We start from the raw sequence: 130,397 nt of genomic DNA, 5'->3' as shown, positions 1-130,397 counted from the left end.
ATGACATCTTGAAAAGTGGCAAAGAATGTGGTTCTCTTTTTTCAATAGAGTTCCTGTTTTCTAGGCATAGCATGGTTTTTGTCAAAAAGATGGATATTGTTTCTGAGAGTGGAAATCTGTTGAGAAAATTGGGGGCTTTTCTTTTCTGAAGGGAGGGAAGATTTCTAAGTCCTTTCAAAATGGCAGGTTTCTCAGTCATGATTTTCAGGATCAGATGAGGAAACTGCACAGAAGCTAGTAGATTGCTAGTAGTATGTCTGCTGCATTTTGCAGTAATTGTGCAAAGGTAGTAGATTGCTAGTAGTAGTTGGCTGGATTTTGCAGCAATTGTGCATTTTGGGCTGTGGCCAGTCTGCAAGATTTCGAAATGTCACTTTATGTGTCTGATAATGTGTATTTTGCTGTCAAATTTGCATGGTTGGTACTCTGCATTATGTCGTATGATGCTCATTATCAACATGATATGTAGTCTTCTGGATCATGACATGCGCCCGATGGATAAATAATTAATTAGCCTAATTTTTTGCCTCTGTTACATTCTATCAGCTTCCAATTTTAGTGTCTAGGCAGGAGTCTGTCTATCGCAAAAGCCAAATAAGCCTCTGGTACTCGTAATGGCTTGCCAGTGCAAGACACAGTATTTACAGGGAGGGCCTCAGGCATGCAAGAAAATGGATATTTCTGCTGAATGCTCTGAAATTAAAAAGGGAAGAAGCATAGAGTATATGAAAGATGGTCAATTTTAGGATTTAGTAGTTCTTTTCATGATTGATGGTGAAAAGCTTGGATTTGATCGAAAAAGGGATGATGAAATGTGGGAGCAACTTTGAATAGTAGTTAGTGAAAAGAGGAAAAAAACAGGATTTTGAGGTAAATGATTGTGTTTAGACAAGCATTCCTTGCTAGGAGTTTACTAGGAGGCATATCATATCAGTTCTATTTCTGAAAAGGTGATTTAGGTTCTTGAAGATAGATTGGATGGTAATTCGAAGGTGGCGTTGCACCTGTGAAAGTAGAAAAAAATACTACTACTTATCAAATATGGTGAAGTGTCAGTTGATTACTGAATCATGATTTTCGTTGCAAAGATCAGAAAGAAACTGCCCAAGAACTTTAAAAAATTGCATTTTGAGCTGGAGCAGTATCTTTAAAAAAAAAAAAAAAAAAAAGAGGCCTCTTGTGGGTACCGAGCTGTTATACTATTCAGTAATTTAGTGCCTCTTTGGTTTTCAATTGCAAAACTATTCAGCAGGTATACATGAATCTTCAAGCATGCGACTGTAAAGTCCTAGCTGAAAGTACTGATGTGATAAGATATATGGGCAGCACAGGCTTTTTGATGCAAATCCCATTTGGCTTTTGAATTGTTACGGATCCTGAAACCTAAATACACAACCTGATTGTGCAAGAGATTGGAGTCAGATCAAAATTATAAGCAGCACTAGAAGAATAATTCAAATTTTACAGGAGAAATGGTCCAATTAAGCTGTGACCCTATATTATGCTTTTATATAACTGATCCTCTTGCCTTCTTGTCTAAATTTAGGATTGGCCAAGCTGGCTTGGCTATTGAAGAAACCAGCAACTAGGCCAAGCTGGTTTGATGACGAGGTGCGTGTCTGAGATTACAAAAACACTTCCATCTAAAAACGTCAGTAAAAGATTTGCCAGCGATGGACTATATCATCAGTACTAAACAGATCAATTACTCCACCAATTAAATTGATCATGCATGTACTGAATATTGAATAAAGGAACAGATACAATTGAACAATCCATTCCATCCATCCATGCACGAGTATTGACTACCAGGATCTTCTAGTCTTAACTATATACCCCACCTGATGCCTCTTTTCCTTTTCAACTCCAGTGATAATTCATCAACTACATACATATTTGAATTTCTTGACATGCATGCATGCATAAATGCCCCGAAACTACAAACGGGGGTTGCCATGAACAGGTTTAGACATGCAAATTTCCGTCTGGCTAACCCTAGCTAGACCTGCATGAAGATTCAAATCCGATCACCTATATATTGTACTAGAGACAAAAAATTATGCTAGCCAATCTTCTTTTTTTTGTTTCCCTTTTAAGGCTAATTAATCTGGTAAATGCAAGAAGGACAATCCGAATTATGAGCCAAAAAAAAAAAAAAAAGATGCCTGGATGATAAATTAGAATTCAGAATTTTATGTGTATAGTAGATGCTCGGGTTCATTCTACTTGCTTTTATCCCCCTGTATCAAGATAACTTGTACTACTATGTTTTGCTTACTGATCATCATCAGCTGAAAATGTAATTAGCTATCTACGAGGGGGAAAAAAAATGGACAAAAGGCAAAAAGATAGGTTGAAAACTTGCAGTTATATATATAACCAGACAGACAAGTGTTCCACCCACAAAAACATGTAAAAGCAAGCTTCCACAGTTTCAGTAGGATCGTGGATGTTTTAAAGCTGGTTGCATGACGAGGTTAATATATGTATCTGAGATGACAAACTGAATCGACAGAAAATTCCATTCTTTAATTTCTTTCATCTCTTGTGTCAGCAATTTTCCAGTGTCGCGCTATTCTGGGTGTTTGCATTTATGAAAAACTAGGTCCAAATTACCGACCCAAAAAAGCAATAATATCACATTAAATTAAACAAAGTAAAACCCAGTATAAAAAAATGTTCAATGTTCGAAATCCGTGGCATATATATATATATATATATAGCATGGCCATCTTTGTAGGACATCTTGTTCCCGTTATAGAGTACTACGCGGAAACCAGCACCATTGCTAGCCTACTATTATATATGTGATGAGCTGTTGAAGCTTGCGTTATAGCAAATACTTGCAGATTGCAACAGAAAAAGTCCTGAGGATGGAACAAATTAAATTGGTCCCCGAGGAAGCAAGCATTATTTATATGCAGTAAATTAAGAGAAAAAAAAAAAAAAAGGTATGCGTACGTGAGGCTAGTTATCGATCTGTACAGTGACTGTCATATTGGATATTTAGCCGTAGAATATATAATAAATATCAAGAAAACAATCACTAGAATATAACAGTTCTGAAATAAAAACGAGCATTATTTCCTCCAGTTCCTTCAAAGCATGAAAGGGTAGCATCCATCAACTATACAGGGAGTATATTCTCTAGTAATTACTTTCTTATGCCAGATTTGAGAAAATTGTAGTATACAACTATAGACTGAGGCAAGGAAACCAGAAACCCTTACGATGGATGCTCATATGGAGGGTCTATTAATTGCGAAATTAATACTACATGGGAAAGACTCTGAGTAAAGGGACCCCGGAAACTGGAAAGTACAGGATAACATCGAGGTCGATGACTAAGAAACCCTAAAATGGATATGGCAGTCTATCAATGATGGAGCCAAGAGGGCTTTGAAAATTTTAATTTATAATATGTAAATAGGTGTGTAAAATAAAATTGGCCCCCCCCTAAATTTTTAAAATTTTAGTTTATATTATGAGAGTTGACATATATATATGAATTAGTCATCTTTGAATTAATTTTTTTCTTTAAAAAAAGTTATTTATTTTTTATTGTACTAATTATTCAAAAATTAAACATATCATTTGATGTTCCATAGTAAATTGACCCAATGTGATGTATTAGAATAAAAAGACCCAATTCATAATTGTTAAAAGCAAGAACTAATACGTCTAAGAATAGAACTTCAACATTTTGAGCTTGACATTCCAAATCATCTTGAATTGCAAGAATTATTTGGTATTCATGAGTTATGTCAAGGCTTGGTGAAAACAAGAAAATCAGTGATATATTCTCTTATTGACATATTGATTAGACTTGTTCTTACTCTTCCTGTATCAACTGCAACTACAGAGCGGACATTTTTAATTATGAAAATAATCAAGACAAAACTCCGAAACAAGATGGAAGATAATTTCTTGAATTATTGTCTAACTGTGTATATAGAAAAGGAAGTTGCTAAAAAATTTAGCAGTGATTCAATCATAGATGAATTTAGTTCTATGAAAGAGCGTAGAGCTCAATTTACTTCTAAGAAAAGATGTTGAAATTTCAAATTATGTTAACATAACTTTTATCTTTTTTCAATTGAAAATAGTTACATTTATATTACATGGTTATATATATATTGCATAGGTGACATATTGGAGAGCATCTTCTCATAATGTGCAAATTGGATGGTTTGTAATGTTATAAGATATTTAATCAAAAGTTATCTTTTTTGTTAATTTTTGTTATGACTATACCGCATATTTATGAATAGACATACATTTATAATTAAATTTAATATTTGATATTTTTAGATGTCATATATTTAAATAGAAGAAAATTATTTTGAACATAATATATTAAGATAATTTTATTAGGAAAAAATTTTGGCCCCCCTCAAAAAAAAATCCCGGCTCCGTCACTGCATGCATGTGTATGCATGCATGCATGTATGTATATATATATAGACACAGAAACAAATACTCTATCATAAGCACAAATGTAAATTGAAGAGACATCCCTATGTTCAATTGTAAACTCACGTTTATTCCATGGGGGCTAACAGGAAATAAGACTCTTCTCTCCATCATAAGCAAAGTCCTTACCAACTATAATTCAGTGTCATAGGTCTCCAGTACCGTTCTATATTCATCTCGTGAATGATCAAGGAATTTTTTTTTTTGTTAAACCTTGTAAAACTCATGCTTTGTTTATTTGCCAGCCGGTATGCAAATTATCAAAGGCAAGTCGAAAGATTATTGTGATTTTGAAAGTTACAAACTCTTGTGAATCGCTAATTTTCTCAACCCATTGTTAGTCTATCACCTTATCCTCAAAATATTGGTATTTCACTCTCTGAATTTTAAACATCCATACGAATATGCAAAATCTATTTACAACATTTGTAATGGTACTATATTCGAATTTCAATTACATAAATTTTATTATAGTACAAGTGGTTACTTTTTCTTAGACTAATAATTTTTAAATCCTTAATTTGCTAACAAAGAAATTGAAACGATATTATATACCATGTCATTGGTAAAGTAATTTAAGGATATGGGTATTAATTATTTGAACTAACTTTTTATGCATCAACAATCAGTGTAGTAATTTTTTACGCTAATAGCTTTGAATGTTTGACACATATGCATGATTTAAATTTCAAAATTGAATTCGTGTTATGTGGCATGATTTAAACTTGCTAATATTAAAAAAATATATACACTAATATCATATAAAATTTTATCTTATTTTTTTTACATAAACAAGCAATTAATATTTCAAAACTGAGTTAATGAATACCACCTTACACTCTACAGCCAAATGTTATAAAGGCTTTTATTCTTACCAATTTCAAAGGTCAAAATCGACACTAATTAGGTCCTGTTTGATAATCCAATTCCGCACTTAAATTTAATGAATTTAGATCTTAATATGTTTAGACGTGTCTGATAACCAAAAATTGAACATCTGAATTAATTAAATGGTACTGAATTTTTTAGGCAAAATTTACTCCCAAAAATAAGTGATAAGTTATTTACTTATCACTGAATGTAAAACACACTTAAATGTATCTGATTTAATACTTATCAATTCAATAATTTAATGGATTCAAACTTCATATTTCAGTTTCATCAAAACTGAATGGATTCAAATTTCAGATTTCAGTTTTATCAAACGCACTTAAGTCTTCAACGTCCGACTCCAACAGTAACTTCTAAAGGATGAAATTTGGATTTCATAAAAAGTCCACGCCTTCGATTGTCAATGACCAAAGGCGGGGTTTTCCGTTAATTCTACTCCTCGTGTCTTGAATAGGCATGTAACGTGCCGCGGGGGCGCCTTCAAATGGTCTGCTTCGCTGGACTAGCTGTTTAGCTAAAACATCAGAGGCAGCTTTAACATACATAGACTGAAGTTACTGAAATTTCTGGATCTGTTTGGTGCAGACTCCTTTTTTTAGTTCACATTGATGAAGGAAATGGAAGACCAGAGAACAAAACTATCCTCGGCCCTCATCCACCGAATCTTACAAAAGATGCAATATGTATAATGCAGGGTATGCTATCAGTCAACCTGAGAGCAAGATGTCAATATCTGTGTGACATGGTGAGTACAGGCTAATATTGATCAGAACCTAGATATGGTCGAACCTTTTTTTTTTTTTTTTTTTCTGGGAAGAAGAAGAAAGGTATGGGTCACAACTATTAAAGCTTCTCAATCAAAAACGGTGTAGCAATATCTAAATGAAGTATCACTATCACATTAATTAGTAATTTACATCATCTTTTGCACGCCATCCAAACTAAGCAGAAAAACTCGAACTTGAGATTGAGTTTGATAGAAACCTTGAACAATCTTAGCTTAGACCCTAGGCGAAGTCAAATTTTTTTTTCTTAGGTCAGTTTACATTTGCAAGAACAAAAAGTTGTAATAAGATTTCTTTTCTTTTTTTTTTTGATAGAGTTTGATAGAAACCTTGAACAATCTTAGCTTAGACCCTAGGCGAAGTCAAAATTTTTTTTCTTAGGTCAGTTTACATTTGCAAGAACAAAAAGTTGTAATAAGATTTATTTTTTTTTTTTTTTTTTACCAATTTGGCAAATTTTAATTTCTAAAAGGACTTCACTAGAACTTTTAGAATATTAGAGGGTAAAAACACGATTTTTATTTTCTTCAGGGTAACCGTGCAAGTTCAATCCAATCATCCACAGCTCCAACGTTACTTGTTTGGTTCAACAAGGCTCGAATAAGCAAAAATAGAGTATCCACAGTTCAGTTCCACTTGAGCCAAAACTTTGTATACTGACATATGAAAACTAAGGTAAGGTACATTACAGTTGACTCAATGTGATATAAATTTTTGTATAGGGAGTGAAAGCTTCATATTGAATATGATTTTGCATGCTAAAGATTTTGAATTTTTAACTTAATCACAATTTTTACTAGAGTTTTTAAAAATCAAACTCGAACAAATGTTGAATTGAAATAATGTTGTTTACTCATTAATTTTCTTTTAAACCGCCACTTGATGAAGAACTACAAGAGAGTGAGTTGTATGGGAAGTGAACGCTTCATATAGAGTATGTTTTGCATGCTAAAGATTTTAAAATTTCAATTTAATCACAAATTTTTTCAAAGTTTTTTAAAGTCAAATTTTAACTAATGTTGAATTGAAATAATGCTGTTTACTCATTAATTTCCTTTCAAGACATCACTTGACGAAGAACTACAAGAGAGAGCGAAAGAATCTAATAACTTTGTCACACTGGATAACCCTTCCTTCTCAATTGTATCATGTGTGTTAATTAATCAGTACAACAAAACATTTCCCAGAACGAGGGATAACTTGCTGCTCATAATCCTAAAGTTTTTCAAAATCGTAGATTGCCCCTTAAACTTTTAATTTTAACAATTTACTACACTCTAATTATCAAAAAAAAAAAAAAAAACAACTTACTACACCCTATCAAATTTGAGATCAAATTTTCACACCAATCTCAAATCCACTCAATTGTGTCAATTAACAAACTAATATGACTATTTATCCTCGTCCCGTGCTCCAAAAAAGTCCTCTTATTTTTATTGTGTCAACTTCAATATATAATTGTTTTTACTCTTTATCATCTCTCTCATGTTGTAGCAACGCTTTTGGGGTTTACTGGATTGCAACAACAACTATCACCTGAAAAACGCTCCCACCTAATTCAGACGTCTGGCGTGGAGGTGCGGTAAAATATCCCACCCCAAAGCCACCCCCCAAATCCCCAACGCCAACCTCATCTCTTTTTCTCGCCAGTTTTCAGTTTTGTCCTATTCAAGCTTCCTTTCCAAAATCTTAAACCCTTCCCCCCCAATTCCACTTCTCTCTCCAAACCCTAAACCTCCAATTCCTAAATCCCTACCATGGCAGTGGTGGCGCCGGCGCCGGCGCCGTCGGCGATTATACCCCAGGAACTCTACCCGGCTGATGAGGATTTAGCCTACGAAGAAGAGCTGCTCCGCAACCCGTTCAGTTTGAAGCTTTGGTGGCGTTACTTGATAGCCAGATCCGAAGCCCCATTTCGAAAACGGGCCATAATTTATGAGCGAGCCCTAAAAGCCCTGCCCGGAAGCTACAAGCTATGGCATGCCTACCTTCGCGAACGGCTTGAGCTGGTTAGGAACCTTCCAATTACTCATTCTCAGTATCAATCTCTGAATAATACTTTCGAACGGGCCCTTGTTACAATGCATAAAATGCCTCGCATTTGGATTATGTACTTAGAGTCTTTAACTAATCAGAAGCTCGTGACCAAAACTCGTAGGGCTTTTGATCGGGCGCTTTGTGCATTGCCCGTTACTCAGCATGATCGAATATGGGCTCCTTATTTATTTTTCGTTAGCCAAAAGGGGATTCCGATTGAGACATCGCTTAGAGTTTATCGTAGGTATTTGAAGTATGATCCTGGCCATATTGAGGATTTTATAGAGTTTTTGTTGAATTCTGAGCTGTGGCAGGAGGCTGCAGAGAGGTTGGCTGGGGTTCTGAATGATGATCAGTTTTATTCGATAAAGGGCAAGACAAAACACAGGCTGTGGTTGGAGTTGTGTGATTTGTTGACTCAGCACGCTTTGGATATCTCTGGGTTGAATGTGGATGCAATCATTAGAGGTGGGATTAGGAAGTTTACGGATGAGGTTGGAAGGTTGTGGACATCGCTGGCTGATTATTATATTCGGAGGAAGTTGGTGGAGAAGGCGAGGGATATTTTTGAGGAAGGCATGACTACAGTGGTGACGGTTAGGGATTTTAGCGTGATTTTTGATGCTTATTCACAGTTTGAGGAGAGTATGCTTGCTTTAAAGATGGAGGAGATGAGTGACAGTGAGCTGGATGATGAGGAAGATAGTAATGAGACTATGGGTGGGGAGGAGGAAGAAGAAGAGGATGATCGTTTGGATATAAGAAAGTTGGAGAAGAAACTTAAAACGTTCTGGTTGAATGATGATAAGGATGTGGATTTGAGGTTGGCAAGGTTGGAGCACTTGATGGACAGAAGACCAGAACTGGCAAACAGTGTGCTGCTTAGACAGAATCCACATAATGTGGAGCAGTGGCATAGGAGGGTTAAGCTTTTTGAGGGTAATCCCACGAAGCAGATATTGACTTACACAGAAGCAGTTAGGACTGTTGACCCCATGAAGGCTGTAGGGAAGCCACATACTTTATGGGTTGCATTTGCGAAGCTTTATGAGACCCACAAGGATATTGCAAATGCCAGGGTGATTTTTGACAAGGCGGTGCAGGTTAATTACAAGAATGTAGATCATTTGGCTAGCGTCTGGTGTGAATGGGCGGAGATGGAACTCAGACACAAAAACTTTAAGGGTGCTTTGGACTTGATGAGGCGTGCAACTGCAGAGCCATCAGTTGAAGTCAAACGAAGAGGTAATCCATCCTTACTCTTTTTTTATATATTCAATTCCTGATAAAATGTATGGCTTCTTGTATTCTGAGTGCATATGATGTTGACTTCTGTATAGAATTGGCTATGGACTGACATAATTGAATATCAAAAGCAGAAAAGAAGTGGTACTTGAGTTAGAAATGTAACCAGAAATCAAAGTATCTTAGTGTTATTCTCTTGCTGTGAATTCAAGAAAGGTGTCAAGAGGACAATACTGTATTTTGAAGTCAGTCAGCATACTGTGTCATGTGAACTAGTTGTTATTTTTTTTTGAAAGAATGTATCCAGTTCTATTCTCTAGCATACCATAAATTTCAAGAAAATATTTTGCAAATAACTTCTAGATGCTAGTAGAGTAATGATTCTAATGGGCACCAATTCATATGCTGCATTAAGTGTGCATTTAATTTAGTCTTATAGCTTCTTTTTACCACTTTAGTGAGTTCTTCTTTGCTCCTTGTCCTAGTGCACATTATGCATCAGTATGATTTTATCAGGATTTGGTAGTTTCAAGCATGAAGCCAGTTATTTCTATGAATTTTGTGGTTTTTGCTGATTCAAACATTAGATCAATTTACCTTGCACTGTACTTTTGTCCTCTTGGAAAAAAATCACAGATTTGTGTTATAATTTGGAGATTTGTTGAACTTTGTGGTTGCAAATACATTATGTCTTCTTTTTCCATGGGAAACGAACTATTGTGGTTCACAAAATTTTTAAAAATGGGAGGTGAGAAAATAAAAAGAATCTGATTGAAATAAAAGCTGACACTTCTTGTATTGCTTTCCTAGATGTCTAATGTTATTTTGGTTTGTATGCTTCTAGCTTGAGGGGTTGTATAAAATTCCTTACGGTAGATTAATGATCCCCATTTTCTAAAGATGATTTATTTACAAGATATGGTCAAAAGAGGGTTCTCAAAAACAGATATATAATTTTGAGATGTGCTAGTTTGGAAATTGTAAATAGACAAGGAAGAGCAAAAGGTCTCTGCAAAGCAAAGGGCAATACTTTGTGTCTTTTGCTGGTTGTATTAGGATGCATTTTATTCTAATAATAATTGGGCATTAAGAGTACAATGGTGCCTAAACATTTGCTACATGTTACAGTGGCAGCTGATGGAAATGAACCAGTGCAGATGAAGATTCACAAATCCCTAAGACTTTGGACATTTTATGTTGACTTGGAGGAAAGCCTGGGAACCTTGGAGTCCACTCGTGCAGTTTATGAGAGGATATTGGATCTGAGGATAGCCACACCCCAAATCATAATAAACTATGCTATGCTGTTAGAGGTAGACCTTCTCTTCCAAAAGTTTATTTTTCTCCATCATCATCATCATCTTCTCCTTCATGTTGTCTGTTTCTTTTAAATGGAAAAGTAATCTTTGCCTTAATTTCTATTTGCTTTTGTTGATCTAAATTTCTGGAATTGAATTGTCAGGATCATAAGTACTTTGAGGATGCATTCAAAGTTTACGAGAGAGGTGTGAAGATTTTCAAATATCCACATGCAAAGGATATATGGGTTACTTACCTATCCAAATTTGTTAAGAGATATGGGAAGTCAAAACTAGAACGAGCTCGAGAATTGTTTGAGCATGCGGTTGAAGTGGTATGCAAGTATTTGTCTTATTCTCAAGAATCTTGCATTCTGGTGTATGCTTGATGCCTGTGATTACTTGTGTTGATCTTAATTCACTTTTCTTTCTTCTAGGGGCATTCTAATATAAAAGAAACAAGCTTTAGAAGAAAACAGAAGGCAAATTTTAAGAGTGTGTATGAAGATTATGTCCAAAACTAACACACAACATTTGTTTTTTAAATTTTCAGTTCTTTTTTTTTTGTCTATTAGTAGTGACATCCTGAAAAATAAAGTCTAGAACAGTTGGCTCTTTCTATTGTTTGCATGGGTTTCATTGTTGGTATTGGTTTTTGTTTTGTAGTTAATTTGATTAATCCAGTACTCAAATACCATTGGTAAGTCATTGCGCAAGTAGCATTCAGTAAAAGTCACTTGTATGATTTTAAGGATTCTTCCATTGAAGTATTTAGTGTAGGGATCCTTACTGGAAATATGGTGCTGCAAATTGTCCTATAGAAGATCATAATATTTTCTGCAGTGCTGACCACCTGAAACTTTCTTTATATCTATCCATATTAAGCAGCTGTCCATGAACATTGTACCAGCAAGAACTTCTACTTTTTGTGACTTGTCATACCAGTAGAGTATGCATTTAAATAGTTTATGGTTTATCTTTGATATGATTGCTTTATTGTCTCTTGTGGTTTTGATGATCTTGGGACTGCTGCTGAAGCATCAAGTGAAGATATTAATACTATTTTTATTTAGGCCCCTGCGGAGGTTGTAAAGCCATTATATCTACAATATGCCAAGTTGGAAGAGGACTGTGGTCTTGCAAAGAGAGCCATGAGGGTTTACGATCAAGCTACAAAGGCTGTTCCAGCAGCTGAGAAATTAAGCATGTATGAAATCTACATAGCTCGTGCAGCTGAAATTTTTGGTGTTCCGAAAACAAGGGAAATATATGAACAGGCAATTGAATCTGGTCTACCTGACAAGGATGTGAAGGTCATGTGCCTGAGGTATGCTGAGCTTGAGAAGAGCCTTGGAGAAGTTGATCGTGCTCGTGCACTATACAAGCATGCATCGCAGTTTGCTGACCCAAGATCTGACCCTGACTTCTGGTCGAAGTGGCATGAGTTTGAAGTGCAGCATGGTAACGAAGACACCTTCCGTGAGATGCTTCGTGTTAAAAGGAGCGTTTCTGCAAGCTATAGCCAGGTGTGTTTTGTCTTTGCTGATTTTTTTTTTCAAAGTTTGGTGAAACATTCTGTCCCTGCTGGTGAATCTCAAAGGAGTGCAACCTGTTCGAGTTATTTTCCTTTTCTTTAGATGCTATTGGGAAAATATTGCTTCTATAATTACTCATATCAACTACAACATAAGAACTTCTTATTTCCTGTTTTTGTGTTTGGCAACCATAAGACTTGGGAAGAGAAGTTACTTCCTTATTATGCTTCTCGGGAGATTCTGGTTTTTCTTTTCCTCTTCTAAGTCAGTTTTGGTTCTATTCTTTTGTACAAAAATTTTGGATCCTCTGAGATGTTGTGATGTTACATTTAAAGCCTTATGGTTTCTCTAGTATAAACTGCTGCACCCCAACAACCACCCCCCCCCCCCTCCCCAAAAAAAAAAATCCATAGGTGCTAATCCACTTTGGTTCTTCTATCCAGACTCACTTTATTCTTCCTGAGTACTTGATGCAAAAGGATCAGATGCAGACTCTTGAGGAAGCAAAGGATGTGCTAAAGAAGGCTGGGGTTGCTGATGATCAAATGGCAGCTCTAGAAAAGAAGTTGTTGCCATCTGCTAATGACGCTGTAACTAAAGATTCCAATCGCGTGCTTGGCTTTGTAAGTGCTGGTGTACAGTCCGTGGGTGATGGAGCACCTAAGGATACAGAAAATAAGGAGGATATTGAACTACCCGAGGAAAGTGACTCTGAAGATGATGACAAGGTTGAGATAGCACAAAAAGATGTTCCTAATGCTGTATTTGGAGGTCTGATCCGGAAAAGAGAAGAGACTGATAACCCTGAAAACGGTGATGATGCAGCAGCAGGAAAAGATGAGGATGAAGGTCACCTTGGAGCCCTTGCAAGATTTAAAAGAAGTCGAAACGCTTAACGTTGGTTTGGTTTATGCCATTTGACTTGTCTATGAAGATTAAACAAAATTTTAGGTTTGCTTCACCAGTCAGTACCTGGTAAAGTGGATTTTTTTGTTGTATTCAGAAGCACTATCAAAAGTTCACTTGTACATTTTTCCCCTGCATGGAGGCTTTGTTTGTTTTTTGTTCTATGAAAGCAGAGTTGTGGACTAAAGAGCTGTTAAATAGTGAGCCTGATTTCTTTTACAATATAAACTGATGCCTACTTACAAACCCTAGAGGTTTTCTTGCCTGCATATTTTGGAATTTTTTCTTAATGGTTTTTCATTTAAGTGACTTGCAACTTTTTTCTCTTTCATTTAAGTGGACTTGCAATTTTTTTTTCCTCCTGCTTCCGGGATTAGCTTTCGAGTAATATGTGCATATTATATGGTTTGAGTTGCTTTGGTGCTAGACAACAGTTTGGTTTAAGATTGGGAAAAAGAAATGTTATATGTGCCAATTAACAAGGTTTTTGTCTGTTTACATTTGGTGGTTCTCTTAGTTGTGGAAGAAGCGGGTTCATCTTTGCTCTAGTCTTTGTGAAATATGTCCAACATAGTAAGTCAAGATCATGCTATTTCTTGTATCATGGGATGTTGATTGGTCTTTTCTTTCTTTTCTGAATGGTGAGGTTTTTGGATGTTTCTGTGCTTGTTTACAGTTTATTCTTTACTTGGCTAAAGAGAGAGAGCTGGAGATTATACTGGTGAGGTTTCACTCTTTATGGATCTGATTCTTTTGTATCTCTGTTGCATATTCAGAATGTTAGTTTTCTTCATATATCAAATGCTGCTTCATTATTTGTGGTGAAACAAGTAAGCTGATTTGCTGTTGCTTTCAGGCTTCACACCTTTGTTTCTCAATTTTTTGCTTGTAAACATAGGCGGACAGACATTTAGCATTCAGTTATGGGCTATTCTTTTGATAACTTGAACTTGAATACTAGGATTTTTCAGTCCTGGTTGTGTCTCCAGTTCTAAGGGAGCACTAATGTCCTTACATATGGTGTTTTCTTTGTTCGTCTTTGTGCTTGTAGTGGTATTAAATCTTCTTTGATTCATATGGCTGGACTGGAACCAGTAAAGCTAATTTTGGTTGTAATAGAGGTGCCTTTCTCCTCTGCTCCACGGTATCTGCACCATTCACCACTGTATTTATTTCCAGGTTAGTTGTTGGAGTATATCCTAATGCTAGTGTTTTTAAAAAAAGGGTTTAGTTATCAAATATGAAATGATATTTTACTTGCCATGTGCTTGTGCTTTGTACATCACAGTTGCATGCATATAAGTTCCAATGCAGCTGTACATGCATAAGTTCCATTTAAGTATTGCCTTATCCATTTAAAAGCACACACATAAAGTTGTTTGGGTGTGTGTTTACAGACATATCATGATGTATGTTATACTAAATGTTTATTAAATTGGATATTGTCGCATTCAATATGTAACCTGGTGCTTCTTTCCTAGAATTGTATTCTCCTGCTTGCTAACAATTCTGAAAGTTTGCTGCTTTTCAACCATATAATATGCACTTGAGTTGCACAACTGCAGCTATCATTTAATAGTTACGAGACTCTGCTGCTCGGCATTGCTGCCCCTCTATGCACGTTTTTATTTTTATTTTTTTTATTATTTAACTGCACACTTCATTTTTTCACTGTATTTGGCATTTTCTGATTCTTTTACTGTTTTCAGTGTAATTATAGCAGGAGATTTTTGTGGACTTGGAAATAAATGCAGGATGAGTATTTTCGGTTCAGGTTGTGACACCATGTGTATGTCCTTGTGTAGTTTTTTCTGTGGTTCTTTCTCTGTGCTTGTTGTGGTTATTCATCTTGCTCGACTTATATGGCTGGAATTAGTTTGTTCTTTTCTGACATAGATTAGTATGTTAATCGATATTCCTTCACTTTTTCTTTGTGTTGCCTCTATCCAGTCACCAGTTCACTGCTTTTCTCGGTTATGTTCTGTGCTAATGCACTATTCCTTTATTTTCTTGTTTTAATTTTCAATGGAACAGATTTTCAAACTGAAATAAGTGAGTGCCTGCCAATTTTGCATGTTGGTGCAGGTTGTAGAGATAATACACGTAAATCTAGTGCAACTAATGCATCATCTATTAATAACAGATATCTGCATATTCATGCTGCTTCTCATAGACATGCTATAGGTGTTTGAAGTTTGATATTGTTTGTATCCTCTGCATAACATGATTCCTAATTGGTGATTTTTGGTTTTGGTAGTATTTCAAAGGCAGTGAGTAAGTTACAGGCCAGTAAGCATTGTGTTGCATCCGGCAAGGCTGAGCTTTCAGATGTAGTAAGAGTTGTGCTCTTTGGATATGTTGATTTGTTGGTTCTTAACAAGAATGCTGAAAAAGGGAAAATAATGTGTGTCGAACTTGTCAACTTGCAAAATTATCTATCTTGTAGAGATGACTTTGAAAGAAACTTTGGAAAAAAAAAATAAAATTGCGAGTCAAAAGAAAAGGTGATTTAGCAACATTGGCAATTATGTCTTCGATCATGTGGAAGTCAGATTTATCAGTTCTGATAATTTATACTGTCAAAGATCAGCTTTTAACACTGGTTGCAGTATTAATTTTTCCCAGTTAACCATTGGTTATATGCTATCTTTTGCATGTTGCGGATGGTTAGAGGGACGTGATCACTTGAACTCTTTGGCTTCTACATCTGAGGGAGGGAGGGAAGGCATCATCACCTTGACATGCTTCAGTCACGCCATCAGGGAGTTCTTTGTTCTATTCTTGTGCTTATCTATGTATTTGGATGAGAAGGATTTGAAATCTGGAATAAAAAATTCAGGTTTTCTATGAAAAAGATTGGGAGAGATTGGACCACCGTTACTTGCTGCCTGTGTAATGAGAGAGTATTTCTTCAGTAGTGAGATTTGCAACAATGTTACATTTCCTTTGAATTGAAAGACTTTACATTTCCTTTGTTTTTGTGGTATCCCTTTGCATACAGTGGTGATCACTTTCCACAGAGAGAAGTTTAGATCACTTAAATCTAAATATTACTGACTAAGTGAAAATCTTCTGTACGAAAAGAAAGAAATTCTAGCATGTGAAATCCACTTCATCTTCTTCTTCTGATAAACTTCTTACCTTGCGCATCTTCCTGTACGATGCGCAGCACTTCCTTCGGAGGACTATGGCGCCAAACTTGAGGTTTTTTAAAATGATAGCCCATCTGGGCAAATTTATCAGCAGCCCTATTTCCTTCCCTATAAATATGTGTCAACATGCAATTATTGAGTGCTGGAATAATTGAGTTTATATGGCCAACGTGTTTTTGTACTTCCGCACAACTAACTCGTCGCTTTTTAGCAATGATGTCAACTAAGAACTTGGAGTCTCCTTCAACCCAAACATCGCTCCAACCATCCTCCAGGACAAGCTCCAGGCCTCTCTCAAGGGCGACCAATTCTGCAATCGTGCTGTTCTTTTGACCAATAAATTCAGAATATCCAAGCAAGAATTCAGCCTCATGGTTTCTGAGAACGCCTCCAATGCTTGCTTTCCCTGTCCTGCACTTGCAAGAACCATCAAAGTTTAACTTAGTCCAGCCAATCTCTGGTTTCTTCCATGCCACGAGAACTGGTTCTTTGTGCCAATTTCTGACTATAAGCCCAACCGGCCTCTGCAATGCTCTTCCACATCCGAATGATTTAGTAAAAATAAGCTTCATCTTCTACCCTCTATCTTTTTTTTTCTGGCTTAACGATTTGTAATTTCTTTATTAACTTCAAAAGAATGATGAAGAAAGAACTTGAGCGCTTAAAACTGTGAAAATGGCTAAGCTTGAAGACCATTTATGAAGAAGAATCTGCATTACATGCAAAAAGGGTCTTGAAAGGAAGGGAAGAAATATGTGACCTTAACCACATTACAAAAATGCAAGGAACACCTTTAAGAGATGCTTGCCCACGAGTAGACGTACAAAAGATGGTGAAGGACATGAACGGTTTAATTAAGTTATATGAAAATTCAACGTGAGCAACACTTGAACATTTTCGGACGCAACAGAAGTAAAAATTTCCGTAGGAACTGAGAAGACTAGCCCAGCAATTCACGCATTCTTGCAAAGAAAAGTTGGAGTATGGGGAAAGTAAGGTAGTTTAAGCATATTCCCATTAACAAAGCAAGGAAGTTGACGGAACTCAAAATCCAATTCAAGAATCTTTGTTCGTAGGGGAAAGCTTATAACATTTTATTGAAGTCGTTAATCTGCATTATGAATTTGTAAGTAGCAAAAGCGTGAAAGCCACGTACCAAAATTGGGCATGGGCATGCATGGATAATATTAGTGGACTAGTTTTTTATCAAATGGTGACCACGGTTTGCCATCGCGGGTTGCAGTCTCGTCGCGGTCTCGGTTATTCTATATCCGTCGCGGCATATCGGTTGAATATCGGATGATACGCACATTATAGCACATGAAAGTTTTCAAAAAATCTAAAAAAATTACTAAAATTAGAAAATACCAAAAAGACACAATTTGAAAAATATTCGAGTGACTCCAATATATCGGCTGATACCATACATTACGGATTCAAATCGGCCAATATCGGTTGAGTCAGAGCTCGGTATCGTACCGATCCCCTCCGTTCCGGTTACGACTCAGGCTGATACATATCGGTATCGGCCGATATTGCTAGCCATGATGGTGACCATTGACCTTCAATTGTACCTGTTTCGGTCTTTCAGCTTAGATCAAAGAAGACCACTAAGTTACTTTATTAACTAATTAGTAGTATAGCACAAAAAATGGAAATTAATTTGTCTATCCAAAAAGATTTTGAGTTTTTTTCTTTCACTGTTTCACGCAAAAATATTTGGGCTGTGATGTTACATTTTTGTTCAGGATGCAATATTTGGAGTCCGAAAAAAGGAATATTTCGTATTTCAACGTTCAGTGAAGACTTAATTGTGTTAGAGAAAATAACTTTCCGATTTTCTGAGTTTTAAACTCATTGCTGACATTTTAAATTTTTGTAAAACTACGTCTAAAGCTCTAAACAAGACGATGCTGGCCATTTGCGGTAAAATGCACTAAATCCTCCTCAATTATACCTCGGATTGTAATTTACCCTCCTAAAGTTTTTATATAGGCAATTTAGCCCCTTTATGACATTCTTAGACAAAATTATCTTTGCTACATTAATTGCTTTTCTCGTTCTTATTCACCTATTCGTTTTTTGTTTTCTCATCCTTCCTTTTTTTTCTTGTCTTTTAGTTTTCCCTTTTTCATTATTAACAATTAATAACAAAATCTATATCATAACATTATCTATGTTTCTTACGTTGCAAAGCCTATGTAGTCTAAGATAGTGAATTATTTAAACAAATAAATACAAAGCACAGCCTTTTTTTTTTTCCTGTAAGTGGTAGTGTTTGAATCCAAGATCTCCTACTTGCAATACTTCCTCCCTTATCAACCAAGCCAACCCTCTCCCAGATAGAAAGTTCAGCTTATAAACGATGAATAAATTACAATAAAAATTGTAAGCACACAAATCAGTTAGTACTGTTTTTGTTCATTTTTAATGCATTCAAAATTAATAATTTGTTAACAATTAATTCTTGCATGCGCTATTAATATGTTGGTTTTACTATTAATGATTGAGCAATTGTTTACTCTAATTAGTTTACGTGTAAATAAATTATTGAATAACTTGATTAAATGTGCTTATGATATGAACATATATTGTGCGGTAGAATAGAGCTTATGGTAAAGACTTTTTTTGTTTGGTAAGTGGGAAATCTTGAAGTCAAGATCTTGTATTTACAATTCCTCCCATCTTACCACCCAACCCAACCCAACCCTCCCCTATATTAAATAATAAAAACAAATGAAGTTTAACAAATAAACAATCTATTCAATCATAATAAAGGAATGAGTAAAAGAAATTAAAAATTCTAGTGTAAGCACTCTAATAGTAGTAGAGGGAAAGAGGTGGCAAGTGGCATGAAAAGAAGGGGAAAAATAAGAAAAGAAAAAAATGAAAAAAATTGAAAGAGTAAAAGAAAAACTGAAAGAAATAGAATAGCACAGATAGTTTTATCTTTAAAATATATAAAAAAAAGGGAATTAAGTGCCAATAAAAATCATCAAGGGGAGTAAAGTGCAATTTAGGTAATAGTTGAGTTGGTTCAGTGCAATTAACCGTACCATAATTCCAACTATAATCTTTTGGAGCAGGCACATTTAATTTCCTAGCCCAAAATAAACATATGTATGAAAGGCACGAAGAATTGAGTTTTGGTTTTTGATTTACAAAACACGTAACAATTTCAGTTGTGAATTCAGCATATATAGCAATTTGTAAATACAATTTGACATCCCCTAACAGACATCCTGGCGACTATCCATGCATCAATATTCAACACTCACCTACAGATGCTTCGTGGAAAAATATCATCAAAATATTGCCTCCTCAGAATTTCCCATTGCCAATAAGCCATAACCAATCCAGGGCTACGCCAGAAAATATGCCACCAAGGAGAAATACTACTAACAAGTTTCCAAGTGCATTCTGTTCTGGTCCCTGCAGTACCAGAAAATGGTAAAATTTTCTTGCTCAGAGGAAAACCAAAGCAATTAACTCAATGATAAAACCAAGCAATTAAGACGAAATTGAGACTCATTCATGATGATCTACATTTCACCAACCTTGTACCCTTTTGGAGCTGCAGTGAGGACGCATACTGTGAGATAACCATTGGTCAGTCCCAAGAAGGACGTGAGAAATATCATCCATCCCTGATCACCATATTTTGCAGTGAAATAGAAACAAGGGATGAGAAAGAAACGAGATAATGTTGCCAGCATGAGGCCCTTTCTTGATTTTAACTTGAGGCATTCCATGAGTGGAATGTATCTTGATACGAGATCCCACCCATTGTACATTGCGATCAAAACAACAGCATACCTGGGATGGGATGACCATCAATGAAGTGAATATAGTTACTACATCGGGCCGGGGCCACCCTATTCAAATCTTTCAAATAAATAAGGTTGATGGGAACTTAATTCAAGAAATGGCTAATTGGACAGCCTGTACATGGATTTGTATGAGCAGCATGCTAAAAATAGGGGACTAAGTGACAGTAAAATGAAAGCAATTAAACTTTTAGTAGTAATAATGGATAACCAAAAAATGGAGGTGTCTAAGTCGAAAAACTTATCAAAGCGATGAATAAATAGCATTTTTTTTTTAGTGTTTGATTGTATAGGATAGCTGTATTTGATTCTCCAAAACTATTGATCAGTTCATCCTACTTGACATAAGATAAAGGTAACCACCTAACAGGTTGAATCACGAAAGAATTTTATCACTTACCAGGAGCCTAACTTGTGGTGTCCAGTATTTTCATATAAGAAGCCAGGAAAGATAGATAAAGTTAGGACATAAATCAGATAGAGGTCCAAAGCATAATCAAAGTTCTGAAAGAGTAATTGTTTGGTGCTCAGGCGCTCAGGATATTTATCATCATCGACCTGCATGGATGGCAAAAGCTGTCTTAAGGTGTCAAATGAACAGTTCATCAGAAACTTGGACATATAGATCAAAAGAAACTTTCGTACTGTTTCATTTGCCTCGGTCTGGATGCCAGCAGCGGCTAAATCAGCTGAGACAGTTTTTGATCCTTCTGAAGCTGCTTTTGCACGATAGTGCTTTACAATTGGCAGTTTAGGAAAGATGAATGCATACAGCAGAATGCATAGGAATTCGAAGAATATCGAGATGGCAAGAAATAGAACTGCAAATTGGAGAAACAGAATTCCATATCATTCAGGAACGAGACGACATGTAAGTGCCTGGAAGTTCACAAAGCACGAAGAGAAAATTACGTACTAACTCCCTTGCGAAGGCCATTATTAGAATTTTCAAAGGCTGCTTTTGTCATTAGCCGTAAAGCAGATGTGAGTGCCCCTGATGCAGCAAGACCAGCTAAGAAGGACTGCATAGTTACATATGATAAGATTAAAATGAAAACGCGTGTGCTATGAATAGTACTTCTAAACAATATGAAAGAAATACAATCTTAGAGAGTAAATGGAACATGTGATTTTAAGACTGACTTGGATGAACTCAGGGCACATCAGGGATAGGTCTCCAACCATTCCTCCTTGGACATGGGCATCAGCAACTCCAAAAGCAGCAACAAGTATACATATGCCAATATAATTTCCTAGTCCTCCTTTTCCTGATGTGCCTAAATCTAGCTGCGGAGTTTAACATCAAAATAAATGCATAATAAATAACTCAGACATTGAATACTAAAGATTGCTGAAATGAAAACTTACCAGTAGGAGCGCTAATGTGCTCAGAAAGAATAACGTATATCCTGCTAAATTTCTTTTTCTGGTATCAATTCTTGCCTCATTATATGCAAGTGTTGCAACTGTTCCAACGGCAAATGGTTGATAAACTAGGGTGAGTACCCTTGAAGGATGATAGTGCTTCAAACAGAAACGGAGAAAACCAATGTTAAGCTCTTCCAAATGCAACTCATTCTAGATGAACTAACTTGATGGCAAAATATTGAAGATATGATCAGTTCGCATTGAGGCCCAGAAAAAATTGGGAATTAGAAATTGGTTATCATTGATGGGAAATTAAAGTGTTTGCCTATCAGTACAGATTAGATTATCATGAATGTTCTTTTATTATGTATCCATCTGCAACAGTTTATGTGCCACAAGTTTTGCTAGCTAGTAGTAACTCAAGGCTGGCAGAGAGATTATTCATGGCAGGGCCAACATCCAGTACAGAAAAATCCATCAGCACAACAGTTTAGGCATTTCGTCATGTTGATGTCTCATTGCATCATCATTTTTCAACAAAAGTAGGCCAAGTTGTGCAACTTCTAAATTAAGTCACCTCAGAAAATTCAAATTGAAAGTCCACACAGAATTCCTAGCTCATTGATTTTGGAACTAAAGACTGCGCAGAATAACATACATGCCAGACCAAAAAGTGGTGTTTTGTATAAAAAAGGATTAAAGAGCACATAGGAGTACTTACAGGAAACAAGGCATAATAGTAGTCTCCAATAGTCAGCATACTATTCCATGAGACCAGTGATCCCAGTCCAAGAAACCAACACACTACCATTGCAGCACGTTTTCCCTGATGTCAATCATCAAACAATTCCAGTCAAGAATTAATTGGCAATTAATACCATTCAGTTTCTAATGCACAATGTTGGGATGAACCTCAAGCCTGCCTGGAGTGGGAGACCCACTTGAGCCAGCTTCAGTCATAGTTGTTCGTCTCTTAGCAGGCAGCTAACTTTCGAAGAATTCAGCCTGCATCTAGCATAACACTAAAAGTAAGACTCCTTATCTTCAATCCCTTTGAAGAAAAGGGCCGAATAAGAAATCCGAGATTCATAGTTGTGTGTCTAAATCAAGACATTTTGGCACTCCATTAAAGGACATATTACAGAAAAGCTTCAGAGAGAAAAACCTTGACAAGTGATAATACTGGAAAACTGAATCGTACTTCAAACCTGTTTATTGGTTCGATATGTTAGAGAGACTATTGGAGCCTTTCTTGTTGGAAATGATGGTCCAGTAGAATTGGCAGCTTCAGAAAGCAATAACTAACATTAGTACTAATATCTAAAGGAAGAAAAACCAGGCAAAGGAAAAATGACCGTGAAGAAGACAGCAGGCCCAGCTCCACATGTAAGCAACACTACTGTAGCTCAAACATTTATACACTAAATATTATGAAAAATCAGAAAAAAAAAATAAAAAGGGAAACCTTATCAATTGTTTGAAGATTAAAAGCCGGGAGCTACGTGACTCCTTAGTCTGGTTCTTTTCTGGTATTGCAAGTTGCAAATGATTGTTGGAAGTTTATTGTTGACTCCAATGCAAAATCTGAAAACACTGAAGTAGACAGATAAAAGGTTGAATACTTTTAAAGGAGTGGCATTTTGTGAACTTTTAGAAAATCTTTTGTGACTGCATTCTTGGAAGGGCATGGGGGAGCCGAAATGCTAAAAATCTTTTTTAAGTGCTGTTCCCATGGAAAGAATCTTCAATCTTTTCCTTTCCGTAAAGGAAGGGAAGAATCTCTACTTATATATTGAAGTTTTCATGTGTGGAATGTGACGTGTATCGGTTGACTGAAGGTGTTCGATGACTTTGTAGCGTGTAATTACTGAAGGCACGAAATTTAAGGACTGTTTTATTATTTGGATTCTACAATTATTACATATTACTACAAAGTGTGCAATGAAGTAGGAATAGATAATCTACCATTTGTCGAGAAAATCTTTGGTTAGTGAAAATCAAGAAAGTGGGTTGAGGGTCCTATTGCTGACACAAAATGGATAAAAACGACAATGACAGGGAGAGGATAACTTTCTACATTTTTTATTTTCTATTTAAACATTGTAGAATTGTTGTTAGTAATAATAATACTCTTTTATATTTTTTTCTCTTTCTTTTGATTGAAATAGACCATCTTGCTTTTAAGATTATAAATAAAGAGATGAAAGCAACGTAGTTCGTCAGCAGCAATGTAGACCTTTGATTAAAAATGTATATGTTGGATGCATTTGCAAATAATGAATAATTGTAGTATGTATTACCAATGTACATCTTGGATTTAAGAATCATATAATGTAGAGGCCACAGAATAATTAGCTTTATAATGTGTGTATCACCTACAATCATGAGAGTTTTTTCCCGTAAGCAATGTAATCATATTCTAATTGTCTCTTTAGTTGTTACTGGACAGGTCAGGAATTGTACATATTTTCACACCCACATGCACTAATTACACAAAATGTTAACAGTTCATGCACGGCTTACGATCTTAGCTACTTTGAGCTTCTGAAAGTTTCTTAACACCATAAAGTGGCTATTTATCAGCATTTGGAACTAAAGCTGAATTTTTTTTTGAAGGTTTTTTTAGTGTGAATGGAAGGTTTTGAATTCGAAAACTTTCTCTTACACTCCTTTTTTCGTACCATTCAATCATTCCCTCTCTAAATTTAAACTGAATTTGGATATTTGGTAGATGACGTTGTTAATCCAGCTCAAATAGTTTGAACTTTGGATGTTTTTATTCTGTTTTTTAGCCTTGTAGGTGTTCTTTAAAATTTTACGTGTGTATCAAAACTCATTTGATTTAATGCTGTTGAAAATTTTTGCGACTCATCCCTTGTTTCCTCATTCTCTCTCTCTCTGTCTCTATCCTCTCTTTTTCTTTTTTTGGTCTCTTTCTTTTAATCTTTGTAGTACAAATGTAAAGCATCAAGCTTAGCAAGTGAGAGAAGACATAATCATCATAAAAAAGAAATTCTCATATTTTTGGAGCAAGTCGAATGAAAGAACAGAATGAACTAGTACTTCAATTCTATGTACAATTCTTCATTGGTAAAATATACTATATCAAAGTACCTACTATCAGGGTTTTTTTTTTTTTCAAGAATTCAACCATGTGACGAAAAGAAATGATGCCTTTCCAAAACCTTGAACAACAGATTCTATAAATAAAACATCTATCATCTAACATTTGGTAACAATCGACTATCTTCATTCCACTTCCTATCTCAGTATCGTATGCATCATTATTCGAAATTGGGAAGTGTCACTTCGAATGCAGGGATGAATACAAGTGTTGCACCTTCAGAAACTTCCATTGCCAATAAGCCACAACCAATCCAGGGCTACACCTGCAAATATGCCTCCAAGAAGGAATAGTACTAGCAAGTTCCCTAATGCGTTTTGCTCTGGACCCTATATGAAACAACAAAGTTTATGCATTTTAAGCATGTTAGATGATAAACAGTATCAAAACGAATGAATTAATTCAGTTATAGTTGCACTAACCTTGTAACCTTTAGGGGCTGCTGTGAAGACACAGACTGTAAGATAGCCATTGGTTAATCCCAATAAGGATGTGAGCATTATCATCCATCCTTGATCACCATATTTTGCAGTGAAGTAGAATGCAGGGATGAACACCAAACGAGATAGTATTGCCACCATAAGGCCTTTCCTTGATTCTATCTTGAGGCATTCAATTAGAGGAATATATCTAGCGACAAGATCCCACACGTTGTACATTGCAATCAAAACGATAGCATACCTGCAGCAGAATAATTTTGGTCGAACTCGATGTTAGCAGATGATTAATCTGTCATAAGGGTTTTGTTTTCAGAAAGTATCTGAAAGTTACTTTTCCTTTCTTTTCCTTGTCCAAACTGATTTCAGTTTCTTTTCTCTGTAGGTGATTTCATTTTCTTTAGAAAAGGAAAGAGCATATAAATCTTCTGCTGATGTTGTTTTTCCTAAGCTCAAGTATTTTGCAGGCTTTATCTGCTCTAGATGAGTATTTCAAGAACTGTGGTGAATCTTCATGCGTTCAACTTCAATATAAATACATTTTTTGTATAGCAAAGAGACTCCTTATCTACAGAAAAACAACGCATCAAGCAACAAAATCCTAAGACCAACAAAAATGATAATGATAGTAACTACTACAGAGACGTGAACACCTATCAGCAATGCCTATTCAAAATTTGTACATAGCAATCTAACTCCATGGCTGGTTCAAAAACTTCATAGAACATAAATCATAGTTCATTGACAAATGAGCACTTACCATGATCCCAATTTGTGATTCCCAGTGTTTTCGTACAAAAATCCAGGGAAGATAGATAAAGTGAGGACATATGTAAGAAACACGCCCAATGCGTAATCAATGTTTTGAAAAAATAACTGTTTGTTGCTCAGCCGGTTCAACTGTTTATCATCATTATCACCCTTCACAGACAACAAAAGATTTTCTCAGCATTACAAGCTAGACAGTAAAAGTTCAAGTATTAGATCCAAAAGTTACTTGTACTCCTGACTTGCCTGTGTCTGGATTCCAGCAGCTGCAAGATCAGCAGTAACTGTTTTTGATCCTTCTGATGCAGCTTTTGCACGGAAATGCTTCACAATAGGTAGTTTAGGAAAGACGAATGCATAGAGGAAAATACACAGAAGCTCAATCAATGTGGAGATGGCCAGAAATAGAACTGCACAAGCATTAAAGCCAGAATATTAGAAACATCAAATACACACACACACACACTGATATATATCTTAGAAATTTGAAGAATTGTCCAACAGATCTTGATCAAAACAGATCTTGATCAAATTGAAGTTCTTGTGTACAAACAGGGACTAATGATTAGTATGCAAGTTTAATAAAGAATAAGCATAATCAGGGACTCGAAAAACTAGGCTAACTAAAGCTGATCATTTACAACTTCAGAAGGCCAACAGTTGTGCAGTGTCTTTTCAATTATAGGAACAGCAGAGCTTTGGAATCTGATTTGGCCTATGATGCTGTACCTAATTATGCTAGGACCAACTCTGCAGAGAGACTGCCAAATCCACATAGTCTCCATCTATATTGATACTTACACGAATCATCCTGTGTTCGATAAGTTAATGTGATATCTGGGTATTATCTATCACTGGAATTTGCATGAATTATCCCATTTGGACTAACTTAATGTGAACATATATCCCTGTATTCTCAGTTCCCCCCCACCCTCCCAAATCCGAGAAAGGGAGAATTTAACTTAAATCCAGATAGTGGAAAAAGTAAGGAGGTCAAAAATACAAAAACACATGACAACATTTTCTAAATCTATGTAGTTTGAAAGAAGAGAACATACTGACGCCTTTGCGGAGACCATGATTTGTTTTATCAAAGGCTGCTTTTGTCATCATTCTTAATGCAGATGTTAAAGCCCCAGAGGCAGCTAGACCAGCAAAGAATGACTGCAAGGCAATTCCAAGAACAACGAATGATAGTTAACTTCATGAACATGTTTAGTAGAAAGGTAGAAGGAACTGGGTATGCAGCAATCTTTTACTTGGATGAACTCGGGACACATGAGGGAGAGATCTCCAACCATTCCACCTTCAATATGGGCATCTGCTATGCCAAAAACAGCAACAATGATGCATATACCAATGTAATTTCCGATTCCTCCTTTTCCTGAGGTGGCTAAATCCAGCTGCCAAAAGTGAAAACATTTAAAGCCAGGATTAAAGAGAAATAGCTGAGAAAAAGAAACGTGAAATAAGAACTGCAATTTTTGCAAAATGGCAAACTTACAATTAGGAGGGCGAATGTGCTCAGGAAGAAAAGAGTAAACCCTGCCAAGTTACGCTTCCTTGTATCAATCTTAGCTTCTTTATATGCAAGTATAGCAATCGTTCCAAGTGCAAATGGTTCATAAACAAGGGTAAGTACCCTTGCAGGATGATACCGCTGAAAATAAGGGAAAAAGAATAGTAAAATATAAGGAAATCAGAAAGCAGTAGTAATTTTCAGCCTCCAGTGGCCATTTTTCCGTTCACGGGAGAATCAGTCATAGAAAATAAATATAGGAAAGTTTCATGATAATAGTGGCCATTTTTGTATTCATGTGTTCCTTGGAGAAGTTGAAAGGTCTCTGCAACTTTTAGGGCTCAATGGTTCATTAAGAAAGTTCGATCTGATCTACCCATAAACAGAGTCCTCTGAAAGGCAAGGCCAGCTTTGAAAATTAAAAGGCCGCAAAATTGCAGAAACATATATCAATTTGCTCAAGGAAGAAACCATGAATTCAACTCATAATCAAACCACGAATTTATATAGAATGATTCGAAAAAAAATAAAAAACAATGCCGAAGATACTACTTACCGGGAATAATGCATAATAATAGTCTCCAATGGTCAGCATAGTATTCCAAGCAACAAGGGTTCCCAATCCAAGAACCCAACACACCACAATTGCAGTCAACTTCCCCTGAAATTAAAGCCAAATTTCAAGAAAATTGGCACTCTGAGAAAACATAATAAAATCTGAATGCCCGTTAAAAAAAATGCGGACGAAGAAGAAGATTAAGAGAACAAACCTCGAGCCTGGCAGGCGTTGGAGAGCCGTTCATATCCGCCATTGTTATGGCTGCTCTACTGCAGACGGTAACTTGATAACTTCAGTGTTTTTTCCGACAATTTTCATATTAAATAAAAACCATTGTCATGGAAGTATTGGGATTCTAAAATATTCAAGGAAACAGACACATCCATCGCATAAAACACGAAAACGCTTTCTTAAGACACTTTCACCACAAAGGGATATCGGTGTCCTTACACCAGACAAAAACAATAACCAAACAGAACTGACAAAAATAGTAACCAAAACCCATGAAAGAACTGACAATGCATGAAGTTTTGTCACCTGAAAGCTTACGAACAGAGCCAGAAGATGGTCAGCTGAGATTGCCTGCCTTTTGAGACTTGAGAGGAGAATGATGATGGCACACTATTTATCTTCTCCTCTCTATTGTATTGACTGCTGAGTATGAAAAGGGAATTCAGTACACACGCAAAAAAAAAAGATTCACTTCTTTCTTCAGAATCTGTTAGTATCTATTTGACCAATTAACGATGATCGAATGCAAGACAGAGCTATATATGAACGAATCTTTATTAGTTAAAAAAAAAAAAAAAAAGGAATTTTGTTGCGTAAGACTCTTGGACTTCTCCGTGAGAAAAAATGGGAATCCAAATTTGTAAAGAAGTAACGTACGAAATAATCGATCCTGTTGCGTTGGAACATGTTTATTAGCAACAGGAGTAGTACACATTATATTATCATAACTATAAGTTAATTTGTGCCTACCATTGTATGCACAGAAAGAAAAATTACGCACCAAATTTATTTGGAGGAACCTATAATTATGATGCTTAACTAAGCCTTTTTTAAGTACAAGAGTGAAAGGGTTAGTGTAAGTGCTTACTGAAAATTCTATCCATAGTCTAAGACATGATGCTAGGATCCTAATTTAATACTGCTAGCCATAATATAGGCTTTAAGATAAGGATTAACTTTTCAACGCCATAGTCTAAGATATGATGTTAGGATCCTAATTTAATACTACTAGCCATAGTGTCCTACCTATGGCAGTATTTTTCCTTTCTCTGCAGTATATTTTTTCTTAAGATGGAGGAAGTTGAACTTGTATTTGAGATACGTATTAGAAGAGTTATTGTTCACGCAAGGAAGGATAGTTGGCTCATATTCTCTGTATCAAAAGCAAATCATTCGCATCAGACTGACGGCTCTTATTTTGTTCACATGTTCACTTGCCTCTCTGCTCGCCATGTTCCAATGCGGAATGGTAGTTTTTGTTTTCTCAAAATTGATATATAGTTAGCTAAGTAATTATTCTATTTATGGTTTAGTGCTTTGTAAAGCTGGCAATTATGCCCAAAACTCAATAACCTACCCAACACACCCACTAATTTGAGAGATTGGGTTGGGTAAATTGGGTGTTGGGTCAAATTTAGGTTGGGTAATAAAAGCCTACATATATTTTGGACGGTTTGGGTATTTGTGTTGAGCACCCATTACTCAACTTAAGTTAAAAAAAAATAAACAAATTAATTTTTTTGCTCAATGAAGGTCATTAGGAAGTTGTAGACCTGTAGAATTTAAATCCAGTTTCTTATTATTTGTTTGTTAGTTGCTAAATCTAGTATTTCGTAGCCAAATAATTAATTAATGTCTACTCGTTTCCTATTTTTACGAAGTACTACTGTCATTGCAGGGGAATTGGTCCTGTATAATTTTTTTTTTTAAAAAAGGGAAAAAAAGAAACAAATTTTCAAAGTTTGGAAGCGGTCAATGTATGGAAGCAGGCTATGCTGCTGCTTTTGGTCCAATTTGCCATCGTTTTTATATGGCGTAATTCCAGAAACCTCTCCTGAGATGAGATTTCTAACAATTTCACTAACCTTTTTTAGAGTTTAAACAGTTAGTATGTGCGTGTATTTGTAAAAGTATATTAGGATGTATTTTAGTGTGTTTGTATGCGTAAAAATAGTGTGTTTGAAATGCATATTATTTACACCTTATTTACACACACTGATTTGCTTGTATCATCTACACATTTTTCAATCACCTTTCTATGTCACATACATCACATCAAAAAAATGTTACAGTATTTTTTTCACAAAATTATCTCAAATAATTTACTACTATCCAAACACACTAATGTATTTCAAATGAATTTAAGAAGTGAGTGTGTGTTTGTATCGTGAGTGTTTTAGTGTGTGAAAATATGTCTATCTATATAAAAATGTGTTTATGTGTGTGAAATTTTTTTGTTGTATGTGAAAATATATTTGAGAGAGTTTATGTATCAAAATCTATTAAATTAATATATTGGGTCATATTTGGGTCATGGTTTTGTGATGACCCAATATGACCCCGTCCAAAATTAACCCAAATTTAAGTTGGGCGGATTGGGTACAACCCATTTAAATGAAAACCCAATATTCATCCGTCCAACCCCCAATTGCCAGGTATAGTGCTTTGTCTCTCAAACCTTTGCTTTTCTGCTTTTTTTTTTCTTTCCCTTTTTCTTTTTGGTGAACCAGACGACTTTCATTAAATTAGTTAAAAATGTTAAAAACAACGACAGGCTTCTAGTCTCATCAACGACAAGTCATTCTAATATTTGTTCTTCTAAAATCAATCCCTGAAACATACAAGATGTCCTATCTCTTTTTTTTTTTCGGGTCAACTGGTAACCATCTACACCTACTTTAATATTATAAGGAAGGAGACATGTTTAACAGAATTATAAGAAAATGGATAGGGAGTAAATCATCAGCGAACCAAAGGGACACTAGCAATAGAAAGTGCCAGAATTTTCCTAGACTTAGGCATGTAGGACCTTTGCTTACACCCAGGAGAGTCTTAAGTCCCTCCCTAACCGTAATCCAATGGTTAGATGTCCTGTTTATGCCCAATTAGGAATTAGATGGGAATTTCTTTATAGTGGTGTAATTGCACACAAGAGTCATTAGAATCACCTAACTTGTAGAGTTCAAAGTATTCTGCCATCCACTTTGCTTTTTTCCACTATAAGATTTAGAGTCTTTTTAAAACTAATTAAAAACAAATCACGCTTAGACTACTAATTAGTTTACATTATCGATACTAATATTCAACTCCTCAAGGCTCCACGTAACCTCTGTATATTCCTGGGATAGCATGTCCAAAAAAATAAACTCACATTATTGGTGGATCCTTAATGCTTAAAAATAAGTTGATAATAATCAATAATATGTTAAATTAATTATTCATGCAACTCATATGGATGACACTACAGGGGATTGAAATTGGGCCTTGTTCGGGCACTAGACTTGGGCTCTGCGGTAAAAGTAACTCACCAATATTCATAAACTTATGGACCTTAGGCATCGTAAACAGAAACTTGCTCGGGCAGCCGGGGTAAATTCCTGATGATTCGGTGGGGCCCACTCTCTCAGGCGCAGTGGGATTAGTTGGGGTTAATGGCGGTGTCAGGTATCCAGTCCCAGACCGCTACCCCCAGATACCCCTGTGTTGACAAAAAAAAAAAAAAAAAAAAAAAAAAAAAGATCTTACGTACCAAGCGTTTAACTCTTATGTGTCTAATCTGAACTATTTGGGACTTTACGCCCTTAAAAGTTAAATCTGACCAACTCAGTGAACAGAATTACCAGCTCCTTAGAGCGGATCAGATGGTCTTGCCCAACTGGGCCTAGTGATACTTTCTCCTGCAGACCTGTGGTGGGACTAATTTTCTGTTGCTTTTATCCTCTGTAGTTTGTTAGTGGAGAATGGGGCCATGTACTGTCTTTCTGCCTTTTGTTCTTTTTCGAACGGAAGGCCCATGGCCACTGGTTTTAGAGATAGTATATAACGGGGCCTTTAGGCCCATTATGGTTTTAACTATATTTTGTTTGGCCTGAGAAGAGCTATTGTTATTGTTAATAAGAGCAAAACCAGGGCAAAATTCATTTGAAGAGCTAAACTTTCCAAATGTTCTATTTGAAAAAGTTACTAGCACTTTTTTCTTAAAATTAATTTAACCAATAATAGGTCATAAAATTGATTATCTATATGATGATGAAAAACAAATGAGGCTTGCAGAACTAGGACTGTGCATCGAAATCGAATTCGGTAAATCGGAAGTTTGAAATCGGAATTTTTCGAAATTTTGGCCTGATTTTTCCCGACCGAATTCGAATTCGACACCGAATTGAATTCGGAATTCGGTGGCTTCCGAATTCACCAAATTCAAACCTGTGCATATTTCTTTTTCTTCTTAGGCAGAACAAAACAAAAACGATGCCTGCAGAAACTAAAATCTACTAGTACCATATTATACGTACGTGTCCTTAACTTCCCATTCATTCAGGGTCGTCAACTTCATACAGCTGAGAACCCATGTCCTAATTTTGTTAATAGCTCATTGCCCCTTCCGCCTCCATTTCTGCACACGCCGCCACCATGCTCTCCATTTCCCCTATACAGCCCACCTCCTCTCAATCCACAGCCCATTCCACCCTCCTCCGTCAGCTTCCCCTCTCCCGTTCCCACCATTTGCATCACCGCCGCAGCAGATTTTGTTTCCATTTACTCCAGCTCTCCCGCCGCTGCCACCCCTCGGCCGTTCTCATCTGTGCCCTCGACGCAGCTCAACCTTACGATTACGAAACCTGACTCTCCCGCCGCTTCTCTCAGTCCACAGCGCTCAAGATTGCCATCATTGGGTTCGGTGGAGGGGGAGGAAGGAAGGTGAGAGAGAGACGAGGAAGAGGCGGCAGAACACAGATTAGGATTTTTGCAATTTCAATTGTTAGATGTTATGTTAGTATTATTGTTATTACTTATTATTTATTAACTATTTAACCTATTATGTTATATAATATGTATTATATATATTATTATATTATATATAAATATTATTATTCGAATTCGAAATAAAAGTTTCGATTTCGAATTCCGATTTCGAATTCCCAATTCGAAATCGGTAATTCCGATTTCAAAAACTATAATTTCGAATTCGATCCGATTTCGACTAATTCGAAATCGGAATTACCGAATTCCATTCCGAATTACCGAAATTCCGATTTCGAATTTCCGAATTTAATTCGAATTCGATCTCGAAATCGGAATTTTTCGATTTTGCACACCCCTATGCAGAACCCTTTAATTTAGGTTTGCCACTTTATTGCAATTCTTTTTGAGCTTATAAATTGTCCCCTCTAAATTATGAAAAGATATTCATGACTTTAAACACTTATTCTTTTGATAGTTTTGACCTTTTGGCACCCAAAAACGAAATTCGTATATCAAATTCAACCCTTTGGCTCCAAAATTATGTTCATTTTTTACGAAGAATTTATGTATTAATAGGGATAGAACCTTATGAACGATACAGTTAGATGCCAAAAACAGCTTATAGTTTTTTTTTTTGGAGACGTAAAGGGAAAAAAAGAAGGAAAGAGAAGGAAAAACTAAAAGAAACATTTTCCAGTTAAAATTTTAATATTTTGTAAATTTTGAGTTTTATTTTTTTTTTCAATGAATTTTCATGTTTTTTCTTGAGTTTCGAGTATGAGGAAGAAATAGACAATTTTTGTTAAGATTAAAACTAGATGCTTTATTTTTTTAACCCAAAAAACTATAAGCTATTTTTGACATTTAACTTAATCATTCGTGAAACTTTACCTCTGTTGATATAACAGTTTTTCTGTAAATGAAAAAGTAGTACATCATTTTGGAGCCAAAATGTTAAATTTTATATAGAAATTTAGGTTTTTTTTTTGTGTTAAAAGGTTAAAACTGTCAAAAAAAAGTGTATAAGGGCATGGCTATCTTTTCATAATTTAGAGGGGATATTTTGTGTAATTCGTGAACACAGAGGGTAATTTACTACTAAAATAACATTAGAGGGAGGTATTTGAGGATGAAATCTATTTTAAATTCACTCATCTTTTGTCCTGTCAAATACTTAGGAACATTATTCAATCTGAACTACATGTAAGTTCACAAAGAGCATTGATTGGTTCATGAGCTTCTCTGCGATTCTCAACCTCGCCTTCTTGCCCTTGCTTTGCTTCGAAGTGATAGAAATAATGGCAACCAAGCTAGGTCCAGCTTAGAATAGCTAGCAACCGAGAGCTTAAAAAGGGTTTTCCTTTTCATCTTTAAGTGTAATCGAATCGAAATTCAAACTCAAAACTACCATAAAGATAAAAATAAAAAAAGCAAGCATAAAATAATGAACTATTAATTCTTTGGTGTCCGAGATCCACTAGTATTGCTTGACCCCCACAAGATGTGCATGATTGAAAATTGCAAATAATGCAAGGAAATTTGGTTAACAACCTTAGTCCTTAAGTTGATTTCTTGGTCCTACAAATTTTCCTCGAACGTTTGTTTGCTTTGGTCTAGTTGTTCGTCTTTATTGCTGGAGCCGTGTCTTCGGCTGCTTGAGGTCATTTTCTTGATAGGGATTGTCACCGACCAAAACCGGGCATGAAAATGAAGGCCTTTTAACATTTATCCACTCAAAGTCCTAACTTAATTTCAGAACAATGTGATGATGACCTTCCAACCACTACTATAGTTTCACGTAGCAGCAGTCTCACAAATTCTTCCCCGTCTGTAGGAAACTAGCTATTGAAACACATTCGATGCGTGTGCAATTTGTCAAAAATTATTTTTAATTGAAAGAGTCACAAAAATAGTGCAAGTGTATTGTACAGAAAATATGTACAATTGGAAGTAAAAGAACCGTTACGTGAGAATGGGAGGGAGATAATTTTGCTTCAGTAGATCTGTGTGTCAGTTGATAATAGAGATAAAAGGTTAATGGATAATAGAAGTAAGAGTTAATGAATAATGGAAATAAGAGTAAATTTGAAAACGATACACGGGTTTTATTATTGTAAAGATGCCAACGGAACCTCATATCACAGAAATTATAGCCCAAAATTAAGCCTTAAATCTGGTTAAGTATGAAAAATTTCTACATATTTATATAAATAGTTTTGATATCATTAGTCTATTATTTTCGATTATACCTAGATCTGAGTGATTTCATGAGTACCAACATACATATGTATCCATGTATATGAAGCAAATCCAAGTTGGCATGATTGATCAGATGGGATTAATGTATCAAGAAAGAAGCAAAGATCCTGTGTCCATCCGCTGGTAACACTTTTAGGTACAGATTAGACGTTGGAAAATATAATGCATAACTGCCCTCAATAATTGAGAATTCCGCCTCTTTCTCCGTAACAAATTTTAAAAGTATAATGGTTTCTTTTTTCTAATTAAAATCTGGATAATGTTGCGCTGAATGGTTTCTTTTTTCTAATTAAAATCTGGATAATGTTGCGCTGAAGTCGCAGCTCCCTATATGCCACAAGAAATAGTTTCTTGTATGACAATAGTTAATTCCTCGTGGAGTGTAAGCGAGCACATACACATTTAAATAAGTGCTTAGAGCATCTTAATAATGATTAAGCTAGTCGAGAAGGTTTTAGGGTACGTTTGACAAAACTGAAATTGATATCTGAAATCTGAATTTATTCTGTTATTAAATTGTTAGGTACTAAATGTGATACATTTTGAGTGTACATGTATCACATTAAATGATAAGTGTATCACATTTTTTAGAACAAATTTTGCCTAAAAAATTCAGTGTCACTTAATTAATTCAAAAGTTCAATGTTTCGTTATAAAGCGCATCTAAACATTCTCAAATTTGAATCCATTAAATTTAAGTGCTGAATTGAATTATCAAACAAGACCTTAGTCTAGTAATCAAGATTAAAACTCTATGAATTAAAGATTTTGGGTTCAAATTTTCCTTCCCCTTACACTTTTTAAATCTTACTCCTCTTTTGCTATAAAAATTAAAGAAAAACAACGATTAAGCTAAATTAACTCCATATACATATTCTCACAAATATCCTAATCAAATCATTGGTGGTTGCAATAGCTTGGGTTGAGGGTAATAGGTGACCAATTATAGCCTGCTGTGAACGTTTGACAACCCCTAGGAGTACATGGAATCCAGACTACAACCAGTTTTGCCATGTTAAGGGTATCTTCTTCGTTCAAAAGATATTTCAATTGTCTCATTGTGAATATTCTGCTTGATACAAACTCGGAAATTATCACGATATATACAAGAAAGTCAATACATAATTGAGAGAGCACTCTGCTAGTAAAATGGAAGACTAATCATGCCGCTAGTGTCAGTTCTTGATTTTCAATCTGAGAAGGCATTGAGTGGTAACTTTTACTTTTACAAGTATTTGTTTTTGTTGGATCGTATCCGGTAGCAACTTTAATCAAGCAAAAGGAAAAAAAAAGTAGCTTTTATCACTTTTTGATGCATAATTCTAACTAAGAAAAGAAAGCACTCATACGCAACTTTGCTCATTCTGGCATAATACATTGATAAAGACTGTTAAAAGCAAAGGGCAACATAGTCTCAAAGAGTACGACTAATAGATATGATCCTGTAGTGAATCAAATAGAAGTGACTGCCATGTCATGTTTGATGCTCATATAATGATGGAAAAAAATATGCTGAAATTATCAGACCTATTTGCCGGAACATATCCCCAGTGGTTAAAGACTATAAAAATTTTTAACATTCAATATTGGTACATATTAATTTCTAGTCTTGGTGTGGAATATTGGGCAGCTTTTATTTCAGGGTAGAAAGTGGTTATCATCAGGTTGGGTTATTGTTGGCTGGGTTTAGTCTTTTCATGAATCAAGATACCTCATGATCTAATGTATGGGTTAGTTTCCTCAAGAGTCAACGTTTTTCTCCCTCTTGCTTAACACCTTTTTCTTTGCATTGCTAGGAGAGTGCTCACACGGGTGTTTCGTGTCCCTGGTTAAAGAAACTTTTTACTTGAACAAATAATAGCACGCACGAGAAAGAAATAGTCATTAAATATGATAAATCTAATAATAATATATTCTAATTATAGCACATATTTGTACACTTTATTTTATCAATACTTTTACAATTTTACCATTCCCAAAAGGCCCCCACAGATATCAGTTAAAAGTCGTCCAAGAGTAAACATAATTTGTTTCGGACAAAGGAATATCCTCAAACAATTAGTTATAGTAACGTGTTAATTGCACAACGTGTTAATATGTCTTTATGTTAATTGCACAACAGAAGCCACACTTTAATTAAATATGTCTATAATATCATTTCAGTAATTAGATCGACACATAAGTTTATATGAATTGTACTCGATGCAAAAACGGTTGCAAAATAATTCCATATTCCAAAAATATTCAGATGTCTCCACAAATCAAAACTTTAAATGTATCAAAATAAAGATATTTCGATAAATATATTTAAACACATGCTGTTCTCAGTTATACTAAAAATTTTTAAAAAACTACACAATATTCCACATTTCCAAAAGGCCCCTATCAATGCACTTGAAATTCAAATCCCCTCTAATCACAACTCATTCTTATATATAGTATAAGGATTTGGATTATTGACATTGAGGAGACTAACCCATACCCATCCCCCAATCTGGGGCTGTTATTGCACCGAAAAGCTACAGCCAACATCACATTTGTGAGAGATGAAAGGATGCAAATAAATTTTACTACTAGTTATTTATTTCATCATGGATCAAGAATTCAAGATGAATTCGTGCCCTTTAATATGGTTAGTTGGTTTTTTCCTGATCGCCTCTATCCAACCGGAATTTGACAACAGTAGTTCATGCTTCCACTCCCGTGATCAAATACATTTTGTGGTGTGCTGTGCCCCAGTGACCATTCGTTCTTTTCTTCTTTCCCCTGTATGTATTTTGTTAATTAAAAGCACCTTTTTCTTTTTCTTTTTTTCCTTTTATTTTGGGGAAAAATGTAGAAACCGCCCCATTTAGCCTTTTGCAAAGTCCCCGATGGGAAGGAATAGGACCCATTTTGGACTTATTGCAGATTGCAAAAATGGGATGATGAGATCTCGGGCACCGCCAGGGCAACGCTGGCCTTCAGTTGGAGACATGCAATAATTGGGTGCCACGTCGATAAGAAACAGCGTCAATTTGGACACAGGGAGGGACCCACATCCAGCTCTGTTTCTAACCATTTCTTGGGCCCACCACTTTATAGACTCTACACTCCAATTTCCAGCCTCCTCCCCCTGCACTCCCAAACTAAGGTTGTGTTTGGATTGCATTTTTCGTGATTTTTCATGGAAAAATTACTGTAGCGATTTGATATATGTGAGGGAAAAAGGTAATAGGAAAATGTGATCACGGAAAACGACATAATTTTTCGACAGAAACCGGCAATCCAAACAAGGCCTAAACTTGTCCAAGATAAATAAATTATAAGTCCGAATCTAACTAACTCCCTATATATATACATATCTTCTCAATTCCTGCTGTCTCCTCCGGTTCCTCGTCCGGCCCGGCTCCCGGCAGAGTTGCAGAGGTTGGGAAGATTCGTTGAAGAAAAGGGCTCGAGCGATCACTGTTTAATCGAGTAAGTTGCTCTCCAACCCTACTCGTTGAGTTGAATTTGATTCATCGCTTTCGTCCATGCTTAAACTGATCTTCGAATACGCTGAGGTTTCCCGTTTCATGGTTTCTATCATATATTTATCGTCCTTAAAGTGACATGCATGAAGCCGAAGTATGCTTAATCGTGTAGTATGTTGTAATTCAGCTGAGAACAGGCTTTTTGCTTGTTTGCGGCTGAATCAAGAGTCTCATTCACATGATTTCTTGATAACTGAAGATTTGCGTTTTAATTCTTTATTGGAAATTATAGAAGTGGGCAACTATGATTGATTGATTCGATAAGTTTTAAATTCATTCTTTTCTTCTTTGCTGGGCTACGACTGGTTATTGATCAGTAGGGGTTAGAATAGATCCTTTTATCTAGAATCGAACATTAATTTGAGAAGAAACGAGAAAAGGGTTCTCATTCAAGACTCTTTCATCAACTAAAGAACTTCCTGCGGTGCCATTTATTTGATATGCTGATTCTTGATTAACCAAAGTGAAATGGACAGAGATGATGACAATTTTTGTTTGTTTTTTTTTTTTTTTGGGCAGATATTGCTGTCTAATGTGGTGGGTTAATTTGTTATTGTCATTTGTCAGTTTGTCATGGTCCTTGATCAATATATTCTTTTAACTTTATGTGTGGTGTGCATAGACCACGAGAGTTCGAAAGTTGGCGAATATTCTTATGCACAAATAAGACGATCGATTTTGTTGCTAATGTTAAAAAAAAAAAAAAAAGGTTAGAAATTTAAGTTCTAAAAAGAATCTAGAAATTTGGGATCTTCTTTAAATAGTTCAACTAGTAAATTGTAGAGTCACTAATTCAAAGGATTTGAGAGGACGACTGTAAGTTGCTCGTCCTACTTGTTCTGAAGTCACAGAGTTTAAACTTTAAAATGGACTCTGATGTGAAAATTATTCACGCAAATTTATTTGCAAGCACCATAAATACATTATTATTATTTATACAAATCTATTTCCTTACATTATAAATTTTTTATTTTATATACATCATATTTAAAAAATATTATAATATTTTTTTAAAAAAATTAATTATCCGAAATAATTTTCTATCCAAACGTACGGTTGGCTCCATTAATTATTTTTTCAAACCAGCAGACCCTGCATTTTCGTTTTCGGTGTGATTTAATTTAACAGTCATCATCTAGAAGTTCAGTACACATATTCAAAGGGTTAGTTAATTTCCAGTTTGCGGTCAATTGAGATCTTCTTTGTCACTATTTAATACCAAATTTAGTATCAGTTCCACTTATTACGTGAGTTAAACAAATAGCACGCAATAACTTAAATAATAGAATGTTTGGTATAAATATAACAGTTGTCACTGAAAATTGGCACTGAGGATCTATGTGCTCTTGGTTCATATTTACAAGGGGAACAAAAGGTTATTAGAAGGCTCCTTGTAAAGGTTTCTGTCAACATAAAAGCTAGAAACGGGCAAAAGGCTGAGTGAATTTAATTTTTGCTAATTTGGTGTTGATGGTCATGGTCAATCAATAATGTTTGAATTGCCGCCAACGATTATAGGGTGGAGCGGTCATCACATCAATCATCATCCCCGCGGAGTTGTTAGCCGTCCTCCAAATAGAAGTTAGACATTACTCTATACAGCGAGTCAATTGCTAGTGCTTAATTCCTAACGTTCAAAGAAAATCTTGAAAATTTCATAAGCTGCAAAATTAGTGGTGGGACGATGGATTTATTCTCATCATATTGATCTATGATGATGAAATCAGAGTATCATAGTTTCCTACTTGACTGCCAGGAAATAAATAAATATGTGATCCTACTTAGAACGTCCACAAATCTCCACAACCTAAATCCTTTCGCAATTGATATTCGGGAATTCTTCCTGTCCCTATCCATTTTGTGGCGTTCGAGCGTACTATTCTCCAAGCATCTCACAACCCAAAATCAATATGGTTTGAACATCTCCTACTACAAATTCCATATGGTGCAAAGCATTAATCCCTTGCACGTTTCATAATTTTGGCTCCTAATTCTGACTCTTTAGCTTTATTTGCTTTTTTCATCAATTCTTTTTCCTCAAAACCAAAAGGAAAACATGTATTCACCGTCATCCTTTAAAAAAAAAAATTACTCGTTCCGTCTCATTGAAAATATTCTGCTTTCTATTTTAGTTTAAGATCATGTTAAAGTCAAAGTTACTTTTGATTTCTAATTTTAATGTTATTCTCACATTTATCTATACTTCATACTACTAAATTTAAATCATCATCAAATCACTATTTTTTCTTAAAATAAAGGTTGAAATCTCGAAATGTAATAAATAATTTGAGAGAGAGAGAGAGAGAGAGGAGTTCTAGTTAGTCGAAAATAAGAAAATATACGGAAAATAAGCTGGCATTTGATTGTCACTTCCCATACACGACGGTTACCCCAGTTAGTTTCGCCCCTAATTAGTTAGTAGTAGTGTTTATTCGCCTCGCCTCATCATCGTCCATGCACCTTTGTCCTTACCACGCTCTCTTCGCCATTTTGATTCCACGCTAACCGGTAACCACCTCCCCCCCCCCCCCCCCCCCAACTTTCTTTCTTGAAGCTCCAAAACTTCCATTATCTTTCTGCATATATTTAACATACTCCTTCGTCCTCATACAATATTTTCCTCTCTAATTTCCATACAGCTATGGCTTCTCACTACCCCGCCACCGACCTCGACTCGGCCGCAACCGACTCCGTCACTTCTACGCCTCGCTCAATCCAACACAACGTCCACGACGACAACCTCGTGGCCCAGCCACCACGGGTCCGCTTCATGTGCAGCTTCGGGGGCAAAATCCTCCCCCGTCCTCACGACAACCAACTGCGCTACGTGGGCGGCGACACCCGTATCGTCGCCGTCAACCGCCACACGTCATTTTCGTCCCTCTTGACAAAACTATCCAAACTTTCTGGGACGTCCAACTTCAGCATCAAGTATCAGCTTCCGAACGAAGACTTGGATTCTCTGATAACTGTCACCACCGATGAAGACGTGGAAAATATGATGGACGAGTACGATCGGCTTGTTCAGACCCACAAGTCGGCTCGCCTCCGGATTTTCCTTTTTCCGTCCGATTCTGACTCACGAACCAGCTCCATCAGCTCCCTTCTCGATGGCTCCATTAAGCGGGAGAATTGGTTCGTGGATGTTCTCAATGGTGGGTCGGGTCGCGGGCCGGGCTTGGAACGCGGGCAGTCCGAGGTGTCATCTATAGTGTCCGAAGTTCCGGATTATTTGTTCGGGTTGGATACTTCCGACGATGCTCCTCGTGAGTCTAACTCTAAACTTAGGAGCAAGAGCATTTTGAGCGAGACTCATCCGGGTTCGGATCCTGGATCTCCCGCTCCGGTTGTTTCTTCTCCATTTTGCTCCACTTCCTCATCCTTGGCTCCTGCCAGCGTGCCAGCGATTCCGGACCTTCCACCGGTGAAAACCAAGCCCGTTAACCCGGTTCATAGTAGCGAACCCAGTAGAGAAGCTCCGGTTGAGGCTGTTGTTGTTGAAGGAGGCGAGATTGCGGTTCCACAGCAAACGGGGTATACAAGTAATCCAATGTGGCATTACCCGGGTCGGACGGTGCAATCAGTACCTTTTTATTACGTCCAGGGTCCAGTTCGGGCTGGGAATGTTCCGGTACCCATCGGGGCTCCATATGTCCAGCAAATGCCGGTTCCTCCGGGCCAAGTACCACTCGGGTTCAATCATCATCCGGTTTCAAGTTTGGGTCAAGTTTACGCTGGAGGAGGGAGACAGATCACGGCAGTGGATCCAATGTCAGGAAGAATAGTGACCGAGGGGGTGAATCAACCGGTGTATTATGGGGTTAGAAATGCTGGGATGGTTACAACTTATCCAGGAATGGGGGTTTCGGGTGCAGAAGAAATCCAGGGACCTGGACTTGATGTGAAAATGGGTCGGGTATCTCAATCTTGAATATCTAGATGGAAGAATTGGGTACCTATTTTGGTATTTCTCACTGTTTCTTTGATGATTGAATTTTGATAAAATACTTTGAAAAAAGAAAAAAAAAAATCAGATGGGGTAAGTCATAAGTGGGGGTTGTGATATGTATAAATTTGTGGCAGAATGGTGAATTGTAATTGTGTGGGAGAGCCTTGCTTAATACAGTTGTAACTGTGTGATAAACAAATTTATGAGAATGGATTTTATAGTGGCGAATGGTAGTAGTTGTTGGATAAAAGCAGCTCCCTTTGCTGTCTGTCTATATGCCGAAAGAATAGTGATTCTTAATACACTTTAATCTCTAACATGCTCTATTTTGGAAGGGATTACGACAAAAACAAGAGCAAGAAAAACTCATATGAGCCTTGCTTGCCAATTGAAGATCCAAAAGCAAGCACCAAAGGGTTTGGTTTGTATTAAAAAGGTAACGATTAACGAAACTCACCCTTTGACACACTAAGAGCTGAGGGGGCAATTTCATAATCTCATCTATGTCCCTGAGTTATCTTTTTTACTTTGAAATCTGAATTTTAAAATATGAAAAATAAAGACTGAAAGAATCAAGTTAATTTGAATTGGTTAAGTTATATCTGTTCGATAACTAATTGGATTACAATACTGAATTGAAATTCATGTCAAAAGGGGAGCAACATCCTTGCTAATTAATTGGATTGTAATACTGAATTATTTTTTTTATATGCTTTGCGGCTAACCGATTGGATTATAATAATGAATTATTTTACATGCTTTGGGGCATTTGACTTAGCTTCCCCTGGTTGGCCTGCAAATCCATTTTACCTTGGATGGAAGATGTTCCAGAAAAATGCTCTTGTCTTTCGTGCTGGATGATTTGGAAAACTCAAATCCCTTTATTCGACTTCTTTTTTTTTTTTGGTCTTTCTTTCTCAAGGAAAAGACAATAAGATATGTTGTATTTGCATTCTCCAGTTTTCCATTCTTCTCGTATGTAGTACTTAGCACAATAAGATCCACTCGAGACATCCCTCCTTTATCAGAAAGTTTGGGGCTTTTAATTGGTGGATGAAAATGCAAATGAAAATGATGAGACTTGGAGCTGCAAGCATTTTTCGCAGTAGGAAAGTCACTCGTTGGACTGACCATTTCCGTTGATGCCCAATTTCAACTGCCCATTATTTCTGCAGCACCTACTATGCAAGAAAATTGCATTTGACCATTTCGCAGTAGGAAAGTCACTCGTTGGACTGACCATTTCCGTTGATGCCCAATTTCAACTGCCCATTATTTCTGCAGCACCTACTATGCAAGAAAATTGCATTTGGACTTAGGAGACCATTCTGGCAGCTACAAGGGAATCCAACACTTGTGGGCATTTGGGAGCAAGACAATACAGGCTTTGTGGCTGATCCAATGGCCATAGTTGCAACGCCAGCCTGCTACACGAATATTTTGATTTAACTAATGGGAGCTAGTCTACTGGTCTATGCGGAGCTTTAAACTCCCGTTGGGCTATAAACTGTTTCTTGATTCTTTGAGTTAACTTCAAATTGCACCTTGAACTATACCCGAACTCTCACATTGACCCCTAAAATAATATTTGGAACGCTTTGTTCCCAAGCTTGTATTGTAGCCAGGTACCTTGCACGGTTTCAACATTAATGCCAAAAATGAAAAGAGAAAAATGTTTTGGCACTTAAAGTTTCTGGGTTATGTTGTAAAGTTTCAAAATTCCAACGTACGTAATGGTGCTTTGAATTTTCTAGTTTTACTCACCACACCACACCCAAAAGCCACTTAAGAATTAAGATCAGCGTTTCCTATCCAACTAGCATCCTTCATATACAAGGAATAAACATCATTCCGTCCCTCAGTTCATCCCTGTGTCTGTTGGTGGAGAAGGCCCACGGGATTGTCTCATACTGATCAGAAGGCAATGATGCTGCTATGTGAATGGGGAGAAGGCGTGACAAACATGCAGTTTCTTTTCTTTTTTTCTTCTCCGAATCGACCCTCCACAATTCCACGCCTTAACCCTCATATATATTATAATATTATATACTCTTCTGATGAAAGAGCAGAATGCAATAGTATCCCACCACCATCTTTACATCAAGACAGGCGGTAGCCCTGACAAAATCTTTTGAGCTTCTTTAATTTCTTCGTTGGGGTTGGAAAAACCTGCTAAAGTCTGTCTAATGAGTTGCAAGTTGGAGGCATAACTATGAGGCAAAAGGTGGAGAGGAAAAGGAAAGGGGCAAAAGTAAAAGTCAATTGGTCTTGCAACAAGTATAATTATATAGGAGGATATTGAAAGAGCTTTATGGAGGGCTTTCTCTTTTACCAAAAAAGGGAAAATACTTGGTTTAAAGCAAGTTGTTAAATACTCCTACTTGGGTTCTCTTGCAACAAGAGAGTAGAGAATTCTTGGTTTAAAACAAAAAAAAGGAATGAAAAATAAGCAAATGTAAGTGAGAGCAACAGAAAGCTACTGTCTCTTTCCGTGCCGGATGTTATAAAAGCTACACTCGAGGGCTTGCCGTCCACATATAAGCTCTACTCTATCTATAGAGTTTATATTTTGAACAAGTTATAATTTATTATGAACTGTTGATATAATTTCATTATAAAGACATAGTTAATGCATACGGATACATATGAGCAGTAACTAAGTTGTTACGGAATTGTACAATTAATTATAACAAATTATAATTTATTCAAATAACATTATTACATCGTTGGGAAATAATTAATTTATCTTAACAATTGCTCTTGCCCCTCTCGGCTTCTCGTATAGAACGTGACAAGCTACAATGTCAACCCTGACCATTTGGCCCATCTAGTTTGTTGTCAATTTGATGTTTTCCATTTATCGAACGAAGCTTTATAGCACACAAACCATCAGCTTCTCGCCCAAAAGGAAAAAGGCACAGTTGCACTCATATAAAGCTCTTGCAGCATCATTATGTTCTCAGTATTTTGCTGAATCATTGTGTTGACTAAAGCAGTATACCATGCACGATTCACTTTACTAGATAGAGCATTCATCCTTGTACGTCTGTACTATTGAAGAAAAGTCGACCTCATGCTACTTGCATTATTCAAGGGAAATTATACTTCAGACTTCAGAGATCTTAGGCGTGGACTTTTGATTTATTCATCTAGTCAATGGTTCCATTGCAGAACTACAAGAAGAATAAGCGTTGGAGGAAGACGATAGCATCTTCAGGTTCTGAGAAAGTATTTTGTTAATGTATAGAACTTGGTGTAATTGCTTGGTTAAAGAAAACTCTATTGGAATCAAGTCCTGAGGCCATAATCAAGAAGCAATAATTTCGAGAAAGTGAAAGAGAAAAAGAAGAGGAGGCATTACAAATTACGATGCTTTAAAGATATGGATTCAGTTTTACAGATTGCTCCAAATAAAAACGGCATATAAGCCAGTCTTTTTGGCTTTTATCAGTGTCCCTTCTCGTATACAACAATATTGGCTTAATTCTGCTTTTAGATTTATTTATTTTTTAAACTTTTTTAGGTAAAGCTTGTAACTTTATTTATCAGCGCGCTACACGATTGTACAAGAACAAAAAAAAAAAAACTCAACTAGTGAACATGTGCTTTTATATATATTTTTCAATTAACGAAAGGGTTGTTGTGGTCTCAATTATTTTGAGAATTCTTGTCTTTGGTAGATCATTCTTCTAATCTTAGTTTTTTTTTTTTTCATACAAAATTTCCTAGTCTTGACTTTTAATGGTCAAGTCAGTATCATACTGGCCATGCATATAAACGACATGTATAGAAGAAGAAAGATCATATAACAGAAGTGTTAGTATGCACTAAATCCTATCAATAAAATGACAGATGATTGTGAATTTAAATGTCCCTATCTCAGACTGTTACTAACTTACAAAATAACCACTTGACAGCCAAATATGAAAGGAGAATGTGTAAATTGGAAATTGCATGCAAAGGGACAGAAGCACGAGCTGTCGTGACAACGAAAGGCCAGCTATACCCTCTGTACCATTCAAATTTGTAATGTTTGTGAAGTTGGAAAGTGAAAAACATCTCCTGGAGAGTAAGAGCTCAGTAGGTAGTAAATTTGCAGTTACCAAGTTTAGACTCTAGACATTCTTTCCTGGCTTTTCCTATAGTGCCAAAAAACATCTGCTGCAGAGTAAGAGCTCAGTAGGTAGTAAATTTTCTCAGCCAATCCACAAGACGAAGTGGAGAAATGGGGCTATACAATTCAAAAGTAGAGAAAATATCTCACTCATTCTTTTCTGTGCAAGTTCTTCTCTGTGTGGCTGTGGAGGCAAAAAGTTAAAAAAGAAAACAGTGAAAGTTCATAATATGCTTAACTACATGCAAATTTTCTCCTTGCTGCATATCACTTGTACAAAATTTTGTATTTAGGGTGTGCATATATAGAATATGAACTCTCAAGATACCAAAAGCGTCTGGCATCTAAAGGTAATTAATTTGCAAAACATGTGAGCTCAATTTATATTTTTGGTTCTCTTTTCCCCTCAAGCAAACATTTTCGCCAAATCAAATCTCATATGTTGCTGCCAATCCTTGCCCTATCAATCATCTTTTTTATTATGTGATTAAGGGTTAATTGCTCACGGCATGCACAAGTTGTATTTGCAAACAATTAAAACGGGAAAGTAGTTAAATGGAAGTGATTAACAAGTGACCCTTGTGGAGTGTACATCTATATCATTGTTTTTCAGTACTGGGGTTGCTCGTAATCACTCTCGTTTGGTTTCGATAAAGGTTGATTAGTGGTAAACAGTTGATTTTATGCGGATACATTGCATACTCAATCATAAAGATTCCATGGCCTTATCATGCTCAGTGAAATGGGGAACCAAATTACAATTTACTTGGGAAATTAGAAGATTCACTTAGAATTAAAGATGCATGGTTTACTTTCAACATGAATGCTGAAGCTTTTGAAAAACACACACGGGAAATTTCCAAAAATAGAGGTGACAAAGGTGGTGGGGTTCCTAGTTGAATGGTTGATATCGGACCAGCAAATCTGCTTCCTGCCCTTCGCTTCCTATATATATCGAATGCTTTGAGACTTAAGATGGCAATTTCACCACATAAATGAGCTTATATATATTAGGCCATCTCTAAATAATTAATTACTAGCCTAAGAGAGAAGTGAACTTGACCTTCTCCTCCTCTGATTATAATTTCATAACTTAATCTGAGTCTTTAAAGATATATGATCAATAATGAAGTACTGAGAGCACAGCTGTGAACTATTTTGACATTGATTGTACTCACGTGTGTCGCACCTAGAATTATTCACCCTGCAATCTTGTATTCTCCTCCGAGTCTTGTCTGGTAACTTGGAACTCCTTTAGCATTCATGTAGAGAAACTCTAAGAACATAGGACTCCACACTACTGTCTACATTGATCTCCATCATGACCCACCACCCTACTCCAAGAATCATGTGAACGAACTTTCTTTCTTTCTTAAATAGATGAGTAGACTTCATAATCTGCCAATGCATATTCAAGAAACCAAAATGTCCTGCTTTTATACCACAATCCTATAAAACTTGGCTTTTTGGTCGTTTTGCTACTGGGCATTATTCACGTGTGAATAGTTTAAGGACTGATTAATCATAGCACATTAATTCAATATAATAAGGTATCTCTAGGTCATATGCTTTATTCGCATTAGGAACTAATTCTCGGAAATGGCCTGACCAAAAATCTTGACGAAATCAAAATAATATCTTCTTCTGTCTATGGCAGATTTGAATTGAAACTGAATGAAGAAACAGAAGGTGAGCAGGAAAATGTAAAATCCCATGTGAGTTTGCAGCAAAGTCATTGTCCGTGCTGAAAGCTAAAAGCTTGGCCCAGGCAGAGAGGAGAGGGCATTGCATTAAAGTATTCGAGTCCAGGATACATAGATCGCGTATGTACTGAAGATAAGGAAATGGTGATCCAGCTTCAGCATTGTACTAAGTTTTCAGATTACACTCTGATCAACTCTGGTTCTGAAGTCCAGGTTAACTGCTTTGTAATTCTTCCCAGATGACAGAGAGGATAACGTCATGACCCGATTTAATGCCATGTTTTAAAGTGAGAAAGACATTGTGGACCATTCTGTTAGTTGATTGATTTTTTGTTTTGAAAAAAAAAAAAAAAAAAGCATTTTCATATGCACCAATTTGACTTTCCGAGCAATATTCATTTACTTGCATGAAAATATAAGCAAGGCAAATTTACAGTTGGACAAGCGATGAAGCTAACTTGCACACTTCGAATGGGTTATATAGGAACAATTCATCAATGTTGGAACTTGGAAGCGCTCCAAGATGAGATTGCACCGTATATAGATAAGACGTAGGTCTCGCTCCGTATTTATCTAATTTTTTTTTTTGTTTCACACCCTTTATTCGTAGTTCCATGTCCCTATTTTCTCGTAAAGATATCTCACAATATATTTTCACGTAGTTCAAAATTATTGATAAGATAAATGTATTTTGAGTTTTTCTGGCTGGTGGTGTCAGTGCATAACGTCACGTTCCTAAAATTGGCACAAATAGATAATTTTCGAGCGTGTAACCAAAGCAAAATTTATGACTGTTAAGGCAATAATTCGAACCTTAAATCTGACGATAGAGAGAGGACTCTAAGAGCCTGCAATGGCTTCTAATTAACTTTCCAGTACTGTATCATAGTATCAAGGATATTGCTGTTTTAAGAAATCGAAAAAGCATTTGGCTTATAAGACAATCTCACTCATCCACTCTCATTTTCACCATCCTCTTCTCTATTAGGACCAAATGATCGATCACACTTGCCTGATAATCATAATCATTTTTTATGTTTAAAGTGTACTACGCCAAAGATGGAAATTTAATATTTTAGGCAGAAGAATAAGTGACGCGGAATGGAATTTGTTTAACCTGAATCACACAACCTACACTAGCTAGAGAGCTCTCATCTTCAATAATATTACTACATTTGATGTGATGTAAACTCGCATTGCAGTAATATTGATTTGGTGTAATTCTTACTACATATTAGTAAGTAAGAATGCAGCAACATTGTAGTTCAAACACCCATAAAAATGCAGTAGTATGTATTGATTATCCTGTGTATGGTGGAAAAGATAAAAAAAAAAAAAAAAAGAGAGAGGAGGGGACACTTTTAAATTTGCTGAAACATTTTTCTCACTGGTCATTGACTCGCTGCTGACAGGTTTCTTTCCTCGAGCGAGGAGAAGCAAAGCAGTCGTCAAGTTCTTTTTATTTCTAATTGGTATAAATATCGTATCGTAAGAAGCTAGAGACTGCTACTGCTAGCTAGCAACCTCTCGCTCACGTCTGAAAGTGAAACTGAGACAAAAGCAATAGATTACGCTACCTGAGAATGACTCTCACTTTCGCTTTATCTCTTTGAAGCTCCTTTGTTACAGCAAAGTTCTAATTGCCTTTATACTAGTGAACAAGAATTAATGGAACTTGATTTGGAATATCCTCTAATGGCTTCATCGGAAGAAGAAGCCGTTCCAGCTCTCTTCGCCCAAGAAATAGACCACATGCCCTCGCAGTCCATCTTCCTCCCCTTCAACAGCTCCGACGACCACCATGTCTTCTCCGTCCGCCGCGAAGCGTTCTCTCTCATCTCCCACGTAAACTTTTACTACTTCCATTTGTCTGGATAAAATTACTCCAATCCCAAATGGTTCATTCGGTTTCTTTATGATAATTATTTTTTAAAAAAACAAAAAGAACTTGAATCATGAACATTTCAGGCGAAGCATTGTCACAAGCTTAATCCCTTCACAACTTACCTAGCTGTTAATTACATGGATCGCTTCATCAGCAAAACAAACATCCGGGTAATATTTCTATACCTTTTCTTTTTTTAAATTCATTTTTGTAATGGATGTGGGAGGTGGAACTGGATCATACTCTATCCCTGGCATTAACTAATATGAATGCTATCTATCACTGGTCCGGACCTCTGGGCTCTTACGCAATTTATTGGTAGATGTTGTCTGTCCTTGTTTGTTGTGTAGTCTGCAAAAACCTGATTATGGGAAGTGACTCTGTAAAGAACAATCAAAATCGATTAAAGCTATTATTAATAAATTCAAGATTTTATTTTATTAATAAATTAGAATATAAAATCAAGTGCATGTACATGCATGTTTAATTGTGTCTTAATTAATTACAGAACCAAGACAGTAAAACATAATGTCAGATGCCACTGCAGGAAAAAAAGAGGTGGATTGTTGGAATTTTAGCAATAAGTAGCCTTTCACTTGCGGCAAAGATGAGGAACACTGATTTATCAATTTCGCTCTCCCATGTACAGGTACTTTTTTTTTTTTTTTCCGAAACGGAAGAAACTCACGCACACACAATTAGATTAGAACACATGTACAGGTACTTACTATATACATATATATATATACTGTTATACAAAACTAGGAATCATAAAACTGATCAGTTCAAATTTATCACTGGACTTGTTTATGAATGAGCAGATGATTGAAATGCCAACATATTATTGACACAAATTGAATGAAACAGAGGGAAGAAGGCTTTGCATTTCATCCACGATGGGTTCATCGAATGGAAGCGCTTATCCTTACCACTCTCGGCTGGCGAATGAGATCCATTACCCCTTTTTCGTTTCTCAATTTTTTCATTTCTCTCTTCAAAATCCAAGATTCTTCATTGACTCAACCTCTCAAGTTTCGAGCCTCCGATATCATCTTTGACACCCATTACGGTAATATTAATAGAATTAATCCATCTCAATAATTAATACATTATTACTATCAGAAAAAAAAAACACCACGCTCGACTGATTAATTCATCCATTTACAGAAATGAAGCTTTTGGAGTACAAACCGTCATTAATTTCTGCCTCGGCTCTTCTCTGTGCTACTCTCGACTTAGTTCCAATGGAGCTTCCTTCATTGCGGGATGCAATTTTGTCCTGTGGACACGTTGAAAAAGTAAGAATAACCAAAGTACATTGGATGAAAATTTAACAGTGTGTTTGGATACAAAATAACTTTTTGTGATATAACAGTGTATTTGTTTCCATTTTTTTTTAATTCTTTGTAACGAAAAAGAATTTTAGAAAATGGGATGCATATTTCTTCGTATTAAAGTTTGGGATAATGTGATGATTGTTATTTGAATTGACGGAAGTCCTTGTTGATTTTATTTTAATAGGAAAAGTTGCTGAAGTGCTTGAAAGCAATGCAAGAAATGGTAATGGATAACTCTCTTAAAGCGTCCGGTGCAGTATCAATCTGTACCTCGACGCAAAATAGCATCCTTCACCAATTTACAAGTTCTGAGACCGAGGATGCGACTGCTAAAGACAAGATCAAGCGGCGAAGATTGAATGGTTTTTGCGATGACCAGGCAGTCCAGATTTCACAATTTCAGTCTTGCTAAGTAAGGTTGGATGATCCATAATCAGTAATCACAATCAAATGAGGTTTATAGTCAGTAATGTTTGGTTTTTTTATGCATGAAGGCAAGAGACATTCAATGTGGGAAATAGAGTACGTTGAAGTTGAAATAAGAGCAATAATTAATTCAATTTCGACCGGTACTCCGTGTTTTCCGGTTTTAAGGTTTTTTTTTTGTCACAACTTGTTTCTGCCAACAAGAATGGACAAAAGATAATAGTTCCTATATAAATTGCTATTTTGCTTCTCGACTAGTACTGTGCAGTAAGTCAAGTTGAATTCAATTTCGAGTTAAAAAACTTGGATTCAAACTCATTGACCTCTTGAAAGTACAGCTCAAATTTGAGTACGATTTTATTTTATTTTACTAGAGCTCAAACTCGTATAGATCGAGTCCAATCGAGTTTAATCGAGCCTCATTAGGTTTTAAAAAATTTAAATTTAAATTTTATAGAGCAAATTGTGCGAATTATCACTAAACTATTGCGAGGTGCCGGTTCTGGTCACTCAACTTTTTTTTAGCCAATAATGTCACTGAACTAGTAAATCTGTACCGTTTTGATCACTCCGTATGCTAATGCCGTTAGGAGAGACGGAAATTGATTTTTTGAAGGGCAATTTTGTCAGCAAAGCCTTTTCCTTGAAGCTCTCCAACATGTAAATTGATTCACATGTTATTGTACCAGTTGAAAGTCCAAAAGGCCAAAGAGAAAGTCACGGTTTTACCTGAAATTCAGACCCCACCCCACGGCGGGACGCCGCTGCACCCACCAATACCATTGCCATTTCACCGGTCAAAGGAATCAGAAGCCTCCAAGAAAGAAAGAAGAGCACTAATACTACTGCTTTGCTAAATGCTAACTACAGAAAAGAAATGGGTTTCAACATTTTTGAAGTCGTCTTCCCCCTCATTTTTGGGTCATGCATCCCAATTCCCATGTACCAGTGTTCTTAGTATACCCTCATTCTTTTTCACCCACAACCACCCATCACCTACATTGCCACCCACCGCCGTCACCTCCACCTCCACTCTCCTTCCTCTCCCTTTTTCTTTCTTCTTCCTCCTCCTCCCTCTTCCTTCCCTCCCCTGCTCTCTCTTCCACAACCACCCATCACAAAAAAGGATGTCGGGGGGGGGGGGGACTATCAAGACTAACTACCATTGAAATTTAATTAGCAGGCTGCTCACTGGCCACAGCTTCAGCTCTTCAGCAGATGCGGGAGCAGAGCCATTAGCAATTGGTTCTTTAATGGGGGCGGCAGCTGCCTCACCGACTGCAGATCCCTTGGCACTAGCTTCAGCTTCTTTTCAAGTCATGGCCTTTGCATTTTTCCCATCCTTTGGGTCCTTCCCAGCTTTATCATCCTTGGAAGGAGCAGGCGGAGGTGGCATCATGTGAGGTGGGGGATTCTGCTTGAGCTTCACTAATATTTGGCGCATCCTTGAAAGATCGGTGGGTTTGCCAGGTTTGGGTCCTTGGATGACGGTGATTGATGGCTTCTTTTCTTGTTCCTTCTTCCCTCTCTTTTTCTCAATATTCGGGACCTCATGCGGAATCAATTCTCCTATGGCTTTCCAATAGTGCTTATCAACCTCCTTGTGAAATTTCTCTTGACTTGCCAAGTACAACTGCCCAAACAAAGATGGATTCGACGGTTAGACCAAATTAAACTCTCGGGAAGTCATCGAGAAGGCAGGGCGTAGGGGAAGAGAGAGGAGGGGAGGGAAGGAAGAGGGAGGAGGAGGAAGAAGAAAGAAAAATGGGAGAGGAAGGAGAGTGGAGGTGGAGTTGACGGCGGTGGGTGGCAATGTAGGTGATGGGTGGTTGCGGGTGAAAAAGAATGGAGGTGGAGGTGACGAACACGATACAGATTTACTAGTTCAGTGACATTTTTTTGTAAATAAAAAAATTTAGGTGTTTGGATTGCATTTTTCATGATTTTTTATGGAAAAATTACTGTAGCGATTTGATGTATGTGAGGAAAAAAGGTAATAGGAAAATGTGATAACGGAAAACGACGTAATTTTTCGACGAAAAATCGTAATCCAAACAAGGCTTGATCAGAACGGATCTCGCAACAATTTAGTGGCATTTCGCACAAGTTGTTCTATTTTATATAATGTTAAACAAGGAACAAAATAAACCTTTTATACTAAGAAATAAAAAAAAAAGGCATATATATGTGAAGCTTGATTGAGTTCAATCAACTTTCAAATTTCACATACTAGAAGTGCTTGAACTCAGATTGATTGATTTCAAGCTCGAATTTTGATTGAACAAACTTGTGAATTATTTGATTGAGTTCGACTTGCTTGCACCTAACTATTAGATTGATGCATTTTCTCTCTCTCTCTTATATTGATGCATATTCAATTACCCAAAAAAAAAAAAAAAAAACTCCCTAACAAATATGAAAAGGAAGCAAGAGAGAATGTTCTCCAGAAAAAAAGAAAGATAGAGGCAATATGTAGAATTTTGTCTCAAAAAAAAAGGAAGAAGCAAGAAAGAAAGTAGGAAAAGATGAAAGAAGAGGCACGTGAAATTGGTTTTTACTGCTGAGTGAGAATTTTTTTCCTTTGCAGTCATAAGAGCAAGTCAAAGGCCACTATTACATACTACTTGTTAATGTACATTGAGAAGCACCAAAAATATATCGTTAAAGAAGAAAAAGCCAAAAATAGCAGCCGCGAGGGCCAACATCTGAACGCAAATCATCCAGGCGCTAAAAAAAATGAGTCGCTCAAGTGTGAAAGAAAAGGCTTTTTCCATTATAATTGAGCATGCTGCCCATCCCATATAATAGAATAAGTAGTGCATATTACGGAAAAGCCTTATCATTGACAGAGGGATCCATCTCATTTTTTGGGCTCGTGGATTGGTTGAACATGGCCCAGGGATAGTCTTTGGTTCTCCATAACAAACCTCGCGCTTTTAGTTAAGATATTCACCATCTGATTGCAATGAATGGCAGCAAGATTTTGTAGGTAAAAGATTGTTAATTTTCCCTTCGTTCTTCTGCCATGGTCGAGCTTAGGATTTGAGACTCGAATTTCTATTCATTGATTAGGTGCTAAACGCAATTTGTAAGAGCAAAGTTCAAGATCAACTTATGCATTTCTTCTTTGAGGAAAGATTTAGCAAACTTAAAACTTATTGCAGCAACTTAAAAAAAAAAAAGGCAGTACAACAGATAACGAACGTGCAAATCAAAACAAAGTAGTATTAACTGGACAGACTAGAGAGTGGAGAGTAGAGTGCATATTGAGCATTTGAGCTACTTCCCCACAATCAGTTTAGCCCTGGCATGTCCTTCACTTATCTGAAATTGATCTCCCAAGCCAAAGTGAGCCATCAACAGCCACACAAAAGTGATGAGCTCTCCCCCTTTGCTAAGTTGTTGTGCATGAGCGCTTGCTCTGCAATGAATGGCAGCATAGGATAGCAGTTCCACCCACACTTTGCTCATTATCTTCCATTTATCTACTTCTGTTCCCTCATCTGATGTTTTCAAGTCCCTAAGCTCTTTGGCCAAAATGCAACCATCGAACAGAACTGACTTGCTCCTGTCTCCTTTGATAGCAACTGGTTTAACTTCAGTTTTCACGTCAAGAATTTCTTTACATACTTTTGCATGATCGTCTTCCGTCTTTGCCAATTCCCCTTTGCCAAAGATTGCCAAAATGGATTGATGACACTTGTTGGCATTGCCCAGAATCACATCTAGCGCTTCCCATCCGAAGAGGGACTTGCTAATCTCCAGGATAATCAACAAGGGAGAGGTGATAATGAAGACTAAACACAGGATGAACCAATATAAACTGAGGAAAAAGTATTTGAAGAGGCTATGAATCACGTAACAGATGACTTGAATGACATTAGGCTCTTCTTTCTTTTTTTTTTAATTTTCCTCGAAACTTTTTAACTTCTGCACATGTATCACGAAATCTTATTTGCCCGATTCCTGTAACTGCAGACATCATTGTAGGCTGCATGACAAGAAGGTATAGCATATAATCTGAAAGGAGCTTGGAGAAATCGCGGTCCTTGTTGGGACTCGAGGCTGTCAAACAAACAAAACAGAATTTATTCATCTCGACAGTATCATGACATCTCTGTCCAACATTTTAAACTTCTAAGTTGTAAACTCATGAGTAAAATAGGCAAATCAAAAAAATAAGAAACACTTGCTCGTAAATCATCTATCACACTTTCATATATAGTGTAAGTATAGATTATCCCTGACTTTACCTTTTGCAATTTCATCACTGTAACAGAGTTCAGTGGCAATATGCCACAAGAGAAGGCTTTGATCGTAGTCCATTTGGGAAATGTAAGGCAGCAACTCACCAAAACCTTCTAGTCGTAGAATCCAGTCACCTCTGGCTGAACTTATGTCCTTAGCAGTATCTAAATCATCAGCTATATCTGATTTTTTCTTAAGCTCTCTGAAGATGAGATCCCTTAATTCCGTGGAAAAAGGCTCCGTCTTAACATATTTCATTTGGTCCAAAATGTTGGCCAGTCCAATATATCCAATGAACTTTTCCTTCACTTCTAGGCGAGGATGAAGGCAGTAGCTTATTAAGTTGTAAGTCGAAACAGTTTCTGACCACCTCCTGCTGAAGACATGCCAAAGCCGCCTAAAAAAATTTCGAAAGGGAGATCGTGTTGATGCTCCGCCAGCAGCAGCACTTTGTTGGGAAGCTGCTTGAGTAGTTGAAGTTCCATTCTGCTTCTTAAATGCTAGTCGACGTCGAAATTCATTCTTTTTAACCACGGCCGAATCAGAGAAAATGAGCATAATGATAGCTATGACATCCAAGGCAATCGCACCATAAAGCAAGGTGTAGGTAATTCCAACGTCGAAGCCATTGAATTTTCTCTTCTTTCTTTCTGAGTAGAACAGACCAAGAGCAACAACAGTGCAGACAACAGAAACAAACCGGCCAATACATCCCAGGTTAGTGTACATCACACTCACCTTTGTGAAGAAGACGTCATAGTAGAAATTGAGTTCGACCTCTAAAACTCTGAAAGCATCGTCCGCTGTTCTCTTGAGGAAGAAATCCCGGCTTTGATTACGCTCGCGAAAGCTGAATATGAGGTCCACAAATAGGCCTCTGAAGGTTCGGAAGAATTGATGAGCATAGAGAACCACATCCAGGTCTGTCAACGGTCCTTCCTTCACTCTTGAAGCTTTGTTTCCTCTACCAGGTTCCCCAATCATCTGAATTCGAGTTGGAAGTTTTGCTTCTTTCTTTGAATAGTATTCATCCATGAGCTTAGCATAGTCAGGACCCGGGTCAGGTTCTGTAAGCATGGAGTCTTTGAATCTACCCAAGCTTGCAAGATACAACGAACGCGTTCGCTCAGAATACTTGATGATGCCTGCAACGAACATGAGGACGGTTGGGATCCATAGCATGTTTTTAAGTGACTTGAAGAAGATATAAAAGGCTGCTGCGGACTGGAATACGAGTCCAAGCAAGTGCCTAAGCCAGAGCTCATTATCCTCCAGTGCAAAAGCTGTGATGGTATCAGGGCCACCAAGATGCACGAGAAGAAAGGGAGCCCAAAATGCTAATAGATCTGCATTGTCATCGCGATCCTTATGAGGTGTTGAGTTGCCTTGACTGTTGGAGATGAGTCCTACTGCAAAAATAGCTGCAGAATCTGCCAGCAAGTAGGCTGACCATACTGCCATTATTAAGAAACCTGTTGATGCCCGCTTCCTCAGAGGGGCAAATAGAATCAAGAAGGTTTGAAGTGAGAGGCTTATAACGATAAATGCCCGAAGTTCCCATTTATCCCACAGCTGCTTCCAATAATCTAAGTTTGGGAGCTCCATAGTACACTTTGCGTTCTTTCTTCTTCTTCTTTACCCTGGTCAGGAAGAAATGGACTGTTTCAGTTCGTATGAATCATGCCAGAGAGCAGATAAAGCAATATTAAGGGAGTTAAGATAATTGTGAGTCCGACTGAATCAATTCATTATTGTCTTTAAAGAACACAGCGAGGAAACAAAGAAAGGGGGGGAAAGACAGTGAAGAGTGAGCCTGAAAAAGACCACAAAAAAAAAAAAGAGAGGGGATTCTTTACTTCTACTAGTCGTTTAAATCATCTTTATCAGGCGAATTCTTCATCTTTTCACTTTCATCTGCTTCTTCCATCCATTCACGACGATTATGACTTACAAGTAAATCTAAAGAACCGAAAAATAGGTCAATATTGGTCATTTATTCATGCATTAATGGAAAGCTATTTGCATTATTATGTACTAACAGGATAATGGGCCCTACACAAAGCAGTGGTGAATTATTTTTGCTTTTTTTTTTTCCCAGAGGATTCAACCTTGGCCGACATTTTGACGCAGACCCTTGTGGTTTTCAAATGGGAAAAATCATTCAAAATGTTATTCATATTTTATCAAATTAATTTTTTTGTCATTCATTTTTAAAATATTAATTTTATGTCCCTTACAAAATTAAATCAGTAAAATTTAGTTCCAATCCTGGTTTTTGACAACTTTTTATCCGAAATCCATTATGTAGTTCACATATGATCGTTTTTTTTAGAGGTAAAAAGATAAATCCCTTTTATAATTGATAATTGACAAGTACCATATTCATTTTTGCTCCTAAAGGTGTAGAATCTGAGTTCGAGTTGGAAGTTTTGCTTCATATTTATTTTTGTCACTAAAAATGTGATTTTTACATAAACAATAACTACATGATTGGATTATTTTTGTAATCATTTTTGTAGGTTACGTGGTGATTTCGGATTAAAAGTGATAAAAAAATTAGATTGGAATCCAATTTTATTAATTTAAATTTATGAAGGGACATAAAATTAATATTTTAAAAGTAGATGGCAAGAAAATTCATGTGGCAAATATTTTGAACTACTATTTCGCTTTTCAAATTGTTGAACCAAGATGCCTTCTAAAAACTACTAATACTTAAAAAGCATGTTAAGTGATGTCATGCATCTTGAGGCCCAGGACGTCAGCAAAAACCTGAAAAATCAAAAACCCTGAAGTTGCCAATTATTTGCTGAAAGATGAGCTCACCTGGTAAAGTATGAACACTTGAGTCACCCACGAACTTACTCAACGCTTTTCCGGATGGTCATATTATCATCCCATTCTTAAAAAGCATTCCCGTTTTCAGCATCTCAAAGTTTTTGTCCTCAGATTTTCTTATAAGGCTGAAAGATCCACCCAGTTGTTCACATTCTGCCGAGAGAGTGCAAAACTAGAGGCCGTGTTGGGGTTGTTCAGATGGCCGGGCAAATAGAAGAGTACCTGTTTAACAAACTGGAATTAGCAATCGAAGAAACAAAGTCCACAGAGCATTGTCTGTCGACAGTCCTGTTTGGTCTGCATGGAGACTTCGAAAAATTGAAGAACTTGCTTAAAGACAAGTCAACGGCTATCAAACCTGAAGAATACAGGGAAAATCTTTACCTTCTCAACAATCTACTGACCCAGTAGCAGCTGATTTCCAAAGGCCAGAGTATATACAGTCCCGAGGCACTAGCTTTCGCTTATAAACTTGACAAGAGACTCAAGGAGATTAGTAAGAAATTAGAAGGTGGGGAAGGCAGTGGAAAAGGAGAAGGGTCTAGTACTACTGCTGCTGCTGCTACTACACAGGATGCTGCAGACGTGAGCTTAACTGGGAATTTGGATACTTATCGGTGGAGCTCGCGAACGGTGGATCCAAGCAAAGTCCATGGATTCGAGGACAAAGAGAGATTCTTGGAGAGGCTGCTTCTCAGGAAAGAGAGCAAAAATGGGTTCAAGGCATTTGCAATAGTTGGAATGACCGGGGTCGGGAAAACGACCCTGTGTCAGCTAATCTTCAACAATAAGAAGGTGAAGGATCATTTCCTCCCCAGGATTTGGGTGTGTCTGTCAAAGCAGCCTGAGGATGACGAGGACAACAGCAAGGAGACTGTTAAGAGGATGCTGATGTGCTTGGGAGTGGATGATGAGATCATCCAAGAAGCCGGTAAAGATCAAAATCTTGGTCTTCAGAAACTGATGTTTGCTCTTCGCTTACAATTGATGGGGAAGAAGTACCTAATTGTGCTGGATGATGTTAGGAAGCCGGACGATGTTAGGAACTGGGACGAGTGCTTTGGGGACTTGGCTTCTGAGTCAACAGAGGATGATAAATGCTATGGACAACTTGCATATGGGCTCCCAAAAAGGCATGGTGGGACAGTCATTATCACAACCAGGTCCGAAGAAATTGCCAAGAAGATGGTTGGTGAAGAGAACTTGCATCGGCTTCCAATCCTCAAGGACGACGAAATCTGCTGGAAAATATTCAAAGACTCAGTTGAGAAAGATGGGAAAAAGTTCCCAGAAAATCTTATGCCCCTAAAAGACATGATTGTTGACAAATGTGCTGGTCTGCCACTGGCTGCTAAAATGATGGGGGAAATTCTGCATCAGAAACTTCCCAAACGACCCAACACACAAACTAATCCAGCAGAGAGCCAAAACCAGCAGCAATCACAACAACAGTCTACAGTCTAACCACAAAAAAAAAAAGAAAAAAGTATGTAACAAGCTTATAACTTTTGTTTGATTTATGGTATTTTTGGTTCCGGCTCTCTTAAATTATTGGATTTTGTTATTTCTATGATAGCCCTCCATGAAATAAGGGGTTAGAAATCATATTTTTGTTACTTTACTTAAACTTATGGCAGTTTCATGCTGGGATTTTACTGAATATTTTCTAATTTGGAAAAAATCAAGGATATAATTAGCTTAGAACCTGAGAATGAATAAAAGCTGCAAAAGATGAAAGCTCCACTTACCAACAGCACAAGTCATGAGGAAGGCCAAAACTTGGGTAGATTCGGTCTTCAAACTGCCTTTATTATTATTATTTTTTGGGCAACTAAAAGTTCCTTGATATTTTGTTTATTTCTTATCTCATTCTGGACAAGGATGCGTTCTTGAATATCTACCATCAAATTCAAGATCTATCATCTATGATCTAGGATAGCATCTTTATAAAATGTTACAGATATTTTCTGCCATTGCAATGTATAATTACTTCAATCATGGGACCATAACTTCACTATCCAGCCCGTTAACATAAAGCATTTCATCTGAAATCACTGCTGGGGCCAAAATATGGTCTGGTAATCAACATCCATTCCAGGACAAACAAAAAATCTTTTTTACTTTGAATAAGAACAAACTCATTCAATCTCTTCTACCTTTTGAGTCGTAGGCAACTTTCTAAACGAAATATTTCGGATTCATTACTTCAATTTGAGCTTTCTTTACTCGTCATGTGCTTTCACAGGACCGCTTTGTGAATGCCAGAGCATAAACGACAACTTTTTGCTTCTTATTCTCCTGCTATTACAAGTTTTGAATCTTGCTCCAATCGGAAAATAAAAAAGGGATATTAAGATGTGAAACAAGGTGTAGGGAATAAAGAAAAGGAGAAGAAAACAAATCAATGAGTTAAGATCCCTACTCAATCGCAAGTTATCCTTGAATGCAGCATATTCCTGCTCAGCCTTTACTAGCAAACTTCTTAGTGGTGTGTATTGATAGTGATACAGTTGATTTTAAGAGAGAACGGCAAATCAATGCTATAAGATATCAGGAATTTACCAGTTTCACTGACTCAAATCCACATTACGATTACACAGAAGACACTTAGACCACACTTTCACACCTAGTCTGCATTTAGCTCTTCTATTATCTGGACGTCAGTTCAGGGCCTGCTTTGAACTGATTCAGGGCGAACATAAATGACACAGACAAATAAAATAAGAGGTTGATGCTTATAGATGCATTTGCGTACTGGCTTCTTTTTGTGGAATTAACAGAAAAGTAGTAATCATGATGTATTTGGTGGAGAAATTCTGTGGAATAACTAGAATGCTGGAAATCATTTACCGGCTTTCTTTGTTAGGGGATTGAAAATTTATCTGAAATGCAGTCAACCCAAGTATGGTATTTATCTTCTTCTCAAGAAAACATGATCTCTATCATAATACTGGGTTCATATGATAAGGCCGCTATAAAAAGGCCATACACAATATTCTATTGTGCGAGGTAAATTCCACAGGAATGATCTTGGCCCCATTTGAAGAAGAAGAAAAAGAAGGTTCTCCTGGCCCTTGGGGAAATGAAAGCAGAATCTACTTAACTTACATTAGAAGTATGGAAAGCTAATTTTATTGAATTCCATTGGCAAGCAAAGTATTTGGCATCAAAACATGTGGCCACACGAGACATATAGTCTGGTTAAACGGCTAAGGAGGACATCTGAGAGTGAAGAAATGAAAGGATGAGCCACAGACACCCCATAGTCGGGCAAACATGCTTGCAGATCATCCATTCTTATTTAATGTTATCGAATAAAAAGAATAAAAGAATCCAACAAGCCATATCATGTTGATGATAAATCTAAGGAGAAAGGCATTCGGAAAAACGTGCAGATTCACATTGTTAAATAGTCCAAAATGTTAAGTCACTTGCAGAATACTGATCTTCCAACTAAGGTTCAATTCTAATCACCAGCAGCCCGGCTTGGCATGCAAGGTCGAAGTATATTATCTGAGAAATGTTTGACAAATTCATCATGATATCATTTCTTCTGCAGTTGTATTTCCATGTAGATCCTAACTCCATATCCATGAAAAGGGAAGAAGTCGAGCTTGGGATAATTGAATTTCTCCAAGCAAATCAAACTTGAGAATAAATCCTGCACTCTCCAATGCACCTCCAGTTCATTCTGGACCACTAAGCATTTTTCAATTGAGACTTAGAGCTAAAAAAAAAAAAAAAAATGAACCAGCGGACTATTCTTAGCCGTGCCAACATCTTTATAGCTTGCCCCTTGAATTACTACTATCTGAGGAATGTCAAGATTGACCTTGCACCTATGTACAGTTCGTCCATTCTTGATTTACAATGCAGAAGAAAACTTTGCAATGCTGGGATGTAATGCACAATAAATAAAAGAAAATCAAGAAATGCTCAATCGGCTAGCTGCAAAAATCATACATATTTCGGATATGATTATCTACAATTCATAGTGTCCAACAAATTTGACAAGACATTCAACAAAAAACACAACCATACCAATTACTTCAACATAGAAGAAAAAGGCAATAAAAGATATCCATTAACACATTGGTAAGCATAGATGGCAATTAAAAAAAAAAACAAGAAAAAAAGTTTACTAGCAAATCCAAAAAAAAAGACAACCCCAATATCATGGTGAAATTTTGATCAGAGGCAACCACCATACACCCAGCATTCCAAGATTATTCGAGGAATGTTTGACAAATTCATTGTGACCTCACTTGCATCTGCTTTAACTTCTCCTCATTGATCCAAACTCCATATCCATCAGATGGGAAGAAAGAAAGCTTGGGGCAGTTGACTTTCTCCAAATAAATCAAATTTGGAAATAAGTCTTGCAGCTCTCTCCAATCCATTTTTATTTCACTTAGATACTTGAGTCGCAGTATTTCTACGTTCCATTTGTTTTTAGCTGGTTCATTTGGTCCTTTCTGATCAAGATACTGGTATTGCCCCAAATCAGAGAACTTCCCACCTCGAACGTATAGTTTCTTTAGTGACTTCAAACTGGAAGGCTCCAGCCAACCGGGGGTGGCAGTCTTGGGGAAAGACTTAAGGTCCAGTTTTTCCAGGTTCGTCAGTTGTATAGAGTCTTCAGTCTTGCTAGCATCTTCAGTATGCAGTGGAGTCCCACCCCATGCCATGGTAAGCTTCTTAAGAGCCTCTATCTTCTGCAAATCTTCAAGATGCTTACGAGTGGGAAATTCAACAAGGCCAGTATAAATGCTTAATTTGATCAGCTTTTTCAATTGTGCCAGGTCTTTAAGAGTGCAAGTGTTTTTGCCCTTGCCCTTGCCCTTGCCCTTGCCCTGGCCCTGCTCTGATTTTACGACAAACCCCTTCAGCACGCGTAGATTTGAGAGCATAGAAATACCTTTGGGCATACGCTCTAGCAAATAGCACTCGGAGATATCCAGGTATGTTAAATTCTTCATATAGCGGATACCTTCATGAATTGACTCAAGGCTGTGACAGGCTCTCAGGTCCAAGATTATCAAATTTGACAAATTTGAAATGGATTCAGGAAGCTCCATTATTCTCGAAACTCCTTGAAGACTAAAGAACTTCAAATGCTCCATACTGCTCAATCCATTCAAGAAATGGGACTCGTCAACCTCAATGTGATCAGTGGGTGACACTTTCCAACTTCCTAGATGAAGAAAATTCAGATTCTTCATCATTGAAAACCATTCGGGCTTAAAGTCAAGGATCGCCTCATTGACATTGAACACAGCATGAAGTTTCTCCAAATCTGGATTTGCGCGCTCGTTCTGTAAATCTTGATAGTCCAACAGACCTCTGCCCATCAAGCACGCCTGCAATGTGCCAGAAAAATCCTCAGTTGGATTACCCTCCTTGTCAAAATTAAAGAACTTGGCTTTTTCAGCCATCGTGATCAGTGCAAGCCTAACAAAAGGTTGCATTTTGTAACATCCCACATAGAGGCTACGCTTTTTATTCACTGGCTCAATGAATCCCAATCTTGTTAGCTTCTCAAAGTACTCATCAGCAAACTCCTCAGCAGTTTTCCGATTGGCATCTTGTTGTCTTGGTGGCATGAAACCTTCTGCTATCCACCAGTGGACCATCAGCCTCTTCTTGATAATAGCTTTTTCAGGGAACACAGCAAAACAGAGCAAACAGAGCTTCTCTTCCAGAGCAAGCCCGTTAAAAAGAGCCTTAAATTCTCTCACCTCAACACAATTTTCAATCGAGCTGCTCATATATAACTGAGGCATTTTTTCCTTCACGGCGTCGGGTATGTTTCTTGAGGACTTACCGGCCTGCTGACTTTTGTGTGAATCTTTCTCTTCTGCATCAGCTTTGTGTTTTGATGGTATCTGAAGCTTCAACTTGGTCACTTCCTTCCTGAGATCGTCAAATTCTCTTTCGGTACCTTGATCATTGCTGCTGAGATTGTCAAACCTCTGCTTTGCCTCATTTACCTGCGAAAGTACTTGGTCCTTGTACTTGTCGAGGTTGATTATCTCCTTCTCTATGTACTTAATATCTGCATCAATCAACTTGCGAAGCTCATCTTTGCCAGAAGAAGTAGTGGCAGTGCTGTCTTGGACTGGCTTCTTCTTGGATTGTGGTTTTTTCTCCATGGATTTGTGGAAGCCTAGAAAAGGGAGGCAGATTGAGTCTTTTTTCGAACGGACGCCTGTCGGAAAGGAACCTGGTTTTGGGGAAGCATTGGTTGAATCTTGTTTTGGGGTTTCATTTACAGGAGGACTAGTGCTGCCTTTGGTGGTTAAATCTTTCTTTGGAGCTTCATTTTCATCAGTTTTCTTTAGATCATGGGTTATTTCACTGGTGGTGGACTGAGCAGGAGTATTATCGAGTTTAGGAGGAGTGGTGGCGTCGGCATCTTTGGCTTTGGCTTCGGCTTCCTCTGGTGTATTTTCTGGGACACTGGAAAAACCAGTTTCTTGACTCCGGGTTTCTGTGGGCTGGGCTGAACAGTCGAGTTTTGGATGACCAGTTGAAGCGGCTACGCCTGCACCCGGAGAAATTTCTTGGACATTGGACGGTTTTTCTTGATTCTGGTTGCTCGTTGTGGACTCGGGAGGATTAGGGGAATTGGCTATTGCTTCCTCTTCTGGTATTGCTGGGCTGCTGGACATCTTTTGCTGGTTTTGAGCAGTTGCTGCCTGCGCAGTGTCTGTTGCATTCTCTTCTGCTGCGATTTCTGAGCTGCTGGACACCTTTAGCTGGTCCCCAGCATTTGCTGCCTTTGCAGTGTCGTTGACTGGAGTGGGAGGATTTGCCGACCCGGCCGCGGCCACCTGGGCGGCTTCTTGTTGGGTAATATCCGGGGTGGTGGTGGGGATGGTTTCTTGGTTCTGAGGTTTTGAGACATTCTCCTCCTCCGCTTGGTCTTGTGGAATTTCTGAGGCGCTGGACATAATTTGCTGGTTGTTTGTGAAGAAACTGGAGGTGCAGTATCCTATCCCTGTTAAAACTACATTCCAATTCTATGTAAGGCTGGAACCCACACACCCAATAAAAATCATAGCACAGGAGCATGAAATTGCAACTTTTGATTATTGTGTTTGTTAAAGAAGAAAGATCCCGCGTAATAACAACTGCCAAGCAAAGAATAATCCGTTCCTTTGCTCTTTTTTCACCTTGCTGGCGCTGGGTGAAGAGAAGACTGGACTTGGGTGTGAGTGTGACCCCAGACAAAAGTGTAATTTTCGCTGTCGCTTTAGAGTTGCGTAAACCTTTACTACTCAATTATTCTTGGGTTGCCATTTTTCCTTTTTATTCTTTTGGTTGGAAAATTTTCCAAGTATTGGAATATGCAACTTCCCTGCACATTTTGTTAGATTCTTTTTGGTATCTTTATACGATAGTAAATTTTTTTGTAGGTAGTTAACTTGGTGGTAACTTTATGTGTTTTTAAATTTACTCTTATGTTTATTTTTCATCAAATCTTATTTATACAATATATAAAGGGAGAGAGTCACTGTGTGGCGTAAATATACAGCGTCACTCTTTAAAATTCCTAATATACCCTTAATTATAAGGGCAAATTTATCTTAATTGTAGATAGTTATCTATTCAGTTACCAAATAACTACAACTATCTCATGCTAATTTCCAACTCCCACATATTCTTCTCTAGTTCCATCATCTTCGTTTCGTGTATGATTTTCTACATCGCAAAAAAAAAAATTTTAAAGAGATAATTGTGATAAATATATTTCTCGTTAATTGCACACACATCAAAGTGTGCCTTAAGCACTAGTTCAAATAATTTAGTTAGTTATTAAATAAATCTAGCTGTTATTTGTTAATAGAAAATCATGTTGAGTTGTTAACAGATATTTTGGCTAAGTAGAGTATTACCTTATAGTTTTGCTAGGCAGAAGATTATGTTAACTTTTTGTTAGCAAGTAATTTTTGTGAGATTTGTTAGCAACAATTATGTTAGTTTATTTCTTGTATGCTCTGTATAAAGACTAAAGAGAGAGTTTATGAATGAAAAATTTAAGATCTCTTTCGCTCCTTCAGTTTATGAGAGCCATTTTTTTGACAGCACCAACTACTACTAGCATTGTATTTGTTTCTTAGTTTATACTCCAAATTCCTGCATTAGGTAAGGCCAAACCGAAAGCAAAAGATTGCTGTACCTGAATCTCGACCACCGGCTTTCAATACAACTATTGGAAGTTATAAAAAAAAAAAAACCCTCCTTCGTTCCTCATGAATGGGTTAGAAACCGGTCAAAATTCAACTGTTCATTGATGATAATAGCAGTATAAGTTCACCATGAGCAAAAATGGCAAACTCCATACTCTCGTCCAAAAAGAATTTTCATGCTTTCAACAACCCAATTATTGAGATACTGAAACTTCCCTCTTATTGCACACGTACGTACAACAGCTGCAACGTCAAGATCATTAACAAAATAAACATGAGTGTCAATTCAAGAAAGCAGCATGATGTTTCCTGTGTCAAAGAAAAATACACAAAATTCCATTGCTCCTGCAATATTGCCCATCTTTCTTTAATGACTCCAATTCTGGCTAATTGTTGAAGCACCACTCCATCTGGGAACCTGTGTATAGACAATCAATCTTAAAATAGTTACACGAATGTTGAAACAACATGGCAGATAATGTTCACATGAAAATTCACCTGATTCATGGTGTTAGGCCAACCCTGAGAATGGCCATAATTACAGCAGAATTTCATCAAGAAGCAGTAAACCCTTTTCTATTAGTGTATATATTATGGAGTGGACATGAACATATGCACTTAAACTAAAACAAGATCAAATGGTGACAAACCTGAAGCTGTATCTATTCAGCAATCAGCACGCGAAGAATCATATTTCTTCCCTCCACCCGACTATTCTTCTTTCAATGTCATACTCCAATATGAACTTGACCTTTGAAATTTAATTCCTCTTTCGCAAAGACAGTTTTGGGCATTCACGAACAACTTCCTTGCTTGATGATGGCCAGTCAGCACCAACACTCCTCAGCTCTGGTAAATTCCACAGACACAACATTTCCAAATTTGGAAGTGTCAAATTGCCGCATCCAAAGACAGTTTCCATTGCGTCACAAAATTTGATTTGAAGGTTCCGGAGGTTAACTAATACGTGAGGGGAAGAAAAGACATTTATAAGCATGGGGCACTCCCCAATCTCTAAAGTTTGTAGAGCTGGCAAGACGCATCTAACATTTTTAAATTCTGGGAGGGCCCATAGCTTTAAGGTATGCAATTTTGGAAATGCAGCTAGCTCTTGTTCAAATAATGTCACCAGTTTGTCACAGAATCTGAGTTGAAGAGTTTCAAGGTTTCCTAGCTGTTCGGGTGAAGCAGCAAGAGCTGAAATTTGAGGACAATGTTCTAGCAACAAACACTTCAGATTTCTTAGGCTACTGCTTTGCAGGTCCCCTTTGCAAATGCTCCTCAAACTAGCAGCATGAGTAACACAGAGAACTTCTAAATTCTCCCCGATTCTTAAATCTCCAACATCTTGCTCCGGCAACCCAGTATTGGTACCATGGTTCGCCATATCGGCCGATACCGATACGTATCGGCCGAGTCGTATCTGGAACGGAAGGCTCCGGTACGATACCGATCCCCGAATAACGGATATCACCATATCCGCGACGACTCGCTCTGACTCGACCGATATTAACCGATTCGAATCCGTGATACATGATATCGGTCGATATATCCGAGTCAACTCGGAGTCGACTCCGATATTTTTTTAAATTGTGTCTTTTTCAATATTTTCTAATTTTAGTAATTTTTTCAAAATTTTTGGAATCTTTAATGTGTTATAATGTTCATATCACCTGATATTCAACCGATATGCCGCGACGGATGTGGAACAACTGAGACTGCGACGCAACCGCGACCCGCGATGGCGAACCATGATTGGTACTTCCACCTGATCTGGCTGCATCTTCGACTTTTTCTGTGTGGAAAAGATCCTTCATTTCATTGCATCTCCCTATCCAACAGGCATTCATCTTCTTAATATTGTCAGTGCCTAAGTCAGATAAGCATGTGAGAAATGGATCATCAACCAAAATAATGCATTCAGCATGAGCTAGGATAAGGCCAAGACACTTGGGGAAACAAATGAATCCACGAATTTCCAAGGACCATTCTCTCCCCATAGGAGCAGAAAGTTGCCTTGTGTTGAAGTAGAGATCTCTGAGTAACAGTTCATTTCTGTAGAAATTCTTATCTCCATATCTACCATATGCCTCAGTAGGATGAAAAAAGAAATGGAACTGAGTGAAACTTGCGTTCCAAAATGATGGATTATCCTTCAAGAATTGAAGAAAATCAATACCATTCACAGTTATGATGAGTTTATTATCAAAAGCTGGTTCCTTCGGCCAATTGGAAATGCTCCATGGGAGCTGACTCTGATCTTCTGATGGCAATTTGTCCTTTTCAGAATCACGCTCTCCAACTCTGAAAATTGGCAGTTCAAGCTGCTCAAGACAAGTCACTTTTGAGATCTCATATGGAAGCTCTTCAATAGTAGCCTTCAGAACTTCGTGCATCTTCAGATCCTTAAATTTTTCCAAGCTCAAACAACCTTTGAGGAGAAGCCTGTGAAGATTGCCAAAATTCTCAAGGGATGGCAAATCCTTGATACCTGTTCCAGAAAGGTCCAAAACTTCAAGTTTTGTAAGTGCTTCTAGACCTGGTACCTCACTTAGAGACGGACAACCTCTGAGGGAAAGGTATTTAAGGTTTTTGAGCTTTAACAAGGAGAACAACTTCTCCAACTGGGTGTCAGATAGATCAAGGATCTGAAGATTGACCATATGCTCTAGATCGGGTGCGACTTTTTTTGTAGAACTGACTCCAGAGAGATTTAATTCTTCAAGTCTTGATAGATGATTCAGTGGCGGAAGTTCTTTTAAGTTAGAACAACCTTTCAGTATGAGGTGATGGAGGTTTGATGAAAGAGATGGCAGACAAGTAATGTTTGTTCCAGACAGGTCAAGTTTTTGAAGGCGATGCATGTTTTCAAGAGATCTACCCTGTACTTCTTTTAAAGCTTTACACCCTGAAAGATCCAAAATTTCCAATTTGGTTGTAGACTTTAACTCTCCCAATGTCTCCAGAGAAATACACTGGGAAAGTAACAGGCGACGCAGGTTACGCAAGCCAGAAAGGGCAGGTAGCCTTTTGATGTTTGTTTGTGAGAGATTGAGTACTCCAATGCTTGTTGGGTGACTGAAGAAACTTTCTGGAATGTCTTCCAGATAGCAGGAGCCTGAAAGATCAAGTATTAGTAGGCCCTTAACGGATTCTGTAAGCGGCAGTTCTTTTAGCTGAGGGCAATCTCTTACACAGAGTTGGTGCAACCTGCCAATGTCTAAGGGTAATTTATCAACTGCAGTTTGTGATACATCAAGGACTTTCAGGCTGGCAAGCTTTTCAAAGGATGGATCAACGAATTCCTTAAAGTTTGTGGAACCTGAAAGATCAAGAATTTGGAGATTGGAAAGTGCAGTAATCTTACGAAGTCTTTCCAAATTGGTACAATCACGCAGCAAGAGATGAGTGAGCTTTTTCAGATCTCTAAGCATTGGTAAACTAGTAATCTGGGACTCTGAAAGATTCAGTATTCTGAGCTCCTGATTTGAGTAAAGGCATTTGTCTTGGATAGTTTTCAGAGATCTAGCACCACTAAGGTCAAGCACCTCAAGTTTGTCTAGCATTTTCAAGCTTCGTACTTCTTGCAAATCAGAACAGCCTCTAAGGATGAGCCAAACTAGTCCTTTCAGATCATAAAGAGACAATGGTAATGAGGCAATCTCAAGAAACGAAAGGTTGGTGCTTCTAAGATGAGGTGTATGATTGAAAAGTTTATCTGGAATATGCTTCAAGGCACTAGGACCCGATATTTCAAGAACAGTTAATTTTTGAAAGACACAGAGAGGAGCAGAGTTTTCAGAACAAATTGGATTCTCAAATTTCAGGAATTGTTCAATACTCACCAAAAAGTTGCATCCTCGAAGCACAAGTAAATGGAGTTTATCCATCTCAAATAAGGGCAGAGGGAATGGTTGAAGTCCAGGATTGAAGATAGCAAGAACTTCAAGTTCCTTTCCACAATGAAAGAAATCACTGGGGACTTCACTGTCGAGACAATCTAGGTCAAGCAATAATGTTGATATCTTCTTCCTAATCTCACCAGCACCACTTGTTTTTATCATTCCCTTTGCCTGCACAACTCTGCCAAGTTCACCATCAAAGACAGAAGCCAATCCCAGTTGAGTTGTTTGAACAAATTTACAGTAATCAAAATCATCCAAATCATATTTTGCCTCGGTCATGCCAACATGACCAGACTCTAGCTGTTTGAGTAGCCCGCAATCCACGAGCTCCATCAAAATAGTGTGCCCCTTCTTGTAAGCATCCTCAATGGAACAGTTGTTGTCAAGATATGCTTCTAGTATCCAATAGCTAATCAATTCACCAAAGTAGAAACTTCCACGTTTACGGAGGAAGTGGTTACCAATCCAACAGAAATCAATCAATATGTTTCTTGGAAACAACTCGTATCCATAGGTCAGCAACTGCAGTACATTGCAATCTTCGACATTATTCTCCTCAATGCTTTCCAAATGGCAAATTCCTGACTCGTTTTGCCCAAAATGATTTAGGACTTTTGCCATGATGGTCACCTCAAATGGAAATCTTTGTCTTTTCCCAAGGAAGTATTTAGCCAAGTCCTTAATGCGGGAAAGCTTATAAACTTTAGTGTCAACAAGCTTTTGCAACAAGTTTAGTGACTCATTCTCAGACAAGCACTCTACATTTATTGTTTTTGTTTCCCCCTCAGGACCACGATCATCTCTGTGTTGTGTGCTAGTGATTCAGAACTTATATGACTCTTTTCCATCTAGGAGCTGCAGATTTTTCAATTCACGCAAAATGTCATGACTGGTCATTTGACTTCCCTCAGCATCCAAGATTATAAGGAACCTCTTCTGTTCCAGTGCTTCCAATGTTTTTGCTCTTAGATACTCTTTTTTTTGCTCATGGTTAATATCATTCTCATTGAAGTTCTCGCTACTTTCTTCAAATTTCCACTCGTCAGAAACAGGAAGTAGAGATAACTGATGAGCAATACTCTCGCAAAGAGTTATAGAGTCATAATGTCTGTTAAGGGACAGCCATAGATTAAGGTCAAACAGTCCATCCCTAATAGCATGATCACTTAATTTCCTTGCCATCCATGTTTTTCCAACGCCTGGTTTCCCGACGAGGACAATTGTCCTCAGACGGTCATTTTTCATGCATTCAAATACTGTTTCAAGTTGTTCCCCTGAACCAGCTGCCATTGCAGATGACACCTATGGATCAGATAAAATATCATTAAAGTCATTCCACTCTAAGCAGTTTCCAGAGTCTATAAAGCAAAAGAGGTTGGTACATGCTAAAAGCAGTATTGTACAAGTAAATCATGCATTTCTTGTCACAGCAAGTAGTAAAAAAAGCAATTTCGGCCAGTAAGACATAAAAAATTTGGCTTATGGTTATTCTCTGGTACAGTCTTTCAGTCCATAAATGTTACTGCATTTGCGGGTGAAGGAAAAGCAACAATTCCGTGCAGGTAAAATATTATCATGGTACCATCAACTATTTTGTTTGTGCAAATACTCCATGGTATCCCCATCACAAAGATTCTAAAGAACAATTTTAACCTAGTAGGCTTAACACCAGACTATAATATGTTAAAGGAAACTTTACAATACAGCACAAACAAATACAATAGAAGCATGTACATTGAGGGAATACATATTAGTTTATGAAGTTGTTATAAGATTATGTCAACTTTGAAAATTATCTGGATAAACATAATGATGCAGTACATGTTTGAGCTTAGAAGGGCAAAACGTGAACTAGTGAAGCTTAAATCCAAAAGTTTCCTAGCGCAGTCCTTCAGAAACTATAAATACAGGTAAAAGTTAATGATGGGAAGCCATAAAAATTGAAAAACATTGAATCAAGTGTAGGATCGTAAAGAGAGGTATTTAAGTCAAGCAGTTATGACTAAAACTCTCAATGCCCAAGCGAACTCTTCAGAATCTAAAAAGTGTTATAAACTTTTACCTTAAACACAACTGACAAACAGTATTCAACTTTAACAAGATGTTCTAAAAGCTATATATTTCAGGTCTACACTACTTCAAAATGAAAATGGTACATATGTTGCAATATCTTCCTAATAGCATGACAAGTAAAAACTGTGTGAAGGGGCTGACAGATAACAATATAGGATGCAATACTTTCTGTCCTAGTGCTGTTAGACAGACAAGTAGTAAGTGTGCATCTGAAATATGAATCTGGATTACGAAAGATGCACAAGCCAACAAATCAATGGAAGTTACTTACTGAACTGCTGACAACACCAACCCTGATGTAGAGAGGGGAAATGAGATGATCAGGCTTGGATGTACAAGTTTGGGACTTCAGTTGAGAAAATTTTCCCAATCATAGTGCCCACAAGCTATCTTCCTTGAACTATGCAAGTTTTGTTTCTCATAAGGTTGTATGCATGAGCCATTTTTCTCAGCTTTTCTAGTTTAGAGTCCCTATGTGAGGATGATTTTTTAGGAAGAAAGGAAAAGAGCCCCAATTTTCAATAATAAACTACAAGATTCTTTTGCAGGTAGTTCAAAACAAAAAAAGAGTGATAAATTTAGGCAGATGACATCTCAGTACTCATATATGTGAACATTAATCGGAAGATTATCTTGGCCACACTTCATTGCAAAAATTCTAAGCAACACGTTCATTGTTATAATTATTGTTTGCACCTTAATTAGAAGCAAAAAAATTAGATTTTCAAGCAGTGCTTTCCACCCCCCACAAGATTCATAATGCTTACCCTCATTGGTTTAAAAACCTTTTTTCTAATCAGATTAGCATTTCAAACTTTAACCTATTCCTTTAACACTGTGGTTTAGTACTCTAGCAAACTCATGCCACCTCATCATTTCCAGCAAAGCCCATAATTTTATTTAGCGCCTCTCCCTCATAGTTAATGCAAAGTCTTAAATGACACAATTATCAATTAAGCAAGCATATAAATCAGTTGAGATGCTTCCACGCACTAGGGCTTTGATGGTAATCACAAAGAGCCTATACAGGATGATACAAGAATTATCAAATCAAATTTGTAGATCAGAAACAATTAAGCTTCAAAAATATTTCAAGCTCCATTATACCTTACTGATAGATTTTTATCATTTGCTTTGACAAAAATTTGTAAACATCAAGAGTAAAATTAATCATTTCTTGACTTATTTCACAACAAAATTCCTCATAAGCAAAGCGTAGAGAACATAAGCAAAAACTTAATTGGCACTTCTTTCCAGCAGATATCATCATTAATTTTGACACTGATGCTAAGAATTGCACTAACATTCAAGTGCAGATGGTACGAATGATTCTCGATTAAGCCCACTCATTTTACTACAGATGAATCTTGAAACTTGCAGACGCGCATATATTACTAACAACGGAAAGAGAAATAGCTGAAGATGCTAATAACAGAAAATTTCAATTCATGAATAATCTGAAATAATAGCAAGAACAAACAGGGGGAGAACTGAGAAAAAAAACCTGGTAAAAGCAGCAAGCTGTCTCCAGTCAATCTCAAACACAAGCCAATATGATGTGAGGGCCGGCAGGAATTGTTTAATTGCAAAATTATCAACAGGGATCACACTCCCGATTACAACAGCCAAATCATTCTTTGTACCATGTAGAGTACTGGAAGTTACGTGCATTCTTTCCTCCAATCTGAAGCTAAGAGATTCAAAAAGTCCCTGGCTTTACTTTACTAAAGCAAAATACAGCAAAATTCTCCCATCATGGCATCATGCAGATGGATGTGGGACATGAGAAGAATAATACTGTAGAATAAAAGACGAAGGGCACATTGGCTTCTGATGTACTATACTACTATGTCCCAGATGTCTGCTATAAATGACGACTTTGCTCCTCCTTAAAGTAGAGGCACCAAATTAACTCGTAATAAAAGTTAAACGAACTGTATTGTCCCAAATTGAAGTTAAAGGACCAGAAATTATTTAGCAAAAGAATTGGATAAATATTGGGGTCATTCACCCTTGAAAATCTCAACAGAAACTAATGACTTTTTTCAACGATTACTTACCTACATAAGATGTAGACTTTTTATAATAGTTGTAATGATCATATTGATGTTAATTTGACAGTTAGATAGCACATTCGACAAATATATATTCCATAGCTGAAATTTGTCTAACGATTATACCATATAGTTTTAAGGTTGTCTTCTCGTCCGATAGATTATAGGGGTTTACTGGTTTTAAAAAAGAGAAGTTCTTCGTCAGTATTTCTCCAAAATTAATGCTGGAACATGTATGACTGGGTTATTTTCAGGTGGGGACGAGGTTACATTTAAGCGAGGCATTAAGAGTGTTGTTGGTCTGGAACCAATTTGTATTCTTTGAACAATTATTTACATTAACCATGCAGAGATATTCAGAAGTATGTCAAGAGTACATTATACAACAGAAGTAGGGCCCTAGCCAGTTATTCAGGCCTCTTCATCCAGGTCATGGAAAGAAGTAATTCTAAGCGGATTAAAATTGAAATTCTGGCCGTTCCAAGAAGGAAACATCATCATCTTTTTCTGAATAATTAAACAGAATACTATCACAGTAGCCAGAATCAAGGAAGCTAGAAGATGGACTTAGAGGTTCTTGAGACCATATTAGAGGATCAAACTGAGACTGTATATATGCTGATGGCTGGCTGTCCATGCTCAAATTTCCCATCAAGAATGGCTGCGTCCAAAATATCTGATCAGAATCTTCAATAATTTCCGTGGAGGAAGTATTTTCCTGCGTGCTCCCACGAAAATCCCAGTGGCCACAAGAGGGAGACAGAATTGGAGGAATATTTATTGAATTTTCAACGTGGAGTAGGCCTTCAAGTTTAGAGACTTCAGAAGTATCTGTCGCCGGTTCTTTGGCATTTCCTGCAGGAGAATTCTCCTGGATGGATTTTCCATCATCAGTGCCTTGTGATTTAGCACCAGGATTAGCAACACTAGTTTTGACTAGAAGACGTTTCTTCAGTCGCGTGTGCCAGTGATTTTTTATTTGATTGTCAGTTCTTCCAGGAAGTTGTTTTGCAATTGCGGACCATCTACAACATATAAATATAAATAAATAAGAAAGAAAATTGAAAATAAAATAATGAAAGGCGTTCAAATGATAGTTAAGGATCATGTAGACATGCGACATCCTTGCAACTTAGATTAATCATATTGATCATCTATGATGTATAGACTAGCCTTATTTCCCTGGGAAAAGGAAATTAAAACACTAAATCTAAGCTATGGACAACTCGTACAGGGTACATGCCATATCATAGTAAAATGTACAAATACCAATACCATTAACCCGATTTATTGGTTAGTTCTGCATGCACTGGATTGCGTCTGCATATATATGCCCTGGGAATTTATTCATGGGATGTAGTTGTGATGGCAGTGCATGCAAGAAAACAAATGTTAGAACAGAAAATTCAAAACTCAGTATGATTGTTCACCTGCTACCCAGATTTGCATGCATGTTGATTATGGTTTGGTCTTCTTCCTCTGTGAAGTTTCCTAGCTTTACATCAGGCCTTAAGTAGTTCACCCAGCGAAGTCTGCAACTCTTGCCAGACCTTGATAGACCTAGCAAGAAATAAGCAAACAAGAATCAACAATGATCAGGATTCAGGATATATGTTCAGTATTACATGTGTGTGACATTTATCATCTATACACAATACAAGTATGCATTTACCAAATTATCAAAAAAAAAAAAAAAAAATCACCTGCAAATTCAGGCATCTGATTCCAGTTCCAAATCCCATATTTTTTTATGTAAGCTATCAACTTCCTATCTTCATCAGAACTCCAGGGACCCTTCTTAACTGCTAGCTTCTCTTGTTTTCCAGACCTTACCATCCCAGTACGCACCAAATATCTCTCTCTTGCACAAGCACAACTTTAGCTTCCAAACAAAGAGTACTGCCTATTGGACTTGACACCAAAGTTGATGGTATTTATGTGCATAGACCAACGCTGTAAATTATATTAATTTGCTTACCAAAATATGATTAACAAAAAGATTTTGGGTCTTACGTGTCGCCTAACGATTGTCACAACTTACTAGTGCGACATGAAATATAGGCTTTTCATTTGTATCCCCTAATATGGGCTAATGCTCTGGAAATTTCATAGTAATAGTCAAATTTTCTAGTTGTATTCCTAATCGCGGGTAAAAAAGATGGAAACTTCAGGGTAATGATCACTTTATATCGCACTTGGAAATTGCTGAGAAAGATGCTCGTGTGATAGTTGATGGCTAAAGCAAAGAGTATGGGAAAGAGAATTGATGTTCAAAGTATACAGAGAAAAATGGTATCCCTTTGCGAATGCAATGCATGCTTTTTCGAACTTTAATTCTCCTGTCGAGTCGGACAAATAGTAGTCTAATTCTCTAGACTACTTAGAGGAATAAGTTAAAATCTACTACTACAAATAGTCTCCTAGAAATTGTTTTATGGGGCTGTCGTTTGACGTATTCTCCTCTTGAAATTTTGAATGCTTGCCTTGTGCCTCTAGTACTAGTATACATATATTTTGAAGGCATTGATTCTTTTTTTTTTCCCTCCTAACGGAGAAAGGATGGGATTTAAAAAACTGAAAAAGGGTTGGAGAATTTAAACGTAGGAGTCCTACGGTAGGACTACCAATTTTAGATCCTAATCTTAATTAGAAGATAAAATGTTCTTGACGACTCGTTGATTTTTTGTTTTCTTATCAAAGCAAATAAAGTTACATACATATAGGCCCCACTTAGCTTTTTCTTAAAAAAAAAAAAAAGGAAAACCCAAAATCATGATCACCAAGTTTTCTCAAAAACAAGTCACGGTCATTACTAATTTGAAACTATAATTAGCTAATTCTTATCAACTTCATATGCTCTATTTCACTGATTATTAGTTCTCCACTAATCTCCAAATAAAATATAAACTAAATCGTGAAGAAAACAAAATCAGCAATCATTGCAAAATTACCAAAAAATGAAAAAGGGTTATGGTGATCCCCTGGGTCAATATTTACTCCAAAGTCGTTACAAAGAAAAACTAAGGACCAAATACACACAATCCATTTCCTTAGTCAGGAGGCTTGATAGTACCATACTGTCTCCCCGTTACTCCCATATATATCTACATGTTATTGGCGTAGAAAAAAAATCGGTGACATTGGCCTTAATATATGACATGCATTGTCGTAAATCATCATTAAAGTATAAAGGTACTAAAATTTTATTGGCAAATTTTGGAAGTGTTCAGTGTAGGGTTTTCTAGGATTCTCGACGATAGACCGAGAGATTGAAAGATGTTTGAAAATCTTGAGAGATTGAAAGATGTCTGAAAATCTTGAGAGATTGAGAGATGTCTGAAAATCTTGATCGATACGTTATAGTTCACATGCATGACATAGGTGATTCCCTCTCCAAATTCTGTATAGTGGACATCAATAGGACAAGCCATTGATGGCAAGCTAATCTAGTAATACGATGCTAATGTTATCGATACCCCCTCTCTCTCTCTCTCCAAATTCAAGTTCAAGTTCAGGTTTTGTATGATGACCATCAATGAGACAGGCCACCTTAGTAATAAGATGCTAGCGTTATTAATGTAAGAGAAATCTAATCTTTTTATATTCATAGTGGAACCAGCCATTAAGGTAACCCTAATTTGGATAGGTCCTACATTGATAATTCTAATTTGAATAGACCCTACACCACTGACTGATATAGTTCTAGACCCCAAGTGTAATGGATCATAATGTTGTAGATTTTACTGAGCTTCATTTAACTAATTTTTGAGAAAACAAAATTAATTAATCCGTAGAAGCCCAAATTAGAAAATAATTCCAGCATTCAGTCAATAGCCGCCAAGTTTGAAGGCGATGTAGTCTCAGATTTCTGGTATCTTGGCCCCAAAAAATGAAAGAAAAATAAAAGAGAGTGGAAGAAATAAAGAAAATAAGGACAAGAAATTCACAAGACTCCTTTTATGTGTACTAGACTTCTTAGTCTCCTGGAAATTCATCCATCAATTGGTCAGTGGGCAAAGAACGTTCTTAACTACTATACGGGTTGTCTCAGACTCGAGCATTTTCGTGTAACGTAAATTGTTACGAACCATCATCCCATTTGCTTTGATGCTTCCGAAAATTTTACAGCTGCAAAACTTTTTTGTACACTTTTTTCTTTTTCAGGAGATGTTCTCGGAAACCCTAATAGACTTTTCTTTTGAAAAAAAAAGAGAGAGAGAGAGAGAGAAGGTAGACCTTCATAAAAACATTATATAACAGTGGCAGAAGTTACTACATAAATGTTCAGTGAATTCTTGGGGATTCCCTCGTCCGTCAATGAAACATATATAGTACTTTGAAGACCAGGACCCCCAGTACTCTGAAGCCAAAATTTGTCAAGTGAAAGATAAAGTTCACCCCTTTTTTTTTTTCTTTTTGCCTTTCAACCGGAAAAAATCAACAAAAAAGAGGATTCTTTTGTTGATCATTAAAAATTGAAGAACTAAAGATCGAATTGGGTGGCACTTCTCTATATATCATCTACTAAATGAGGGTGGGTACTGAAATTTGTATTTTTTTCCCAACTATAAATAATAAGCAATTGAGTCCTACCCCAACCGAAAAAAAAAAAAAAAAAAAAACTAGTCCAAAGCAAACCAAGATCATAACAAAACGACAAAGCCAGAAATGCAAAGTATTTACACGACGATGCTGGTCTTCAGCACAGGAGTTACAGAGTTGCATAGGATAGATTCAAAGAACCCTTCATTTAGCTGATCAATTTCGAGACCAACGACCAGAAATCTAATGATATTCAATAATGAATTAAAGATACATTTTTTCTTTTTACAACATTTTCGTGGAAACCATATATACACATGAGATGAGGGTCTTTTTCTTGAAGAATTCCCCCACTCTCAGAAAGTTCGGATGTAATCTTTATCTACCTACTCAATCACCTGAAAATCTTTCACCACTCTTCCACAAGAAGGCTGCGCTCGAGACCAAGCAGCGCAATGAATCTCATGCTTCCACCTCGCTTTTGTGCGACATTAATCTGAAGCTTCGATTTTCTGTCTGAGCTAGCTAGCTAATTCTGAGTGTTACAATTGTTCAGCAGCTGGTCAAACCAGGGGAGAAGTTTGACCAACTTCAGCAGCCCATACATGACTGCTCTCATCTGTAGCTTTTGAAATACACTGGGGCTCTGGAGACTGTCTTGACATAACAGGAGGTGGATTTCGCTCAAAAAGTGCCTTACCACCACCTTCGGAGTAGCTTCCTATGCATATTGTATCACCTCTACCATGCCAGATGCCATCTTGAACATTATTCATCTCTAGTGTTCGAGATTCCTGCTCCAAGTCATAGCAAAGTGTACATTACAGTAAACTTCAAAATAATACCCAAATGTTTAATTTGAATTGATACACAGCCAATTTGAGCCAACTAGCACATCTATTATTCATGAAAGTGTATATATATATATATATATATTTATATGCACACACCTGGCACAAGGAGCAACATGGGCAAATGAGATGGTATACACAATCATCGAAAGAACTCTCGCTATCCTGAAGAAAACACATACATGGCCAAGGTTAGCAGAACTTTCACTGAGATGCCTTTTTTACTGGAAATATATATCATTTATCAAGTAGAAGGACAAAGACAGCCTAAAGTTCACCCATAGTAGCTCTACTTAAGGCCATATATAATAAACAACATCAATTCCTTTTTTTGCCCCCTCCCCGGAAGAGCAGAGCTAGGGAGACTCCCTTAGTTCCTTTATCGCTAATTATTTCATATTACTTGATCTTCTAGTCCTGTTCGTAAGATCCATCACATTACTCATCCTATTCTAGTCCCGAACATCATGTTTCTTTTAACTTGTCACTCAAATTTTTAGCAAACCAATTTGATAAAGTATGCCAGAAATACTAATAGAGAAACTTGAGGCAATTAAAGTTTAGAGACAAGACGTGACAATAGTTTGTCAATGTTTTCACAAACAAGGACAAACACAAATAGAGGTGAAAAAAATGCCTACTAGACACTAATATAGGCCTTGAATTAGGTGGTCTATTCATGTTTAATCTAACCCCACCAGTCGCATTCTACTTGCAGGATTTCAAGCTCTCCAGGGGAATATTTGGTTGATAGCATGAACCTAGAAGGTTCAACAAAGATCACCACACTAGAGAATACCGGTAAAAAAATGTACCTAGAAAACAACATTTGAATGGCAGGATATACATTACATTATAGTAGACCCTGGCTAACACTAGCAAACAACTTCTCTGTAAAGTAAAAAGGTAGTCCGCGATTTCTGGGATTCCACCACATTAGCATGACAGAATTCGTGCATCAGAAGCAGCTTCAGCTAGGGCAACACTGGGATTACCCTGAAAGCTGGTTCTTTTTCAATTTCATAGTCTTGAATGATCTTTGGGGAAACATCACATATTTGTTTGAGATAACAGACTTTGTGATTCAGACAGTTAATATTAAATACCGGTCAGCTTCCAAGTTTTCACAGAAAATAAAGGAGTGAAAAGATTAAGCACAATAGTAAGAAACAACACCTTATGGAAATTATAGCATAACTTCTTAGTAAGTCTTTAACAAGTAGTGTAGTTTTGAACCCTCCATACAAATGTGGCAAAATCAAATATACATCATTTACCTCCCTTCGTGCCATTCACTAAATTCCCCCAGAATTGTCCTGGATAAGTTCCTCTCTAATGGCCAACTTTCCCAAACTGATAAAGTTCTATCTAAAACTATCCAGTCGTACCTCCCCTCATCCTCAAATACAAGAAGATAAAATCCTTTTAAAACTGCACTTGGGTTCTTACAATCTTTTGAACATGTGAAAAGAGAAACTTTGCCTCATGCAACTCTTGTCTATGTTGTTTTACACATAAATTTTTGGTTTGGCAGCTACTCTTAAGATTACTTTCTCTCACCCTGCCTTGAAAAAATTTGGCTCCACATTGACAACCCCAATGATTTTAAACAACTAAAATAATTTGCTTTTAGTCAGCCATGACTCACTGTGGCCCACATGAACGTTAGGCACAAGGATAAGATTGACTAATGTGGTCATATCACTTGTAAGTCCAGAGAAATGGTAATAATAATCAAACCTTTTGAATCAACAATATAGAACAAGAAACTTACCCTAATATTGAATTTTTTCCTAATCTGAGTACGGTAAATTCCCAAATATATTCCCACTGAAATAGAAAAAGCAGCAGCCAAATAAAGAAAGCAGCGTCTCTTTGTACCCAGAAATGTGAGCATACTGAGAAGCGCAAGCAGAACAAGAATCATATAAACAGATCCCTGCAGAAAAAGAACACAAGTTGTTATAAAAAATTCTTTTATGAAATACAAATAATATATTGCCATTTAGATAGTTTGACACATTCAACTCTTTCAAATTTTCTTGCATGGTTTGGCACCTGCTCTTAAGATTACTTTCTTTATCCTAACTTGAAATCTCCCCAAGTACTTTCACCGGTGAAACATACTGTAAGAATCTACAGATTATCGGTAAATCTCAAAAGTTTATTTTAACCTTAAGCGCACAAAAACAGAAAGTAAAGTTAAAAAACAAAATAATTACAAACTCATAAGCAATTAACTGTTGGTAAGTACACCTAAAGCAACAAACATGGGATATATACAAGCTTGTATCATCTCATGCCTTTTGGCATCACCATACAAGAGACATACACGAGTTTAATTCCAAACTCAGTCGTGACTACAATTTTTCTAAGGAGATTATAGATAAGTTTACCTATTTCTGCAACTCACATTTCATCAGTAATTGACCGGTCAGCATCAGTTTGGCAATTAAAATGGACCATATTTGACCAAGACAGAAGATAAGACAATAAATACCATGTCAATGACACCCAAGTTCTACTGGACTTATATTGGTTATAGATTTATAGTGAATAGATTGGAAATTAAGGTCAAACAATTGTATCATATATCCACAGGATTCTTCTTCTTCCTTTTTCTTTTTTGTTTTGGCCTATGGGGTGTGAATCAATTCAAGAGTTTATTCCAAAAAAAAAAAAAAAAAAAAGCCAATTACCTGAAGAAAACAAGAACCAAAACCAGCTCGTCTCATGTTCTTCCCAAATCTATAGCATGGACAACTGCAAAACCAAAGAATTCACGTTACATATAATATAACTAAGCTCATTAATTTTAATCCTTACAAATAGTGAATCGATACTAGAAACTGGAATATTTTAAATCCATATGCTCATGATTATATGCCTTGGGTATGAAACATTTATAGATACAAAACCTCCCAGCATACCTCCCCCCTTCCCCTCCCTCTCTTCAGAATTACTTCAGAATTCCGCTATAGAGCAAAGACCGTCAAACTAAGTTTCCGCAAAACATGAGGCAGAATAAAGAAATAAGAAAAACAGCTTCAACAGCTGTTAACAACGTAAACCTTTCAGAAATCCCTTATTGGCAACAGAAAAAAGAAATTAGGCATAAAATTAGATTAAAAAAACCAATTTTTTTTTTGTCCGCGTTTTTTCTAAAAAGTGGGAAAATGGGCAACCTTAAAGAAGCTGTACAAGATTCAAGCAAGATGAAGAAGTTTCCATCCCTATAAACAAACAAGCAAATCTTTTCCAAAATACAATAACTGAAATTTGCACATGCCAGATGAGAAAGTTCGAAGCAATAAGACAACACTCGCAACAAAAGAAAAAGAAAAAAACAGAGGAAGAAAACGTTCACCAGGCAGATTGAAGGGCGATGCGGCGGTCATCAAAGCAATCGTAAAGGAGCTCACCTTCCCACATCCTCAAAACTCCTCCTCCATTACCATAAACCACTATATCTTCTTCTTCATCACCATTCTCACCCGCATTCAATTTATCCCACTTCCCCTTTTGGCTCTGCATAGCCACCGTCGCACACAGCATATCAAAATCCAAAACTGCCACCTTTTCCATCAAACTCTCCTTTTCCTCCTCTTCCTTCTCCCTCCTCTGATCAGCCACCACCACTTTCTTCTCCATCTCTGCCATCAATCCTGCAGACCCTTTTGGCCCTTCAGGCTATTTCGTGATAAAATGCAAGTAACTAGCTCTCTTCGGATAAATTACAATCTTCCCAATTCCCAAGATATATTTATAGCAGCAGTATTTGTCCGTCCGAAAATGGATTTTTTTATTTTCCTTCGATCTTCTGGCTGGGGAACGAAAATGGCCCTTCAGGCTGGGTTGGCTGCCGAATGTGTGTTGGGGGGTTGGATTATAGTTGGCGCGAGCAATTAAGAGATGACAGGGGAACGTGAATGGGATGTGGGCCCCATGGGACAACTGCCACTCAGCTGGTGCCACGTGTGCAAAGCGAGTATGGGCATTTTAAGAGCATTTTGCTCGCCGCCACTGAAAGTGGGATAATAAGATAAACTCCACGGGGTCAAAACTCAAAAGTATCTTTGACTCTAATTCTGACCTAACCCTGTCCAAAAGCTACCATACGCTTTGGATGGTCAAATTCTCATTTCATGTACGCAACAACTAACAACAAGGCATACAAATTGCAACGTCCTAATCTTTTCTTTTTCTTGCTACAAAAAAAAAAAAAAAAAACTTTTCTTTTTCTTTCTTTTTTTTTTTGGCTGGTCATGTTGCTGGTTTTTATTTTTTTAAAAAAAAAAATACATTTTAGGATCGTGAAATTTGATGAAAATTTTGAAATATTCTGATTATTTAGATAGTTTAACAAATAGATCTATAATTCACTAATCATCAAAATATATTTGAAATATTATAATAATTTATGATTTATAAGAAGACGAGGCATTGTCCGAACGAATTTCAATGGCTAAACGAACAATTATGAGTTGCGAAATTCAAAAGAAGAAAAATCAAAGCAGAGTATCCCATCTAATCTAGAAAGAAAAAAGTCAAGTATGTTGACAGTTCTTACTTTGAAGTCCGAACTAGAACTAGGGTAAGTTTGATAAAATTGAAATTCGAAATTTGAATTAATTAAATTATTAAATTGTTAAGTATTAAATTTAATACATTTGAGTGCATGTCACATTCAGTGAATTCACTTATCACTTAATTTTAACAGTAAGTTTTGTTTTGAAAATTTAATGTCATTTAATTAATTTACATGTTCAATTTTTAATTATCAAACGATCTGAATATGTTAATATCTGATTCCATTAAATTTAAGTGCTCAATTGAGTTATCAAACATTGCTTAAGTCTAAAGTTATCCTTCCATGTAATCATCACAGCCAACAAAAAAAAGAAAAAGAAAAAGAAATGTTGAATGTGCTCCTGTGCTCAATCACTCATTTGTTCTTCTTGTTGTCAATTCGAGTTGGATTCTTTTTGCTTTTTGTCCCTTTTTTCTTTTTGAAATAGCTTTTTTTTTTTTCTTTTTGGGGAATAGGTTATAGGTTATAAAATTTGTTACAGGGAAATAACATTTTTCCTTTTGCGTTATAGGGAATAATTCCTCAAAATTTTCTATTCCTTAATTTGGATGGGACATTAAATTAAGAACAGAGGCGGATAGCATAAAGGAACAGAGTGGCACGGGACATTAAATTGGTTGTTGATTAAGCAACTGACATTGACCAATTTAATGACTTGTAAGAATTGTTGGGCCACTTGATTGAATAATAATCTCATCAAGAATACTATTAAATACTTTCACCGGTTGCGTATGATCTTATGATGCTATCACTAATCATTTTTATTTTTTACTTTTATAAGTATCACATTTTATCTTTTCATTTCATTTTTTTTTTTTTGTTTTTGGAGCGGAATGGGGAGGGTGACGTGGAAAGGGTTGGAAATTGAAATGATCACAATGATTGGGTTTAATTAATGGAATAGTAGTAGCGTAATCAATAATAAATCCACCACAACAACTTTCCTATTTTCAATCTATTTTGAGTGTTCAAAATAAGATATTCAGATTGAAATTTAATTACACAAACATGACACTCTTTTGTACAGTACTTTTTACGATTTTTTTTTCATATAACTTATTTTTAAGAATTAATATTATTATTACTATTTTACTTTCAAAATGCTAGTAGTTCGGTAAAACAGTGGACGAAACAACAGCCATTTGCTGCAGCATGCAGTCGGCTCGGCAGCCACCACCGCCCACGTTCCTATTCGTCATTTTCACCAATACAACCTGTACTGTACTCCGCACACAAAATATGAACCCTTTGCAGTTGGACCCTTCAAATGGAATCGCTAACTATTAATTATTAGCCTCTGCTTTACATTCCTCGTGCGAATTTGATGTTTGATAATAGTGCGAATTTGACTGCAAAAGGAAGACTGCAAAGTGAGAAAAGGGGGCAGAACCCCCTACGCTTCTTCTACCAAGCAAAAGAAACTCCCCTGGGACTCAATTGGATTTTCATATTCAATTCCAGACTAGAATCATACATCCACGGGACCGACTTAGGATATCTATGGAGATATGCAGCTTCTTACTGCCAGAAGATGCCAATGCATAAGCAAACAGAGAATTAGAAACAACTGCTGCATTGTAGATTCCCTTTCTATTTTGACAGAATTTGACATAAACATGGCAGGTAAATGCCTATTACAATTCAATACATATACAAATTCAAGAAACAGGTGATATACATGGTTGACGGGGGGTAGTCAATACAAAATGTCTCTCATCGTTTATGTACTAGTCATCCCCAGTTTCCACCAGTCAACTTGGGACTGGAAGGCTTCAATTCTAAATGCAGTATGGGAATCATCTAATAAGACCTCATTATGAAAACTATATGTTACCACGTAATTACACAACTTCATTTATGTCTCCGAGTTTGAAACTTGTAATTTCTTCTCATAGAAGCTCCTATTATACTAAACGCAACAACATTTCAAACAATCTAGGTAACAAACATATTTTTGGCCACAGATTTACTCTGGGGCAACCTACTGCACTTTTCGAACAAAATTTCATGAAATCTTTGTTAAGTGCCGACAAGAAGTAGCTAGCAAAAATCCTTGCTTGCTACAGAATGGAAAACCTACAGTCTAAAAGCTGCTGCTGAATCAGATGTTACCATCAACCAGACGAACATCCAAGAAATAAGAATGGACCGAACGAACTTGACCAAGATGGCAAAATTTCTGACAAAAGGGCAGTTTAGATGACACACCGGAGTCTAGCGAACGTCAAATAGCCAGTATGTCCTCTCCCTTCACTGGAAGGCCTGGCCACGATCGTGGCAGAAACGGAAGCTTCAACTCCATTGCTTCCATCAGTGGAACGCTGCCTTCTTTTACGAGACCCAAGAGAACCACCTGCATGATTCTCCCAGCTTTCTAACCTTTCTTCTCGAACTTCATAAGACCGGAGAAGTATCTCGAAAGTTCTTATATCTACAGAAGATTTAACATAAAGTTCACCCTTAATGCATTCTTTAACTGAAGTCGCACCAAACTGCTCAATAAACACCATTTAGACGTAGAAAACAATGCAACTTTATAAGACAATGACCAATGGACTTTACCAGTAAAACATGATTTTAGTGTTTCACATGATCGTTGTACTTGTTCAATGCATGGTGAGAAGGAACACAAGACCCCATCTTCTTTCAACATCTTCCCAGCAGAAGGAATGGCAAGCCATGGCTGAGGTAGGTCAAGAAAAACTGAATCTGCCTGCCCAATAAATTCATCGGGAAATCCTTCACCCTGAATATCTCTGACTCCCACTGTTACTAAACTGCTCAATCCTGTTTTTTCAAAATCCTCCCTACGGCAGAGATTATGAAACAGATTAAGCATTTTACATAATAGCCGAAAGGAAAATCAAACCACTAGGATTCTAGTCATGCCTAGACAAAACAATGTCATGCACTCCTAAGTACCTGCCGTGATATAAATTATAAATTTAGTTTCTGAATGAATGGATACACTGGCAAATATAAAAAAAAATACTCCAACTTGGAGTGACTCTACTCGTTCAAGCAATATAAACTGCAACTACATTATTAAATAGCCTCAGGTAATCTGTTTCACTGCCAACCTGGCTGAGGAAGCCCTTTGGTCATGAAAATCAAATGTGTAGACATGCCCAGTGGGTGCTACAGCTCTTGCAAGTGAGGTAGTTAAAGATCCACTTCCAGTACCGGATTCAAGAACCAAACAACCAGGAATAATCTCCAGATACATAATAACAAAGCTAATATCAGCGACATAAAGAATCTGAGTTCTGTGGCTTAGAACTAAAGTCCACAGCTCTGCGGTAGGTGCTAACAAATAAATGAATCCACCTTTATTACTGAACACTTTAGACCCAAATGGTTTCCCTATCCAATCTGAATGTTTGAAAACGCCAAAACGATTTTGGAGAACTCCATTTTCACAAACTTTCACAGCCTTCATGTTGTCATGCCTCTCATATACAATAACCAAATCTCCTTCACGAATGCATCTTTTGAACGATACTTTGTTCTCCAGTTCCATCGACAACATCCTAAAGAGTCTGTATTTACCACAGCTATATTGCCAACAAGGCCAGTTATCTGCAAAAAGGAAAGTACAAGCAGTTACTACACAATGAAGGCTTCAACAATCTGCATTGAGCGAGTAAAACCTGGAAATACTCAATACTGTTTTCCCTAAAACCAAGATCAGAGAATTACATCAGTTCATACTAGTATTACTTTTAAACACTGCCACTTCAATAGTCACGAACAAGCACACACACAAAACATCAATCTTCAACTATTTTTTTTTTTTTTAAAAAAGTGCCACCATGCTCATTCTACAACCTCTCAAGCAATTCTTCATATGCATAAGGAAGTATTATTATTACTCGTAATTACCAATGATAATTCTCTCCCGGGCCACTTCCTAATTCATGTCAACTTTTATAATCGACAATATACTTCCGTTTCATATAAATTTGATTTGACAACTCTAAACAGGTTAACAAACATATCCTCCCTCCATATTATAGGAAACTCATTGACTGCCAATGACAAGTAGAAATTCCTGCCCCCCAACAAAATAAAAAAGAGTAGAAATTCCTGACAACTAATTAAGGGGATCCCAACAACCACATTTAACTGCTGCCTTGTCCTACTGTAATCCAGCATCAGAATTCGAAGTCGTAATTCCAAAGGTTCAATTTTTCTCACGGATGAAATAACAAAATTGCACAACACACTCTGTCCAAAAATCAACTTAAATTCAATGAAAAGCATACCTACAAAATACCCAAATTCTCATGGAGCGTGAGAAGCTGTCGTACCTTGAATTGAATCGAAAAAAAGTCTCAACTTTCTTAGCTGTTTTCTGGGTTTGCTGGAATTGCCAACTAACTTTAGCAAGACCTTTTGTTTATCAAAGTAAAAGCTTTGATTATTGGAGCATTAAACAGGGAGTTGGCCTTCGACAGCAAGAGGGGGTTAACAATAACGGACTTTAGCCGGAGAGTATTACTTCTAGAGCGAAAAGACGAGAGGAGGTGGTGGAGGCGGGCGGTTCCCTTGGCCTTGGAGGGAATTTTGGTTTGCAGTCTCAGGAATGGGGAAAGGCGTTGAGTTGTATCAAACCCAAACACTTTAATGGGCTGTTGTGCATCCAACTCAACTTGTAGAATTTGGGGACTGGCCGCTGGTTGTCAGCCAGCGAGAAGAGATGTGGGCTTCCTATTGTTTGTGTGTTATGGCAACTGGCAATCACATTGATGGGTCGTTTTCTCAAGCCCATTAACAAAAGTTGAATTCCACTGGGGAATGGCTCCAAAAACTTTTTGATGGAAAAACAGGAACTAAATATACTACTATAGGGAAAAAGGAAGAAAATAAGTAGAGAATATGCTTTATCAAATTCCACATTCATCATCAAATGCCAATTGTAGTTACCCAAGTTGGCAAGAGATTCTGCCAGCAATTATTTTGGGAATATTTTTAGCTGGATCCGAGTTCCAATGAGAATGTGCGAATCAATAGATCCAACTATGTAGCAATATAATCAAGGGATAATTTCAAAAACCTTCCCTGAGGTTTTTGACTATTTTACTAACCTCTTTTCCAGATTTTGAAATTATATTAACCTCCTCTGAGATTAATTATCTCGTAACGTTTAGATCCAAACAATAATTTAAAGTTATATTAGAAGAGATAAAATAATATGATTTCATTATTACCCCTCATTTACTATATTATTTAATTAATTTAATACCAACTCACGTATTAAAGAAAAACACTAAAATTTATTGTTTATTATTAGGAATCAAATAACATATAATATCAATATATATATAATTTTATATTTTTCACTTAATACAAAATCCAAATTACTCTTTTCAGTTACATATCCATCGTCAAACATGATCAACAATAAATAGTCAAAAAATTTGCAACCAAAATATTACAGAGAACAAACTTTAATATCATAAATATTATTGTCAACAAATTAAAGTCAGTTACTGAAATTTTTATGGTATTAAAGCTCACTCTTTGTAATATTTTAATTATATATATATATATATATTAAAGCTCACTCTTTGGTATTAAATTAATTAAAATATTTAGTAGATGAGGGGAAATGATAAAATCATATTATCTTCTTCCGTATTAAATTAATTAAAATATTTAGTAGATGAGGGGAAATGATAAAATCATATTATCTTCTTCCTCCTATATCATTTTTTAATTGTTGATTGAATTTAAATGTTACAATATAATAATTTTCAAGGGAAATTAATGAAATTTTTAAAACTTGCAAGAAAGCCAATGAAATAGTAAGAAATCTCAAGAGAGGTTTCTGAAATTATCCCTATAATCAACTCATCACATTCATCCACAACTTAACGGTCATGTGAAAACGGTCATGTGAAAATGAGAACTAGATAACTACAGCTTTTTTTTTTTTTTTTTTTTTTTGATAATAACTAGATAACTATAGTTTGAATAAAGAAAACAAAATTCTTTCTTGAGACGAATAATCCAAAGATGGTACTTGAATCCTACTAACATTCTGCTGCTTTCTAATCTATGCAATCGTATATGTTTTAAAAACACTAAAAAAACTTTGCGGCTGTCCTACTCTTCTTTTATTATGGAGTAGCTTGTTTTTTTAAGCAAACATTTGTTTTATTGTGGATTTGCTCAATTAAAAGGTGATCTTATCTACCTAATTATAATATGGGGAGATTAATGATTATCCCTACTCCCTAAGTGTTGATAGTCACCGCTATAATGAATTCACAAGTCTCAACATGGTCCAATCATTTTTAATTCTATAGCATGATCGGGGGAAAAATTATGTGCTTTAAGCGAAAAATAACGAAAAAATGAATATTTTTCCATTGACGGTCTATCCGGCACTAATTAAGAACAAATAATTTACCCTTTAATCATATGCACTTACATTTCCTTCTTTTTTTTTTAATTCAAAGATATTAAAAATTTTGTTAAGTCAACGAGACTTTAGTCCAATGATTAATGATTAGGGTTAAAACTCAAAGATTTAAAGATTTAGGATTTAAATTCTTCTTCACCTGCCTGTTTTTTAAATCCCACCCTTCATTTTTGTCAAAAGAAAACAAAATAGCAAACACTTAAAAAATAAAAACGATCCAAAACGACTTGTCACTTTCAACACCTTCAATTTCACCTTCTCCAAACCACTAACTACCAATCGGGGTTGGGTCAAGTGGTAAGCAATTTGGTTCCGCTTAAACAGGTTTCAGGTTCGAAACCTGGCGTACGCATCCATCCTTGTTGGGAGACTCACCCACCACAATCAAGTGTGCGATTCAGGTCGACCAACGGATTAGTCAGGGCAAAACCCTGGATATCATGGTAGGCAACAAAAAAAAAAAAAAAAACTACTAATACTCACAGTGCTCTTCTTAATCGGAGTTCATTTCGCATCTTATAGACAAATCCAAAACGGAAACACCAGTACAATACACTCATCTCAATTCTGAGCTTGCTTTGATAAGGTAGTCGATGGAGATGGGGGACGAGAATCAAGTAATGTACGAAAATGAAATATGTACCAAGCGAAACCAAAAGCTGGCGAATACGATTGGTTTGACGTCAAAATGTTGACTTTTTTCTCGACATAAATCCCCAACTTCGCGAATGTTCATTTGTAGTACCAGATTCCACCACCTCCAACAGCCCTGTACTTCTTCCTGTACAACCTTTTGAGAAAAACACGCACACTTCACACACTCCAAATACTCACAAAACCAAGAAGACAACAGAAACTAATCGAAACCCACAAATTATTCATTAAAGCCCACCTAAAATCCGTTAAGGAAAGAGGAATTAGGAAAAAGTTATAGTCTTTATCCTTTCCGCATGGCATCACCGCAAAAGCCGCCGGCGGAGTCGGACCGACCACCGGCCGCGATTCTCCACCAGCCAGCTTCACCCCGCTTCCCATCTGGGACACCGACATCCGGGGCCAATCGGAAGATAGCTATCGCCGTCGATCTCAGTGACGAGAGCGCCTACGCGGTGAAATGGGCTGTTCAGAATTACCTACGTCCCGGCGACGCCGTAATCCTCCTCCACGTCCGTCCCACCTCCGTTCTCTATGGCGCTGACTGGGGTTCCGTCGACTTATCGGTCACCGACGAGGAATCCCAGCAAAAAATGGAAGATGACTTCGACAATCTCACCACAACTAAAGCTAATGACTTGGCGCAGCCGCTGGTGGAAGCCAATATTCCGTTCAAGATCCATATTGTTAAAGACCATGATATGAAAGAAAGACTTTGTTTGGAAGTGGAGAGATTGGGATTGAGTGCGGTAATCATGGGAAGCCGGGGGTTTGGGGCGGCGAGGCGAAGTACTAAAGGAAGACTTGGGAGTGTTAGTGATTATTGTGTCCATCATTGTGTTTGTCCTGTGGTTGTTGTTAGGTACCCTGATGAAAAAGATGGAGCTTCTGATGTAGGAGAAGGTTTGAAAAAATCAGGGGAGTTGAAGAATCTTGAAGGGCTTCACCCTGTTCCTGAGGAGGAGCCTATCTATCATGATTCCTCGGATAAAGCTACAGGTAATTAATGAAATGATTGTGTTCAGTTGTATTTTTATTTATTTGGTGTTTATTTGTAGTGCTGAGAAATGATTTCAGCATAAATAATTTTAGTTTTCGATAGGGGAATGGTGCCAAAATGGATCAAGGCTGGTTTTGATTAGCTAAACTTTTACTGCGAATTCTTCTTGTACGTGACCCTTATTCTTTTTGCTCCCCCTTTGATTGATTGTGGTTTGGTTAATTTGCTGCAGCGATACCAAAATAAAAAAGACTTGTGCTTGACAAGCTCCTGGATGAATAAGGATTACTCCTAATTGTTCGAGTTAAAGAGGAGCCTTTTTTTCCTCATTTGATTTACAAGGTTCAGATGGTCTAAAAAGCTGCCTCTGTTAGTTTTATCTATTGAAATGGGATGATTAGCTGCTTGTCTTGGTTTGATGTTTAACTATTGGTACCTGAATTTCCAAGAAACTTTAAGTGTCTTATTTATCAAACCTTCTTGATTGCAAGCTGTGGTCTGGTTTATGTTTGATAGAATAAAGTGATCTTCTTATTCATTGTTTCTAAGCATAGAGAAATTGTTTTCCTGTTGCCGAAATAGTAACGGTAGGGAATTGTGTAAAGTGCACCAGATTTTGTTTATCTAGTATGTCCTTAAACATAAAACTAGTTTCTATCCATATTTTCTTTTTCCTTAGCAGACACAAGCGAGGCTGAGGGTCTCCATTTTTTCATCTTTTCAGTTTTACATCTTTCTTTGATCATTTGAAAATATGGTTACTCTTAAAGCTTGTTTTCTTTTTAATTGGCTGGAAACTCATCGACACTGACATTGCACATGGCTCTTTATGCTATGATTTGATTCCCTTCTTTTTCCTAGTTAAGTGACTGCCAGTGTGGATGTATTGGTCTGGTGTGTACAAGCTTTTTTTTTAAAATTTATATCCAACATTAAGGTTGATATGCATTTGGTAGATCATGAAGTGTCTAAAAGAGAATGATGGCGACTTAGTGATGTGGAGTTTTAGGAGGTTAGAAACCATCATCTGGAAAGTTAGTTTGCGATTTGCTTTATTCATGGGAAATGATGCTTTGAAATTCTTTTCTTCTTTTTAGAGTTTCTTTCTCTGTCTCAAATGCAGCTAGAAGAAGAATCATTCTGTCAAATTAAAAGAAAGAGAAAAGAGAATGAAAAGTTTCATCATCAGATGCTTGATAAAAGCATGGAGAGGGAGAAAAAGATATTGAGACAAGGAAGGCATTAAATTTGTGTTAGTGGTGAGACCTGGAGATGACTTTGAGGTCTAGTATTTGATCGAAGATTTCAAGTGAGATGTACAACGTACATAGGACAAAATTACATCAAGAAGTGGATGGGCAAATTTAATTTGTTGAGGGATCTGTCCAAATTGCTGAATCTTTAATGCTGGCATAAGCCTACTTGGAATAATAGTTGAACAGAGACTGCTTGAAGTTTCAGGGATGCAGCTTCGGTGAAACTAAAGTGAAGTGACTCAATCTTTGGGCTTTTCAAGACATGAGAACAACATTAGGGTTCTGAAAGGTGTAGATAGTAGATAATAGAGGTGAATGTACCCTAAAAATGACTTGATTGATGGTAACAGCTGATGTTTATGTTGAATAGGGTTGATGTCGGGGAAGGAGGTCGTAGACTTCACAGGATTCCTATGAAATTTAAATGATTGTGGTGATGTATCTCCTTTCTAGTATGCTTTGGGCCATAGGTATAACAGTTGCAGGCCTGCTTCGTTTAAGAGTTTTGATTATTTGGAAAGAAATCAGTCGCCCTTGGCATTGGGATTTGTTGGTTTGTGTTGTTGAAGAGCTTTAACAGCTCATGAATAATTGTTTATCCTGTGCCTCAGCTCTTGCCATGCTTTTTCTTCCCAGATATTGCTACTGATTTTGGGGTTTGGAAAGATCTAAGGAAATAAAACATGTAGCCTGAGTTAATAGAGTTGACTGCTGAGTGTCAATGCTGCATATCAATGTGTCCATGGAGTAGAATAACAAAAGTATAGCCCAATGTTTGAGAAAGTTATATCGCTCATTGATTCACCTCTAAGCACATCTGCATTGAAGGAGCAAGCTTTATGAGGGCATAGTGGAATAGGAGATCAAAAAGATGCAATAATGCTGATTGTTGAGATCCTTATATTGAACACCTCCTGTCATGTTAGGATGCTTTAGCACCAGGAGATTATAAAACAAAAAATATGTGCGATTGGAGTCAATTTTTATTCTGAAACTGTCACATTTCATCTGATTTAGATGCCTTTTCCTATATCAACTTCCTCAAAAATCACTCTCTCCCTTCATCTGATTTCAAGATGCCTTGCATTGTTAATGAACAAAAATCATCTGTAAAACAAGTGTTATTGATGTCAATCATGATTCCGAAACTATCACATTTTTTTCTGATTTAGATGTTGTTCCTATCTCAATTTCCTCAAAATTCAACTCTTCCTTCATCTGATCTGGACTGAGTTGTTTCTTTCGTTGTGTGAGTGGAGATGTGATTTTTCACATTATCAATCTGGTTCTCATTTGGATAGCATACTTCATTTCTCATTTGCTCTTGGCTACAAATGCTGGCCTCTCAGGTTGTTGAGGCACTGCTTGATTTATTCTTGCAGATTTCCTACAATGACCTGATGGTTCTTTTATTTGGTCATTTGATCTAGTTATTGAAATGGTTTCTAATTTATCTGACATCTTACTTGTAGATGTTCCAGTCTTAGAACCTTTGGACCTTGTATAAAGGATGAAAGTATTGGCCTGTAATATTTGGGTTTAACTATTAGGTGTTTAGGGATGCAGCTCTATGGACTGCTCATTGGGCTCGATAGGTGATGGTACTAAAGTAGTGGTCTAGCTGCTACAATGAAGGACATTGTAGATATAAGAATAGTTCAATGCAAGAATAACAAGTAGTAAAATGTGGTCTTTTATTATGTCTCTTTCAGCTTTTAAGTGTTTGAAATATGACCAATGCATTATGTTCTCTTGGGAAAATGGTACATGTTCGTAAAGAAGGTTTCTTCTGATATTTCCAGATGTTTGAGAAAATAGAGTATAAATGTTTCTTTGCTTCAAGGGATTTTCCAATCATTCAACTTGAATCGCCTTTCTAATTGAATATCATTGACATTGTCTTCTATTGGATTCATGATTCATTCATTTCATTGTCCTTGAACAGAAATCAAAATGAATATGAAAATAAAATTGGAATGGTATCAACCATTATCACCTTCTTAAGTGCTATCTCACATATCTGTGGTAATTGCAAATGGTGACCTGATAAAAATTGACTATAAAATTTAATGTACAGGGAGACAGAAAGTAGCTTGACAGGAAGTAACAAAAGAGTACATGCTTCTCTCATATCTGTTAGTTGGAATTGTTTGATATATTCATATGGTGTCTGTTACGGTTGCATTGACTGTTTGAAATTTCAAATAGTTGCCTCGATATGATGTGAAATAAGGAGAAATTTGACAAAGCTTGTTGTAATTGACGAAAACCCCTTTCTGGTTGGTTAGTCTCACAAGTTTCTATAGTTTTTGCTCACGTCGACAGACTCTTAACTCAGCAACATCTTCAGGATCATAAGTGTCACTGTATGTGGTTGTAGGAGTACTACCACAAGAATAATCTCCATCTATTTGTTGGTTTGCTAAAATATGGGAGTTAATGTGTATAAATTGCAAAATAATGGCTGATGTAGTATACGAGGGGCCACCACTTCTTTTGTTATACAAAGTCCTTAGGAAAAACTTTAATGGATAATCAATATCTTCAGCTCTTGGAAAGTGGACATAAAAATTGAATGCAAAATTTTATATGGGGAACAATAATAGGAGATCAGTTTAAAGTATCAGATGACCTATGAGTCACAAAAATAGTTGAACTATACACTGCATAACACAACCTATAAATAGTTGAACTCAATCCAGATAGTGTCCATTTTGTGATGGAAATTTACGTATTGATTGATTATCAAGGTGATGGTGAATGCATGTTGTGGAGTTTTTGGAGATTGCTAGTGTCTGAACCATCATGTAGCAATAATCTTGCTGACTGACTTTATATGAATAGAGAATGGTGATGGATATAGAGATCTGTACTGACATGACTGCATGCTCATGTCTCAGGCTTCAAGCAGTGTGTCCTTGTTAGCTATAGAGTTTATGGCTTGTTAAAGTTGATCATGGTAAAACCTGTCGTTATGGTGTACTAATGCTTATACGATTCTAAGGAGAGATTATTCTTTATAAAAGAAATTTGTTAGAGAACTAAGGATTGGGAAACTTGTAGTTGAGTATTCTCCAAGCATGCAAGATTTAGTAATGATCTGAATTCACTTTATGGTTTTATGGAAACTGGACTGTGGCAATCCTTGCCTCCTTACAAAAAGCTAAATAATGCCATTATATGTGTGTGTGTGTATTATTGATATGAGATTTGCTAAAAGTTCGTAGACAAAAATCATTTGCTTCTAAAGAAGTGGTTTAGCTCAAACTTAAGTAAAAAAGAGCTGACATGATAATCAGATGCTGTTGAATGTTTTAGAGCCTGGCATTTTTTTTTAAAAGCCTAGCATATGTAAAATCAAATTCAACATTGACAGGAACGAGAACATGAATTAAAGATATGCTGCTTGGTTCATTTGGCGCTCAAAAATCAAACCAATTTCTTCATTTGTAAAGCACCTTTCAGTCCCACTGGTTTAGTATATCCTTTTCTCCATTCGTCTTTGGGCAGGCAACCACATCTTATTGTATGCTTTTGCTGTATCCTGAACATAATTTTCATCATCTGCTGAATTTCTCCTCTTTTTTGAAAATTTCCAGAGATTGTACGCAAGTTTTTATTTCTTGGTAGAACAATTCATTTAGTGCGATTGACTAGTCCCTGTTTGTTCCTCATGATTTTCAGGAGCATGTCGTGCGAGTTCCTATAAGGGTTATAACTACTGCATAAGAACTTAGCATGCCTAATTTAATTCATGGCCCTCACCACTATATTACCTCACTTTCCTGACCATGCACTGGTTCTTTCAGTAGACAGTTGTACATTTGAAGCCTCCTCCCTATTACTACTACTTCTGACTGGTGGTAGGAAGCATGATTACAACAGTTAGCTCAACTTTTTTAGTGGAGCAATTATAGTCTACTTGCACTCCACGCCACTCATGTATTATGCGATACTTGTGCACTTTTTCTAATGTAATTTACCTCTTGCCTCTGTTTTCTGGTGATTATATATCTGGAACTGTTATGCTCGTCTTGGTCAAGCTCTGATTGGTGTTGAAGCTTTTCATATGATACAGATTCGGAGAAGGCTTCTTAAGAAGATGGAACCGGAGCGAAGTGACCGAATGAACCTGAGTGGTGTGGACTTCTTCCTGTTGAATATTGGGGAGTGGTTGTTTTGAGGTCTTTATTTCTGCCTATGCTTGGCAACTGTCTTTCAAGAACAAATGAAGTTTGAATGGGATTGTTAATGAGTATCTTTGCTCTCTTCTAAGCTTCCAAAATGGGTTTCAATGCTCTTATTTTGCCTTAATATATACCTCAACGCAGACCGACTTGCAAATCGATCCGTGTAGTTTAATGAGTTGTAGTAGTGATATATGGTAGTAAAGTAGGTAAGATTGTTGAATGACTAATCATGAAAGGGCTCGAGGATGATGACTTAAATAAACGGGCAAATTTACCACTTCTCCGTACTGATATGTTCTGAAAAGGGGAGTTGAGGGGAGGCTTGAACACATGGTGAGAAATGAGGAAGGAGATGAGAAACCTGATAAACCTAAGGGGTTTCCTGAGTGGCAATTCACAAATGAATGAGTGTGTGGCCTAAGGTTTGTGTAAATTTTTGGAGTTCCTCTCACAGCATTGGCTTGACTAGGCTAGCCTGGTGCCCGGATGTTCTTGACAGGTGAACTACAATTGTATTGTATCCCTATGGAAAAGGGGATACAATTGTTTCTTGATTTCGTTTCTCCATGTCAACATGATATAAAAGAAAGTGAATGTGAATTCGAAAAATCCACGGTCCATTTTGCGTTCTGAACTTAGTACACCATGAAATGAGGTATGAATGATGAATGTTTATCTTGATGGAGGCTGGAAGGTTGGGCTCTTACTTCTTGTAGTTTAATTGGTACTACTGTCTTGATCTCAACCTGATCGAGGATCGAATCCATCAACCTTGGAGCGTTCGATGTTCCAAATATGTCCGGTTAATTAACGTGTTGAACGATTAATTACATGTTCGGTAGGTGTAATGCACTGATACTTACATAATAATCACCACTATAATGGTGAATTTTTAACAGTTAATCTTTCTCTCCAAATATGTAAGAACACTAATAAACTCGATTATATTCCAAAAACCAAATTAATGATTGATGGTGTGTTTTACGAAGCAAGTTGTCTAACCAAGGAGCCATGGAGCGAGTGACAGATAGACATAGCCGGCCTTATATTCTCCTATCAAGACTTGACAGTAATGGTGGCGTCGATGGGATTCTTATCTGCAAAAGCAGAATTGACAGGCGAATTAACAGTGATTTTCTTTTTCTTTTTTTTGTGAAAGAACATGCCCCAATTTTGGTGTCTCTCCCCTTTTTTGGTGAAAGGAGATCTCCCAAAAATGGAATTTTATACCTCTCAAATTGTTTGCAGAAAAGGGAGGAGATTTCTCAACTAAGCTAAACAATTCCTAGAACACGTTTTTCCCAGATGTAGCTGCAGTTTAATACTTCAAAACTTGGTCAGTTGTCATAGAATGAAAAAATGTGCTATATTTTTCTTGGTCGGATGCAAGTAATCTAGTGGCTGCTGTCAAAGGAAACGAATAAGCCACTAGCAACATTTCGAGCCCATATGAATAGATCAAAATGGTAGATGGAATGAGAAAAAATAAAAAGAATTCACGCAGCATGAATTACGTTAATCCAATATAGTACTCATTTCATTTTAATTGAGAAAAACAACACATTATATTGCCTTACTAAGGGGTTATTATTCTCTGTCGAGGTTTTTCTGGTCATTTATTATGCTAAGGGGTTTTGCAGAGCAATAAACACTGCTCTAATATCTTGGAAACTTTATGATGAATTGACAAGAAAATTGTTTTCAAACTCTTGTGAACAAATTTTTCAAAATAGAGTGAGTGAGTTTTCTTTGTAAGCATCTTCGTACTACCATGGAGGATGGGCCTCATTTCCCGAAATAAACGAGTTTGTTTAATCTTGTTTTAGAGTTTTGTTACTGCACGAGACAGGTGAGATGAGATGCATGTTTTCGGACGAAGTTCAATGGATGGAGTGATTCTTTATGTTTCTTCCAGTCCTTATTTGCAGCCCGGCATGGACTTTAAATGGTGGCGCAGTTGCAAATGAGCCGTGTTAATTGGGAACTAATAAATGCATGAGATTTTTCCCCCCCTTTATATATAAACAGAAGGAGAAAAATGAACATAAATTTAAGCTTTCTTTTCTCCAATTAGATAGAGGATTCCAATCTCCTAATTCTCACAATACGTCACTTGAAAAGATTTTGAGAAACAAAAAACTTCTTTAAGAGCATAAAAACGTGTTATAGAGATTAAGTCATGAGCGATTAGAGAAACCTAGAACTAGCTCAGGCACTTGGATAACTACTTGTACAACATCCAAGAAAAAGAGTTTGAGAAGTTGTCAAGGGCTTCTTACACTTTGAAGTTCAAATGCAGTTGTTGTCTTATAACCTCCAAGTTTGTTCATGCATGAGACGCATCCAGAATACATGGGTCCGGTACAAAAGAAAATTTCACGAATTTTGATTCAAGATGGAGGAGTAATATTGAGGATCGAGGGTTTGAAATCTCATACCCTGTTCCCCTCCAAAACCTATTGGAAAAAAGATATTATTATCATTGATCGAAGAAAGAAAGAGTTTCAAAGGGAGGAGTGTTGGAATGAGTGATAAAATGGAAAGAATCGTAAGTTATAGAAGCTTTCGATTCAACTCCTCTCATGCATGTTTCAACCAAACAAGAAAAAAAAAAAAAAGAGTTTCAAAATTTAAGAAATGCACGGCCATGATAAGAAAATAGCAAAAGCTATTATTAAGAATAACCCGAGACGTTTAGATTGGATAGTAAAGCGGGAGAAATTATAAGTAAAAGATCAAATTCTTCCGCTTATCCTAAAAAAGAAAAAAAAAAGAAAAAGAAAAATTTCAAAGTTTGAAGAAGGTGCGGCCATGATCAGAAAATAGCAAAAAGCAATGACCACGAACAAGTGCTTTCTATTTCAGCGAAGTTCATAAAGTTGAGTCAGAATCCAGGGATGAATGCGCGAACCTACTCAAGAAGTAAAGATTAATCACTTCTCGTCCTTCATGGTGGAGAGACATTTTCCACACACACACACAGAGCCACACAAATTAAAGTCGTATTTCCTCATCACAGAAGGCGCCTCCGCCACGTAACAGTTTGAAGCCTCCCCCCACCACCTCAAACTCCTCTTTCCTGGATTCTCTCTCTTGATTATCTTAGCAGGAAACAATTAATTAACAAGCAGTTCCATCATCAAAGCTACGATTAGAATATCAATATGTGCTTATGTTAGGCACGTGGACGTGTCGGTGAATCATACCTTTTCACATCTTAGGATCCCATATCTACTTTATACTATTCTATTCCTAGGTTTAATTAATTGAGTAGTCAGTTTGGAAAATTTTTTCCTTCATTATTACCTAACCTGCTTGCTTAATAATCCTCCCCAAGTTGAGCCCTGTCAGGTACTACCACCGTCTTCTTGTAACTATTGTCTCGTATTGCTGCTAAACTCGTGCAAAACAATATATAAATAGTCCATTGGCAAACCATTCTGGGATCTTAAACCCTAGCTGCTTCACTTTGACATCATCTCTTGCTTCTGACGTTATCTAAGAAGCACGACTTCTTTCTTTCTTTTTTTTTCCTTAAGTGGAAGCTTTTGAATAATTCAGCACTATCTTCTTATTATCCCTCCCACCTTACTATTCAATCCAACCTTACTTACTCGTCGTCTCAGAACTTTGACTTGCGCTCTTTTGACAATTTCCAATTTTCTATATATTTGTTGGAGTAGATTTTGAGAGAACAAGAATAAATTGAAAAGCAGCAACAATTATTCATTGGCGTTTACTCAGACAGATTTGAAGTGATTTTTAGACTTGCTCATGAACGAATCCAAGTATAAAACCACAAACCCAACAAAATAACCGTTCGCTTTGTTTTAAATTAACTCCAAGCTTCTCTTCCCAAAATTTTCTTTCCTATTACCATAACCAGAAACTTGATGGACGCAAGGAAAGAAGTGTCACGAGTAGAGTATTAGGTTGGCTTACGTAATGGCAAACATAATAGTACTAGCAGTGTCTTAGGCTCAAGCATATGACAAAAGCGGGGTCGGGAAAACTTGTGGCGCAGCCAAACGTAGTATAGAATACTACTACCCCCAAATCCAATGACCAATTTTGAGTAGTGACATTGAGATTGAATCTTCAATCAACAGGCTCAGGTTCATTGCACACTTGGAATATGGTACGGAGAGAGATAGAGACAAGGGGAGTCAATTAATTAATGACCACGCAAGTTTTTGAGTAAAAGAAAGAATTTTGCTTTCATTAGGAGGCCAAAACCATTGCTGTCCACAAATTTTTTTTTCCCCATAGTCAAAGGTCCCACTTACTCAGAGTCTCAAAGTTCAACTGCGACTAATTTTTACACTAATCTGCGGTGTAACCATGATTTGAGAGCCGGCAATTATCTATGGAGTCAACACGAGTTGGGTGGGGTTGGTTTGATAATTTAATGACTCCAACCAAAGGACCGGAAGGAGGAGTTCTTTCCACCCACTTGCTATAGAACAAAACCATACGGTAAAGAAGAATTATATCTATTCGGTTTGCTATGCCGTGTGCTTGTCCTAACTTTTGGGTTTTTTCTTTTTTATTTTTTTTTTATGCATTGGAAGGAGTGGAGTAGGAATGGAGCGGGTTGGATACTCTCAAAGATTCCTTTTACGAAATCCTTAACCGTGTATCTAAATCTTGTCTAAAGCCAAATCCTACGAATTTTAACTCCCTCTATGAAACCCTCTCTCTCTTGAATTCGATTATTCATCACATACCCTCTATCCCCTAATCTGAATAATTCAAAAAAAAAAAAAAGAGAATTAATTGTCATCAAATTAAAATTAATACATATATCGTGTTAAATTAACACACTATGTTAAATTTTAAACTTCGATAAAGTCATAAAATTTGCATGAGAGGAATTCAACATTTTTATGAAGGGTTATGTACAGAGCTAGGTTTAAATTATATTTTATTAAACTATAAAATTGAGTCGTGTGTGTGTGTCAAGTATCGATCTTTTAGGATTCTCTTACAAAATTTTATTCAACTACCCATTGGTAACCCCTAATCAATGCCAAACCCTAAGATTATCAATCTATTATCTAATCGAATTATCAATTGATCGTTTAATTGGATTAACCATCGGATGAGTTACTGCAGGTATCGAGTTTTACCCTATCTCTGCTACCATCCCTACAACGGAGACATTAAGATAGACGGTTGGGGCTAATATAGTAAGACCACAAGTAATTTACAGTTTAGGTGATTAATTTTATTTCCCTTCAATTTGTTACAGTAAATTGGAAAATCAACACCTCAACATGCTGAAGGGATACAGGCCATATCAGAAGTTTTTTTTTTTTTTTTTTAAATTAAATCTTGATTCCATATGGTTTACTCAATATCCCATTGAGAAAAAGTAGAAGGAAAATAAGAAAAATGGCCCAATATATATATATATATATATATATATCCAGATAGATTAAGGTGCTGCTGCCAAAGTGCCAATATAACGTGCAAAAGATGGTCAATTCTCATCTTATCTTGTTTCAGAAACGAACAACACATCATGCATTGATGATTACCTTATTTCTCAAATGAAAAGCATTCTTCATTGCCAATGAGTAATAATATGACTTGTCAAACATCGTCTCTAGCTGGAAGTTATCCTGTCCTTGTCGACTTCTCCCACCAAGTACAAATTTTTTTCTTCAAACATTCTCCTCCAGTATTTAACATGCATGAAAAATTGATTTTTTTTTTAAAAAATTTTTCCAAATCATAAGCATCTAACAAATTTTAAAGTTAGCCTACCACTGTTGATGGCCTAAAATTCAGAAAAGATGGCATATATGAACACAGAAATTGTAACAGCAGATGTTAGATTATCGAACAGATTCTTCGAGGACTCCACAAATTTGTCAAAATAAATCATTATTCCGGAAGACTAGCACTCTACCTGGAATGCCATTTACACAACCGTCTTCATGCTCTCTTCGCTTTACATCAATAGTAGTAAATTGTAAGGTCATATTGAACAATCTTCCTCGAATGTCAATTTATGATCTCTATCTAGTAGCCCTTTTGATCTCTAATCTCTTCATCTTCAAACCCAGGAGGTTGGAGAACTGATCCTGTAATTGCCCTTTTGCCTTGATCTTTCAATGCTCTGAAGGACAAAATTTTGCTATGAGAAAAAGGTGCCGAACAACACTGTGATTAACTGACGACCAAGAAGCTCTATTAAATTCATTTGCGAACTTTGAAATTGTCTCTGAGTAGACAACAGAAAAATGCTGTGCGAAGCTAAGGTAAATTCACATTTTTTAGATGGTTTGTGCAGAGAAAACAGAGGAAACAGAGGATTAAAGGGGTAGCTGCTAATGCACATGTAAGAGAGAGAGAGAGATTTGAGGAAGAAAGCACATACATCACAGGAGAATCTGCCATTTTCATTTGAATAATTGGAAAAATACCCAATTCTTGAACTTGAGACGCCCCCATCTCTTCTACGAGAAGATCTTCTCGATGAATCTTCGCTACTAGAAGAGCTCGAGATCAGAGGTGGAGGTAAAGGCGTGGAAGACAAAGGCACAACTTGATTATCTCCGTCATCTTCATCGCCACTGTCATCGCTGCTATCACCATCATCATTGTCATCTTGATCATCTTCATCTTCACTATCAGCATCATCTTCATCATCGTCCTCGTCGTTGTCGTCTCTATTATTTTCAGGATCATGATCACCGTCAATACTACTTGAAGTTCTATTGGCACAGGCCTGGCAAACTGAAACTGTAGGTCCAAGTTTGGGACCAGAGGCAGTCCAAGGTGTTGGAGATTGGCAGGCATGGCAGAGAAGAGTCCTCAAGTGCTTAGCAACAAGGAAGTTGGCAGTATGAACTCTGGCATCACAATCCCAACAAAGGCTTGCTTGATCTGAATCACAGTACATTTTTGCTGTAGAATTGCAGAGTTCACATTTCTTCATATTGTTTTCTTTTTCTTTTTTTTCCTTCTCTGGGGGTGTTTTTTTTTTTTTTTTTTTTTGGGGTGGGGGGTTTGAGGGGGTTTGGTGTCTGTGTGTGTCTGGGGGTGTTTGTCTTTCACCTTTGTGAGTTCTCTCAAGAAGTCTCGCCCTATGATCAAATCTTTATGTGCCACCAAAAGGGGTCTGATAGATATTCTGCTTTCAGGTGGGGTGGCTGCTCTTCTATTATTTTTTTATATTTATATTTCTTGTTCCTGGTTTTCCGGCTGAAACAAAGAGGATAAAAAAAAGAAAAAGAGAGAGAGAGAGAGGGGCAAGTGGCAGCTGTGTTGGGGTCTCTTTGTATTTTATGGTCTTCTTTCATCTACTATTCTGTATCACTCATGCAATAATAAAGCCAGACGCCACGGCCAATGAGGCAAAGAGGCCTTGGAATCTTGCAAGATAAAAATCTTGGAAATTATCCTGAAGTAGTAAAATAAAACCATCAATAGAGTGCAAAATAACTAATCAAATGACAAAAAATTAAAGTTTCAAAATTCGTTTCTCTATATCTTTGAATTATGTCCTCTTTGTTGTTTGACAATTGGGACACTACATGGGATAGGGATGAGGTTTATTTCTGTTCTGTCTATTCCATTCAGGAGACTGCTGTAGCATATATACTCCTATTCATGCAAGTCCCTTATTTTTTTTCCCAAATGATAAAAAGTTGAATCTACTTTCCATATTTGCTTCGTGGATATATATACATCTATAAAACGGATATGATCAAAATTGATTCCTCAAATGCCTAGCTAATGGAAACCAAAAGCACCCAACCCCGTAAGGTAACCCGATTTCCTTGGCTGGGAAGTGAGAGCGCTAGCTGGTGTCCTGAAGTCCATTGAAATCCACACACTTTGTTACACGCAAGTTTGTCTATTTTGCGGACAGCCAATTCAGACGCTGATTGACTTAAACACACCATCCTTTCCCATTCATAAGTTCCACTTTCTTTCTGAGTTTGTACTTTCTGCTTCTGAATTCTGATATGAGGGGAAATAAAAGAAAAAGAAAAAGAAATGGAATACTCATTAAGCGATGAAAAATAAGAGTCAAAATCCATCATCATCATCATCGTACTTGGACGTTCTAAATTCTGGGTACAGGCAACAGAAACTCACAATTAACATGTCAAGATATCTCTTATCTCCTCCTAGTCCACGTATTCAGAATCTCCATCCGCCCATTATTTTTGCCCAGTTGCCCTCCTTGTCGTCTCATTCTTCTCAAGTCCCACCTAATATCTAGGACGATTTCATCAATCCATTTATTTACCTAAAAAAAAAAAAAGATACTATATAGTGGCCACAAAAGGATGGAGAACAGAACAAAGTTCCAAGAATCCACAATAATTGCTAACACTGAGATATGTATCCATCAGCCTCATGTTTTACATATAACAAGGGGATCTATCTGTTAGTTTTTGTGCTTCTGCAGCACCAAATGGTAACATGTTTGATGTTTCCTAGTTCATGACCGATAAAATTTTGAGTTGGCAAGAATGAGCAGAGTCAGCAGACAGGCGCCATTTCATTGGAGCAATGCAGCTGATTATTGGGCCCATGCCTGTTCCTTGGGTGGTACTGGTAGGTCTTTCAGAAAAAGACGATGTGGGTGGGTGTTATCAGTTATGGATGGATAATACTTTATTTATCAGAAAGAGAAAGAGCAAAAAAAAAAAAAAAACTAAAATATAGGTTGATTTTCTAACTTAACATGATGGAATATGAACGTCTTGCAGGAGCTAATTCTGTCAAATTTAGAAGTTCAGTTGGACAGGAAGCTGAAACTCTCTCGTGAGTTTGCACAATCATTATGTTTTACTCAGTAACAAAGAAAATCGCAGCAACGATGAGATTTTGATTTAGTGACTAAGGTTGAAACCTCATAAATAAGTAGTCTTGAGTTTAAATCCTTATTCCACCTCTTTACTTTTTAAATCTCAACCATCTCTTTTGCTAGAAGAAATTTAAAACCAATTTTGACCAAGTTTTCTAGAAAAAAAAATTTTGCATAATCAAGTTAGGAATTTTGACTTGCCTTCTAATTATGTTATTTACCCTAATGCTCATGCATAACAAGATTTGTTTCTTCTTTTACTTGCTAAATCAAATTCATTGCAGCTGCCAGTGGTCCCACCACACGATTAGACTACTTAGAAAGTTTCTAAATTCTTGAAAAATGTCTGGATATTAAGGGTCGATATGATAGAATTTGATCGGGGCAACGACTTTTTAGTGTCTTGGAGGCAACAGCTTCTAGCTTGTAGAGTTTGACTAGAGTGGGTTCGAGTTTTATTTATTTATTTATTTTATAAAAGTGAAGTTCATTTCTAAGCTCGTCTAAATACAAGAGGGATTAAATATGAATGCGCACATTCATATAGTAAATTAAGTTTAATTTCTACATCAGTAAGTGCCTATTAAATATTCATTAGAAAAATCCTTTCAAAATAAATAATATTGAATTTTACATTATTTGTAGTTGTATAAATTGCTTGTGATGAATTAGAAGATAAAAAACATTGTATATTGTTAACTGAAATAGTTACTTATCCAGATTATCCTTGGCTTCACATGTTACCAGGACGGTTTACTACGTCTGCAAATGCTCTATTGTTAACTGAGGGAGGAGACCTCTAGTTCCTTTGATAATTTGGCTCCAGGTCATCTCCAGGTTTTAATATAGAAATATTCTTCGCGAAGATAATTAAATCCATTCTTTTGAATTTTCCCCATTTTGTGGTACAAGGTGTAATGAAGAATTACTTCAGATGAGGTCAAAACCTATATTCCTCGATTTTGTACACATTTCTATATGCTGGACAATAAAGAGAAGAGAATTAAAAGTATATATACCAAGAAGGAATAGTGGGTAACTATATATATATATATATATATATATATATATATATATATATATATAGCTGAATATTGAGCTTCCTTTTTTAGTTTTTAATGGATAAATAACTAAAAAAATTGAAGATATTTGGTTTTTATTCATTCGACCACTAATTATACTTCCAATCTCTTTAAGTCAAACAGTGTTCAACAGTTATAAAATATGCATTCGAATATTTCTTTTCAAGAGAGAGGTAAAATACTTTCCAAGTTTCTTCAGCAATTTTACTTGAAAAACAAGAAGTACTTATAAAAAAATTAAAAATAAAAGGAAAAATTATTTAGATGCATTTACCAAAACCAGCGGGGAGTTGAAAGTTTGTGAAATGGGCAAAAATAAATGGTAGAAGAAAACGAACCGTCTTTTGGTATTGACTTGATGTGGGCCACAATCTATTTATTGGGCCAGAGCCTTAGTATTTTTATCGGAACCCAATGGGTCAAATACTTTTGGGTCTGACTATTTTAGTAAAACCCTGTTTGATAACCCAATTCAGCACTTAAATTTAATGGATTTAGATTTTAACATATTCAGGCCGTTTGATAACCAAAAATTGAACATGTGAATTAATTAAATGGCATTGAATGTTCTAACCAAAACTTACTCCCAAAATTAGGTGATCAGATATTCACTTATCCTTGAATGTGATATGTACTCAAATGTATTAAATTCAATTTTCAGACTTCAATTTTATTAAATACACCCTAAGTCTCATAAAAGGAGAAAATACCACGAAATCTGCAAAATATTACAAGGAACTGTATCTCCATAACATTTGTGATTGCTTCACCTTGAAAACGGACTTGACTTAGCAGAAAATACTTTGATGTACAAAGTTTAGCATCTATGCAAAGTTTAAAGCCAAAACTTTAGCATAGTCACCATCATTCGCTAAGGATTGTTATCTGCGGATATCTTCTTCCTTGACACAGTAAATACGGCTTGTCTGCTCCTGATCATGATGGATGGATACTGTTGGTTTCTTGTTCCGGAGGTGTTAGTTTCAAGTTTGGGATAATGTACGTGTCGCACTGACTAGACCACCAAAGCCACCAGGACGGCGAGGGGAGAGCGTTGACCGCGGAAATGAGGGTAGCACGGATAAAGATTTGGACTGAGCCATTTCTGCCCATGACACAAAAAAACATGTTGGCAGAGTAGGCGTCAGCAACTCGGTGGTAAAAAATGCAGCCGATCATCAAGCCTCCGCAATTGAATTTTGTAGCCTTTGGTTGGATAAAATATTTCCAATTCTTGTCTTATGGATCAAGGTTGCAATGGATCGAAACCTCTCAAGTTGAATAATTGTTCAATTCTGTCTAATTAGGAAATTTGTACAATATACCTTTTCCTTTTCTCTAACTTCTCTATAATTTTTTCTTCTCTTTATAAAGGTTTTCCCTTAAGGAGGGAGACCACACTATAGTTTCCTTCCCGTGAATTTTTTTATTTTATTTTTTGAACAAAGTCACTCCTAAATTTTGTTAATGAGAGTTTTCTATTTCTCCTAGAGATTTTTAGTGAGAATTTTCTATTCTCCTAAGGATTATTCCTATGGAGATTTTTATGGTATTTCCCTTATTTTCTTGTTAGATTTGAATTTATTTTAGATTTGGTTATTAGATTTGAATTTTTTTTTGAATCTTGGATCTATTTCGATAGATCTCATCATCATTATTAGAGTTTAAAATCGAAAATGTTAATTAGCAGATCTAGTGATTGCAACATACACAAAAGGGAGTTGCAATGATTTATCTAGTAGAAGATAATTTTGAAATTTCTTATATTTTTCAAATCTATTCATAACTCGTTTTAAATTTATTGTATCTGTTAAATTGCAGATTTGTAATTTCTATTGCATGTTTAACCTGCAATTAAAGTAGTGATACAAATCAAATCGTGCTAGATTATTTTCAACAATGCGTAAATGAAATTTACTTTTTATAAAAAAAAAATGAAATTCGTACAACATTTCATTTAAAGTTGCTATAACTTTGGTATAAACATGAGTTTATTAATTCATTCGACCAAGTTAAAGTGAAAAAAAATAATTACATATAACAAAAGTTCTAAAAATTTATGTCAACCGAACTGAATTGGACAGAAACCAACTTGAGAGGCTCCTGAGTCCTGATCCAGTGGTAGTAAGGAAACAGTGGGGTTAACATACTCTATTTTTGGATTAAGGCAGGACCAATTATTGATTTATAGGAAACCAATGGTTAAGGGAATGTCACGGGTGCACATAAATAATGTGAACAGTGTACATTTTGTTTCTGTAAATTTCCATGTCATCATGGTTAAGATGCACATATCATATGTCAACGTACACATGAATGTTAATATGTGTACTGCTATTGGTCCGACCAATTGCGTAGGATCTTGGCCAGGCATTGATCCGTCGTTTAATATCAAACATTTTTGGAGTACTGGAGGGCATGGTTTAAAATCCACAAGAAAATAAAAGAAGAAATAAGGCGAGACTTGGTTAGAGGTTATGAGTTCAAATCTTTCTTTCTTCATTTCTGTTTCTTCGGTCTATTATGTGATTGTAAGTTGTATGATAGCTAATTATATATCTTTAATTTTTTTTTTAATTCTACATTCATATACTAGTTAGTTACCTGAACGGCGAGTATACCTAGCTTCTTTTTAGGGACAATTTTGCCTTCTATGCTTTCATCTGGGCTGTACAAATTGAGGTCTCGAAGCTCCATATTGGCAAATGCCTCGACAAAATCCACCCCCCCGTTATTGCATAGCAGCTCCATTTTGCAACAACTCTCCTGCAAATGCATAGTAGGAGACCAGTATTTGGGCAAAAGCCTTCCTGAGAACGCTAACCATAGACCCGAATGTGTGGTGTGGGGGCCGGATAAGGAGGGCTTCTTGTAACAAAAGATGGCACCTACATCAAGTGGAAACAAGATAAAGTCGAGATTGGATTGTGGTATCCAATGTTCTTGGCTTCTTGCTTTGGAACCACTGCAGCCACAAGCTCAATCTTGCTTACCTTCACTTCAAAGTTACTAAACTCTTGTTTATGAACCATATTTTCCAGTTTTCTTGCTGGATATGTTAATCTTTCCAAGACAAGGTGTTGGTATATATCAAATTAAGAAGTAACTAACTTATAAGATTTATAGTTTTTTTAACATATCAATATTTACGTTTCTCAAGATGACAATCTAATTCTCCCATAAACAACAAAAGAATGTACACCTTCTGCCTCATTTATTGTTATCTTCAGCTAAACGGACAACTTTTGGAGCTTTTAATTTCTTGTTTTTTCTTTAAACTTTTTTGCTGGAATATTAAAATATTTGTACTGTGATTATTCATGCGAGTTGTAACAATAATGTCTAAAATAATTTGTCCCAAGTCTATATTATGAAAATCTTGGTTTTTTTTAAATTAAAGAAAATGAAATGATCTGCAATCATTTTGACAGTTTAGATGCAATGGAGGGAATAATTGAAGTGTTTTAGATAGAAAGTTGAAATTTATAAGGTCTACCTTTATTATGGTATCACATTGAATTCATGCTCGGTGGACATTGGACAAGTTCAATTGCTATTTTTTGTTTGTTCAGGTACCAAATATTTGACAACAAAGCGTAGCTTATGTTTCACCGGTAATCAACAGGTCACGAGCTCGAGTCATCAAGAAAATAGGTGAGAAATCACTGTTAATTCTCTTTAAAAAAGAGAAAAAAAAAATCAAATATTGGTTAGGGAGCGGGATAGCGACGAACTGCATAGGATCAGTTTCTTAGTCGACTACGAAACGTTTAAGCGCGGGGTGGAATTGATGCATATCGTTGCACTTGTCGCATCATCAGCCCTCCCGGCTAGAGAGTTTAATTAATTGATAAAGATGGAATGGAACTATGATCATCATCTTCTTCTATCATAATCGGCTGTCTTATTGTCGTTTTCGATTTGGTTCGTCTTATTTCTTTTGTGGGTTTGGCCGTTTCGTATTTCATTTTCTTTCAATGTAAAGGACTGGCAATTAATTGGTATTTGCTCTAAATTAAATTTCAATCTCCAGCTACAACACATAGCATGCTTTTTTTAAAAAAAAAATTAATTTTCTTTGAGGAACTGAAGCAGACAAAGTTAAAGTTTTCAATAGTTCACCGCTTTTAGAAAAGATGCTAATTGCGTGCACGGTGTAGCCATAACAAATGAATGATAAATAAGGAAAAGGTCATCAGTCTACTCACTCTACATTAAAATGGAATTCAGGAAACATCCCTGTCCTAAATGACACATTTGCAACTTAGCTAGAGTTATTGACAATCCTTTGAGGTGTACGTTTGTCCTTTAATTTCAAATGTATCTGCAGATTGCAGGCAAGCCAATTTTTCAATTTTTTTTTTTTTGGTTGAAAGGTGACCAATTATCACATCAGTGAGACAGTAACCGCTTCTCCCACAATTTTAATACCTCAATTCAGTGCTTAGCACCTGCCCTTTGTCCAAGTGTTGAGGATTGAGGTGTAATTGTCAATATATATCATAAATTAATTAATTGGTAAATCATCTTTAAGATGAAGGTGATAGCCGTTTCTATTGAAAACACCCGCCAATTATGTCCACACATACATGAAAAATGCATTAGATAAGGGGAATTTAATGACCTCCTGATAAGCTGGAGAGGACAAATGTTGTACTTGACATTTTCATATTATGAATATATATAAAGCAAATAAATACTTGAGCAGGAGCTGACAAATAAGAGGTCCAAAACAAATAAATCCTTCATGAATTTTGGTATTCATTAATTTCTCAAGTTGGAAGGAGATTTTTTTTCCATTCGTGCATGTAATGCAGGCCATTATGCAGTAGTTCTTGACATTAATGCAGATTACTTTAAAGTAAATAAAATGATCCTCATTTTTGTATGTATATATTTTTACAAAACAACATAAAGTACGTGGGTCTCCTTATACCTAACAAATGTAGTTTAACTACAATCATGGTGTACATGTTATGTCAAGGAAAGGGCTGAAATGCAAAATTTGATCCATCATTTTTACTGATTTCATTGAACAATGAACATGAGGTACTGTTGCTAATTACAGTCTCCATTCGTCTTCATTAGGAATTGCAACTTGTCTTCTGGAGTCATTGCAGGACTCATTGTTTATCAGGGGAAAAAAACAAAAACCATTCAAGTTGAGTGTTTCCGTTAGAATTTGATTGGACTAAATGGGCAACAACAGTAGCCCGTTCCTTGCACTAGTTAACAGGGAAATTATGCATATTATTGCAATACCAAAATTATAATTGAAATGTGTGGGGGGAAAGAACTACGTTACTAGATTCGCTTTTGTTTTGTGACTGGCTTGCAAAAGGAGGTCGAGTACTATGGACAGGCTGATAAAATGGGGAATGCATGTGGCCAATGTCAAATGAGTTTTCCGTCAAGTAGCTGATGAAACATTCGATCACTTGTTTTTTGAGTGTAATCTGTCTCAAATAGTTTGGCAGAAAGCTCAAAGGATGCGTGTAATGTTTAGGGGTGGGAGGAAGAGATCAGGTGACTTGCTTCTTATTGGCAAACTGATTCTTTTGATTATTAGTTCAAGAGGCTGGTTTTTGCTGTAACTGTTTATCATCTATGGAGAGTTAGGAATGTTTCAATTGCAGTCCTCAAATACTGTGAACGTTATGAATGCTATTGTAAACTCTGTGCAGCATGTGGTACAGTCCTGTGGCAGTGGTTCTTCTACGCAGCTAGGGGGTTCCCTTGTGTACCAGTAATCAAATGTTGCATTTGGGCCAAAAAAAAAAAAAAAAAACGTTATCGAAAGCGTCAATGATTCCAAACTAATGATTAATGGAGTAATACAGAATCTTTTTTCCATGTGCACGAGCGTATAATTCTAGAAAACTGGAGTTATGGGGAGTACAATTTTAACTTCGGCAAAAGTTAAAAAAAGACAGAGAAATCCATTAAAAGAACTCAAATTAATACATAACTTGTGTCTGATCAATTGTAGCGAACCAATTAATCCAGCGGAAAATCAGATGGAGCTGATCAGAGATAATCATGGCTGAAAGGTCTAAAAACATGTGGTGCATTAAGCTCTATCACTTCTATCTGCTCTTGACGAAGGTGCATGTAAACAATCCAATCTCCATTTCCAGATGCACAGGGCATTGGCATTACAAAGCCCGATTGTGCTCCCCATGGAAAGTGGTACGAACCAAATACTGGCACACCCCACCCGAAGTCTATCTTTCTTATAGGAAACTGCTGCCCTGATGACACCACAAATGCCGGTTCTTCTCTGGTTACTTTAGAACCATAAATTCTGGAAAATGCCGGTTCAGGACGATGAGCCTCCACGTAATCAATCAGCCCCAGAAAATGTTCTCTTGTCACTGCCCCGTCAAGAAAATTGTGGACTTCATCGGCTATCATACTTAAATTCATCTCTTTCAGCTCCTTGTTTCTCTTTTCGCCAAATGGGATAGATAAAACATTTCCAAAATATTTATTCATCATCGATTCGTCTCCATCATTCAATCTAGTCCTTCCGTCGACCACGATTCCTAGCCTGCAATATTTGTCCCCTGCATCTGTCCCTTTGGCAATTAATTTCCAGAGGAAGGCAGTGAAGGCCTCAAGCTTAGTCCTTACAAATTTTTTACTACCCCGTTTATCGTCATTGGCTAGCGATTGCAGTTGGTGGACCTGTTCGGCCTTGACATAATAGATGCGACTTATTGGTGCCTGATTATTATTAATGTGGTCATTTAATTCTTTGTCTGGAGGTGGCATTTGTGATATTTTCATGTACATGTCGTTAATTGAAATGTCGAAGTGCCCTGGCCGGCGAGAAGAGAGCAGTGACCGCCGGTGTGAAGGAAGCGTAGTTACCGGCTTGGACTGAGCCATTTCCGCCCATGACACCAAAAACATGTTGGCCGAGTAGGCATCGGCAACCCGATGGTCAAACGTGCATCCTATCACCAGTCCTCCGCACTTGAGTTGAGTTGCCTGCGGGTTAGATATTGGTTAATGACTTTTTTTTTTTAAGCGGGTAGAGGTAGGATTTAAGAAATATGGAGGAGAATAAGGATTTAAAAAGAAATATGGAGGAGAATAGGGATTTAAATTCAAAACCCCTAATTTCTAATATTTCAATTTTGGCCACTAAATCAAAACTTCATCCACTGATATTAGTTAATTTAAACAGCAGCTAAACATATCTCGAAAGAACAAAGGGAAAAAAAAGAGAAGAAGTTGGTATTTTTTTTTTATTCATCAATTAAAGTATTATGTTCTTTCAGAATTAGTCCAACTGAAATTTTCAATTGTAAATCAAACTTTGGTTCCTTAGATATCTTATTAAATCAGGCCTCCTACAATGTTAGATGAACACTACAGCGATTGATGATTAATTAACATCCTTAGATGGTTTCAACTTCAACATATTTTACAAATTGCCATGCAACGTCTCAAACCGGATCAAAATAGTTTATAAAAATCTAACATATCAGAATAGACACGAATGCAATATTTTCTTTTCGAAATTTGATGATTACAACTTGTAAGTAGTTTTTCAATACTTTTCTGTTTTTTTTTTTTTTTATTTCAGTAGATAAAATACCTCTCATTATTGCCAGCATTTCACTAATAAAACAATTATCACCAGAGAAGCAAGTAACCCGTTCACCTAATTTATGATTTAAGAAAATGCTACGTTCCCTTTTTGGGTACTATATCTATGATTCTAATTGACTTATATCTTACAATATCATTTAGTTATTTAAACTCTTGAAATAATCTAAAAATTGATAACTTCTGTTTTATATCCAAAGGTGAATTTAATCTCATCTTTACGGTACCAAAAGGGAGGGTAGAAATCTGCGATGATTTGTGGTTGAAATGGCCCGAACTTGCAAGGAGTTAAATTCCCGAATATGAGCATGCATGAGTTTTTGCAGGGTAATTTGCCGGCCACGATGTCGAATCATGTTACTTTTCATAAGTGCAATTCCGATAAAATTTATGTTGCAATACAAAAACATAAATCTTTCGGTGGAAAAGTGAAAAGTGACAAACTTAAATGGAGCAAATTAAACAGAATTTAGAATCAATCGAGAAGTGCTTGGTTAGAAATCTTACAAATTCTGCATTTCTTTTATGGTCATTAGGACTTGGAAATGATAACTTTTTAGTTAAAATTACTAACCTGAACAGAGAGCACGCCTTGCTCCTTTTGGGGCACAAGTTTACCTTCGACGCTCTCATCAGGATTGTACAAGTCGAGCTCTCGAAGCTCAATATCAGCAAATGCTTCAACAAAGTCCACCCCACGATTATTGCATAGAAGCTCAGGCTCCCCTGAAGGATTTTGCACCATTTCCCCCGCAAAAGCGTAATAGGAAACCAATGTTTGGGCTAGTGCTTTCTTAAGAGCGCTGGTCATGGACCCGAATGTGGTGGCAGCTGAAGAGGGGTTCTTGTAGCAGAAGAAGACACCGACATCGACAGGAGGCAAAAGCAAGTCGAGGTTGGACAGCGGCAACCAATGTTCTTGCATCGGAAGCACTGCAGCAACTACCTCTGTCAAGGTTACCTTCACCTCGAAGCCTTGTTTGAGAGCCATATCTTTTTTTTTGTTTGCCTAGTGGATTGGTTCATCTGGTCATGAAATAGTAGTATTTATAAGCAAAAGTATCATCTGCGTATGGTTGGAGTGTGCATGGGTTTCCAGCGTAGGCAAACAAAAAAACCAACTTCTTCTCGTATTGGTGAGTTTTGATTACTCAGCCGGGTAAAGATAAAGGGATCGTCTGTAACTTACAAGTCTATCTGTGCTACATCTTTATGCCAAACTCCAACAATTTTGGTATTTCAAGAATTGCCTAATGAATTCTGTGGCGAGAGGTATAGTTTTGGGCAAGGATGTTTAAAAGGAAAAAAAAAGTTGGAGGGGTTGAGGAGAAGTAGAACATTGGATAACACCCAATGAATAAGGGCATTTGTTTTCTTGTTCTATGGTTCGGCGTTTACCTTCCCTCTCTGCTATTTCTCTCCCAACGCACCAATTCTAAATTGTTTCAAAAAGAAAATTAATTGTTGAGGGGATCATTTCTGTAAATTGATAAACTAATATGCAGGAGCACATCTTTGAACTTATATCAGACGCCAAGGGTGGTTGTAGTAATTAACCCTACGAACAAGTGAATCACCATATTAATTGGTTCCAAATATGAATTATTTTATGAATATATATATATATGTGTGTGTGTGTGTGTGTGTTTGATTACATAATCAGACATAAGTATAGTGAAAACTCAATTGCTAACGAGCCTTTGGTACATCAAAGGAAAAGAAAAAGTAAAACCCTTTTTTTTATGTAAACAAAATCTACATTTTATTTAATAGATTGGAATGTTAATTGCTACAAATTGGATTATAAATTTCATTTCTTTAGGCAAATGTGGGTTTCTTGTGTCGATCGATGACAGGGGGAAATTTGAAGAACGCCAAAGCAGGCGCTGAAAGATACAATTATTGAATTAACGTCAAGTCAACTTTTTGTAAATTTTATTAAACTTAATTAACTCGGTATTCTACAACTTAATTTCATAAATATCGCACCTAAATTTTAAATGGGCCACAAGCACCAGATTATTGTTTGGGGATAATGCTTTACTTCTCTAATATATTGACTTGTCTTTCTCTGTGGCCCTTAAGTTTCACTTTCACCTCGGAATAGCTACCTTTCGTCAGAACTGAATTGTACCATACCCGAGTGAATTGAAACATTGCCTTGCGCGGGAACGTCGACATGTAAATCTTCCATCTTTTAAGATTTTGTCCACATATATATGTCTGATTGTATTGGAATGATGGTTCACTTGGTATAAATCTCGACTTGTCTTTTTCTGTCGACTTCAAATTTCATGACAACAGTGTCCAATATACGGATTATTTGAATTCCTCAACTACATGCATTATTGGCATGTCATTCTCATGAAAAATTAGTGTTGGCATGCTATTCTCATGGAAAATTGAAAATCTTGACCACATATATATATATATATATGTCTGATTGTATTGGAATGATGGTTCACTTGGTATAAATCTCGACTTGTCTTTTTCTGTCGTCTTCAAGTTTCGCGACAACAGTGTCCGGCATAAGGATTATTCAAGCAGAGTCGCATCCTATGTTTTCAGAACCGGACCGGATATCGACTCGGCCGAGATCAGGGGTCAGGGGTCAATGGGTTCGACCGGAGATCGATAGGGGTCGAACCGGATGACGTCATAAATAAAAATTATTTAAAAATTAAATTATTGTATATAAAATATCCAATAACATATTGATATTAATAAAGGTATATTTTTATATATTTGATGTTTCAAATATATTTAACAAGAAAATACAAAAGAATTAGAACAATCAAGTAACAATTTATATTATTTAATAAACATTAACAAGTTTAGAATTAAAATTATGGATTTAATTGAAAAATAACATCAAATTTTAGGACAATATTTATAAAGTATGAAATATTTGGGGTATATTAATAAGTTTTCACAATTTAGGGGGTCAAAACATAATATTTAAAAAATTTGAACTTTCTTTACAAAATCTCCTGTTGGACCGGTTTTTCCGGTTCTGTACCGGTCAAACCCGATTTTTGACCGGAGTTGACCGGGTTTTAAATCTCCCGGTTCTGATGACCTACTCGGACCGGACACTTGGCCGGTTCCCGGTTTAACCGGTCGGACCGGCCGGTCCGGTCCGAGTTTGAAACACACAGGCTCGCATCCACAACCAATGCTCACATCTAAAATGCGGCTAATCCCGCGATAGTCCAAGCTGCCTTTTTATCGCATGATGCTTCCTCTCACACATTGGGATCTAGGTTGGAATAGCCTCAACCCTTTCCTTTTCATCTGACGGGCAATATTTCACCTGTATATGTGTGACTACTGGAAGGATATGTGGGATCAATTCAATAATTTCCCCCCTCACACAGGATTTCATCCCATGGGCATCATTTCATTCTAGTATGTGTGACTACTACAAGGAGTTCATTCTATTATGTTTGACTACTACAAGAAGAAGTTGTCATAATCCGATTCTAATACCAGTGTTGGGTGATATTGGGTCTTCCCATCCCAAAAATTAGTTCAAGGGATAAGGATTTCCCTCACACTTATAGCCAATTACCCTGCTTCTTCCACAACCGGTGTGGGATAAACACAATAAATCTTAATTACTGAGTTTAAATAAATTAACTTAGGTTCTCTGTAGATGCTACCATTTGCCTTGATTAACTGAGTTCAGATAAACATTATTTTCTGTTGCTTATTGAAGAACAAAAAGAGGGAAAGAGAAAGAAAAGTTTAGGTTGCTGTTGGAAATGTCTCTTGAGCTTATTTTCAGTGAAGTTAATTAAATCTTAACCAACCTGGAGGTTCAAGGGATGCTGTCACCACTCGTCAGTCTTCAAGAAAATGGTAACTTATCGACAACTAGAGTTTCTTGTTATCTGTCTTCACCAATAAGATCATGTCCCATTACCTCCCAAACATGTGAAGTGACGCTCTCTGTAGGAAGGCATCCTAACAAAATCTATGCATGCACAGACGCGTACATATATTAATAGTGCTATATTACTTACTTTTCTTAGGTTGACGTATGTATGAATAACAAGACAGTTGAAAAATATGTATTATCATACGAAAGAAATTTCTTCAAAGCGACCAATTTAAGTGCACTCGACTTTTTTAACTGTTGACCCTTACTTCTAACATAAAAGTTAACCATTCTACTCAGCTAAAACATAAATCTTGAAATAGCAGGAGAGTTCTGCATTAAACCACGATGGAGTAAAAAGTAATTTACCAAGAAAACTGAACATAGATCTGACGTGCGAAGAAAATGTTCACCGATTCTTAAGCTATGTACCTAACTAGCATGACTCTTGTGCTAGCTAAAGAAACAAATTAATACAACCCTTATTGAGCAGAAATGAACTTTTTCTTTTTCTTTTTGAAGTATAAATGAAACTTTTAAATTACTACTGCAATTCTTTAATCTTAATGTCCCTTAAGATAGTAATATGATGTGTCTGAAACTATCTTTGATTAAAAATCTTACATTCTTTCATTACTTAGCCATCTTTTGCCTTGTAGTTCGTAGTTTTCTCCTGCCCTAGAAGAACATACTGGGACCTTAACTGCCCAGATAAATTACTCTTACACACGTGCGGTAATCAATTATTTCACAATCGAAATCAGACAAACGTACTTCAGTTTAACAATTAATTACAGGGCATGGGTTTCCAATTCTTTGCTAGGACTTATTGTACGTGATGAATAAGGCACAAAAGCAAAATAGGTGCGTGGCTCTATATCTCATACTCCCTTTAATCTCTCTTCTTGTTGTTTCTTTTTCTTTATATTTTGGATTTAAAGATGGACGAAAAATAAAACCATTCCACTCAAAAACAAGTTACTGATTTTTGAAGAACCATGTACATGAGGCAGTGGATGGACAATGTCAATTATTTGACTTCAGAAAGTGAGATCCTCTGAGGGAAGTCGAGAAAACTTTGCAATCTAAGTTTAGACTTTAGACAACTTTGGAAGAAAAAATGGACCTTAAAACAAATTAAACAACAAAGGCAGAACTCAGAAGGGGACGAAATTGGATTATATACGCTACTGTCTTGTAGCTCAGACCTTCTTTGAGTGAATAGAACGACAATTTTACTGCAAATGGAGTTAGTAAGCCCTGTGTTGACCCGGACACTCCTGTGTTGAAAAAAAAAAAAAAAAAAAAAAGAGTTAGTAAGCCAACAAAGTTAGTAAATAGTCACAATAAAGGAGCCCGAAACTTCTAGATTTGCTTTGCGGACCAGATGCGCGTTTTGTGGCCCAACAAGAACCCCTTTGGAAATTCTAGCATTGCTGCATTTAACATGCTACGTCAGCCCCCTTTTCTTCTTGAAAGTCGAATTATGAATTTTATAATCACTTAAACTAATGTCCATATTGATTGAATTAGGACATAAAAACTGCAGTCTGTACCCAATATAGTCTAATAGGATGTATTTTTATTATTAAATTTATCATTATTGTTCCCTTGATTTTAGCCAAATATTGTGTTAATTAATAGATTCTATTTATATTTAGTTAATGGTACTAATTGTAGGAAAATGAGCAAAACGTGATTAAAAGGGGCAATTTTTTAATATGTTAAGAATTAATTTGATGGTGACACGATTGGGACCTGCTTTCAAGTCCAGTAGACTTGAGAATTTACCGCGCACAAGGATTTATTATTTTGAGTTAACTACAGACAATTTTTGGTTGAAGATTTGGAAGACTTTTATTATCTTTATTAGTTGTAGTATTGGATTAAGAAACGTGAACGATTATCTTTTGTAGTTTCTTTTTCTAATGACGCAATATGCCTTTATTATTAGTAGTACATACGAAGTAGGAAATGGAAAAAAAAAAAAGAAAAAAGAAAAAGGCCGGACTCCTGTTTGATTAGTACTTCGGTAAGTGGCAAGACTGAGAGGGTCCTGACTCTGCATTAAACAAGAACGGCTGCTTGGTCTTTTCTCTCTTTTCTTGATTATTTTCTTGGAAAAACACTTATGTGAATGAACTCAATGGAATTGCTTGGCTTTTTCCTGACGATGCTCAACTAAATCTCTCTTTTCTAGCTGAAAAACAACAAAGGACTTGGTTCAATTATATCTGTGAAATCTAATTGTTTTTATTAATTTTTTTATTTGTTAGTATTCGTATGTTTTCTAATTTAATTTTTCATAGTTGTTAGTTGTTTGGATATAAAAAGCTCCTGATATTTAATTCAATTAAACAAACTATTGCCAGTTAGGGTATTTAAATCTGTAATTGTTTAATTATTTTAAGTTAGTGATGACTAGCATGATTGGTTTCATGTTAGGAAAACATATGATATAATTTAAATAAACATTGATAGTGTGTTTATTGATTGGAACAAGGCATTTCTAGTTTCTAATGTAATCAAGAAATTAAATTTTATGGGCATACTTAGAGTTGTTTCTTGGTTAGGAAAGTAGTTAACGGACATACTTTAACGGTAAGGAAAAGTTGGTTGTCATCGCTTATTTGGCAACTATAACTTGTTTATTAACAAATAAATGAAATAATCATTGCATTAATGAGTAGTTGTATGAACCACTTCTGGAGTTTGGTAATCCTTGATTTAAATTTAATTTGCTTCCGTTTAATTATTTTTATATCCGTTAAGTATTTTATTTTTATTTTAATTTTCCAAAATTCCTAGTTAGTTTTTACTTGGAGAGAGACAAATTTTTCTCCTAATTCCTGTGGAGACAATGCTACTTGCCGTTATATTCATTTATATCTTGTGTCATGACACTTGTCATGACAAGTTGTCATTTATATTCATTTATATCTTGTGTCATGACACTTGTCATGACAAGTTGTCATTTATATTCATTTATATCTTGTGTCATGACAAATTCTTAAATTTATTGTTACATAGGATCGACACTTGTCATAGTTCATGGAAGGTTCCTTTAAACATTAGTTAGCTACCATTAACTCTCCGGTTTGACTTTAAAACTCTGTACTTTTTTTTTTCTTTTTGCTATTACAGTCTCTAATCAATCAAAAAATAAAAATGTTTTGTTCAAAAATATGTCCTGCAACTTTCTACGACCAAGCAGAAGAAAGCAAAACGACAACTTTCAATTTGCTCGCACATGCTTGGTTATTTGATATCTAAAGCAGGGGTAGCGATAGGTATGTTTAGAAATCTTTGTGCTAAGCATTGAATTGGAAACTGTTTTCAGTCCTTTTCCATGAACAATAGAAATTGAAATGATAGCTGTCATTTTATTTGATTGAGCGTGTAAGTTCTTCATGGTCCTAAAACTTGAGGTAACCCCAAGGAAATATCATCTTTACCCGCCCGTTTGAATTTTTTATAGCAGTACTGCCACAGAAGGGTTGGGTTATTGACCACCAGAAAGCTTGGTGATCGTGACAAACAAAAGTGTCAAAGGAAGAAAAGTAGAAATACATAAAAAGCAAATCGTTATGAAAATCTAGGAAAATATTTGTTGACTAATATTCCAATTAACTGCCATTGCTCAAGTATTTTCCCTTGCCATAGACTTTCTACCCTAATTTTTTTAAACGGTCATTAGTCTCCCTATCTAGATCTTATAAGAAAATGAAACAAAGAAGAGGAGAAAAATGTCGTAGATTAATCACACCACGCGTTCACATCATTATCAAAGTCCGGTTATATGCTTGGTTTAGTAAGGACAACTTAATATAAAACTTTCTTGATTCTCATCGGAAAGTTGTCTTGCTTCTTTGTGCTTAGTACTTGAAAAGATTTTAAATCTCATTTTCTTTTTTTATTTCGTGTATTTGTGCAAATTGACCATTTCGTGCATTAGATCTACAAGAACTTTGCAAATTGGCCATCCTGCATATCTTCATATTTGATTTAAACTTCCGAGCTTCTGTATTTCTTATTAATTTCTTAGTGACAATTATTTCCGCGTAACCTTTCGGTCTTCTTGCTAGAATCAAATTGGGTAGACGATAGCAAAACCTCTCAAGTCTCTTAAACAAAGAAGATTATGAGTTGCAATGACACAAGTAACCGTGTTAATTGATGGGAAAAACCACCCAAAAAAAGGGAGGAAAAAGTGAATCCTTCACGCGAGAAAACTGATTGGCAATAAACTATGGACAGTGATGTCAAGAAACAAAGCCAAGCTTCCTTGTTACACTACACGTATATGCGTGGTGCAATAAATTATTACGGTGGGATCTTAATGGTCAATTCTAACTAATTTCCCTATCTCCTTTCACAGGTCTCGATTTTCCTTTCCAATAAAGAAAATGGTTTCACATGTGCAAATTTGCATCGTTGAAACCCTTCAATTAGCAAAGCCATATGTGCTTGGACGATCTTTCTCTTTTTTGCTTTTTTTTTTTTTTTTTGGCTCAAGGGCTCTCATTAGAGATGCCACTCCAAAAGTTGGCATTGGATGAACATTAATTATACCTAAAATCTGGCTTCAGACATGCACATTTGTGAAAAGTATAATTCAATATTGTTGCACAGCTACTGCAATTTGATCAATATTTTCATAATACCTGAGCAATATTTAATCAGGCAACAGCAAGTAATTACTCCTATGATGGAGCAAAATTAATTGGAGAAGCAATAATAATGCAAGCATTCGAATGGAGGCCCTTGATTCATATATGAATCCAAATTTCCATTTTTTTTTACTAAATTAGAGCCTAAAACTGATTCAATATAGCTTCTTCAACAAACATTCTTGAAGTCTTCATTAATTCAGGACTCAATCTAAACATAAGAACACAGAACTCCATTTCATTCAGACTCCCATCACCATCCAAATCCCCTTCTTCTAACATGCATTGCAATTCATCATCCTTCAAGTCTTGCAAACCTAACAAAGCCGAATTTTTCTTCAAGCTCTCCAATGTGATCAACCCTTTTTCTTCATCCATCAGCAACCTGAACCCATTGCACAGCTCATCCAAGAATCCTTCTGCGCCAAGTTTCTCCACCATTGCAGGGAAAAAATCTTCAAACTCGATAACATCGCCTTTTAATGCCATTAATTTCTGTGCCAAATATTGATATGCACGTAGGAGAGGCTGAAACAAAAAGTTGATGGGAAAAAAGTAATGGTGTAAGAGGGCTTTAAATAATGAGCGACGGGCAGAAGATCGATAAAAGAGCGAAGTTTCTTGGTGGAAGGTGCACCTGTAGGGGAAGGAGATGCCAACGAAGGTACAGATCAGGGGTTTCGGGGGTGTTTTACATTGCAGTTAAAGTTCTTGACCGCTACATAGTGTCATCATGGGGTAGGGCTTCCTCGAAGTTGCATCGGAAGCTGCCCGAATACGATTTCTAGATATCAACGGCTTTGGCTCCAGTGGGTCAGCAATCACGACAAGCACTTTCTTTTGGAGGCAGATATTTCTTGTAGAAGCAAATTATTGCCCAATTCATATAAAACTGAATCCGAAGGAATAGTTAGAAACAAATTTGAAATAGTAATTGTAAATAAATATGAATTGACAAATGCTATTTTTACTTCACTTTTTATTATTTGCACTCCCACCATTTATTTTATTATATAATATGATTTAATAAATGAAAATTATATTATTAAAATGATAGTGAGAGGGTAATTAATAAAAATACTAGCACAAATAACATTTTCCTATGAATTAGCGTCAATAATGGGAAAGTCGTTCTTCCACATTTACAAGAATATTTATGAATTTCATACTAAATCATGTCTAAGTAATGCGATCACTTAACTTAGAATTACTTTAAAAAACTATTCCCACGGTATTAGTGATATGAGGCAAAACATTCGGGGCGGGTCACAACCCAAAGGTTTCTTTTCAATTGAGGCTGGAGGACTAAATAATTCTTTCCCAAGGTATAATTAAGGACATAATAGATAATACAATTATATTGAAATACTTTACTAAATGATGAATCTAACAATATCTCATGCACACACACAATTTTTGAACAACTGAAGTATGACTTTTGGCAATTGCTTAAAATATATCAAAATTATATTATCAAGTGTGAAAAATGAAACTATAATTGTGTCTCATATATTTTTTCTTCCTGAATTCTCTTTGAAAAGATTGATTCTGTTATAACTTATATATCCCAATCACCTACATTTTCATACCTTGCAGTTCTCTTCGAAAAGATCCATCGGACTTTTATACTCCACGCAATAAAGAGGTTAGAAGTATAGATAGAACACGAGATCTGACTTTATTAAAAGTTTAAAGAGATTATAGCCTTTTAAAATAATAAATAATTTTTTTATAATAAAGGAATGGTGAGATTTAAGAAGTGGAAGGAAAAAGAAGGATTTGAATTTAAAACTTTTAAATTCTGGAGTTTCAACCTTGACCACTAGATCAAGAATTTTGCGACAATAAAGATAAAATTGGTATGTGATAGATTATAGTTTGACATTTCGTGGCCCTTGATGGTTCTTGGTACTATCCTCAAATGGTATACAAAGCATACATTAGGTCTTTTTTATTTTTTAGGAGAACAGTAACCCACCCCACACACACACACACATATATATATATATATAATGGTAGTTTTTAAGATCTGCACATTATAGTAGTATTATGGTACTGAGCTGGAATAGAACTAACTTAGAATTATAATTAAGTATTAGTTATCAGACGTATCAATACTAATCAAAGGCTATATATTGTGAGACATACACATTAAATCACACGTCAGATTACTTTTGATTACACGCATACGGTTCCTGAGCTTCCCTAGCTTGTTTAATTGCTTACTTTAATCAGCCCGATCTTTCACGTGATATACATTCCAGCTATTGATGATTTTTTTTTTCTTTTTTACAAACTTTAAATTTTAGATGTTCCATGCATAATTTGTTAAAGAACGGAGGAGAAGAAAAACAAAAGAAATTGACCAAAAGTTGAGGAACAAAAGGCGGGGTGCAGGAGAAGAGGGAGGAGTGATTAAGGCGTGTTTATATCCTTTGGAGTTAATTTCGAAGAGTTTTTGCAGATGAGCGTAACATATGGAAAAATAAAAGGAATTAACAGTACTGGAAATGAAACTCTGCAAAATGACAACACAACATGTTTTAGGAAATGTGTCAAATTACTGGAAATGATACTCGAATAAGTTGCTAAATTATTGGAAATGTGTCAAATAAATTAAACAACAACATGATATGTTAATAAATGAATAAATCTTATATACACTGACAGTGTATGCGCTATCACTGTTGGATTTATGACATGTGTGCAAAAGTTGAATTTTAAATTCAAATTTTGCATAGTCATCATTCATCCAACGCTGACAATATATATACTGTTATTGTAGGAAAGATTAATCCTTAATAAATAGGTTATGACAAGATACATGACACTAAAATCAAATGTGTTATATACAAGTTTTAGACTCATTAAATATGAGTGTGATTATAACACACCACGACACAATACATTGACAGTTTAGTCCTTGAATCCATAATTTAGCTATTTTAGTCTCTAAAGTGTCATTTTTAATCAATTTAATCCTTTTAACCAAAGTTCAGCAAACTAAAAATTTTTTTTGGCACTAGCTGAGAGTTAATTATGGAAAGCAACTAATTGTGAAATCTAATAGAATAACAGGAAACCAAAGATATAAGGAGATATAACCTTATTAGAATAGGAAATTAGGGAAACTAGAAGTATTAGTCAATCAACGCATCCATATAAAAAAGACTTTGTAGTTTATTTTCAATATCGATTCTTCTCCAATACTCCAAATTAACTCTATTATTCAAAGGAAATATCCATTTTTTTATTCTTTTTTTTCCTTTGCAAGTTCTTCTATTGCATTTTCCATATTGCATTTCACTTATTAATCACATAAACAACTATTCTTGTTTAGAAGTAAGAGGTACAAAAGATTCATGTCTAGAAGTAAGAGGTGCTACTATTGTTTGTTCCACGTGGAATACCTTGATGAAAATTATAAACTTCATTTTGACATTTTTATTGTGATTTGGGTGTAATTAATAAACCACTATGGAATTGTTTAGGGTATTTCTCTACTTCCAAGAAAATTTAGTTTTTCCGCAATACATATGTGGTTATGTGGATGAGTGGCACCTATGTTGTCTTTTTTTTTTTTTTTTGTGGGGTTAGTAAGGAGATTATTGGGTCCCAAGACAGGAAGTAATCTGAGGGTAGTCACACCTATTACATCAGTAAAAAGTATGCTTCTAACGGACTCAAGAGGATGAAAAGATTATCTCTCCTGGTTGGTGTTGGAGGCTCAACTTCGTTAGCGCACTGATTTCCTTCCCTCCACTGATGCTTATACCACTGCAATAATCCAAAAACCCGTATAAACGAACCCGGCCAATTGATGATGAAACCCGGATTTGCTGATTTCTAGGGCTTGTTTAATACGGTTTCGTCGTCAAATGGTGGGGTTCGTATCATGCAGCCTATAACCCCACTGCATATCCCTCCCCTCTCTAGCTACGTACCCAGATGAGGTTGTGGTGACTGGTGAGGGCTCTCTCTTGGATTCCTCTGGATAAGCTCAATGCTTGTTTATGAATCTGTTTCCACTATGACCTCGTTAAAAGTTCATTTCCACGCCAACTTCAGCCCATAGTTGATTGCCTCAAGTTCCGCAGCAACATTTGTAGCAGGTCTTAGGTTAACACAGAAACCCACGATCCAGAAAACTCTCTCATTCCTGATGACTCCCAGCTCCGGCTGCTTTCGTCGTTCGGTTTGCTGCACCTATGCTGGTCTGGTTTGATTCAACGGTTGTAAGCACTTTCGTTAACTAAACTTTACCTAATCGTAGTTTCGGAATAGAACTGCAATAGACTTAACCGCTCTTCTTAGGGCTTTGCATGTTAAACTACTGTTAACATCCTATCAACGACCCCCTTTTTTACCGTGTATTTTGATTGTGTTTGGGTGGTAGATTATTCGGGATAATTATTTTTTAAAAAAAGTATTTTTTTATTATAATATTTTTTTGAAATGATATATATGAAATAAAAAATGATTAAAAAATGTGTTAATCAATAAACAAATAAATTTTTTGCAAATAAATCACAATCCAAAAAAACTTGAATTCATATAAATCTCTTCGTGACAAATTAGTTTCCATGTAACCTTTCGGTCTCCTCACTAGAATCACATTGGATAGACGATAGTAAAACCTCTCAAGTCACCTAAAATAAGAAGATGATGAGTTGGAATCACACACACAAGTAACCGTGTTAATTAATGGGAAAACAGCAACCTAAGAAAGGGGGCGAAAAAAAATGAATCCTCCACCCAAGAAAACTGATAGCTTATATGAATGGATAACAAAGTAAAAAACAAAGCCAAGCTTCCATCGTACGCTACACGTATATGCGTCACGCAATACAGTAGTATTATGTTGGTTGGTTGGTCGGTCGGTGTTTCAATGGTCAAGTCTAATCTCCTTATTCTTAATCAACTAATCAACTTGCTCTAGAGGAGTTGGCCACCACAAGTATTGTGGGGTAGGAGGTTAAGAATTCAAATCTTACCTATTTTTCACCAATATGCCATATATGTAATTTTTTCTAAATTTTTATGAGTGCGTGGTGTACCTGCATGATCCGATGGTAGTTCAATTTCCGTTGATTCTTTCGACTTAGTTGGACCACCCCTAGAGTAGCGAAAAGAAAAAAAAAAAAAAACCTCCTTTTTCTTCTTTCGTAGGCCTTCATTTTCCCTTTCAAATAGACATTTCACGTGTGCATATTTGTAGCCTAGCAAACAATTTTTGGGCACATTGTTCTGGTACGGCTAAAAGAACTGCCTTCGAATGCCTTCCAGTGCATTATAAGATTGGACGATCTTTCTTTTTTTAACTTTTACGTTTTGCTTTTTGCCCTTTTTTGTTTGGGCACACGTGTTCTCATTGAAGATGCAACTCCAAACTCTGTCATTGGCTGAAC

At 36.5% G+C, this 130,397-nt stretch overlaps 15 protein-coding genes across 29 annotated transcripts; 5 read left to right on the top strand and 10 right to left on the bottom strand.

Moving 5' to 3' along the window:
* The first annotated feature begins 7,633 nt into the window (after nt 1-7,633).
* LOC113730884 (uncharacterized) lies at nt 7,634-13,357 on the top strand. Of its 2 annotated transcripts, XM_027255856.2 has the most exons (6): nt 7,635-8,158; nt 8,308-9,431; nt 10,560-10,744; nt 10,894-11,064; nt 11,803-12,255; nt 12,708-13,357. In XM_027255856.2, exons 1-6 carry the CDS (start codon nt 8,130-8,132, stop codon nt 13,158-13,160), a joined length of 2,415 nt encoding a protein of 804 aa, XP_027111657.2. In that variant the 5' UTR covers nt 7,635-8,129; the 3' UTR covers nt 13,161-13,357. The 2 variants fall into 2 exon arrangements, with proteins under 2 accessions (XP_027111656.2, XP_027111657.2); XM_027255855.2 differs by having other exon boundaries at nt 7,634-9,431.
* Nucleotides 13,358-17,649: 4,292 nt separating this feature from the next.
* Nucleotides 17,650-23,126, bottom strand: LOC113730883 (equilibrative nucleotide transporter 3-like). 8 transcript variants are annotated; one of them, XM_072078877.1, is made up of 10 exons: nt 22,726-22,879; nt 22,430-22,528; nt 22,239-22,343; nt 21,518-21,673; nt 21,293-21,436; nt 21,066-21,171; nt 20,550-20,970; nt 19,880-20,138; nt 19,601-19,754; nt 17,650-17,896 (listed from the first exon to the last, which is right to left on the bottom strand). In XM_072078877.1, exons 2-9 carry the CDS (start codon nt 22,475-22,477, stop codon nt 19,644-19,646), a joined length of 1,350 nt encoding a protein of 449 aa, XP_071934978.1. In that variant the 5' UTR covers nt 22,478-22,528; nt 22,726-22,879; the 3' UTR covers nt 17,650-17,896; nt 19,601-19,643. The 8 variants fall into 8 exon arrangements, with proteins under 8 accessions (XP_071934978.1, XP_071934976.1, XP_027111652.1 ...); XM_072078875.1 differs by lacking the exon at nt 17,650-17,896 and adding an exon at nt 22,983-23,126 and having other exon boundaries at nt 19,446-19,754; nt 22,719-22,802; XM_027255851.2 differs by lacking the exon at nt 17,650-17,896 and adding an exon at nt 22,983-23,126 and having other exon boundaries at nt 19,446-19,754; nt 22,726-22,802.
* Nucleotides 23,127-24,516: 1,390 nt separating this feature from the next.
* Nucleotides 24,517-28,811, bottom strand: LOC113730882 (equilibrative nucleotide transporter 3-like). Its single transcript, XM_027255847.2, has 10 exons — nt 28,462-28,811; nt 28,136-28,193; nt 27,922-28,026; nt 27,351-27,506; nt 27,106-27,249; nt 26,905-27,010; nt 26,093-26,256; nt 25,839-25,999; nt 25,064-25,322; nt 24,517-24,970 (listed from the first exon to the last, which is right to left on the bottom strand). The coding sequence occupies exons 2-10, from the start codon at nt 28,175-28,177 to the stop codon at nt 24,860-24,862; spliced, it is 1,248 nt and encodes a 415-aa protein (XP_027111648.1). The 5' UTR covers nt 28,178-28,193; nt 28,462-28,811; the 3' UTR covers nt 24,517-24,859.
* A 9,668-nt stretch (nt 28,812-38,479) lies between these two features.
* Nucleotides 38,480-42,852, top strand: LOC113725895 (uncharacterized). Its single transcript, XM_072078874.1, has 2 exons — nt 38,480-38,619; nt 41,315-42,852. The coding sequence occupies exon 2, from the start codon at nt 41,317-41,319 to the stop codon at nt 42,604-42,606; it is 1,290 nt and encodes a 429-aa protein (XP_071934975.1). The 5' UTR covers nt 38,480-38,619; nt 41,315-41,316; the 3' UTR covers nt 42,607-42,852.
* Nucleotides 42,853-49,909: 7,057 nt separating this feature from the next.
* Nucleotides 49,910-52,205, top strand: LOC113725893 (putative cyclin-D6-1). Its single transcript, XM_072081373.1, has 6 exons — nt 49,910-50,286; nt 50,410-50,496; nt 50,874-50,975; nt 51,194-51,395; nt 51,494-51,624; nt 51,848-52,205. The coding sequence occupies exons 1-6, from the start codon at nt 50,110-50,112 to the stop codon at nt 52,073-52,075; spliced, it is 927 nt and encodes a 308-aa protein (XP_071937474.1). The 5' UTR covers nt 49,910-50,109; the 3' UTR covers nt 52,076-52,205.
* A 3,536-nt stretch (nt 52,206-55,741) lies between these two features.
* On the bottom strand, nt 55,742-59,695 carry LOC113725892 (uncharacterized). 2 transcript variants are annotated; one of them, XM_072078872.1, is made up of 4 exons: nt 59,560-59,695; nt 59,164-59,397; nt 56,343-57,977; nt 55,742-56,154 (listed from the first exon to the last, which is right to left on the bottom strand). In XM_072078872.1, the coding sequence occupies exons 3-4, from the start codon at nt 57,940-57,942 to the stop codon at nt 55,970-55,972; spliced, it is 1,785 nt and encodes a 594-aa protein (XP_071934973.1). In that variant the 5' UTR covers nt 57,943-57,977; nt 59,164-59,397; nt 59,560-59,695; the 3' UTR covers nt 55,742-55,969. The 2 variants fall into 2 exon arrangements, with proteins under 2 accessions (XP_071934973.1, XP_071934974.1); XM_072078873.1 differs by lacking the exons at nt 59,164-59,397; nt 59,560-59,695 and adding an exon at nt 58,194-58,343.
* LOC113723882 (probable disease resistance protein At4g19060) lies at nt 59,154-60,743 on the top strand. The gene is made up of 2 exons (XM_072077366.1): nt 59,154-59,171; nt 59,590-60,743. The coding sequence occupies exons 1-2, from the start codon at nt 59,154-59,156 to the stop codon at nt 60,637-60,639; spliced, it is 1,068 nt and encodes a 355-aa protein (XP_071933467.1). The 3' UTR covers nt 60,640-60,743.
* Nucleotides 60,744-67,570: 6,827 nt separating this feature from the next.
* LOC113725891 (putative disease resistance protein At4g19050) lies at nt 67,571-75,016 on the bottom strand. Its single transcript, XM_072078871.1, has 3 exons — nt 74,850-75,016; nt 68,018-72,574; nt 67,571-67,785 (listed from the first exon to the last, which is right to left on the bottom strand). The coding sequence occupies exon 2, from the start codon at nt 71,891-71,893 to the stop codon at nt 69,032-69,034; it is 2,862 nt and encodes a 953-aa protein (XP_071934972.1). The 5' UTR covers nt 71,894-72,574; nt 74,850-75,016; the 3' UTR covers nt 67,571-67,785; nt 68,018-69,031.
* Nucleotides 75,017-75,728: 712 nt separating this feature from the next.
* LOC113729730 (myb-related protein 308-like) lies at nt 75,729-77,290 on the bottom strand. The gene is made up of 3 exons (XM_027253978.2): nt 77,103-77,290; nt 76,830-76,959; nt 75,729-76,424 (listed from the first exon to the last, which is right to left on the bottom strand). Exons 1-3 carry the CDS (start codon nt 77,233-77,235, stop codon nt 75,857-75,859), a joined length of 831 nt encoding a protein of 276 aa, XP_027109779.1. The 5' UTR covers nt 77,236-77,290; the 3' UTR covers nt 75,729-75,856.
* A 2,838-nt stretch (nt 77,291-80,128) lies between these two features.
* Nucleotides 80,129-84,679, bottom strand: LOC113725890 (uncharacterized). Of its 2 annotated transcripts, XM_072078869.1 has the most exons (5): nt 84,160-84,678; nt 83,492-83,555; nt 82,567-82,731; nt 80,892-80,957; nt 80,129-80,735 (listed from the first exon to the last, which is right to left on the bottom strand). In XM_072078869.1, the coding sequence occupies exons 1-5, from the start codon at nt 84,450-84,452 to the stop codon at nt 80,505-80,507; spliced, it is 819 nt and encodes a 272-aa protein (XP_071934970.1). In that variant the 5' UTR covers nt 84,453-84,678; the 3' UTR covers nt 80,129-80,504. The 2 variants fall into 2 exon arrangements, with proteins under 2 accessions (XP_071934970.1, XP_071934971.1); XM_072078870.1 differs by lacking the exon at nt 82,567-82,731 and having other exon boundaries at nt 84,160-84,679.
* A 2,261-nt stretch (nt 84,680-86,940) lies between these two features.
* LOC113730871 (uncharacterized) lies at nt 86,941-90,001 on the bottom strand. 2 transcript variants are annotated; one of them, XM_027255831.2, is made up of 4 exons: nt 89,694-90,001; nt 88,464-88,962; nt 87,946-88,190; nt 86,941-87,814 (listed from the first exon to the last, which is right to left on the bottom strand). In XM_027255831.2, exons 2-4 carry the CDS (start codon nt 88,910-88,912, stop codon nt 87,579-87,581), a joined length of 930 nt encoding a protein of 309 aa, XP_027111632.1. In that variant the 5' UTR covers nt 88,913-88,962; nt 89,694-90,001; the 3' UTR covers nt 86,941-87,578. The 2 variants fall into 2 exon arrangements, with proteins under 2 accessions (XP_027111632.1, XP_027111633.1); XM_027255832.2 differs by having other exon boundaries at nt 89,649-90,000.
* A 2,339-nt stretch (nt 90,002-92,340) lies between these two features.
* On the top strand, nt 92,341-99,005 carry LOC113730873 (universal stress protein PHOS32). 4 transcript variants are annotated; one of them, XM_027255834.2, is made up of 3 exons: nt 92,341-93,463; nt 93,567-93,632; nt 98,799-99,005. In XM_027255834.2, exons 1-2 carry the CDS (start codon nt 92,761-92,763, stop codon nt 93,608-93,610), a joined length of 747 nt encoding a protein of 248 aa, XP_027111635.1. In that variant the 5' UTR covers nt 92,341-92,760; the 3' UTR covers nt 93,611-93,632; nt 98,799-99,005. The 4 variants fall into 4 exon arrangements, 3 of the variants coding, with proteins under 3 accessions (XP_027111635.1, XP_027111634.1, XP_027111636.1); XM_027255833.2 differs by having other exon boundaries at nt 93,557-93,632; XR_003458412.2 differs by lacking the exon at nt 93,567-93,632 and adding an exon at nt 93,697-93,806 and having other exon boundaries at nt 92,342-93,463.
* A 5,683-nt stretch (nt 99,006-104,688) lies between these two features.
* Nucleotides 104,689-106,063, bottom strand: LOC113730870 (uncharacterized). Its single transcript, XM_027255830.2, has 2 exons — nt 105,296-106,063; nt 104,689-105,034 (listed from the first exon to the last, which is right to left on the bottom strand). The coding sequence occupies exons 1-2, from the start codon at nt 105,854-105,856 to the stop codon at nt 104,972-104,974; spliced, it is 624 nt and encodes a 207-aa protein (XP_027111631.1). The 5' UTR covers nt 105,857-106,063; the 3' UTR covers nt 104,689-104,971.
* Nucleotides 106,064-114,741: 8,678 nt separating this feature from the next.
* LOC113732024 (coniferyl alcohol acyltransferase-like) lies at nt 114,742-117,827 on the bottom strand. The gene is made up of 2 exons (XM_027257613.2): nt 117,014-117,827; nt 114,742-115,815 (listed from the first exon to the last, which is right to left on the bottom strand). Exons 1-2 carry the CDS (start codon nt 117,428-117,430, stop codon nt 114,850-114,852), a joined length of 1,383 nt encoding a protein of 460 aa, XP_027113414.1. The 5' UTR covers nt 117,431-117,827; the 3' UTR covers nt 114,742-114,849.
* A 7,306-nt stretch (nt 117,828-125,133) lies between these two features.
* LOC113729326 (calcium-binding protein PBP1-like) lies at nt 125,134-125,478 on the bottom strand. Its single transcript, XM_027253633.2, has one exon. It carries the CDS (start codon nt 125,476-125,478, stop codon nt 125,134-125,136), a length of 345 nt encoding a protein of 114 aa, XP_027109434.1.
* Nucleotides 125,479-130,397: the final 4,919 nt, after the last annotated feature.

This window comes from Coffea arabica, chromosome 2e (genome assembly GCF_036785885.1).
Source record: "Coffea arabica cultivar ET-39 chromosome 2e, Coffea Arabica ET-39 HiFi, whole genome shotgun sequence".
Taxonomy (NCBI): Eukaryota; Viridiplantae; Streptophyta; class Magnoliopsida; order Gentianales; family Rubiaceae; genus Coffea; species Coffea arabica.
Note: the sequence above shows the minus strand (reverse complement) of the source record. Positions and strands in the feature narration are given on the sequence as shown.

Excerpts from the sequence above, each read along its gene's own strand:
- LOC113729730 (XM_027253978.2), bottom strand. The coding sequence starts at position 77,235 with ATGGTAAGGTCTGGAAAACAAGAGAAGCTAGCAGTTAAGAAGGGTCCC. Across the intron at positions 76,960-77,102 it reads TCAGATGCCTGAATTTGCAG|GTCTATCAAGGTCTGGCAAG; the intron begins GTGATTTTTTTT and ends ATTTCTTGCTAG. Across the intron at positions 76,425-76,829 it reads CATGCAAATCTGGGTAGCAG|ATGGTCCGCAATTGCAAAAC; the intron begins GTGAACAATCAT and ends TATATGTTGTAG.
- LOC113730873 (XM_027255833.2), top strand. The coding sequence starts at position 92,761 with ATGGCATCACCGCAAAAGCCGCCGGCGGAGTCGGACCGACCACCGGCC. Across the intron at positions 93,464-93,556 it reads TTCCTCGGATAAAGCTACAG|TTTTCGATAGGGGAATGGTG; the intron begins GTAATTAATGAA and ends AAATAATTTTAG.
- LOC113725892 (XM_072078872.1), bottom strand. The coding sequence starts at position 57,942 with ATGGAGCTCCCAAACTTAGATTATTGGAAGCAGCTGTGGGATAAATGG. Across the intron at positions 56,155-56,342 it reads CAGTGATGAAATTGCAAAAG|CCTCGAGTCCCAACAAGGAC; the intron begins GTAAAGTCAGGG and ends TTTGTTTGACAG.
- LOC113730870 (XM_027255830.2), bottom strand. The coding sequence starts at position 105,856 with ATGAAGAAATGTGAACTCTGCAATTCTACAGCAAAAATGTACTGTGAT. Across the intron at positions 105,035-105,295 it reads ATGGCAGATTCTCCTGTGAT|AGCATTGAAAGATCAAGGCA; the intron begins GTATGTGCTTTC and ends TTTGTCCTTCAG.
- LOC113730884 (XM_027255855.2), top strand. The coding sequence starts at position 7,907 with ATGGCAGTGGTGGCGCCGGCGCCGGCGCCGTCGGCGATTATACCCCAG. Across the intron at positions 9,432-10,559 it reads AGTTGAAGTCAAACGAAGAG|TGGCAGCTGATGGAAATGAA; the intron begins GTAATCCATCCT and ends TACATGTTACAG. Across the intron at positions 12,256-12,707 it reads TTTCTGCAAGCTATAGCCAG|ACTCACTTTATTCTTCCTGA; the intron begins GTGTGTTTTGTC and ends TCTTCTATCCAG.
- LOC113725890 (XM_072078869.1), bottom strand. The coding sequence starts at position 84,452 with ATGGCAGAGATGGAGAAGAAAGTGGTGGTGGCTGATCAGAGGAGGGAG. Across the intron at positions 82,732-83,491 it reads TTGGTTCTTGTTTTCTTCAG|GGATCTGTTTATATGATTCT; the intron begins GTAATTGGCTTT and ends CTTTTTCTGCAG. Across the intron at positions 80,736-80,891 it reads CATGTTGCTCCTTGTGCCAG|GAATCTCGAACACTAGAGAT; the intron begins GTGTGTGCATAT and ends GACTTGGAGCAG.
- LOC113729326 (XM_027253633.2), bottom strand. The coding sequence starts at position 125,478 with ATGGCATTAAAAGGCGATGTTATCGAGTTTGAAGATTTTTTCCCTGCA.
- LOC113725891 (XM_072078871.1), bottom strand. The coding sequence starts at position 71,893 with ATGGCAAAAGTCCTAAATCATTTTGGGCAAAACGAGTCAGGAATTTGC.
- LOC113725895 (XM_072078874.1), top strand. The coding sequence starts at position 41,317 with ATGGCTTCTCACTACCCCGCCACCGACCTCGACTCGGCCGCAACCGAC.
- LOC113732024 (XM_027257613.2), bottom strand. The coding sequence starts at position 117,430 with ATGGCTCTCAAACAAGGCTTCGAGGTGAAGGTAACCTTGACAGAGGTA. Across the intron at positions 115,816-117,013 it reads AAGGCGTGCTCTCTGTTCAG|GCAACTCAACTCAAGTGCGG; the intron begins GTTAGTAATTTT and ends TCTAACCCGCAG.
- LOC113725893 (XM_072081373.1), top strand. The coding sequence starts at position 50,110 with ATGGAACTTGATTTGGAATATCCTCTAATGGCTTCATCGGAAGAAGAA. Across the intron at positions 51,396-51,493 it reads CATCTTTGACACCCATTACG|AAATGAAGCTTTTGGAGTAC; the intron begins GTAATATTAATA and ends ATCCATTTACAG. Across the intron at positions 51,625-51,847 it reads CCTGTGGACACGTTGAAAAA|GAAAAGTTGCTGAAGTGCTT; the intron begins GTAAGAATAACC and ends TTATTTTAATAG.
- LOC113730883 (XM_072078875.1), bottom strand. The coding sequence starts at position 22,477 with ATGACTGAAGCTGGCTCAAGTGGGTCTCCCACTCCAGGCAGGCTTGAG. Across the intron at positions 22,344-22,429 it reads CCACTCCAGGCAGGCTTGAG|GGAAAACGTGCTGCAATGGT; the intron begins GTTCATCCCAAC and ends GATTGACATCAG. Across the intron at positions 19,755-19,879 it reads CAGCTCCAAAAGGGTACAAG|GGACCAGAACAGAATGCACT; the intron begins GTTGGTGAAATG and ends CTGGTACTGCAG.
- LOC113730882 (XM_027255847.2), bottom strand. The coding sequence starts at position 28,177 with ATGGCGGATATGAACGGCTCTCCAACGCCTGCCAGGCTCGAG. Across the intron at positions 27,507-27,921 it reads ATTATTATGCATTATTCCCG|CGGTATCATCCTGCAAGGGT; the intron begins GTAAGTAGTATC and ends CCTTATTTTCAG. Across the intron at positions 27,011-27,105 it reads TGTGTCCCGAGTTCATCCAA|TCATTCTTTGCTGGTCTAGC; the intron begins GTAAAAGATTGC and ends ATTGCCTTGCAG.
- LOC113730871 (XM_027255831.2), bottom strand. The coding sequence starts at position 88,912 with ATGTTGTCGATGGAACTGGAGAACAAAGTATCGTTCAAAAGATGCATT. Across the intron at positions 88,191-88,463 it reads CAAAGGGCTTCCTCAGCCAG|GGAGGATTTTGAAAAAACAG; the intron begins GTTGGCAGTGAA and ends TCTCTGCCGTAG. Across the intron at positions 87,815-87,945 it reads ACTAAAATCATGTTTTACTG|ATATAAGAACTTTCGAGATA; the intron begins GTAAAGTCCATT and ends AATCTTCTGTAG.